The sequence below is a fragment of the Berghia stephanieae genome, chromosome 1, assembly GCF_034508935.2.
Source record: "Berghia stephanieae isolate SIO BIC M18660-M18661 chromosome 1, UCSD_Bste_1.3, whole genome shotgun sequence".
NCBI classification, from domain to species: Eukaryota; Metazoa; Mollusca; class Gastropoda; order Nudibranchia; family Aeolidiidae; genus Berghia; species Berghia stephanieae.
Genome location: NC_088360.1, coordinates 85373421 through 85487750, shown reverse-complemented (window position 1 = coordinate 85487750; position 114330 = coordinate 85373421). Strand labels below are relative to the sequence as shown.

General features: G+C 32.8%; 4 protein-coding genes across 5 annotated transcripts in view; 2 read left to right on the top strand and 2 right to left on the bottom strand.

The window, feature by feature from the left end:
* The first annotated feature begins 2156 nt into the window (after positions 1–2156).
* On the top strand, positions 2157–33919 carry LOC144960144 (ero1-like protein). 2 transcript variants are annotated; one of them, XM_078893132.1, is made up of 16 exons: positions 2157–2388; positions 7040–7159; positions 9398–9481; positions 10260–10313; positions 10792–10880; positions 11586–11659; positions 13026–13146; positions 15109–15155; positions 15821–15850; positions 23759–23851; positions 26498–26667; positions 27531–27607; positions 28090–28159; positions 29278–29364; positions 30001–30140; positions 30416–33919. In XM_078893132.1, the coding sequence occupies exons 1-16, from the start codon at positions 2284–2286 to the stop codon at positions 30465–30467; spliced, it is 1413 nt and encodes a 470-aa protein (XP_078749258.1). In that variant the 5' UTR covers positions 2157–2283; the 3' UTR covers positions 30468–33919. The 2 variants fall into 2 exon arrangements, with proteins under 2 accessions (XP_078749258.1, XP_078749267.1); XM_078893141.1 differs by lacking the exon at positions 15821–15850 and having other exon boundaries at positions 2158–2388.
* A 19969-nt stretch (positions 33920–53888) lies between these two features.
* Positions 53889–67833, bottom strand: LOC144959827 (G protein-coupled receptor 137Ba-like). The gene is made up of 7 exons (XM_078892608.1): positions 66857–67833; positions 62981–63024; positions 61492–61729; positions 59438–59584; positions 58822–58953; positions 57896–58014; positions 53889–56997 (listed from the first exon to the last, which is right to left on the bottom strand). The coding sequence occupies exons 1-7, from the start codon at positions 67412–67414 to the stop codon at positions 56814–56816; spliced, it is 1422 nt and encodes a 473-aa protein (XP_078748734.1). The 5' UTR covers positions 67415–67833; the 3' UTR covers positions 53889–56813.
* Positions 67834–68054: 221 nt separating this feature from the next.
* On the top strand, positions 68055–94247 carry LOC144959818 (isoleucine--tRNA ligase, mitochondrial-like). Its single transcript, XM_078892601.1, has 23 exons — positions 68055–68336; positions 73558–73680; positions 75038–75197; positions 76332–76480; positions 76636–76685; positions 77614–77726; positions 78127–78217; positions 78850–78965; positions 79425–79591; positions 80335–80425; positions 80947–81092; positions 82179–82339; positions 83727–83829; positions 84469–84562; positions 85534–85642; positions 85969–86071; positions 86558–86683; positions 87246–87377; positions 87997–88103; positions 90813–90970; positions 91762–91943; positions 92698–92839; positions 93153–94247. The coding sequence occupies exons 1-23, from the start codon at positions 68160–68162 to the stop codon at positions 93308–93310; spliced, it is 2958 nt and encodes a 985-aa protein (XP_078748727.1). The 5' UTR covers positions 68055–68159; the 3' UTR covers positions 93311–94247.
* A 6435-nt stretch (positions 94248–100682) lies between these two features.
* LOC144959812 (rab3 GTPase-activating protein non-catalytic subunit-like) overlaps positions 100683–114330 on the bottom strand; it is a 31928-nt gene continuing 18280 nt past the window's right edge. The window contains exons 19-35 of the mRNA XM_078892593.1: positions 114153–114330; positions 113388–113485; positions 112736–112832; positions 111571–111728; positions 110711–110963; positions 109348–109587; positions 108399–108505; positions 108070–108136; positions 107159–107229; positions 106932–106967; positions 106665–106739; positions 106074–106286; positions 105674–105763; positions 102514–102654; positions 102102–102206; positions 101621–101779; positions 100683–100969 (exon numbers count right to left, since the gene is read on the bottom strand). The exon at positions 114153–114330 is cut by the window's right edge and continues 135 nt beyond it. Coding sequence (XP_078748719.1) covers positions 100811–100969; positions 101621–101779; positions 102102–102206; positions 102514–102654; positions 105674–105763; positions 106074–106286; positions 106665–106739; positions 106932–106967; positions 107159–107229; positions 108070–108136; positions 108399–108505; positions 109348–109587; positions 110711–110963; positions 111571–111728; positions 112736–112832; positions 113388–113485; positions 114153–114330 — 2247 coding nt within the window. The 3' untranslated portion in view covers positions 100683–100810. The remainder of the gene's footprint in view (positions 100970–101620; positions 101780–102101; positions 102207–102513; positions 102655–105673; positions 105764–106073; positions 106287–106664; positions 106740–106931; positions 106968–107158; positions 107230–108069; positions 108137–108398; positions 108506–109347; positions 109588–110710; positions 110964–111570; positions 111729–112735; positions 112833–113387; positions 113486–114152) is intronic.

The following is a 114330-nucleotide window of genomic DNA, read 5'->3' as shown; positions in this document are numbered from 1 at the left end:
CCCTCATCTTGGCAAAAACGCTCAAACCCAAGTCTCGTATTTTTGACAAGAAATTCCATTTACTATATCTTGGTCAACCCGACAAAATGCCATTATTATTATTATTATTATTATTATTATTATTATTATTATTTCTTTTCCTTTCCATCCATGACACCCTCATCATTCTTCTGTAAAACCACATTTCCACTGCCTCCAGTCTTTTAACCATGGTCTTGTTTATGGTCCAGCTCTCACAACCATATAGCAGCACAGACAGTACATAGCAATCCAGGACTTTGATTTTTGTTTTCATGCTAATATTCCTGTTTTTCATAATTGTATGCAGCTGGTTGAATGCATTCTTCGCCATACCTATTCTTTTCTTTATTTCACAATCTGATTTTCCATTGGATGTTACATTGAAGCCTAAAGGAAAAGAAATGAAGAAATTTTAGAAATGGCAAACAGAAAAAGATCACTGATAACAAAAATCATCAAACGCCAAATGGAATTTTTAGGACACATTATCCGCCACCCTGGTTTGGAAATACTCGCCTTGACTGGAAAGATGAATGGAAAAAGAATAAGAGGAAGACAAAGAATAACGTATTTGAAAGGGATAAGAATTTGGACAGATGAAGCTGAGAAAGGTGGCGCTGCTTTAATAGAATTGGCAAGAGATAGATCAGCTTGGCGGAAGATGACCTCCGACGTCTGCTTCAGATATGGAACTACATGAGATGAGATGAGATTATTATTATTATTATTATTATTATTATTATTATTATTATTATTATTATTATTATTATTATTATTATTATTATTATTATTATAATTATAATTATAATAATAATAATAATAATAATAATAATAATAATAATAATAATAATAATATATTATTATTATTATTTATTATTATCATCATCATCATTATTATTATTATTATTATTATTATTATTATTATTATTATTATTATTATTATTATTTATTATTATTATAATCATAATTATAATAATAATAATAATAATAATAATAATAATAATAATAATAATAATAATAATAATAATAATAATAATAATAATAATTATTATTATTATTATTATTATTATTATTATTTTTAAATATTATTATTATTATTATTATTATTATTATTATTATTATTATTATTATTATTATTATTATTATTTATTATTATTATTATTATTATTATTTATTTATTTATTATTATATATTCATCAAACACACCTGGTGTAGGTGTCCTTGATATTCATTTATTTTATAATTATTAAAAACAAAATCAAGCCTATGCTCTTAACTAGGTATATTAATTGGACATTGAAGTTGCAACGGCAGATGATATGTGAAAGTATGGTCACATTGGCGACTTTTCCCCATTTAATTCTCTACTTCTCGGTGGATCCCAACACTATGTCACTATGCGTTACAGGAAAGTTGGACTATGCAGCTGCAATGTCACATGACATTCATGTGAACTTGAGGATAAGGAGGAGGAAAAAGAGGAGGAGGAGGAGGAAAAAGAAGAGGAGGAGGAGAGAAAGAGGAGGAGGAGGAGAAAAAGAGGAAGAGGAGGAGGAAAAAGAAGAGGAGGCTGAAAAAGAGGAGGAGGAGGAGGATGAGTATGAGGGGGAGGCAGATGGTCTATCGACATATATATATATAATGCAAAAAGAGAGAGAGAGAGAGAGAGAGAGAGAGAGAGAGAGAGAGAGAGAGAGAGAGAGAGAGAGAGAGAGAGAGAGAGAGAGAGAGAGAGAGAGAGAGAGAGAGAAACAATATAATTTAGGTGTTAGACTATTTCAGGAGATGAAAATACAGATTAATGAGTTAACAATTTACAAGACGTAAACGTATTGAAAATGTGCACCAAAATATTTTGGTTATTATCTATTTTTAGATTGTGACCTCCGTCAGAGGATCGTGTGTTTTCGTTTTGCCACGTCGGTACTATTAACTATTATTATTACTACGCATTCGAAAAGAAAAATGAATTAACAAAAAAATTTAAAAACAAACCAAAATTAAAAGATAGATTGTATTGTAAACCTGAACGTATTTTTTAGTATCATTTGAATTCGGAAATTTAAAAGAAACAAGGTCCTTATTTGGCAGGCGGAAAGAACTCGACAAACTACGACAGTAAGCAAAACAAACTCATATATCTACTTTCGTTTTCCCAAATCTCCTTCTGTTGCTGACAGACGTTTTGCGATAAAATATTTGTATGATGAATCTTTATAAGTCTGTTGAGAGATCTGTTGAAATTCAGTGTATTGTATCATCATGAATATCTCCATCTATAAGTGCTTAAGTTTTATCATTTTTTGGAGTGCCTGTGTTTTTTGTTACAATTGGAATGGTGAAGTCGCTAACCGGTGTTTTTGTAAGGCAAGTTGCATCAATTTTTTATGGAATTGTCAATAATTAAAACTAAGATGGTCTACAATCACAATAAATTGAAATTCATCATAGCTTGTCGCTCCAACATCGAACGCAATCCACAGAATCTTGGCTGGGGAGCAGACTCATAGGTCATGGTTAGTGTAATTGGGCCCGTCCTGGCATTCTCTAGATAGAATTAGAATGATAGAAATAACTATCTATCTACCTAATAATATGATAGTCTCAGCCAGCCCCCACTTTTTCATGCTTCCAGCTGTTCTCCTAAGTTTTGTCCGTGCCCTGTTCAGTGTTGCCCATTCATTACTCTGGGCGGTGGGGTTCCTGACCTCCCATATAGTGGACAGGGAGACACTTACTATTGACTTGCTGTGTCTTCTATCCCCCTGTGCCTGTGTATCCAGTATCACTGATCACTGTATCTGTTTTCCTCAACGCCAACATGCTTTCTGTCTTTGTCTTGGAATGAGATTTCTTGGTATGTGTCCTGGTCCTGGCCGGATACCCTGAAATGTATAGTTAGTTTTGGGAGATATTTTTTTCCTTGTAAATTATCTCTCTGCTATGTACTGTATTATGTTTTGTTTATTTACTTATTTGATTAGTATTAATATTATATATGATTTGGAAAAATTTGAGTGTATTCCTGCTAGTGATAGTGGGACCTGTGGTTGTGTCTGGATAAGACTAGGGTGAACTCAAACTAAGAACTTTGATAGTGTGCTCTTGGAATCTACATGTTTCCTATTTGAACCAATTCCCCTTTGCCTTACCTTTTCTTGGGTGCTTTAATTGTAATTCTAGAACTTTTTACTATCCCATTTTATTCCTTTTTACTGGCGCTGATATGACCTTAATGTGTTGCAAGCACTGTAAAACCCTTAAAAACAAAAACAAGCAAACCATTCATTCCTGGGGAGCTCAGTTCCTTAGGGCAGTTCTTCTCTCAGATCTTCAATGGCTTCATTTGCATGATTGTCCCATTCCCTTCATGTGGAATGTTTGTATACAGCTGCATGATCAGGGTTGATGCTTTCTTCTGTCATGAAGCTCTTTTTCGACTTCAGTCTTGGGTCCATTTCCTGTTTATATCTCTGGGCTTTGGAAGCAGTGGATCTTCGAATGAGGGGAGGTGCAATGCAAGCCATCCGATGGAGGACTGGAACTGCAGTCAGTTTCAAGTTACCAGTGATGATCTGGCAGGTGTTATGTAGCTCAAGGCCAATCTTTTTGGCATGCAGGGCTGAGAATCTTTCGCCTAAATAGTGGTTTATCTCCTCCCATCCCCATCACAATTCCTCCTGTTTCAATTTTTTAAAATGAATAAAAACCACTCACCACAACCACTTCATCAACATCCCTACCACCACTACTATTACAACCACCACAACATCATCATTCCTACCACCACCACATCATCATTCCTACCACCACCACATCATCATCCCTACCATCAGCACTGCTATAACTACCACTACATCATCAACCCTGCCACCACCACCACCACTACTTCTGCAACCACCACCACCACATCATTATCCCTACTACCACCACTACAATCATCACCATGTCAACATCCCTACCACCACTACTACTTCAACTACTACCACGTCATCATCCCCAGGGATGCCACTTTTCCGGTTTTATCCGGAAATCCGGCTTTTTGTCAATTTGACCGGATCTTCCGGCTTGTCTGGTTGTGTGATGATCCGTAGCAAACTGGAACTTTTCAAAATAAATTTCAGCATTTTAACAATTTAGTTGAAAATCTGTAAATTTTTATCACAATTGAGTGATGTAGGCTGACCCAGAATGGCCTGCCGATTGGGCCTATTTTGTGGACCTATTAATAATAACAGGTAAACCCTTTGATAAAAATGCATACGATTAGAAAAGAGTTCAATCTATCCTCATGCCGGCGTACGAGTTCAGTTAGTACCATTTATACTTTTTGAGGCTGTTTCTTATATTTCAAAAAGTATGTTTAACGTGGCAGGGTAAATTATTAGATTGAGTTCTATATAATTTCCAAATTTAAGACGTGTATAAGTACTTTTTCTGTTGGACATCCAAACACCAACCCAGCTACCAGCAAACCTCTCCCCCTTCCACCACGCCTTGTCACCAACATTTACAAACATTGCACGGCTACTGATTGTGAGACATAATTTGGTTGGCATGATGAGCCTATTAATAGCAGGGGATGATAGGGTACTTGTGACATCGCCTGGTTGTTGTAATAAAGTAAACATAATTTTTTAAAAAATGAATTTACACCTTAAAAAAATATTATTCTGTTACACTATTCATATTGTTAAATAACATTTGAACTAAATTATAGAAAATATTTTGGAATTCAGTGATTTTCAAATGATATCATATACCACCAAAATGGACTCGCCCAGTTTCTAAAAATTTGACTTATACTTATATTGGCATATTATTATTTTGTATCAACTTTGCAGTCTCCTTTGAAATTTTTTTCCTACATTATTTTAGCTTGTTTATATTTCATTCCTCCTCTCTCTCTCTCTCTCTCTCTCTCTCTCTCTCTCTCTCTCTCTCTCTCTCTCTCTCTCTCTCTCTCTCTCTCTCTCTCTCTCCACTTCATTTTAACTTGACTTTCCCATCTCTCTTCGTGGAGAATAGGACTATTAACATATCTTCTTCAGGCTGTCCTGTTGGCTACAGCAGCACAGGCCTCCCTCTATGATGCAAATCTCATTTTGCTTCTTTGCTTCTCAACTCTCCTCCATGTTTCTCTTGGTCTTCCTCTCTTCATTTTGCCGTTGGGTGTCCATGTTAGTGCTTCAAGAGGGAGGCTGTTGTTCTGTATTATTAAAACATGTCCTATCCATTTCCATCTTCCAAAGATCACCATTTTACTTTTTTTTTTAAAGGGATATTTACTTTATTCCTGATCTCTCATTTGACACTTTCATCTTATTTTTAAAAGATGCCTAGAAGCTTCACGGAGAAATGTATCCAGTTTCTTCTCATCTCCCTTTGTCATCTTCCATGTCTCAGTCTCATATAAAATTACTGAGAGCACATTTGTTTTGAATAACTTAATTTTTGTCCTTCTTTGCAGTTCCCCATTATTCCAAATTTTGAGCTATTTGTTGAATTCCATCCAAGCTTTTCCAATCCTTTTTTGATGTCCTTGTCAGCTCCTCCTAGATTGGTGACTTTTGCACCGAGGTATTCAAAAGCATCTACAGTCCACTCCGGATAATCGCAACACCCTGGGATCAGCAAACATGTTGCGATTAACCGAAGTTGAGTTTCCTGTTCATATTGCAACATTTTACACAAATATGGTAAACTCTAACCAGTTGTTGTAAACATTGTTCTTAGTCCACCACAGGGCAATTCGATTGAAATAAAAACTATATGGCCGCCCTGTATAGATTTTGCAAACAAAATCAGCTTTGATGCAAGTCGACATCTTATTCAGATTGGATTAACTTTCACCCTTTTGTTCTCGACATTTATTGGAGTCAAAGAGATTAGCCGTGATGAGAACTCGTTGGTCACAAATGCACAATTGTCAATCCCAAAACAAAGGATATCGCCCAGACTCTCTTTACAACTGTCATTGTCTACCTGTTGTCAAGACTATGTCAGCCCCCTCGCCTCCTCCTATTTAATGGCCACAGATGACATTACAAACCCACACTGCAAAGTCTCACCCTCTTTTGTCTGTAATAGAGTGGTGACACACTACTGTAGCATTAAATTCCGCTCACTCTCAATTGTTCAACTGGTCACGATTTCATCCATGATAAATTTTAATCATATTTTGTTTGCATGATTTCTTCAATTGGTCACTTTTTGGGGGCGAAAATTTGTTGCGATTAACCGAAGTTTGTTGCAATTAACCAGTGACTTTTATATAGAATTAATTCCGTTACTTGAGAAATGTTGCGATTAACCGAAAGTTGCGATTATCCGGAGTGGACTGTACTTCCTTGATTTCCTCTCAATCCAGAGTTAATTTCCTTGTTGATTTGGCATTTATCCTCAATGACTGTCTTTATGATATTGACCTTAACCCTGTAGGTTTGGCTTTCTTTTAAGCACTTCAACTTTTCCTTTTTATTTTTTCTTGTGAGATTGATAGGAGTGCAATGTCATCAGGAATGTCCATATCTCCAAGTTGTTTTCTATAAATGTAGTGGATTCCATTTATGCCTTGGCTCTCTTTTTTTTTTTTTTCCATTATCCAGTCTATAACGAGCCGAAATAGTAATCCGAACATGCAATACCCCTGTTTCATGACAAATTTAACTTTAAATCAGTCTGTTCTTCCTCCCTCTTGTATTACGGCAAATTTGCTGTGGTGATACATTGTTTTCACTATCTCAATTATCTTTGAGGGAATGCCATATTGATTCATAATATTTCACAGGGTTGGGCTGTGTACTCTTAAAGGCTTTTTCGAAATATACAAAGCAAGTTTATAATGTGGGGTTCCATTCATTTGTTTGTAGAATAATTTTTCTTAAAATAAGAATTTGCTCTTATGTATTTACATTTCCTGAACCCTACTTGTTCTTTCCTCAAGTTTTCGTGTGTGTGTGTGTGTGTTTGTGTGTGATAAAGGTGTCACTCTCATTCTGTCATTCTCAAATTTCAGTTAAAAGAAGAAGTGGATGACTGCTCATGCAAAGTGGAAACTCTGGATTCATTGAATAATAACTATATATATCCTCGTTTAAAAAGTTTGTTAGCAAGAAACTATTTTAGATATTTCAAGGTAAGTTGATGTCATGATTTTTTACCTTACAGTTAAGATATCATTTGACCCTTATTTTAATCCACAGCTCACTCAGGAATTATTAAGAGTAAGACAATGATGAGGTATAATTTTAGCTTCATTTTATTAACAGAGACTAGTTTGTGATTGTTTTTAGATTTCCCCTTTATCGATAGTAAGGATGATCAGTAAATACAAAACAAAAGGAGGGTGACTGTGAGCTTTCTGTCTTTTTGTTCCTCCTGGCTCTTGATTAAGGGGAAATCTGAAACACTAACATCTCTTGTCTGGGTTGATAAACTGGAGGTGATAACTTTTACCTCATCATTATTTTTTACTTTTTCAACTTTCAAGCAGAGAGGAGCATTTTTCTGTTATTTATCTTGATAGTTTGGACTATCATGATTTTGCAATTATTATTTTTTTCAGTGTCTGGACATAGAATTATGATAAGAATAAAATAACTTTTTAAGTATTTATTTTAATGAAGATGATTAGTTCTTAGGATAATAGAAAAAATGTTGGTAAAAGTTAATGCTGGGTTAAAACTCATAAAGTGCATATTCATGAGTACGAGTCCATTCTTGCCAAGACTAGCTAGTCTCCAGCTCCTGAGTGTTTTTTTTAAATAGGAAATTTATGATGCAGATACTTGCTATGTGTACCATGAGATTTTGGATGCGCAAAATGGACTACAAGGGTGGCAGATTAGCAGACTCGAAATTATAGTGCAATCTCGAAGCCTGAAGCCTGTGTACAGACTGGACAACATCTCTCTCTCTCTCTCTCTCTCTCTCTCTCTCTCTCTCTCTCTCTCTCTCTCTCTCTCTCTCTCTCTCTCTCTCTCTCTCTCTCTCTCTCTCACATACACGCACCTATACGAACACACACACACACATACATGGTCACGTGGTAGAGAAGTCCTGTCTTGGAATGGGACAGTATTATTATTGTTATTATTATTATTATTATTATTATTATTATTATTATTATCATCATCATCATCATCATCATCATCATCATCATCATCATCATCATCATCATCATCATCATCATCATCATCATCATCATCATAAAGAATAAGAAGATAATCATCATCATCATCATACTCATAATCATATTAATAATGATGTACATTTAGTGTAGCGCTTTCTATGCAATTGCCCCTCAAAGCGCTTTACAATAAAAATACAATTCATTGATTCATTGAATGATAATAAAATTATATAACACAGCATAATTAGTGTGACACAGATTACATGATTATAAAATAAGACTTATGAGTAAAAATATTAAGAGAACCTTTTAAGATGCGCTTTGAATGTCTCCATCATTTGAGCATTTAAAAACAGTGGTGGAAATTTTATATTCAATCCGTGCTTTGACGGGAAGCCAGTGCAAAGTTGCCAAAACGGGAGTAGCTTGGTCAGTTTTTCTTCTCATCAATACAATTCTAGCAGCTGAATTTTGCACAGGCTAAAGCTTTCTGAGACTCTCTTCAGACAGACCAAAGAGAAAATGTTACAAAAGTCCATTTTAGACAGTACTAGAGAAACCATGAGCTGTTTTGTGACGTTAGTTATCAGATAGTTTCGAATTAATTTTATTTTTGACATATACTCGAAGTACATGCTTTTGCAGAGAGCGCTGATCATCTTACTCATATACACCAAAGGCAACTCCAAGATTTCTCACTTTTTTAGATGGATTTAATTTGCCATCATTGAAATTAAGTTGGAAGTTGCTAACGTTTTTGAGATTGTTTGGTTTGCCTATAATGAGTTTTTGACTCACATTACATTGCAATTTGTTAAAAAATACGGCTTTCAATGTCAGAGACAAGATTGGGTATATTTTGATTTAAAACGGACTTGTAAATTTATGAATCACCAGCGTAAAAATGATAGCTAAAATTATGATCTTTTCTGATGTCAATTAGAGGTGCCATCATCATCATCATTATTATTATTATTATTATTATTGTTATTATTATTATTATTATTATTATTATTATTATTATTATTATTATTATTATTATTATTATTATTATCATTATTATGATTATTATTGTTGTTGATGTTGTTATTTTTATTTTGATTGTTGCTTTTGTCATTATTTATATAAATCTTTAAAAGCATAATAAACATTGCGAAGGAAAGTGTATTAAACAAGGAATTGCATTAAACCGTTGCTGCTGTTTGATCTTTAACTTTTATATAATACCACAATCCTTTTCAGGTAAATTTGCAAAAGACATGTCCTTTTTGGAGCGATGATAGCAGATGTGCATTAAAAGACTGTCATGTAAATGTTTGTAAAAAAGTAAGTCAGTTAAATTCTTATAATATAAGATATTTCTACTGGTGAAATAACTTTTACAGATATGAAATGAACTGTGCTCATTAATTAATAGCACTTTAAGTTTTTTTGGGGTTTTTTTTTTCGGATTTCATTGACTACGTTGAACATAATTTTCATTTGATTAATACGAGTCAAATGTTAGGTGAATTTTCATCTGCACACAAACTTTTCGTTTCTTTTCTTTCTTTTTTTCTTTTTCTTTTATCTAGCATTTTCTAAGCAGTTTGGTCCCTTAAATCTGATTTAGAATATTATTTTATCACAAAATAGCCTTTGCCAGATCTATCATACAACTAGCTATCTAATCTTATAAATAGATTTATTTTTTTAAAAATTCCCTTTATTCATCCCATGAGGGAAATTTGTCTCTAGGGTCTATTCCAAGGGAAGACTGGAATAACCCAGGTGTCAGCCGCAGCGCAGTGTTGCAAATTGAGCTAGAGCGAGGTGAGTGAGGTGTTTTGCTCAAGGCCACACAGCGCAGTGGCAGGTGATCGAACCCAGTTCGGGTACGAAGCAAAGACCGTACTGCTGAGCCGTGCTGCCCCCCCTCCCCACCTTTTTTTTTTCTTTAAAAAAAAAAATAAATAAATAAAATTATTCACACCTGGGATCAAACCTTATCTCTGCATGTGAGGGAGTGCCCTATTATTGATCTATCAAGACCTAGGGGATTCAATTAAATTTCTTCTTTTTACTTTATGCCATGATTTATTTGATTTATTTTTATTATTATAAGGAGGATGTTCCTATCAAGGTGGATGAAGTGATTGAAGACCATGGTAAATCTAAGGTAAGACTCTTTCTTCCTGTTTTTATACTGTAAAGATTTCGTCATTTAAAATTTATTGTATAATTACAATTACGGGGAAAAGGCTATAAGGTGGGCTTAGCAGCAAATTGAATATTTGATTTATTGAAGGAAAAAAAGTAATAAATCGTTTTGATACTCCTTCCTTCCTACCCCCTGTTTCTTTTCTTTAAAAGTTAAAATTGATTACTAAAGGAATTTGTCTTTTTTTGTTTTTTTTTTTTTAGATAATAGGATTTCCCTATATAACCAAAGAGCATTTATAAGAAGAGAAGATTTTTTCCCCGTAAAGTAATGAGGTTAAATATTACATGATTTATCAGGTACAAGAAATAGATTTGATGTGTAAAATTGAATGGACAATCCTCTAATAGAAGGATATATTTTTGTGTATGCATCCAATTTGGTAACATTTCTTTAATTTCAAAGATTTAATAGTTTAATTGTATTTATCTTTCAGTATTTTGAGGTCGCTAACGAAGACAAAGATAACAATGAAGAGGGCTGTGAGGAAGAGAGTGAACTTGGGGCCTTAAACACGACCATTAGGTGATGTTTTTCTTTTTACATTTTTATTACTTGCTCAAGAACATTTCCCTTACAGCCATTTTCTTCTTTCCTGCAAAAAGAGTACTTTTTCATTAAATGTGATAATTTTGATTTATTTGTAAGAAGTAAGTTACAATTTATTTTATTTCTTACTTAGTTTCACTTAACACTAAATGTTACTGAATAGTGTATGCTTTGGCGTTTCAGAGAGAGCACTTAATGAAAATAAAGGCTTTATTATTTTTAGATTGAGTACATATTGATTTATGATACACTGCCGTCATTTCAAAACAAAGAAATCAGTAACCCTAGTGGCTTAAGACATATTATCCTGTTAATTGTGGAGAATGAGTCATTAAACTTTTCAAACTTTGCAAATGCTAAAATTAATGTTATAAGTAAAAACCTGACAAGATATGAGCTCCCAACTTCTTCATTTTTACACCCCCACCTCTCCCTAAAGTGTATATAGCAGCAGACAATGCTAGATAAAGCAATGAAAATTCTTTTCTTCACAATTGGTTACACACCTGCAAATCCCAATTTTTATAGTTATGACTTGTTTCATTGTGAATTGTCTATATGTGTGTGTATGTGTATTATCTTTGTTTTACTTCTATATACTTTGAATTTATATTCATTCATCTGTTTATCCTTTAAATCACTGTTATATTTGACTAATATAAAATGTATAATCTTTTGCAGTGATGACAAAAAAGCAGAATTTCAAAGTTGGAATGAGCATGACGAATCCTTGCCTCTTTTCTGTGATTTCGACGGTAATTCTTTAATATATGTATTCATTGTATGTTTAAACCAATGCAATCATATAATTGATGTGGCTAACAGAGATCTTTAATTCGCCATTTCAGGTATTTTAGGCAACTGAAGTGAACACTTAAGAATATAGAAATATGCATGTTCAAATTAATGATTTAATTCTATAGTTTCCGTGCACCTTTTTCAGTGCATTTCACAATGTTTCATTTATTCTATTAGCAGGTCTTATGGAATCAAAATTCCTGTCCATACAGACTTAGTCACGTATTTGGTGCCCTATTTTGTACAAGAACTCTTACCGTCTATTTCCTCTAACCAGGAATATGCTTAGTCACACTTGACAAGAGGGTTAATATATATAAAGAGCCTTATCTTAAAAACTAAACGCATGGGACAGGTATTTTTCTTTTTTGCTCAACACTGCCTGAATTTATTACAAAACGAGACACCAGACCTCTTTCAACAAACACCATAAATACTTTATGCTCTAAGCTTATATTGGTCCTTTGAGCTGGAAGTTTTCCCCAGTTTCTATAGCTTTTTATGGGTTGGACTCTGGCCTATTACAAAGTACTTTATGCCTTATCTAACATACCCATACATTGTTTGTTGGTCAGAGGGGTCAGAACAAATATTGACGGCATCCAGGATCACTACTGTTACCTTTGTATATGAGGCAAATGCTCTCTCTACCATCTGAGCTTTCGGATTTGTAATTCTGGATACATTGATTTCCATTGTTGCAAATATGCTATTGTTATTCCAGTTTTGAAATCTTTCTCCAAATGAATTTTAAAATGTCGGTCTGTTTTGATTTTTCTATTTAAATTGAAGATTATTGAAAAGTTTGTCTCAAGACAATTGAGATTGCATATAAGGGGGTTAATAAACTAAAATCTACCCTTTTACACTTATTTTGATGAAACGTATTGTACTTGATAGCAAGTGGCATAAGGACTTTAAAAATAGAAAATATGAATTGAAAAAATCATCCGTTACCATAGAAACCAAAATTGTTTAGCAGACATCTTGAATTTTTAAAAAGACAAAGGCTCAAAAACTAAAGTTTATATCCTATTATCTAAAAAATTACCCAAGCTTTTAGAGATAGGGCGTATGGTTTTGATTGTATGGCTGATTACTGACAGGTTTTTAAATCTTGAAATTTGGGAATTTTCAGAGGAAAAAAAATCTTTAAAAAAAAATTATTAAATTTTTTTTTTAAATGTGGGTATTTTTTTAGATATATATCTTGTCCACAATATCTCTGGGGTTTTTTTTATGGATTATTATTTTTTATTATTCACATTTTCCAAGTTCCAAGACGCAATATGATGAAATAAAATACATCTTTTTTTTTTCCAGATGAACATTCCAATGGTTTGGAATATGTTGATCTCTTGCTAAATCCAGAGAGGTATACAGGCTACAAAGGATCTTCCCCTCAGCGCATATGGAGATCGATATATGAGGAAAACTGCTTCAAGTATGTTTGATTTTTTATCTTTTATGTTAAATTATCATTCATTACTTCATTGTCAAATCAAAATAAAATTTTCTTTCTTCACCCTCAACAGTAAAGTTGTTTTATGGTCTATTCCCAGGGAAATCAGGAATATCCAAGGCATTAAGTGCAGTGCAGAGCCTTAAAGTGAGCACGAGTCGTTTGACTTAAGGCCATACTGCACAGCAGGGAGTTGAGCTCAATACCTACTGGGTACAAAATGAATAACATACCCCTGTGTCATGTCACCTCTTATAAACGTCAGATTTGTGGCTATGTGGTCTAGTAGTATGACACTCGCCTCTGAGCGATGCATAATTGAGTCCTTGGAGGAGGCTCTTTACTCACATTATTTCATCCTCCTCAGGTGTAGAATGAGTACCTGGTCATTAAAAGCGTGGTTTCTGTTGGAAAAAAATTGTAATATCGCCTCGCCTAACAGTGTCATGTCTTTTCCTATATGTTAAGTGTTGCTGTTGGCCAGGAATCCCGTGTAAAGCACTCTGAGCACATTTAGTGGATATTGTTCTATATAAAAAGCTCAATCTCAAGATTTAAAGAAATAAAATTGGTCATTGTATTTTAGTATTTTGAAGATTGAAAAAAGTCAAACCCTACCACCCCCCCCCCTCTCTCTCTCTCTCTCTCTCTCTCTCTCTCTCTCTCTCTCTCTCTCTCTCTCTCTCTAACACACACACAGACAAACACAAATCCACTCCTCTTGAGATAATTATTTATCAACACCCTAAAATTGTGCTTTTGGTGTATTCATTATGCAAAAACAACCTTGATTACGCTATGTACAATGCAAAATTTCAACAAAACAATAATTTCTAATTGGTAATTTATCATAAATTTTCTGATTCGATCAAGTGACAGTCGAACCACTGCTGAAGTAGCATTTCTTTTTTTCCAATTAAAAAAAAAAAGAAACGTTTACATCACAACTCTATCAATTATCAGGAGTTCAGTGACTTAGTGATTTTGAAGTTATGTTAGGGGGGGGGGGGGGTTCAATTCCCAAAAAGGTAATTAGGATAATTGATTTTCGAAGTAGAAAGTATTGTTATTTAAAGAATTTTATGGCAATTCTGGTAGTCAACTCCAGACCTCATTAATTGCCCTCTCTTCCATTTATCTCATTCCTTGGAGGAAACAGTGTTCCGTTTAACTGGCCTAAGCTGAAATAAAGTTTTATCTGGAACTTTAAAAAAAATATTTTTGTGTTGTTTTTTATTTTATTTTCAAAATCCCCATTGAAGTTTCAATGTTGAATGGGATATTGGTAGAGCCTCTAATTCAACTGTAGTCTTTTAATAGATATAACTGTCATGTGGTCTATACACTGTCCTTTTCTCGTCACTGATATACTGCAATACAGATGCATTCATTCTGCCATCAATCGTATAATTATAGCCTCCTTTTTTTCCTGTACGTATGACTCAAGGGTTTCACAAGTGCCATTAAACTAAAAAGAACAGCAAACAAACAAACAAAAACCCAAACAAAATGTTTAAAACAGCATGAAAAACATCTGGAACAAACAAACACATTTATTTTTATTGAATTACACTTACCTTAATTTAATTAAGCAAATGTAGAGCCATATAATGTTCTTCAGCACAGAAACTTAGTCTATATCTGAGCAATGCTGATGATATGGGCAATTATAACTTTTTATTGTCCTTGTTAGCTTTTTACTTATGTCCAACAATAGAAAAAAAAAGGTGTAAAAATAATTTTAAAAAGAAAGAAAGAAAAAGGACACATAAAAATGTCAAACAAAACCCCAGCATATTTCTGTGAGGCACTCATTTCACTAAGGCCCTTTATTAATGGTCATAATTTTTTATCACTTTGTCAAAAGTCTTGTTTCAAGAACCTGTTTGTGATTGGTAAACTTTTACTTTTTAATAAAAATAATAATATTTTTTATTGTTTCAGACCAGGAAAGAACTTTGGTTATGGAGAAAAAATGTCACTTGAATCATGTAAGTTAGTCAAAATCTGCTTTTATATTTACCCAAATATAGATCTGGGAGTTGTCATTTCTGAAATTTTGCTTTTCTAACGGCATTATGTATATGGCTGAAATATTGATTATTGTCTGTTGAATTAGTGAGTGATGATGTGGAAGAGAATAGTGTTGAGTTTATAACTCGTGTTTGCCTCCAGTTTGTTTTTTAAAAAAATATTATTACTGTAAAGTAGATTTCAGGACGATATTTAATGAAAATTTAGCAAATGAAAATCTATAGAGCAAGGAAAACAAATTTACTAAACTTTGGCAGCTAATATCTATTTAATGCTATCATTAAAAAACATTTTCAATTATGGCTAAACCTGTCTAAATCCACCATACATATTTTTCTTATTTTAGTGTAAAAATTTTGCCTCAGATATTGATGGATTCAGATGGTAGAAAGCTGTGTTCAGTAGTCTTTTTTATTGTAATTCAATGAAATAACAACTGTTCTTTACATACAGAGAGATAATAAGCCTATCCATTTGGACATCACCTTTCGTTCGTAGTTGCTATGTCTATAAATGAAAATATGCTTATGATTTTATTCCTCACAGCTCTATTCTCAGTGTGGAGGTTTTTTACTTTGGGTATAGGTGAAGCAGGTGTAATGATTGCATTTATGTTTTACAGATATGGAAGTCTTGGGTAGTGGTTTGCCAGGTAATACAAGATTGAAAAGCTAAAACAAAAGAATTGAGGGGATACTACGTACATAATCAACATAGAGAATCCTTTAATTTTTTTAAATCCCAGCATTAAAGATTTCCTTTCGTTTAGTATCTAACTCAGTTTTATAATTGTTTTTTTTGTAGGTTATGATCAGAAATTATTTTAGAGTATTTTTTTTTTTGGATCGGTTATCCATGAGCAAACTAACTTTGCATTTCTTTTAGCCTTTTTTAAAATTCAAACTTTATTTTCGTTGTAATGAAATGGATATCACTAATATTATCAGAATACAGTATTTGCTTAAAAGCCTAATGACTTGTCATAATGAAAATGTTGTGGATGTAATTAAACAATACTATATGGGGTGAACAAACAACGAAAAAAATTTGATAAAAAATAAAAGAAAAGTGGTATGAAATATTGCGCATTATAACTCTAAGATTTATAAACAATTGTTTTGTTTCTTTAACTAGACAGAGGCAATGATTTAACTTTTGATTATTAACAGTTCTTTGGAATATTATTTTAATATTTATAGTTAATCTTGTGAAACATGACGAAAGTCAACTATTTAAGAATTACAAAGGTCGATTTTTGTACTCATTTTTACAAATGTTCAGTCTCCCTCGTGTGATTTCTCATCAAGGCTTGAACCAGACTTTCAGATTTATTTATTTTGTTCACCTATATTAACTGAAATTACATTTGAGGAACTGCACTCCCCTTTGATTAATTTTCACTTCATTTTATCTTCCTATTATTCCAAATATATGAATTTGAATTCATTTAATGACTTCCAGTTTTAAAAAAAAAATCATAGATTTTGATATTTCACTGATCTCGTGCACAAATTTCCCAACATGCTGGCTTGTCCCTAAGTCAATCCAAATACTTTCTCTCTTTGATATATTTTCTCTTGCCAAGTAATATTTCAAGTTAACAAAGTCTTATATACAAGGGTAATCTGAAAAGTCTTGACGCTGCTCTTGTATTTTCAAAACTATAATAGATATCATATTGACAAAAGCATCAAAACAAAGCTTAGTCCTTGTCCTTTCCGTTGATCATTTTAGATTTCAATATTGTCACAGTTCCCATCCACACAGCCGGCAATGATGCACCAGTTATTGCACAGCGTCGAAGAGGAATTCACATGGCAAACTTCAATACCATCGAGTCACATTTGCCTGCACCTCGCCATCACTGCCAAAATTTGCTCCCTTCAGATGTCTTTTAAGTCTTAAGACAAAGAAAAAGTCTTTTGGAGCTAAATCTGAAGTATAAGGGGGATGTTATACGACTTCAAGAAAACTTCCTCTTTTCTTGTGTCTGTGTAAACATTCTCAGTATCCAATGAGCACATACCTTTCTGGAGCCCAGGATTTCTTGAACTATACAACTACCCCTTCCCTGTGAAAGTCCAAGGCTTTTCAAAGTATCTGATCTTATTATTATCCGGGATTGGCTTGATTAAGGTCGTCAATTTTTGTTGTTGATTTGCTGTGATCGATGCACTTTTTGGATGAAAATTCCGAGCCTAGTCGTTAATGTTGGTAGATACAGCATCAGTTCCAATAAAGCAATACCCACCAACACACGAGTTACCATAAATATGTTTCAGCCGTTTATAACTGTTTATGAGTGCACATCTCTCTTAAGTAAGGAACTCAATCACAGCATTGTTTCCTTACATAATTTTTTGTTTGATTTCTTCAACTGACATGTTGGATAGGTGTTCTTGCAAATAAGATAAATTAAAATCAAGAAATAGTAGCTAAACAAAATTTGGTGACCTAAGAGAAGAATAAATTATGCACAGTTTGATATATAGTTTATACTTGTGAGTTTAATACAATTGGAAATATTCAATAGGTGTCAAGACTTTTCAGTCAAGCGTAGTCCAAATCGAATTTGCTTAAACTAGCTCATAGCAAATACAATTCTGTTCCCTTAAATAACACAGCAAACCTGCGGATATTCGCATTTGATATGTACTTTTTAAAAAGTCTACAGACAATTCAACTATGATTTAAGATCACAATTTTAAAAAAAAATGGAATTCCCCAGAAATCTTAAAATTTTTAAGCTCCCACTAAATATTTCTTATTCTAAGTGTTTTGGCTTAATGTTTTTAAATTTAAAAAATATGTTCCATGATACAATGACCTCATTTTTCAAATAAACCAAAGTATATTCAGTTTAGACAAGATTTTGTAAGTGGTTCTTCAGAACCATAAGACCCTTTGATCCAGAATTTGTCCAGGTTTCTATAGTGCTTGCTACCCTTTTGATAAGATGCTAGTCTATTTCAAAGTACTTTCCACCTTAAAAGAACCAGCTCCCCAATCACTACTGGGTGGACAGGGGGTGGAGGCAGAACAAATCTCGACTATATCTTATTATCAAGACAGATTCCTTTAATTGTGAGGTGAGTGCTCAATCTACTTCGCTATCAGGACTCCCAAACATTTTCTATTGAGTGTAAAAGAAATGAATTTTTTTTTTTTAAGTATACATATCCCTATGCAGCATTTAAGTTGAGATCTAGGTTTTTACATTTTGTTGGTATGGCTTCCAAGCAGAATGTGTCCTCTTACAGATTTATTTATTTATTTTATGCCCTTGGAAACGGTGTAATGTTGTCAAAGGAATGAACAATTGTCATATCTCAAAATAAACTTTTAAGCAGTTTATTTTAGGTACATATAATAATTTTCACATAGTAGATCAGCATGCTAAATTTATTTCATTTGGTTGAAACCATAGCATTTATTTTACCTTCCTTATCTATAATAAACCTATATAGTCATATTGACATTTTCCTTTGGCTATCTAATCTGTGTATAGCTGGTTTTACAGAAGGTAATTTATTACTTTATTTATTGTGTACTGGTGCATAAATGTCATGAAGTATTTTTATTTTATTTTCAATTTTACATTTTGTAATATGTCAAATTCAATTTCTGAGCAACCCTTTTCTCACTCTTTCTTAGAGGATAAATAAGAGAAGAATTTGTTGTAAAAGCCGTGCAAAGTATCTTGTATCTGTTTCATTCGTATATTTTATTAATTTCTTCATATTGTTGAGATGTTTTTACAATATTGGTGTCCTCTTTTTCTTGTCCTTCTACATTGGCTTGTACTTATGATAATATTGTTATGATGAAAGATTTGAACATTTTACTGCGGTATATTTGATGTACAGATGGTTTGCTGACCTCTTTGGTGCTAAATTTATATACTATTTAAAGTGAAACATTCAGATTTATTTATCCAAATGTCTAATGCGTGATGGAGTGAAGTCATACTTTTTATGGCATGAATTATGACCCAATCATTGCAAAGACAAAACAGTGATATTGGATGAAAAAGCAGTAACTGATTGATATTAATTTAGATAAATGTACATCAAGGATTTTAATAAAGTTTTTCTGACATCTAAAAGTGAAAAAAAAAAGAAAAAAAGTTTATTAAAAACATAATTTGCTCATTGCGAAATTCATATAATATCAGCTTTCCATCAATTTGATTTAAGTGAGATTTTCGTATTTATCAAATATGACAAAATAGTCTTCCATATATTTGTCTCTTATTTAAAAAAAAGAAAGATAAATATTCAACTTGTTGATACTATGATGTATTTATTCAAGATTCCAGTTTGTGATAGGACAATGTTCTTAATATTTTCAATGTACTTATTTAGATAAACGTATTAATTCCAATCTATTTGCCTTGCATTTTAAACAGTTAAACTACAAATGAGACATATTTAGAATTATTGTAAATAAGTTGAGATTGTAGTTGGGTGTCAGTATGAAATATTGCTGTTAGGTATTTGTAAATATTGTATAAGAGAGAATACATTGGAGTGCCGGTCGGTTAACACTGGTGTTGTTTGTAAATTGCAAGTTGCCACCAGGGAAAAGAAATAAATCACATTTACTTCTAAGTCTCTAATGAAACATTAGATATATTAATATGACTAATGTTGCCATCTTTAAAAGAAAATAACTGCAAACCCACATGTATTTAACTATCTGCAATTCAACAGGTAGGTGTTTTGTTAGATATAGAATAATTGATATAAAACCTTTGGATGCAAGTTGTATAATACTACTGTTTAAAATACAACAAATCCATAGAATTTTTATATGTTGAAGTGTTTGACCTATTTACTTATTGCGAAAATTTATATTCTGTGGCTATTTTTAAGACATTTATTTTTCATTATATAATTTTTTTTCACAGGTGTTGATTGTGAGTTTGTATCCTGCCATTTTTGTTTTGTTTTGTTCTTTTTTTTTCTTTTTGTTTTTTGTTATATTTTATTTTGCTTTCATAATTCCTGTTTTGATATATATATATAATAAGGTTCAAGGTTATAAATTTCTATTTTATATTCTACACTTTGCAATATTGTTGAAATAATATGATTAAGAGACAACAAACTATGTGACATTGCCTGAAAGAAAAATGGAGAAAGAAAATTATCGGCCACATTGGCCACCACTTGTATTAGAATAGAGGATATAAAAAGAAAAGTATTCTGTTTACAAATCATCATCTGATTTTTTCACTTCATTTTTCAAGGCCTATGGCATACTTTCAACTCGTTACTCCTTCAGGTTTGAACTGTTAAATGGTGAATTGTTGTCATTTAGGGAGAACAAGTGACATTTAAAAGCATGCTTCAAAGAAGCTGCAGGATGATTCAGCACTGCAGGCCATAAAATGATTTGAGAGAATAGATCATATTAATATCATCAAGCACTCCTGTAGATTCACGCTTCAACTTCTTTTGAAGTATTTACAATATAATTATTTATGCTGAGCACTAAATACTTCACAGTGTATATTTCCCTCGGTCACATTGGTGGACAAATTTCTTAAACATGATGAATGCAAAATGCAACCTTTAGACACTCGTTCTTATTTTTGGACTGCGGCAATGCAGTTAATTTGGTTTTTATTTCTGATATAATGTTCCTGGCTGAATTTGGCCATTGTTACTTTTATCCCATCATTTTAAACATTTTTGTTAGGAATTATATGGGCATAACAAGAGCTACCGTTTTAAATTTTTACATAGTTGTGGTTGATTTTTGAACATGACAATTCTTCTTTTTAGATTGAGGCATTTTGATGACAGTTTCTTGCTCTTCAACACGGTCCATGTTAGCTTCTTGTTTTGCTAGTATTCCAGCATGCCCTAAAATCCACACATGTTCTGGTCATTTGTTTTAGGTGGAGAAGGGTCATTTTGACATAAGTTGATCTTTTAGGTTATAGCGCTTGTATAATAGATTTGGCACCTTCATCTGTCAGTCAGACTACTTTTGTTTTACATATGCCTTTTCTTCTTTTAGTAATGTATTTTTGTTGCAGCAAGAATTGCCCAGTCTCCTTTTTCCTTGTTCCATTCATCCTGGTTCCTGAAAAGGACAAGGTATTACCAGATTGCTTGGATGGACCTGTAATGCTTTAAGCCCAGCACACCATTCATCCAGTGTGATTCCACTAACTTCACACCATATCAAGAATTTGGCTGTCACTGATTCATTTGGAGGTTGGGTTGTGTGTCTTTAAGTTTTTAGGCATGCAGACTACGACTTCAACTTGCTGTTTTCTACGATTGTGCTACCATGGCTTTTTGTCATCCAGAACTTTCCACAAGCAGTAGTGGTTTTATTTCAAAATGTCCTTTACCTAGATTGATCACAGTCCTCTGTTGATGAACTCTATCTAACTGAAGAAAGACTGAAATTGGAGACTTAAGACTTTTTAAATTTGATGTTGGTTTGCTGGGATTCAGCCTTTATCAACTCTGCCCACATTGTGGGCCAAAGCACATGCGCAAGTATGTGCTTATAGATAGTGACGAGGTGGATGTCTTATCCTTTCTCACCTTCATAGGCAGGAATGCGTCAAGTTCTTGATCTTGGACTCGATTCATCTGCCTGTCAAATTATCGATCAGACAGAGAGCTGAATTGATTTTCTGCCATTGACAAATTTGGGAAACTTCATAAATCAAGAAATTAACTATGAACATGTGATCATTCCACTGATGACAAATTTGAAGTAAACAAAAATACTGTAATTAAATAATTATAGAAAAGGTCATGATATTGATTTTTCTTTGAATCCAGTACTTAAGCCATTGTTTTACAAATTAGTGAGATGAGTATTGACTTTTCCCTTGTTGAAAGACACATTTATTTTTTATTTCAATTTTCATCCTTCATTTTTGCCAATTATTTACCATGAACAATTTGTTATTTTAGTGAATTAGTAAATAGGCAAAAAGAGTCCCCTTGAAAACTTGATTATGATTACATTGAATAGTTGATACATTATAGTTTCTGAATTTTTCCTTTTATCCCGTGAACTTTGCTTTTCAGTTTCTTGCTGAATCCAACAGAAATATGTGCTTTGAAATATCGGGTGCTTAAGAAAGCATGCTTCAATTTAATAGTTTTCCATTTTGTGTTTTGTTCTGTCTATTGATGAATTCATGCTCTGTTACCTTTGGGAAGAGAGTATGTGGTGATTGAGCATGTCAATTATTTCTTTTACGGATATTTGTCTTTGTTTTATGGTATGTTTTGTTTGTATGCACCCCTTTTTATGTTTTATAAGAATTCCAAAGTTTATGGCAGAAAAGTGGTAAAGTTTTTTTCAGATTCAGTATTCATGGACATCATTTATTGAAAGAGAGTTAGCTTGCAAAGATTTGTCTAATAACTGAAGACTTGGTATGAACTGCAATGCTAAGAAAATGAAAAAGATAAACCAACAACAAAAAAACCCCAAAAAAACTACAAAACTACAAAACAATCCCCACCAAAAGAGAAAAGAAAAAATACAAACAAAAAATAAACCCAAAAAAAACAAAAAAACAAAAAAAAAAAAAAACCAACATCAGCAAATAAACAAATAACAGTTATCTAAAAAAAATGTCTCATGATGTTTATTGAGTTTACTATTTTATATTTAAAAGGATAATTCTCGTTTTATTTTTCTCTCTCAGCATTCTATGACGTTTTCTTTGTTATATTTTAATCCGGTGCCTGATCCTTCCTTTAATATTATTATTTCTCAAAAATTTGCTTTTTGAAGTTCTATAAAATTGTTTTTGAAAAGAAAAAAAAAATAACATACATGAATATATTGAGGGTTATGTAGAAATCTGATTAAATGAATTACCTATAGTTACAATGTCTTTAAGCTATGATTTATACTACCCAAGCTTTATACAGGTTCCTCGGATTTTGAAATTTATTAACCGCTACTCTTATTTGAATTGTTAATTAAACATTAGTATTTTTCACTTGTCAATTTAAGGACGTCCCTTCTGTCTGAATATTTAAAAAGATGACAAATTAAGCAATACTGTTGATTTTCTATCAATTATTCCATGGGACAAAAACTGGAGATTTTTTTTCCTAATGAATCATTAAAAAAAAAAAGAAATAATGTATTCTTATACATCTTAACCAAAGGATACTATACTTCAATGCTGGTTTTGATCGAATAGTTTTCTCTCTATTTAAAAAGAACAACTTAAGCAATTTTTATTTAATTGCATTGTACATATGTTAATCCTTTTCTTAATTTTCGTCTTTGAATAAGATGGGTTTGTACTTTCCTTAAGCAGTAGATTTTAATATAATTTCCTAAGAGATCAAGCAAAAAAACCCACCTAAAATTTAAAAAACCTCGAACTAAAGTACTAACCCTAAAATAAATATTTGTTATTATTTGATATTAAAGTACGTCTACTTACCAATGCCATCTTCAATTTTGGAGAAAATAAATATATCCTTTGTCAAAAACCTCTTTTATTGCTGTTGCTTTTATCCTCAATGAGAAATTTGCTCTGACTTTTTTATTTTTACAGCCATGTGCTTGGAGAAAAGAACATTTTACCGATTGATATCAGGACTCCACACAAGCATCAACATTCATCTATGTGATCAATACTTATTTCCAGGTAACTGTTCTAGAAAGAAAAGTTTCTAAAAGTAATGATGTTTTTATTCAACTAGGCTCGGTTTGAGATCACAGATTTCTAATTTTTTGTTTAAAAAAAAGTAAAAGTTTGAATTTTTTTAGAGCTCTCTATATAAAATGAAATCGGTTATTTAGGCTTAAACATCACGTTTTCAAAGTCTTTAGCTTTCAAATTTGATCTTATCTCTTCATATATTAAATTTAAATTGAATTTAACAATTTGATTTGTTTTTCTTAAAAATGAATTGCATCATATTTTTTACAATCATAGCATTGTTTCTGATCTGTGAATGTATTTGTAATACTATTCAAGAAACAGATTTTGGGATACAATCAAATCGATTTGATTTGACGAATATCATAACTTTTTTGAATATGCTAACAAAATTTCTACAGCATTTGGTTAGTTTAAAAAAAGTCTTGATATGCATTTTATAAGCATTTGAGCATACCCTTATTGGCAGCCAGGATTGAACGTCTTTTTGATATCAAGGGATTGGCGTTGAAATGGCTCAAATCTTATTTAACGAATGGTTGACAGATTGTTGTGGTTAATAATATCAAGTCATCTGATCATCTTCTGAAATTTAGTGTGCCACGGGGATCAGTATTGGGTCCAGTTCTTTTTACAATGTACATGAAATCTCGTATATCAATTATTTCTGGTTTTAATCTACATTGTCAATTTTATGCAGATGATAGTCAAATCTTTTAACTCATGATAGTCAAATCTTTTAACTCGGCAACCTACGAACATTTACATCTTTCCATTGAATGTTTCCAATCTTGCTTTGTTAAATCGAAAACTTGGATGGAACTGAACAGACTAAAACTTAATGGTAGTAAAACTAAAATAATCTTTATTGCTAGGCCAATATTCTTTAATATGTAGAGTGTGAATCAATCATTTTAGGAAATAGTGTAATTGAAACTGCCAAGGTTGTTCGAAATTTGGGTGTATTTATTGATTCAGATTTGTCTTTTAGCTGCCAAGTAAATCATATTGTGAGGTTAATGTACGAGGGCTCTTTCAGAAATAAAAGAAAAATGCCCATTGCTCAGCAACCAGTGGAGATTTTTAAATTATGTAAACGACATGATATTCCTTATTTCCTTACGGATATTCCCAGAAATTATGAAGTGCATCATTTTGCACAATGAATTTCTAGACGATTTTAAAGATGGCGGCCCACCTTGAAACTTGGTCAAAGGAGGAAATCAGAGCTGTCCTACGTTTTTTGAAAGCCAAAAGTCTGAATCCTACCGAAATTCATAAAGAACTTCCGAGTGTATATGGTGAGCATGTTATAAGCCGTACACAAGTCTATCACTGGTGTAATTTGTTTGAAGCCCGCCATTCCGACTTGACAGACAGGGAAGGGAGAGGGCGTTCGATAACTGCGACGTCAGAAGACAATGTGAAGCAAGTTGATGAGCTTATTCGTCAAGACAGGAGGTTGAAACTTCATGAAATCGCAAGTAGTCTTGAAATTTCGGAAACTTCTGCCCATAGAATTGTATTTGATGAACTTGGCTACAGAAAAGTCAGCGCAAGATGGGTTCCTAAGCAATTGACAGATTAATTTATCAATTATAATATTGCTTGTATGGTCTAATTGCCCATCATACAATTTAGCGCTTGTTATCGTTTTTGCAGGATTGTACACATTTTTTTCAAAATCTTACTCATTTTGGCTCTCCATTGTACACATTTTCATTGGCCAGGGTTGGCAGCACTGCAGTTGTTCTTATTCCAGTTTCTGTTGTATTAATTAGAAAATAGCAATTCCATTGTACCATTTGGATTAGATGTTAATCCTACTGACCAATCATTGCTTGGACAATCATTTGACACAGAAGTCAGAAAAAACAAAACAAATCAAAATCGGACGTCACAAAAGTCCATTTACTTCCAGCTGAGCCATTAGCCACCCAGCCATGTGCAGGTGCCAAAGTGGATCTTTCGGGTAGTTTGAGACAAGACACACAGATGATTGCCTTTGAATCTACTTTTGCATTTGCCTTTGAATCAACTTTTGCGTTTGATTTAATCCTTTTTTTCTTATTTATTCTTTGGTCCTTTTAAACACAAACTTTATATAGTAGTCCTTCATATCCATAAGGCATATGGAGCCAGAGATTATCTTGGTTTCTGTAATGTTAAACATTTGCCACCATTTTGATAGGATGCTAGTCTATCGCAAAGTACATCTTGCAGACTCAGCTACCCATTCATTAATTGATGGGTGTAGAGAAGGTTAAAAAACAAAAAAAAAAAACCAAAAACAACCTTGACTGGATCCTTGATAGATATTGATACATTTGCTTACCATGCGAATGTTTTACCAACTGAGCTATTGGGACATCCATAGACACACTGTTTATCTGCAATGTTTTTACTATCGTATTATTTTCCTATTTCTGGTGCTGAATTGAACTAAAATTGTCACAGTTGGTCTCTCCCCTCCCCCCCCCCCCCCCCCCCCAAAAAAAAAAAAGAAAAAAAAAACAACAAAAAACAACAACAATCCCCTCCCCCAAAAACAAAAAAAAAAAAACCAAAACAAACAAGCCCCAAATCAAAAAAAAAAAAAAAAGTCATTATCAAATCCCATTGTTATTGCAGCCAAGACAGCCTTTGGACCTGGAGTATGGGATCATAACCTTGAAGAATTTCAACGCCGCTTTGATCCGAATCTCACAAATGACCAAGGCCCTCAGAGGTTGAAAAACCTTTATTTTACCTACCTTATTGAACTGAGAGCATTGGCAAAAGCTGCTCCATACCTGAAAGCCGTAAGTACCTGTTTACATATCACCCTAGTGAATATAAAATTAAAATAAAATGTAACTGGTTTTAAATTTTTAAATCTTCATCAGCCACTTGGTCATACTCTCAGATTTTATAAAAGAAAAGGCTTCTATTGGACATACTATGGAAAATGCGAGGCGGGAGTGTTTGAAATGAAATACATGTTATGTATTGTTGATATATTTTTTCTAGTTAAACCACAAAACATTGATTTTTTAAATATCAAAGTATAAGCAACGATTTGGTTGACAAAAGCCATGAAATTAGGATTGATGATCACCATGCTGACATTCTGACATGGAATTCCAAACTATGATGAAAAGGTTTTTATTGTCAAAATTACAGAGATGATTAAAACAATCTGACAACTCTAAACTCAACAAAAATCAAGCGATCAGTATCTTCCATTCTGTTATTTGCTCTGAAGTTAATCATTTATATGATAAACATGAATGTTAAAATCTTAAAGGAACCCTTTGCAATATAACAAAACAATTTGAAAATAATTCTACATTCTATTACATGGCAATGGATCAAAGTGCTCACATTCAAAGGCCTCTGGATTAGAAACAACAACAACAAATATTTTTTAAAAGCAAACAGACAAGAAAAAAAAAAGCAACAAAAAAAATATAATAAAACACCACAAAATGTATACTGAAATAATAGATTATGATTTAAATATAAAAGTGTAAATGGACAGTTTATGTTTTATATTGCCCCACAACATATTATATTTTAAAACATCATGGAGTCAAAGTGGTTGGTCGATGAATGAGATTGTGCTTTGATTGTTTCATATAAATTGACATATAGTTTACTTATCTTTCATATTCTCGTATCACAGGAAAACTATTTTACCGGTGATCCAGAGGAAGATGCTGACATCCAAAATGTAATTCACCAATTCTTAGACATTGTTATGTAAGTACTTCTGATGAATAACTTAAAACTACTTGTTCATGACAAAGAGATGTCGCTTGAAAAATGTGTGATGACCATAGAATTTGTTTTATGAGTTTTGCTTTAGATGTCAAACTACTCTTGTATAAATGTGTAGAATAATATTGGTTTCAACCTCTCTTGTACATACAAATTCATTTTCTTAAATTTGCAGGTTGTCCAACATACAAAACTTATGAAATTCTTTTGATTAGTCCTTTCATTCAGTTGTCATTTGCAGTCCATTTTGAAGTAAGTTCATAAAAGCCTAGAATCCAGCCGCAGAAATGAGAAAAGTAAGCAGATAGAATTAAGTTTCTTGTTCATTTTCATCAATAACCCCTACAAATGAAGAAAAATTTCCATCCTCATCTCACTTGTTTGGATTATAGAGATTTCAAGATGACAAAAGTCTGAATTATTGAAATTCGGCTGTATTTATTGACACTGCCATTATATTTCAGGTCATTTCCTGACCAATTTGATGAGAGCCAACTGTTTAAAGGAAATTCAAAACAGACAAAGAAGCTGAAAGTAAGTTCAACCTATGTAAAATTAACAATTCCATCATTTTTCTTCTTTTCTTTCTTTTAAAAGTTGATGCATAGTGATTTCCACTCGAGTGCCTGCTGGTTTAATATCTGATTCTCTTGAGTGCCTAGTTTCCCAAGAAACAATATTTTCTATCAAATTCATATATCTGAATGCCGAGTCTTTTGACTGTATACATTAAAAAAAAATTATAGCCTTTGATGGACTTTTTGACCCAGTTTTGCTTGTCATTCTTGCACAGTTCAATTCAATCAATTGGCCTGTCTATATGTTGAGGAGTGTAGTGAATTATTGCATGACCAGCAATGTTGTCATGACTTGTTTTAAATTTTAAAGACATTCTTTGTTACTTTTTGGTTTTATCCTTAAAGTGAATTTTGTTGACTTGGCATGAAGACAGAAATTTGTTCCTTAGGTGGGACAAAGTGATACAAAAAGCTAGCTTAGGTTGTGCTGCGAGTTGCACAATCATTCACAAACCAGTTGACTGCCAAAGGTATTTTACTTTTTTATCATGTGTAGTCGAGTGAGGAGCACGGCAGTTGACTGGCTTGTGTCTGCTAACTCGCAAAACCGCCTTTTAAAAAACTAGAGCATTAATAAAGTGCAATATCCACTAATCTTGCTCAAAGTGCTTTACACAGAGTCCCTGACCAACAGTAATAAGAGCCTATACTAGCTTTTTGTCTCACTTTGTCCCACCTAAGGAACTCACCTCAAGAGTAGATTTATAGATTAGACATAGATGTTGATGATATTGGAAGGGTCTTAAGATGACTAAAAAAATACTAACTTTGTTCTTTGCTCAGTATAGAAGAGGAGGAAAATTGATTTTCTTTTTCGATTAAGTCATAAAGTCTTAATGCAACATCTTTAAATTACGTCGTAAAGCAGGCATTGAAAGTAGCTCTAAAGACCAGACATGATGGGTCAAATACCCGAGGCGGTATGAAATTCATTGAGTATTTTGCTGAAATGCTATTATGCCCCATTTTCTTGCTGCCTGCACCTAAGCAGAAACTGCTGCACTAGAAGGCATAGTTATAATTTTTTCTAATTAATTTTATCAAATACTTAATGCAAACTTTATTTGATTCCAGATGGAATTTGTTCATCATTTCCGAAATATATCAAGGATCATGGATTGTGTTGGATGTGATAAATGCAAATTATGGGGCAAATTACAGGTGGGTCTGTAAATTCTTTGATCAATATTTAAAAAATATGATATGAGATGAGATTAGGATTAGCTTTATTGATCTTTTAATGGAAATTTACAATATGTATTTTGTTACCGTTAATGACAATGAGTTACAAATGAAATGTGTTGTTGGAAAAATAAGTCATATTTAATATGTTTAATATCAACTGGTTTGATTTTTATCCATTATCTTTTAAGAGTGTTCTTTGTCACACAATTTTTCACAATCAATAGCAATTGGGATACTTGATATATTCAGACCTGTAATATTGACAGATCTGATCATCCTGATGTGTTGTATATTTGACTCATGGTCGCAATGTCTGAATAGCCTACCGTTACCTCATATGCAGGGCACGTTTGACTTAAATTCACTGACATTTTAATTTTTTTAAAAACAAAGAATTATTTTGGGGAGGGGGGAAGGGAATACAATGTTTTTTTAGATATGGAAAATTTGATTTATTAAAACGTTTCATGAAGAATGCATGTGTCTAAAAACTTATCATAACATATGATTTAAGATATGTCACCAAATTGTATATTCAGTAGAGAATAGGGAAATCCTGATTTATTTATTTTATAAATAAGGCTAATAGTGAAATTGTGTCTTGTTTTTCAGATTCTAGGAATGGGTACAGCTTTAAAAATTCTCTTCTCCGGAGAAAGCATGGCCCCAGACTCTACTGTTAATGCAAATATCAAGGCAAAGTTTCAGTTGACCCGAACTGAAATTGTAGCTTTATTCAATGCTTTTGGAAGGTAATGTTAATGTTCAATAAATAATTCATATTCACTTACAATGTAAATTCATGCAACAATGTGACATTTGAAAATAAGCGTTTATTTTGTTAAATTGATTTAATTTATCATTTTGGATTTTAAATATGGTAACGAATGGTTGTTATTTTCATAGTAGCACTTGTAGCATTTACTTAGAATTTGACTAAATAATAAAAATAATGAATAAGATCATAAATAAAATTGCTAATTTATTTTTTATTAATTTATTTTTTCTTATTTTCTTAAAAACTCAGGTTATCCAGCAGCATCCACGCAATTGAAAATTTCCGCAAATTGGCAAGATGATGACAGCAACATAGCAAAGGTGTTTGATTCTGTTATTTGTCTCAGTTAAGAGTTTGATTCTAACGTCTCAATTTGATCTATGAAATTATCATTTTATAATAATGTTTATAATTTGTTTTCCATGAATGTTCCAATAATTATTCTTTCTTCCCTGTCCTCCTCTATCCTCCCCCTCTTTGTTACTGTTGCCTTCTTTTTTTTTTTTCTTCTTCTTCTTCTTCTGTCTGTTACTATTTTTTCACGTCTTTTTGTTTGTGTTGCTTTCTTTTTACTTTTAAAAACTTTGTTTTGATTCCTGGCCTTCTGGAGTCTTCATTGAGTTATTTGATTATTGCAAGAACATCTTTAAGATATTTTTTCAAGTTATCAGTCAATTTATCTTTGTATTATTGTTAGTTAATTAATCAAATTGGAATGATTTTCCTACATAGCATGTTTTGAAAAGAAAGACAGTATCTGATACATGTTTGTAACTTTCTTGATATATCATCAATCCTCTTTGTCATTATCATTGTCAATCATCACCATTGCCATCATCATCAACATCATCATCAACATTATAATTGTGAATTTTTCTACAATCATCACTCTTAACTACAATTGTAGTGCCTTACAAAACGGTGAGGATAGATATTTTCCATTTACCATTTTGTCAGCGGACCAACCATGGGAGGGTATGATGGGCACAACAAACAATTTCTGAATGGATTTTTCTTATAGACGATGAATTTTCACCGAAGTGTGCTCTTCGACTTTTCAGAACCCACAAAATTTGTTGACAAACTTGTCATTTCTCTTTATGTCAACATCAAAAGACACTGTTAGAATCAGTATAATTGTCAGTCAGCAAAACATGCAAATGGGAGATTGCTGTTGCTATTCATAGTGTCTCCACTATCCTCCTTTATCTCGTATCCCTTTTTATGTGGCTGTATTATTTGTTCTGGCATGAGACTGAATGTGGTCCTTCAATGGGTTGTGAGCATGTTTTTATTTTCCTTGGAGAGTTAATTATTCTGGTAAATTATCCCTCTGTGTGACTTTGAGTATAAATCAGAGCCATTTGAGTGTCTCTCTTTCAATGGTGATACATGGATATGTTTTCCATGGAACTTTACAGCCTTTCTTTCCTTGAATTAGTCCCCTTGGTTTCATTATCCTTGGGCTCCTGTCAAATGGTTGCATGCGCAACAATGAAATGTACATATGTCTGTCATGCAAGTTTTGTGCCATCTCCCTTTCTAAGTATTTCAGGAGCAGTTAAACTTCTATAACTAACCAAACCGGTGCCATCCTTGTTTAATCCCTTCATTTAATTTAGTTCGTGGCTAAGTGACCCTGGGATAACGAGGTTCAAAACCTATCCTATTTTTGAAATCATTTGTTAAAATCTATTGCCAAGGTAACAATTTCCTAAAATATAGTCCCATGAATGTCTCTTAAGTTACAGACATTAAGTGGGCTAGTATACTGTCATGAGAAAAGTTATTGAAAATAAGTTGTTTGTTTTTAAAAGTACTCAACAAATGTTTTTAAAATCATTTTATCATGATGTTTTCTTTGAGTGAAAATGTTCCATTTGAATATAATGGTTTAAAGTAAATTATTGACTGTGACTATTCCTTTTTAATTCGAGAATGCATGTTGATACAAGCCCTTCATCTTTATATTTATTTTGCATATGCCAGAATTAATGCATCTTTTCAATTATTTTATTTTATGCTAATTGTGTGAAGTTGTAAGAAGTTGTTTAGCTTAACTACTGTGATACTACTTTTACTTATCCATGCATGCCAATGTACTTTTAATAATAAATTGATGCACCTATATATATTTTTACATATTCAATTATGTTAACATCAAAACCAAAATAAATGCTTTGTTTTTAAAATACTATTATGTACGTGTAAGAGAATTAATAAGAAATGGAAGGGTATGGAAAGTAAAGAAAAAAAAGTCAACAAAAAAGAACATTGAATACTATTTAAGTTTAGACAATTAAAGCAAATGATCGTAATAAATGCATTCCTTGTATATTGAATTACCTCATAAGTTGTGCTTTCATATGTAAACATCAAAATCTAAAATAGATATTTCATGTTTAAAAATTTTATTACACTAGGAAAATAGATTTTTTGAAATATAGGGGATGAAATGTAAATATTTAAAAACGGCATGCAAGTTTAGTAAAAGCAATTGATCATAATATTTGCATCCCACATATAGTTGCCTTCAACTAGGATCCCACTACCTTAAATTCCATTCCATGTAAGGTCCTGATTATCCGAAAGACATATTTATTTGGATGTAATGAAACGCAGTTTTAAAAAGTGTGTTAGCTCATTCATTCTTCTCAATCAAATTCATTAGTTTCACACAATATTACAAGGTGTAGTAAACAAAACTTAATTATTTTGAATTTCTTTTCTGACTACTGAGAAGATACTCACCCTTCCCTCCACCCACCCCTCACTTTTCCTCTATTAAAATAACTAACTTTTTTTCCTGACCATCCATCGGGATGCTAGGTGAAGAACACTGTATTTTATATTTGACCTCAGTGAATTAGATTATAATTCCTACTAAGTTATTATAATATTAACCTATATATTCAATGTACGTTATGAATCAATTTTATTAATCTATTTTCAAAACTTTTATGTTGGCAAGCGATTTGTCAATATTTATTTTTTCTTGAAAATTCGAAGTTGATCTATCTTCAAGAATCTGAATTACAAACTTATGTTATTTATATAGTTATTTTCATCTGTGGTATACTTTTCCCCACCTTGAGAACACCAACTAATGTAAGAAGTAAGTTATGCTATATTTTTTTGTCATACATAAACTAAATCCTTCCATGCTGTTTTTTTTTTGGGGTTGATCACTGTGTCCATACTTATTTTGTTTCATAATTTCATGTTTTAAAAATTGTTTATAAAATAATTGTTTTTCTGATCGTGTCACACTTTATTGCCTTTATTGGTGCAGCAAAATGCATATGAAGATTTTTTTCTTCACAAATGATCATATTGAAAAATCCCCCCCCCCCCTAAAAAAAAAACAAATTAAAAGCAAACTTCCCTCCTCCAAAATAAATAAGAAAAATAAAACGAAACAAAAGCAAATCTGAAACATATAATAGTGACACTTAACTGACTCAATCTAAAAATGCATTAAAAAAAAACCACACTTATTTAACAGACTCCCTTGTCTGGAAGTAATTGGCTTTGCGATTTCACACTTAATAATTGTATGAGTTATTGAATGGAGTCCATTTTCAATTAAAGTTGAAATCCAGGCGGTTAAAAGATCTAATAAATATAGACATTAAATTTCTAATGTGTTAATTATTTTTTACGGATCAACCAATTCTGACATCTTATCACTGAGACACAAAATTTAACCTTGTATTTATTCACTTTGTAATGGAACAATTAAAAAAAAGAAAATCCGTCAGCTCAAGGGAAGTAGATTTAGACTAACTCCCAGCTCTTTTTATCATCAATCTTGATGTTATTGCGCTGAAAATTTGATAATTGATGAGTAACATTCCACCACAAGGTTATACATTTTATTGGATTTAAAGCAATACATTGGAGCAATTTAGATTTTGTCTGTTAGTTATTATGATCGCCAAGAATTAATTGGTATAAAAGTATGGATATGTTATTTTACTGAAGATTAGAAGAAAATTATTTTAAAGAGCTAAAACTCAATTGTAATGTTTTTATACAATTCATTCAATATTTGCAGGTAAATGAACGTGTTTGATCTCAGTCATATGCTATTTTTATCCATGTTCAAAATCTGATACAAATCATATTAAGTTTGCAATGTAACTCACACACTGGCAAAATGGTAAAAATTGTCAGACATATTGAAATTTGGTTGCCTCTCCATTTTTACCTTTTTGCTTGTATTTTTGCGTCAAGGCTTCAGAGAGCCTCTTATTACTCCCTGCTTTACTTTGACAAATATATGCACACCTTATATGATGATTTCTGCTGCTTGTTTACTAATTTATTTATATATATTGTCAAATTGTGTATATGATTTAATATGAAAGCAGACAATGCATCACCTTAGCAATCTGTCTCAACAAAAGTTTGTTGAATCTAGAGATGAATTAGCTTTTTGATTGGAAGTTTGCATTCCCATCCTTGTGCAGATAACAAGGTCGGTGTATAAAGGTTCTGTCATATGCAGTCTTTTTACAAGCATACTTCAAATGGGGATGCAGGCTTTCAAATAATTATATTGTTTTGGAAAGGTCATTGTTAAATTTTCACTTATTGGTTTACTTGAATATACTATCGTGATATATTTAAACTGGACATAAGTACAAATGAATTATTCTCTAGCTGGTTAGATATGTCTTAAAAAATTGCTTTTTAAAAATGTTGTTTATAAGAATTTCTATTCATTTAAAGAAGAAAAATAGTCATGTTTTAATTTTGTTCTGAAAATTGAATATCTTTGTAGAATATATGATTACTGTATTCATCTTCAGAGTGCATCTGATTCTATTTTTCAATCAAAAATTTTTAACAGAAAAAAAAAAAGAAATACATTGCAACACGCATTCAACAAACTACACTGGACAACCAGAAAAGTTAGTTTAATTCGTGTAAGACAAGAGCCAGAAACTGTGATGTTGCCTTCTGTACAAGTATTGATGCTATGCACTTAGTTAAAATAATCATAACATCCACCAGCCGGATATAACGTACCAACACACAAAACTATGTGTAACCTTAAGCGTTTATAGTCTGATTGATACAATTTAGTGAGAACTACTCATAAAATTGGCTGGTTAAAAACAAAAACAAAGAACCGAGTGACATCAATTTCTTTCCTTCAATATGATCTCAATATTTCAATAAAAAAAGTAATATCATTCACTCCTGAATTACTTGCTGAGAAAAACAAAATACACACTACCATGCCATATGACACAGCACGCTGGATAACATGGAAGGATGTGGGGGGAGGCACTTGTCAATACACGCATACCCTTTTTAAAATATTGCCTGAGTCCATGGCTATCATAAAATGCATGTCACAGGCTATTGAAAAATAAGCATGGCATTATCAGGTGTCACAATGCAATTCCTTCATTCGTGTGTCAACATACAGTATTGTGATAAATACTCACAATTCGTGGATCTGATTGTTTTCGGTCAGGCAAGCACTTAAGAAGTCTTATGACTGAGACTGACCAAAAATTGATGTCACATTACAAGAGGTGATCATAAGTTTAAAAAAATGAAAAGCGAGTTGTTGTTAGTAGTGTTCAATAAAATAAATGATTCCATTGGTTAAGCACAGGAATACAACTCACAGTAATCAATTTTTTTCTTTGGATCTCTTGTTTTATGACCTGATTATTTTGTTTTGGTCAGTTTCAGGCTATAAGTTCATGAAGGCTAAGGCACAACGCAACTTTTTTCTCTCTCTTTGTCTCTCTCTCTCTCTCTTTCTTTTTTTTTGTGGCCAATGTGTTGGCCAGAAGTTTCAGTTTAGTTCCTCGAAACTGTTCGTGGATGCGTGAAAAAATTTACTAAGACAATTAAGGACATCATTTGGAAACTCTGTCCTAGTTCATTGAACCAATTCTATTTGTTAAATGCATGTTCAAAGAATGTGTGTTGCACTGTATATCTTTTTAAATGGAATCAGGGTTCAATCAATGACAAAACAAGCGGTACTCTACCATTATAAAATGCTCATTGCTTATGATTTTCTGACATATTTAGATTACTTGTAAGTCATTGTTATATTCATAAAATCTAATATCCTTCTAGGATATTCTATAAACATAAACTTTATCGTGATAAAGCGAATTATATTCAATATTGATATTACATTTTCATGAATTGCCATGCCTGGTGGACTCATAACTGCTTCTTTTACTTGTTTTCGTCATCACTATCGCTCTCCTTATTGTCATCATTGTTATTGTTGTTATTATTATTATTATTATTATTATTATTATTATTATTATTATTATTATTATTATTATATATATTATTATTATTATTATTATTATTATTATTATTATTATATATTATTATTGCTATTATTATTATTATTATTATTATTATTATTATTATTATTATTATTTATTATTATTATTATTATTTTTATTATTAATATTACTATTACGAATGCTATTTTTACTACTACAGTTCATGCCACTTTATTGCACATCAGTTAATCACATTACTACTACTACTACTACAACTACTACTACTACTACTACTACTACTACTACTACTACTACTACTACTACTACTACTACTATTAATACTACTGCTGCTACTGCTACTTCTACTACTTCTACTACGACTACTACAGTGTGCCTACTCTTTTAAGCTCTTATTTATCACTTAGAGCATATATTATTGCAAATAAACTTTTGCATTTTCTTAGCGAATATAAGAAAAGCTTTCTTTTAATTATTCAATGGAAATAGATTGTGTGCTGCTTTAATGAATATATTTTAAATTTAAGAAAAGAGAGGGATCTGAGCTAAGACATCATCCATCTCAATCTTTTCACATTTAAGCGAAAATTCTCTTGCAAATTGTTTTCATTAAAAGCATAAGAATTATGGCAATATATTTCCTCTACAAAGTAATTCTTGTAAAATTCTATAACTGCATGTTTGTGGTAAGAAATGTCATTTTCTTTAAATATTTTATAAAGAGTGGCAATATAAAGGGCAAATAATACTATCTGGTCATCTTTTTTAAATTGGCGTGGAAAGATCTAAAGGTGTTACAAGCGCATTATATCTTTCAAAGAAAATAAAATACCCCCCCCCCCAAGAAATAAAGGCCTAAAGCAAAATAATAAAACAAAAAAAAAACCCAAAAAAACTAACCCACAAAAGAAAACCAAAAAAAAACAGAATAAAAACAAACAAAAACAAAAATCACAAAAGAAAACAAACAACAATAATAATAATAATGACAAGACATGCAAACAAATTACATCACAACAATAAAGACAAGAATAAACTTAATTAAAAGTTATATCAAAAGAGGAATCATTAAAAAGACATGTATGAAAATATAAAAAATTAGCGCAATATTAAAGAGATAAACTGAATGTGAAGCAGAGGAGAGGTTTATTTGTTTCTTGATCACGTTTTCAAAACCTTATTGCAATTTAATCAATTTTACCCTTTGATTGGCTACTTTCTTCTCTTCTTTTTTGCTATTTTAAAGGATTGTTTTAAAGATTATCATAATTATTTTTTAAAGATGATTTTTGAAAATTGAAAATATGGTTGCTGATTGGATTTTGGTGCTGATTAAATTGAAATGCTAAAATCTGAATGTATAGTAAACTTATTGTTTTATATTCACTTATGACATTCTATACAAATTTACATGGTGTTTCAAAAGTATGTATCACGTTCTAGTTCTATGGACCTATCAAGCAAATATTGTTAAGTTCTTTTTTATAGGAGGGGGGGGGGGGGGGTCTTTTCTTTTCTGTAACTTTTGGGAAAGGCTAGATGATATACAGATCAAATCTTCTACAAACTGTTAGAGGAAAAGTTTGCACGTTCAGACTTATTGATTCAACGGACCATTGCAAGTATAGGCAATATGTATTTTCCAAATGATTGTAAAGCGCTTTGAGGTTTCGGCATTTAGCACTATAAAAGAACACTTTATTATTATTATTATTATTAATGATAGGTAAATCCCCTTCGGGCAGGAGAACATTGGACGCTTGGGTCAGTGGATTCTACATAGGGCTCCATCCATACTGTTTCTTCCCTCCTCATATATCATTTGCCCTTTCAATATTCGGGAATGAAACCATTTATTTTCCATGTGGACGACACACACACAGATTTAATGTTTTATGAATATAGATGACACTGTTACTGTTGGGTTTTTTAAATAATGCTCATTTTGTAACCATTTAAGCGTCTCTTTTGGTTGAGATCCTATAGCAATTTCAGTGTTGGACTTTTACATGACTTCAGACTAGTTACAAGCATGGCACTGCAGTATGAACCTTACTTTGCATCCCAAAGGTACCCGGTTTGAATCGCTGCAGCACTGTGTGGCCTTGAGCAAGCCACATCACCCTTGCTCACTTTGTGGCACTGCTTTTGTGGCTGATGCCTGGATTATTTCAGTCTTCCCCTAAAGAAAAATGTTCCATAGATTTTAGAATTTTATATTTCTTTTGTATCTACTTCTGTTGAACCAGTCTTTTTTGTCCTACGATTTTCTCTAACGCTGAATCGTTAAATCTAGTTTCACTATTATATCATCTTGCTTTTTACTGGTGATGAAATAATAAAAAGTGTTTTGCAAGTGCAGTAAAACCCCTAAAAACAACAAATTATCATCTTGGCATTGAACGTATCCCGATGATGATGGTTAATAATGCTTTTATTTGTTTTACCCAAATTTGTTGATGAAAAACATTTCTAGAAATTATTGTGCTCAATTGTTCATTTGCTAGTGATGCCATAAAATTTGTAATGTAACAAATACTTTTGGAACACTGTGTATTGTTTATTTGATTTTATATTATGACAATTCAATTTGATTATACATTATGACAATTCAAAAACTACACACCCTGGGTGGAGTTCCTGGCCTCCCATAGTGGGCAGGTTGGCACTTACTGTTTCTTCTATCCCACTATATCTGTTTTCCAACTGTCTTTCTGTTTTTGTCTTGGAATGAGATTATTTGGTTTTGTCCTGGCCCTGGCCGGATACCCTGACTAAGAGGGAAACAGTCAAATGTATAGTTAGTTTTGGGGGATGATTTTTTTAACTTGTAAATCATCTCTCTGTTATGCGCTGTATTATGTTTCGTTTATGTATTATATATGATTTGTAAATATTTGAGTGTATTCCTTTTAGTGGAGATCTGTGCTTTTGTCTGAATGAGACTTTTAGGTGATCTCAAACTAAGTGCTTTGATAGTGTGCTCTTGGAATCTACATCTGTTTTCTATTTGAACCAATTCCCCTTTGTCTTCCTTTTTCTTGTGTGCTTTAATTGTAATTCTACAATTTTTAGCTATACCATTGTCTTCCTTTTTACCGGCACTGATATGACCTAAATGTGTTGCAAGCGCCGCAAAACCCTTAAAAACAACAACAAACAAACAATTGTGTCTTCTATCCCCTTATAGCTGTTTTTCAATTTCCTTTCTGTTTTTGTCTTGGAATGAGATTACTTGGGTTTTGTCCTGGCCCTGGCCGGAGTCCTGGGCGGGGAGGGAAACAGTCAAATGCATAGTTATTGTTTTTTTGGAATTTGATATTTTTTTCCTTGTTAATCATCTCTCTGTTATGTATTATTATATTTGTTATTTTGAATGTATAATGTAAGCATTTGACTGTAATCCTCTTTGTTGGATCTTGTGCTTGTGTCCGTATGAGATGTATAAGTGATCTCAAATTAAGTACATTGGTGGTATGCTCTTGGAATCTACATCTGATCCCTATTTGTTCCCAGTTCCCCTTTATCTTACTTTTTCTTGGGTGCTTTAATTGTAATTCTAGAATTCGACTCTCCGTTTTCTTCCTTTTTACTGGCGCTGATATAACCTAAATGTGTTGCAAGCGCCGTAAAACCCTTAAAAAACAAAAAACAAACAAAAACTACACTTAAAAGCGAACCAGAAAAAAAAAGTAAAAAAAAAAAAAAAGAAAGGAATTTTAATTAACTGTCTACGTACATTCAAATGATCACTTTATTCAATTATTGTTAGAGAATCTGGATGACCTGAAAGATAAGTGTATGTACAGTATGCTTTTGTTTTCAATGTGTCAAAATGTTAATAAAAACTTATACTTATATATGGATCCAAGTAATTGTTTCTTCATTTTTATTTTTGGGTGATGGGGGTACTAAATAATTGAATCTTATTTAATATGAGGCAATATGAATATGAGGGCTTTGTAGTCGTGTGTCAGGATACTCATCTATGATCAGGTAGGTCCGTGATTCAAGTCTTAATGTGGAAACACGCTACAGTTCTCTCTAAACTCTCATTTTAAAAATTTGTTTTCAAGGTTCCTCTGTTAATTGTTTTGCTGACGAAGGGTTTGCACCTGAAACATATCCTTTGTTCTGTTTCCATCTTGAGCCTTTTTATTTTCACCTTTTTGTTAGTATTTTTGCTATCCCAGGCTTCAGGTAGCCCCTTGTTCACCGCTTTAAGCATGTTGAGTGGATATTACTTTTTCTAGGTGGGGACTCTTACCATGGTGGACAGAGAGATCAGTGTTGCTGTCTTCTATCCTCCCCTATATTTCCTTTTCGGTTGCTTTGTGTCTTTGTCTTGGATGAAATCATTTGGTTTTGTCTTGGCCGTGGGAGGTGTCTTTGACAAGGAGGAATACTCAAATATATACCGGTATTATTAGTTTTGGGAGATGACATCTGTTTTCCTTGTAAATCATCTCTCTTTTAATATATTGATAAAGGTTTATTTTCAATGTAATAAATATTTGACTGTATTCCTCTTAGTGGGATCATGTGCCTGTGTCTCGATGAGACTTTTATTGTGATCTCAAACTACGTACATTAGTAATATCTGGTTAGGATCCTTTGACCTCTCATGGTGGGTAGGAGGTCCCGCTGTGTCTTCTATCTCATTATATCTGTTTTCCGAGTTGCTTTCGTTTTTGTCTTGGAATGGGATTAACTTAGTTTTGTCCCAGCCCTGTTTCCCTCCCAGTCAAGGACTTCAGTCAAATTTCAGCACACTTAAATTCTAGCACTATTTGCTGCTAACTTTTTGGCTTCTCTTGAGAGTATGCTAGAATCCAGCAAGTACTGTATATTTCTGAGCCATAAATTTGCAGTATATCCTGGAATCTTCTGTGTAGGAATGAACAGTAAAAATGTTTATTCTTTTGATAGAACATTTGTCCATCGCAAAGTTTATTCAACTTGCCATATTTAACAAACCTTGATTGTGATTTTGGTCAAATGACTTGGCATATATATTATTCCTTGGTACCCCTTCTACTCTCAGGTTGAACTGACCCCCCATCGTTTGCAAGTTGGCCTGATGCATTTATCTATTCATGATAAAGAATTCTTTCCCTAAATTATTTCTTTGTCTGTATTGTTATTGGTAATTATTGTCATTTTTTTTCCATTAATGGCGCATAATCTTCTGGTTTATCTCAAAAGTAAAAATTTGTATCAACCTCAACGTCTTAAAATTGAATATAGATTTTGGACCGTATTGATGCCATATAATAAAGTTTTCTTCTTTAAGACATATAAAAACTTCTCTAAAACCACTGTCATAAAATTACAGATTTTATGCTATTAGATATGTAAACAAGTTAAGGATGAGTTCATCAGGTTTTCAAAAAATTTTGTGCTGATACGGTAGTTCTGGATAGTTTTTATGCGATCATGTCATACTAGTTCCCGAATAAAACCAACTCACTTTAACTGTTAGTTACAACTTCTGTTGTATACATCAAATTTTGAATTTATGATTTATAACATAATATCTACATAATGTCACAATTACTGAAGACTGATATGAAATCTTTAGCTTTAAAGCATTTGAAATGGTGATTATTTATTCAAAATTGTCAAATCAGCAATGAATGTTGTCTATATAAATTTGAAAAATTGTATTTATCCATGAAAGTTTCACAGAGCATTATAAGCTCTTAAACGATATGATGCGATACGGTACAAAATCTTTATCAGTTTCCCTCCCGAGAAGAAGTCTACTTGTATCTATCCATTAAAGAGGACAATAATATGGAACTTGGAATTTCACAATAAACCCTGAGAAGAGGGTTATCGAAATGCAGCCGAGAGTTTTCCAGTGTGGAAAAGGATCCTAGACAACTTTGATATGGATATCATCCAATGATGTATGGAGCTGGGTGAACGTTAACATACAGCCGACAAAGGAATAGATGTCTGATAATTCGGATAGAAAAAGGCTCATTGTTATTCTTGCAGGTGTTGAAGATACTAAATATTTAGAAGGATGCCATGCAATTTTTTATTCTCTGCATATGGAAGGTAGAGACTATCATTCTGGGGTCAATGCAGAGGTGTTAAGACTTGTTAAAGAAAAGTGTGCTGCCTTCCCAGAAGCACCCAGAAGTCTTGTAGTGGACAACGCTACCATTCTTCAAACAGTTTTGAAAGCATACTGCCTTATCATGGAGTTTAGATACGATGTGCGACTACACCAAATTTACTCTCAGAAACACACTAAAGCTCACAGACGAGGCTATGAGTGATAATATAACAAGGGAAGACTGGAAAATACATATTCCAACCTTCACAAATGGAGGAAAATTACATTTCATTGGATAGAGTGATGCCTCGAAATCATTCTGTTGTTCCATTTCTCCTCTTTATCATCCTTGTCATCAGAATGTCCAGTATTTTTATTATTTTTTTTTGTAGTTGTTGCTGTTGAACACATGTATTTTTGGAAACACTGTACCATGAATTCATGAATTTCTACTTTTGACCACTCTACATTAAATTTATGTAATCCTATGTGGTATAAACACAAGCAATTTCTCAAAATTTTGCAAAAAAAAAGTAATGCTGGGAGTGTGTAATGTTCACTTTTACTTGTATTCATCATGTAATTTGTATTGATAGTTACAAACCGTAGATGTCTTATAGTTAGGGATTGCCATTCGTCCCTTCATATTCAGATAGTGTATGCATAGCGAATAAGTTTCAATTAACCGATCATTCCATTAAAAAAATATGTTCAAAATGGATAAGCGGAAAATTCATAATTTTGATTCTGTAAAACATCTATGAGTTACGATTCTTACCAGTTATTGATTTTAATATAGCTGTAATAATCGAAATCATTTCCTAATGTTTTAAAATTCATGAAAAAATATTTTTTTAATTAAGACAAATTGATTTAGAGGTTCATTAAATTTTTTACAACTGAGCATTGAGGGACAGCTGAGGAAAAGAAGAAAAAGCTTTACCATTTATTAAAAATCTGACTAAATAATTATTTATTTGCTAGCATTTTGAGTGGATCCCCTTTGTAGAATTTTATGTGACACTTTGGTTGTCCTAAGACTGTGCACGTGTAAATTACTGGTGGAATGGGCATTTGTGAACGGATTCCTCTTGTCTTCTCATTTTTTAAATGATGAGAAATGATTGAATTAGTGGAAAGCCAGAAGACAACAGAACAAAAATGTGACCCATTGCCTCAAATAGGCAATATGTCAAAGTGATACTAAGCTGCTAGAAGCTAGCGAACGCATCTTTTTGTTTACATATATATCCAAGATTTTTTTCAACTGGAGGACTACGAAATATTTAGTCGTCGATCTGTTTTTTTCAGTAATGTATTTACGTTTTTATTGCTTTTTTTTTTGTTGTTGTTGTTGGCCGAAGAACGATTTTGAGCCCAAAACGTTCCGTATTTGTTATTTTGTTCTATTTTGAAGCTGTTATATTCATTTTTGTTTAATGCTTTTATGTCAGGGTGGTTTAGATGCTAAAAATGGCATTAACAGTCAATAATATGACTTGTTTTTTGTTTAAAATTTTAGTTTACATGTTTTTATAAAAAAGAATGAACATAGTTTCCTTAAGTACATAAGGGTAAAATTTCATATAATATATGATCATACCCATTAAAAATTCAGTTTTCTACATCTGGTCCAAGCCTACATAATATTAGTGGGTCACAAAAATTAGTGTCTTTTGGAGCAAAACCAGTGACCCAACTGGAGCAGCCTCATCTGCCTGACTGAAAGAGATACAGCACAGCTCGCGCATAACAGCCTCGGTTGCAGTGGGAGCTCGGCTACAATATGAAATTTAAAAATCCCCGTTTTATAACCTATGTAATTTATATAAATCATGCATGGCTATAATGGGGAAATATTTCTTGGAACACAGCTATAATAAGGGTGTGAGTCTCAAGTTTAGATGCACTTGAGAAAAAAAACATACTCAAAAAGAAAACAGGGGAGCACAAATGCTACGTATTACTTATAGGGAACGGAGATGAGATGGGAGTAGGCAAATGGCAGTTACTGCATGCACTATTGACGCTTCTCTGCATACTTGTTTATTTGTTTATAAGGGTTTTACAGTGCTTGTAACACATTATGGTCATATCAGCGCCAGTAAAAAGGAAGAAAATGGGATAGTAAAAAGTTCTAGAATTACAATTAAAACATCCAAGAAAAAGTAAGACAAAGGGGAATTGGGGACAAATAGGGATCAGATGTAGATTCCAAGAGCATACCATCAATGTACTTAGTTTGAGATCACCTATACGTCTCATCTGGACACAAGCATGGTCCCCACTAAGAGGAATACACTCAAATGCTTACATTATAAATTCAAAATAACAAATATAATAATACATAACAGAGATGATTTACAAGGGAAAAAATATCATCTCCCAAAACTAACTATAAATTTGACTGTTTCCCTCTCAGCCAGGACCAGGACAAAACAAAGAAATCTCATTCCAAGACAATGGCAGAAAGCATGTTGGAAAACGGATACAGGGAGATAGAAGACACAGTATGTACCTCCTTGCCCACTATGGAAGGTCAGGAACCCCACCCAGTCCCTGCATACTTTGTTAATCCAAGATGACCCAATAAAATGCGAGTGAGAGACGCGTGATGACCAATCAACATGTTGATACACTTAGGCCTAAAATGTTATGCATATATTGAGGGATGTGCGTCTTATGACTGATAAGGTAATTATGCCAAGTGAGATGGTGATGAGCTCTATGTGAAGCCTGAGGCGAGGACTGTGCGCTAATTGAGTGTTGAAGTGCAGTTAGTGTCTCTCAGTGGTTGGAATGGGTGAAAAGCAGAGGAAAGGAAGAAGGTAGAATTTACCACTATCCCCTAAGTTTTCTGTAACATTGAAAAATTCTTCCAGTTCTTTCAATTCTACTTCAATCTCCTCAACCTCGTCTCTCATCTCCCCTCCTAAGTACAAATCGTTCTGAAACAAGTCAAGTTCATCAACCCCCTTCTTCTCGCTTTCTCACCACCACTGACAATCTCCCCCTCCGTGCTTGTCACTTTTCTCGCAGGTCCATGAACGTCTTTTTGTCCTTGTTTTGTTGTTTGTTGTTTTTAAGGGTTTTACGGCGCTTGCAACACATTTAGATCATATCAGCGCCAGTAAAAAGGAAGAAAATGGGATAGTAAAAAGTTCCAGAATTACAATTAAAACATCCAAGAATAAGGCAGACATATGGGAATTGGTTCACAAGGGGAACAGATGTAGATTCCAAGAGCACACTATCAGTGTACTTAGTTTGAGATCACTCAATGTCTCATCCAGACACAAGCACAGGTCTCCGCCAAGAAGAACACACTCAACTGTTTACAAAGCATACAAACGTAACAGGAAAAATAATACAGTACATAACAGAGAGATGATTTACAAGGAAAAAAATAGCATCTCCCAAAACTAACTATACATTTAACTGTTTCCCTCGCAGCCGACAAAACCAAGTAATCTCATTCCAAGACAAAGTCAGAGTGAGTTGGTTGACAGATATAAGGGGATAGAAGACACAATAAGTGCCTCCCTGCCCACTATGGGAGGCCAGGAACCCCACCCAGTTTTTGTCCTTGTAATAGCACTTGAGTCAAATTCTTGCACCCATCTACTATTAATCCCCAATTGTCTTTCCTCTCCACAGGTCTCTGTGCTATTTGAAAGTGAGGACCCCATTTTCGTCTTCGCCTTCATTTATTTTCATATCCCTCTTTATCTTTGGGATAAGAAAGCTTCCCCCTCTTGTGGGTAGAAGACATTTGGATCAGAAAGCTTCCCCCTCTCATGGGTAGAAGACAAAGGATCTATTATTATGTCCTCCTCCGTTGTCCCAGTTGCAACCAAAGAACAAAATGTTTAATAAACCAATTAAATAAGTGGTGATATACATACGGATTGAAAACAACAAACCAAGAAATTGTCTGTAATATAGTCCAATGTCACAACGAAATTATAGTAATCCAAAAAGGGAATAATAAATGTTGAAAATTTAAAAACTACAAAACACATCTAGCCTGTTAAGAGTCAGGTGATTCTATTCAATTGTTCCCAATTTGGAATTGGTATATTGCATTGTTCCAACCCGCCTTGTGTCCTGAACTTAGCCACCGAGTCTCTATTTTGCTATGGTCCTGAAGTTTGTTTTTAGTTTTTAAGGGTTTTACGGCGCTTGCATCACATTAAGCGCCAGTAAAAAAGGAAGAAAATGGGATAGTAAAAAGTTATAGAATTACAATTAAAGGCACCCAAGAAAAGGTAAGACAAAGGGGAATTGGTTCAAATAGGAAACAGATGTAAATTCCAAGAGCACATTATCAAAGTACTTAGTTTGAGATCACCTAAAAGTCTCATCCATACACAGGCACAGGTCTCAATTAAGAGGAATACACTCAAATGTTTACAAATTATATATGTTGTTTGTTTTGTTTTTAAGGGTTTTACGGCGCTTGCAACACATTTAGGTTATATCAGCGCCAGTAAAAAGGAAGAAAATGGGATAGTAACAAGTTCTAGAATTACAATTAAAGCACCCAAGAGAAAGTAAGACAAAGGGGAACTGGGAACAAATATGGATCAGATGTAGATTCCAAGAGCATACCACCAATGTACTTAGTTTGAGATCACTTATAAGTTTCATCCGGACAAAAGCACAAAATCCAAGAAAGAGGAATACACTCAAATGCTTACATTATACATTAAAAATAACAAATATAATAATACATAACAGAGAGATGATTTACAAGGAAAATAATATCATCTCTCAAAACAATAACTATGTATTTGACTGTTTCCCTCCCAGCAGAGACTCCGACCAGGGCCAGGACAAAACCAAGTAATCTCATTCCAAGACAAAGACAGAAAGCATGTTGGAAAACAGATATAAGGGGATAGAAGACACAGTATATACTCCCCTGCCCACTATGGGAGGTATTGTTGTTTTTGTTTTTAAGGGTTTTACGGCGCTTGCAACACATTAAGGTCATATCAGCGCCAGTAAAAAGGAAAAAAAATGGGATAGTAAAAAGTTCTAGAATTACAATTAAAGCACCCAAGAAAAAGTAAGACATAGGGGGAACTGGGAACGAATAGGGATCAGATGTAGATTCCAAGAGCATACCACCAATGTACTTAGTTTGAGATCACCTATAAGTCTCATCCAGGCACAAGCACAAAATCCAACAAAGAGGAATACACTCAAATGCTTGCATTATACATTAAAAATAACAAATATAATAACACATAACAGAGAGATGATTTACAAGGAAAAAAATATCATCTCCCAAAACAATAACTATGCATTTGACTGTTTCCCTCCCAGTCAAGGACTCCGGCCAGGGTCGGGACAAAACCGAGCAATCTCACACCAAGACAAAGACAGAAAGCAAGTTGAAAAACAGATATACGGGGATAGAAGACACGGTAAGTACCTCCCTGCCCACTGTGGAGGTAGGGAACCCCACCCAGTATGGGAGGTATGGAACCCCAACCAAATTATATAAAATACGTAAACAAAACATAATACAGTACAGAAAGATGATTTACAAGGAAAAAAAAAACATATCCCAAAACTAACTATACATTTGATCAGGAACCTCACACAGTGGTCCCCCCGAAGTAAGTGGAGGTCACAATAACAACGTCTGATTTATTCAATTAAGGAGGTACTTAGGGAGGTAACTCAAAATGTGTTCCTCATGATTTTTAGGTGTTTTTTATTTCTATATTTCCCTCAGTATTGCTTCCCTTCAAATTCTGGATGTATGGATATAACGGGACTCGGCTACATCAGATATTTTTTGTTAGTTCTACCATTCCCGTTGTACATGAGTTCCACTGTAGCGTCGAGAGTATGCACTTGCACTGAGCCATCAACCACTACTAAAAAAAAGTAGTTTCAAACTCATTCCTCTTCGATCAGTAGAAAATTGGCCACATGGTCCTGGCTGGATACCCTGGCTGAGAGGGAAACAGTCAAATGTATAGTTAGTTTTGGGAGATGTTTTTTTCCTTGTAAATCATCTCTGGACCAGTAGCTTCATCATCATTTCAAGTCTTCTTAATATCACCTAAATATTTTCCTCTATATGTGATTGTGTGTCTTTAATCTGGGAGGGGACCACTTGGTCTTGCCTAAACCCTGCATGGATCTTGTGCTGAGGGAAATACATGCATTAATCTTTTTTTTATCTTGAAAATCATCTCCATTATTGGTTATGTTAGTGTTCGGATTTTACTATAATGATTATTTTGCAACCATCTGAGTGCGTCACTTTTGGCAGAAATCCTATGGCTGTATCAGTGTGGAACTTGTAGATAATTTCAGAAAAGCTAAAAAGGTATTTTGCTCTTGGATCTATTTCCAATTTCTGTTGAAGTAGTCTCTCTTTGTCTTTTGTGCTTTACTTTGATTTAAATCTATTGGCAATTTCATCATCTTTTTTTACGCTCAATTGACCTACAAGTGCGGCAGTAAAAAATCTTTCACAACAATAAACCCATCTGAGGATTCCATCTCAGCAAATAACTGACAGGGCCAAATAAAACCAAATGGTCTAATTCCAGAAGAGAGACAAATCCATATGAGAATCCACATACATAGCCCAAGAACATCATATTTTTCCTGCTATAAAAAGAATTCCACCACTAACACTGAAGATATACTCTCTCTCTCTGACACACACACACAACACACAGAGCTGTGAATGAATGAGCACATACATACAAACACACAGGTCATTTACATGAAAAAAAAAAACATTCTCCAAAAGAAAAAAAATATGTTCACATGACTGCCTTTTCCCCGTCAAAGGATCTCAGAAATGGCTTTGATAAAAACTTTGGATGTATTATTTTAGGACTATACCATAAAGCTACTTGAAGTTGACAAAAGTTCCTGCAGTAGCATCTACCAGCCATCAAAACAAACAAAACAAAAAAGAAAGAAGAAAACAGTAATATCAAGTTTTGTTTCAGTTTTTGTTTTATCAAAGTTTTCCTACCAAGAAAGAAAAGAGTCTACAATGCCTCTGTAATATCTTGATTGTCTTTATAAAGAATATACATATTACATTGAAGAGAGATGCTCTCACTCATAGTGAGCACGCATGTAACAAAATCAATATAAAAATCAAAGTAACAAAAGATAAAATTTCGCGATGAGGTTTTCCCTTTTTCGGCATTTTCACACCCAAAGTATTAAAAACAAAACACAAGCAAAAACGAAAACAAAACAAATAAAAAAACAACAAAAAACAATTATAAAAATAAACAGCAGTACAACTAGGCAGCTATTGTAAACAAAGGGTGGCAAACAATGGTTTTGATAAATATCAATTAATAATTTGATAGAGCAGGGTGATCAAAGAAAACGCACTGTCACTTTTAAAATGAGAAAATATACATAATCGGAAAATGAAACCAAAATGAAAAAGGATTTATGCCTTACCAAAAATAATGTATGAAATAAAAATTTGATCGAGGAAAATTAAACCCTGATTTAAACAATGATAATGATTCAGTATGAAATCTTAAGAATTTCATTTTAGAAGAAGGTAACAAGTCATGTTTAACGACCTTGAGAAAAAAAAAGGGCAAACCCCCCCTCCCCCCCCCCCCCCTCTCCGGAACAAACAAACCGGCAATCATTTTGAAATTGTGGGATCCTTTTATATAAAAATGTTTCATCTCTCTGCATACCTAGTAGAAAAAAAAATAGATTGCTTTTCTTTGATCATTGTGTATGGTCAGGGGGAATGCATAAGTATATATTATACATTTAATTCCAATGTACAAACGTAGATAGCAAAATCACAACAATCACAACCTCAAATTTGGTCAACAAGTTTCTCCTCTTTCTTACTAAGTTTAAATGTCATGATGCAATATTACAAAGTCAAATCTATACAACCATACATTTTGTGAGGGCTCTGTTTCTCCCCGATGTCCCTAAATTTCCTTCATGATTTAAAAGCCTTTACAAAATGTGAATGTTGCAAAAGGGCTTGAACCTTCATTTTCAAATCTACCTGCAGCATTTTTACTGGATCCTGAAAATTAAGAGTCTAGAGATGCATGTCTCTACTTAACAGTGTCATTAAAAATCGCAATTCTTAATACATCAATTGGTTTACTGGATACAATATGTGCTTTACCATTTTGTGGTGCGGCATCGTCTTTTCATAAAAAATAAACCCAGTAAAGGTAATAATCGCACTGCTAACAAACAAGGATAGCAATACAGAATCAATGACCAGGTATTCTTTTAGGTCAATCAGAGATGAGAGGTCAGACTGGGAGCACCACGGATGGGAGAGGAAACCGAATCCACTCAGTTCACAGCTGAGAAGGTCACAGCTGAGAAGGTCACAGCTTTGAAGCAAGAAAATCAGAAAATATACATACTATCATGATTTGCTAAAACAAAAACAGAATAACAAAATAAATAAATAAATAAATAACAGGCATTTATCATATGTGAGAGAAGATATGCTGGATATGCTACATATGATACAAATATACAATTTAAGATTCAGATGATTGATGATTTAGGCTCCAATACGTAAAATAAAATTTTACTAACTGGGCAAACACTCAAAGATTATGCCGTGTTAAAAAAAAACATGATTAGATAATGATAAGAATTTACAGCAGCACTCAATGTATTGGATGCAAAGATCAGTTGGCAGAATACTGGAATTGTTTACAATAGATTTTTTTCCCTTAGAACTTCTCTTCCACCCAGCAGTCTGTTCGATTTAGCACCGTGATAGAATAGCGTCATATCAAAATAGAAGCTGTTGTTTGTTTGTTTTTAAGGGTTTTACGCCACTTGCAACACATTTATGTCATATAAACGCCAGTAAAAAGGAAGAAAATGGGATAGTCAAAAGTTCTAGAATTACAATTAAAACACCCAAGAAAAAGTAAGTCAAAGGGGAACTGGTTCAAATAGGAAACATGCAGATTCCAAGAGCACACAATGATGTACTTAGTTTGAGGTCACCTCAATGTCTCATCCTGACTCATGCACAGGTCCCCACCATAGGAACACACTCAAATGTTTACAAATCATAAATATGTGATATTTAATATAATACAGTGCACAACAGACAGATGATTTACAAGACAAAAAATATCATCTCCCAAACCCCAACTATACATTTGACTGTTTCCCTCCCAACCAGGTATCTGGCCAGGGCCAGGACAAAACCAAGTAATCTCATTCCAAGACAAAAACAGAGAGCATGTTGAAAAACAGATATAGGGGGATAGAAGACACAGTAAGGGCCTCCCTGCCCACTATGGGAGGTCAGGATCCCCCCCCCCCCCCTCTAATTATTAATGTGACATGATAAAGTTTGGTTCCATCGGCCTCAATGGCATAGCTAAGCTATAAGGGACTTGTAAATGGTAAATCAATGGTGAATAAATGTTTCATGTCCATTGTTATAAAGTTGTTGTCTGAAATAACATTATTAAGCAGCAGTCAAAACATAAGTTTTTATTTTTAAAAGTCGTGATCTGATTTCCTCTATTTGATCCATTGTAAGATTAACACAAAACCTGAAAATCAGGTGTCCGGATAGCTTAGTTGATATAGCATTCACTTCACAAGCTGCAAAGAGACTGGTATCAATTTCGGGGCTTTCTCTGCCCCCCCCCCCCCCCATATAAACCTAACAGTTCGTATCATTCTTGTTTCATTTTCTGTGAGGTAATAAAAAATTAAATCTATAATGTTGCCTTAGCATATAAACTCTATATTTAAATGAAAACTACTAAGTTATTACCATGTGCATCAAGACCATATTACTACCTCTACACGACAAAATCAATGTTTTAATTGTCTTTAATTCTTGTACTGTACATAAACATTTTAAAGATAAGTATATGTAATAAGCTAAGTATTTTGAAGGTAAAATCAAGTTAGTGGTAAATTATTCAAATAAAAAAGACATAAAAATAAATGCTGAACAATATTAGCAATCATGTTTTTACTGCTTTCTATAGAACAACGCTCTCTCCCCCTCTTAGAGGGAACATGTTTTGTTTTGGTTTTGTTTTTAGAAGTTTTACAGCACTTGTGATACTTTTTGGTCATTTCAGCACCAGTACAAAGGAAGATGATAGGGGGAAAGTTGCAGAACTGAAGTTTTAAGCATCAAAGAAGAAGTAAGACAAAGGGAGGGGTGTTCAAATAGGGAACAAAATTCCATGAGCAATCCATCAATGTGCCTATTTTGACATTACCTAGAAGACCCATCCAGGGCCAAGCAAAGGATCCAGCTATGAAAGATACACTCAAATTCATACAAAGTACAATATATTGAATATTAATAACTCTAGTAGTACATAAAAGAGAGATGATTTACAATGAATGGGCAAAAAAAAATCATCTCTCAAAAGGAACTACTCATTTAACTGCTTCCCACCCAGCTAAGGATCCCTTTCAAGTACAGGAGAAAAAATCTGAGCAATCTAAAACCAGAACAAAGACGGAGTGACATGGAAAAGGAAAAATATGGGGATTAGAAGATGTGGTCTCTCTGCCCAACATGGGAAGTCAGAGGACCCCATCCAGCTAAAAGGAAACTACGCGGGCAATTGATGGACTAAAATGAAACCTCCCCCCCCCCCCCCCTTCCTTTACAAATGAAGGGAGGGAGGGAGGGGTAGGGGAGAGAGAGAGAGAGAGAGAGAGAGAGAGAGAGAGAGAGAGAGAGAGAGAGCGAGAGAGAGAGAGAGAGAGAGGAGAGAGAAAGAGAGAGAGAGGGAGGGAGACAGAAAGAGAGAGAAAGAGTGAAAGAGAGAGAGAAGGGTTAAAAGTGTAATAGCAAATAATGCATCAGAATTTTTTCAAGAATGAAAACTGTTTAACAATTTGTGGAGTTTCAGATATCAGAAAAGTAGAATCAATTGACGTACTAAGAGGGAGGACTACAAATATAAAAATAAAATAATAATATTAATTAACGGATACATAAAAAAATATATTAAAAACACTTTAGCACAAATTAATGTCTGAAATATCCCATTTTTATCTTGTGCTGGTAAAAAAAAAAAAAGTAAAAAGAGTCAACAAAAAATAATTAAGTTTAAGACTTATTAATATAAAAGGGGTTAGATACAATTTAAAAAGGTTATTAAAAAATAATAAAAGGAAAAAAAAGAGAAACAAAACAAAAAACAACAAAACAATAAAAAGAAAAACAAAAGCTAAACATTAAAAAAACAAAAACAAAAAAAAAACCCAGACCCTCAAACAATACCCCCCCCCCCCCCAAATAAAAACCCCCCAACAAAACAAACAAAAAAAAAAAACAACAACATTATAAACATCTTTTTATAATATATTGTTATTAACGCAGCTCATGTTGTGGTCTGCCTCAATTTGTATTCTTAAACATGGACCATTATTTGAGAAATAAATATTGATGAAACATAGTAAAGTAGGAAGAGTTACCAATATAATTATAAACCATACAAGGATAACAACAGAAATATTATATACAACTAAAAACCGACACATTCCTTTTCTTAAATTTGAAATACCCAACATACGATGCCTTACCAAATATTAAAATGTATGTTTCTTTATTTTGTATTATGAAAGACTTGAAATTTTTATACAAAACAAAAAGTTTTGTAAAAAGAATAAATAATTTACATTATGCTTTATCATCAACCTCTCAATAATGAGTATGGGCAATATGTACATATATGCAGGTCTGATAGTCAAACGCAATTACAAGCTCGATTTGTTGTCATGGACAATATCTTATGTTGGTTTGAGAGTAATTCCAATACAACCATGAGCCCATAACAGCTTGGGTTATCAGATCTGCAGATAAGTACAATCCGAGTATGGGGTAAAAGACTTTAGTCACAAGGACAATTAGAACAAAAATAATATTTAGAGGCTTGCATTTTACGTTGTGAGTTAGTGCTTTGTAAAATGTCGGGTAAGATTTGCGATGTTATGTTAAACATGGGTCCTGGGCTCAAGAAACTGAATCAAATGCTTTCTCTCTCTCTCTCTCTCTCTCTCTCTCTCTCTCTCTCTCTCTCTCTCTCTCTCTCTCTCTCTCTCTCTCTCTCTCTCTCTCTCTCTCACACATTGCCCATCATACCACAATAATAATATACAATATTCCTTTAAAATGGCAAAATATAATATTTGAAATGATTAAGTTTTGGAAACACATTGGAATGATAGCATAAGCATTTGCAGAATATGGTGGTTGAAAAAAACAAACAAACCCAAAACAACCCCTTTTAAAAAGCAATATTAGTAATCAGATATCACATGTCATTGCTGTGTATCCAGACCCCTTCAAAAGAAAGAGGGTATATAAAAAAAATATGTCTAAAATCAAAAAGATATAGTAAAACATTAAAAAAAACTAAGAGAAGAAAAAGAGAGATGTCAAAATGGCAGTACAATCTAGGCAGTCAAATTATTAAGTGGGAAAAGTATGGAAGGAACTGCGCATCCTGAACAAAATTCATTTCATACTGTACATTTGTTTATGACCTGCAAGCTTTATCCCTGTTAAGCATGCAAGGAGATGCTTGATGGAGAACATAGATAGAGAGCATGGCAAATTGTCGCATGTGTAATCAATGAAGACAGCAAACACTCCTCATTACGTCCATCTTGTTTGAAGAGGACATACTTGTTCATGAAAGTCCTTTTAACCATAAGAAGTAGAAAATTGCCATAGGAAACGAAAAAAATGTAAATAATGATATCTAGCTGTTGATTATTAGTTGTTTAGTGTACATGATGTAATACACAATCAAAACCATGCATTCATTATCATCCTTTTTCATTTAAATCTATTACTCTAACAAAAAGTAGTCCTTCAGAGCCATTGGGCCCATGGAGTTTATCCCAGGTTCTATAGTGTGAAACGGACAATAGCAATTGCTTGCTATCCTTTGGATAGGATGCTAGTCTATCGCAAAGTACTTTCTGACAAATCTAAAAGACTCAGCTATCCATTAACTGCTGGGTAGACATGGGGGTCAGAAAAAATCTCAACTGCACCTGAGATCTTGGTCCGTATGCGCCTGAAGCAAGTGATCTACCAACTGAGCAATCCAGACCCCCAATTACTCTAACAACCTACCACTAAATGTTGGATAGCTCTCACGATTGCCAAAGTCATTAAAGCTGATAAGTCATGGTGCTACAACAGAAAGCACAATGGGTCATCCAGCAGTCAGCACATCAACTCATATTTATACGATATGCAACTCATATTTATACGATAGTATTTACCCACCTGGCAGGAATTTTTAAGTGAAGTGACACACCCTTTGTCTCTGTCTGCCAACAGCTATCAGATAGAAAAGTTCATTTCAGGTGGGACATTTATAAGCAATTTCCAGCGACCCATGTCATCAATGTTTTGGGCCTTCCTATCTAAAAAAGTAAAATAAATGACTGGGACACAGATAAGAAGGAAAGAAAACCCCAACCAATCTCAGGCATCACATTCGACTCGAAGGGGAATTTACTATTAAGTGTAATGTGAGGTAAGGAGATGTTGGCTAATAGTTGCACATTAGATAAGATGTTCTCGGCTTGTGAACTAGGCTATCGAACCACACAATAATGTTATACATGGTACAATAACTTATGTTTGCAGAGAACAGAGCTGATGATAACAATTGCATATTGAATTCGTTGATAAAGTATACACCTAAAGATGGCAGCTTTTTCCTTGAACCTAAAGCGTTGTTAACTGAAATAAGTGGTGCCATTACCATTCATTTTTCTTGTATAATAAAAGACAATTTGCTAAAATTTTAATAAAACAAAAATCTGATTACATTTGACCATGAATTCCAGAATAAATCCAGACCTGATTTTATAAAAAAGCAACTCAGGAGCAATTTGAAAAGGAAAGAGATCTGGCTCTACTCATAGTTTTGCAATTGCCTTTTCTTTGCTTTTCTCATTTATCTCCAAATTCTTTCCTGTCCATAAATATCAACTGGCTCCTTTTCCCCTAACCTTTCTAAAAAATAAAGTAAACAGAAACAATTATGCAGCTAAATGTAAGCTTCATTTAACAAAGAAGATGAGAATTGTGAATGTTTTGGGTATTATCTCTATCAACAGAGTGAATGCAAGTTGAATGGTCCTCATTATATGTCTTTATTGATTTTCCATAGGCTTACAAAACTTTACCATCGTTTTAAAATTAAATTCCCCAGTTACAAGCAACAACATTTGTAATATGCACTTTAAAGAAAATCCTCCCTTCAATCTAAGGGACACTACCGTTGATGGTGCCATGTGTATTCACAACTTGAATCCTGCTTGGAGAAGTCACATGACGTGGATGACTTCCGTGTATTGAAGGAACAGATGATGCAGGGCTCCATTGGCTTTGCTCTGAATGCATGCTATCTTCTCTTGATAATCTTGAAATACTCTGAGTTGAATCGTACCTTAGAGTTTGAAAAATATATAAGAAGATTGATAAGCCCACGTGACCACGTAGTGATGAGAACAATGATGATAATGATTATGATAATTTTTGGATAAAACCATTACAATTATCATAGAAAGACATCCATTCATCAACTCTCCCCCCCCCCCCCCTCCCTCTTTCTCTCCTCTTAACAATACATTTTTTGACTTCATAAGAGGACTCCAATGAGCTTTTCTTGGGCAGGGAGGGATATTTCCTGCATTTAATATCTTATATATTTCGCTCACTTATCGTAGAATTATTTTCCAATGTTAAGAGCAGAAATTGGTTTATATAAATCCTACGAAATTGACTGTATTCAAAATAATGAGAGAAACTACTACCTGGTATTGATTCAATGCAAGTATTCTACCTCATTGTCAAACTCACTAACCAGAAGGTTGAGACATAACTTTTGTGCTAAAAATGATGGCATCTGTTTTTGATGGGATTTGACGAAACAAATCTGATTTTTCAATAAAATCATCACGATAACCTGAGTCAGGATATAGATTCCATCCCTCTCTATCTTGAGTTAACTTGCTTTATCTCATTCCATGTCTTATCACTTCTCCGTATATCAGCTTCTTTAACTCCTTCTCCATGTTCTCCATGGCTTTCCCCTTGACCTTCTGTCCTGAGGGTTCCAGTCCAATACTTTCTTTGTTATATTGGAATCAGTGATTTCGTTACAAAAAATTCAATTTGTCAAATATATGATAAAATATATATTAACATTAATTAGATAACATAAAATCACACAAGAAACAGAGGACTACAATGTAAGAAAAAAAACTGTTCATTACAAAAAGTGACATGAAGGTAAAAAAAAGTGATAATAGTGAAAAGTGAAAACGACAAAAATCATGACTTACTGTTGGTGATGAACTGAGGCACCATGAGATGAGAGGTCATCTTCACTATCATACCGCCTTGGATTGTCAAAGTAAAACACCCTTGATCCATGACTTTGAGAGGAGAAATCAGTCAAGACCTAAAACGAGATAGCAATCATTATTTCAATGCCTTTACCAATAGTAATAATAATAGTGATAACAATAATAATTAATAATAATAATAATAATAATATTAATAATAATAATAATAATAATAATAATAATAATAATAATAAATAATAATAAAAATCACTACGAGGACAACCTACTACTATTACTGATAATAATAATAACAACAACAACAACAACAATAATAATAATAATAATAATAATAATAATAATAATAATAATAATAATAATAATAATAATAATAATAATAATAATAATAATAATAATAATAATAATAATAATAATAATAATAAAGATAATGTTTAGGAGGCAGCAGAGGATGGCTAGCTCTATTTCTAATTTGCCCTTAAAACCCAGTGCCACAAAGTTGCACACTCTAATGCAACAATATTTTACGATGAGCTTGCTTCATTTACAAACTTCATACTCATTTGTATTTTTTCATTGTCATGTTATAATTACCATTACTATAAAACCCAAATTCATGCATCCCTTTGAATTGTAAAAAAAGAATGAAAATGCATGAAAATGTTTTTCCCATGACTTTTAAAATATATTCACTCAAATTGTTTTTGTTTAAAGTGAATTGATTAAAATTTGTTCAAGTAAAAAATTAACATTCCATACTAGCTGTCACAAGCAAAAGTCAGTCAAATTAAAGCAGATTCTTCGAAAAATATTTATGAAACAATTTAGCCCCACTTGCAGAGTTTTGGCTTGAGTATATATGAAATATATACATTACAACATTACACATATTAATCTACATAAGTCACCTGTCCTGTTTGATGTCGTTTCACTCTGAAAAGGACGATGACAATAGAAATTGGAAGTACTTCCCAAACAAAGAGAACAACTCCAAAGGAGACGTAGCCCATGCTCTCTCCTAGATGGTCTACAGAGTCAGCCTGTGAAAGAATGTGTTTCCAAAATTTATTCCAAAAGAATTACACATGAGAAATAAACTCCATGATTTCTAGATATATTTATTGGCAGGAATGTAAATGATCCATCTAGATATAGCAAAATAAAAATATGTCACCGTATTCTTGAAGTCAACGAACAATAAAGGGTTAATAGTTTAGTCCAAAGACTACAATATATTGAATAAAGGGACACAAACTCAACTACATGCATTCAAGCACTTTTTTCCCTTCAATCAAAGAAGTTACACTTACAATTTATATACTGTGATTCACATCAGAAATGGTTCTGGTTCCTTGCAATTTCAAATTATAAAAAAATAGAGATTCTAGATAAATATCTTGTAGCACTTCAACATGCAGAGACAATAAACAAAAAAAACAACAACAAAAAAAAAAACAATAAAAAAAAATAGAAAAAATAAAACAACACACAATCCCCCCCCTCCCAGAAAAAAAATTAACAAACCTGATCACTGACGTTGATCCACTCATAACCAAAATTAGGTGTCTTCATTGCGCATGGGCATATGGAAATAAGGTTGTAGATTGTGCGTGATAAAAACAGGAAGAAGATAAGCAAAGTGGCGATCACAGCCTTGTTCACAGTTGTACCCTGTTATGGATATCAAATATCACAGTGTTAAATAATATGTTTATAAATCCTAGAGCTGTCAGTATTGAATTTTGATAAGTTCCATATGTTGACACTGTGATTGATTGTTAATTTATATTATTTCCTCTAATGTAATTGAATTGTAATTTGTTTTATATCTATGTTATATACTCGCAGTGTTACTGATTGCATATTTGTTGGTGTTTATGTTGTTTCCTAAATGCAATTAAAATTGTTTTGTATCTATGTTATTTATTATTTACTAATATTGTGAGTGATTTTAATATTTGTTTTGGATTTATAAATTTTAGTTATGTGAATAATTTTCATTGGTATCTATGAAGTTCATCTGCAATATTGTTTATTATTGCTCTGTTTTTATTTGTTAAACAGGAAAATTTGATTTAATTTATGGTTTCTATTGGTACATTTCTAAAAAAGTTTGAAATGATCCTAAATGTCATTTAAAAAGAAACTGTAATTTCGATTCTTCGTCTTCTTCTTATTTTATCATTATTATTATAACTATTATTATTATTATTATTATTATTATTATTATTATTATTATTATTATTATTTATTTTATTATTATTATTATTATTATTATTATCTATTATATGTTATTATTATTATTATTATTATTATTATATTATTATTATTATTATTATTATTATTATTATTATTATTATTATTATTATTATTATTATTTTTATTATTATTATTATTGCTATTATTATTGTTATTATTAATATTATTGCTATTATTATTGTTATTATTATTATTATTATTATTATTATTACTGTATTATTATTATTATTATTATTATTATTATTATTATTATTATTATTATATATATATTATCATCATCATTATTATTATTATTATTATTATTATTATTATTTTTATTATTATCATCATTATTATTATTGATATCATTAGTATTACTATTGCTACCACAAGCAATGTCGCGATTACGATGCTGGTGGTTGAGTACACAATGCTCGAATACCATGCTTTACACAATGAACAGCAGCGTGTTTCATTTGACTTCCCGATATAATTTTTTCTTTGACTAAAATTTTTTTTAGGAAACTGCCCTGTCTGTGTTCTGTTTCAAAAATATTTGTCAAGGAAAATATTATAAAACATAAAACACCAACTATGCAAAATATGACTAGGCAATTTCAAAACTGGTAAGAGTTGTTTTTTTTTTCCGTGTCCTGATTAATATTTTTTTGAGAACATGTAATCTTAGCTCCATTAGTATATAAATTGTTGTTGTTATTATATCATCATCATCATGATCGTCTGAAGTATATAGTTTTCTCAGTCAACATCTTTATTTAGGGCCCAGTAGCACAAGTCTAAGAGTATTTGAGTCACAAAGCAACCAAGTTAAAAATCCTTAGTCGAGGTCATTGCAAAAGGGTCCTAAAAACATTATTATATTAAAACCTTCACTGGTTTCATAACCCTGGTTAATATATATATATATGAATAAAATTTGAAATATCTGGTTTCAGATCATGGGAAACGATGGCGTACACACATTAAAAATGTCAGAAACTGTGACTTTAATAATAATAATAATAATAATAATAATAATAATAATAATAATAATAATAATAATAATATTTATTAACAAAATGATTATTATTGTTATTATTATTATTATTATTATTATTATTATTATTATTATTTATTATTATTATTATTATTATTATTATTATTATTATTATTATTATTATAATAACCCTTCTCCTGATTTAAATTTGTAAGATGCTTTCCATACCAAAGCATCTCAAAAAGCGTTTTATGAGCAATGACCCTTACATTTAAGCCAGAGTGGTGAATTTAATTCCTTATTTCTTGAAGATCAATACAAGTTTTTAAAAACTCAATCATACCTTTGCCTCAAGGATAGAACGGGATGCTGGTGTCTTGGCCATCTTATAAATACAGACAGACATCAGAATGCCGTAAATGAGAAACATGGACTCATTTAGACTGACTCGCACATACAGGAGATACAGAGGCACGGAAGCCATTTCTCTGTTTTCATACTGCTTTGTGAGGATTGCACAGGCAAGGTTTATTGCCATGAATGTGAGGACAGAGAAGCTCAAAAATATCCGCAAGGGATACCTGGAAAGGGAAGATAGTATGGAACTAATAATAAAATGTTTGTATTGAAATTCATATTATTAAATTATCATTAAATTTTTGTTGCATGTAAAACTTGCATTAAAATATATCATGGCACAGTGGGTAGCCCTGGTCAAATAATGTACAGTGGAACCTCCCAATAACAACATGCCATGGGACTGAGTTTTTATGTCGTTATCCGGAGGTGTCGTTATTTAGAGGTTTCCAAGATGGTGGACAAAGTGGGCGTAGTAAGGCCTGCGGGACCAGTTTTTATTAACCACGCCACATCCGGGCTGGGGACCGGCATGTGAACAGCTGTTTGAATACAACGGAACACATGGGCGCATTAAAAATGTTTTATTTATTTTTTTATTTTTTATTTTTATTTTTGTTTGTTTGTTTTTTTTTTGTTTTTTTTTTTACTTTTATTTTTGTTTCTCTCTATCCATTAAAAATGTAAAATAAGGTTCATCATCCTTGTTATTTTGTTATGGACTTATTTCGCTTGAAATAATCCTCTATCACTGTTTGACGTTTGGCACTGGAAATGATAGCAGATACTTTGTCCTCCATTGGGATGAGCATGTCAAATAATTACGCACCGCTGTCATGTTGCATGGCAAAAGTTTTATAAACTTTGAGTACTCATACTCGGTATTTATAGTATCAGATATCTACGAAAACTGCCGAAAATCGCCAAATGCTGTCATTATTCGGAGGTTTTATCAAAAAGTGCGTCGTTATTTGGAGGTTTTTTTTTACTGATCTTAAAAATAGAAAAAAAATCGGGACCAGGGGTCAATGTAGTTATCAGGAGGTTGTCGCTATTCGGAGGTGTCGTAATCGGGAGGTTCCACTGTATATTGCCAATGTAAACCAGATGACGAAAATTGATTTGAACATGAAAATGTTTGATATTCATGAAAGTTAAAAAAGGACATTGATTTTTTTTTTTAATTCCTTTAAATGTTAATTGTTTTTCAGTACTTTGTTCAACTCAATAAAATTAAAGATAGTGGAAATAAGTGAAAATATAGTGAGAAGTGTTAATATTGTGAGAGCATATTTGTCAATGTGTAGAATTTTCTTTCATTCATTCTGAAAAAAAACCCAACCCCCAGCTTAATTGTCTTAAAAATTCTCTTATCACATGATCTGCGTGAACATAACATAATGCCGCCCTGTCAGCTTATTCATTTCGTGACCTTACCCACTTATCAAAGAATTTAGATTGAAAATCCAACTTACTTATAATGTGCTGTTTCATATCGAGCCCTTGTCTTGAAAAAGACCTGGAAAAAATGGTGAATATGATGGTAAACTTTTGAACTAGAGTCCAAATTCATGATGCACTAATCACAATATTTAACAATTTCTTTCATTGATAACATTGTTGTAAATGCAACAATAGAATATTTTTAACTATTTTTAATGGCTTAACCATGTTAAAGTAAAAGCAAAGTTGCCATGCTATGGTTGAAAATATGTTTTGTCGATGATTCTTCCCTTAGTTTTATCCAATGCAAAAGACACTAATTCTACAATATCAGACTTAACATACATTAAAGGAATGAATGATTTATACACTTTATTAAGACAATTTTCAGATAACATCATTAAGCCACATGCATTTTCTTGAAAGATTGAATTGTCTATATTTCATTCAATTAGAAGCAAATATTTTCAGTTATTTAGACTGGATACATAAAATGAAAGTAAGGGTCATTATGCGTGTATTTACAAAAACGGTTGTTTTAACAAATGAATCACACTTATCTTATCTGTTGCAAAAAGATAAGGTCACTGATAAGATAAACACTACGAAAAAAAATGATATGTAAGTTTTTGTAAAACATCTACCATTGCATAAGCTTTAACAACATAACAGTTTTAGAACAATACAATAGCATTTAACATAACGCAGTGCTCAGCACCAACAAGAGTTGGCTGTGAAAGAGAAGAGAAAAGCTAAGGAGAGGATAAATAATAATAATAATAATAATAATAATGATAATAATAATAATAATAATAATAATAATAATAATAATAATAATAATAATAATAATAATAATAATAATAATAATAATCTTTATTGCAACAGGAGGCAATTATTGTTATGTTACAGCTCTTTAAAGAAATCCAACAACACACAAACAAAAACACTACACACATAAACCAACCAATCTCTCTCTCTCTCTCTCTCTCTCTCTCTCTCTCTCTCTCTCTCTCTCTCTCTCTCTCTCTCTCTCTCTCTCTCATGAAGAAAGGTAAGAGGAAGAAGAGGAGGAGGTGAGCAAGATAATTGATGATAGTGGAACATAATGAATGAGGTGGGTCATTTTATGCGTTCAAATTGGCTTGTTAAAGACACATTCCTGATGATTTGATTTGAGATATATGATATTTCCAAGGTTAGCTAGTGATTGTTTGATACTAACATGACTATGACTAAATCCTTAATATGCATTTACTTGATTACACCAATGCTGTGTCTTATCTTTTATGAACAGTCAATTTAATGTGGCGTGTTAATTGTTCAGCCTTACACATATCATAGCATATATAACAATTATTCGATTATACTTCTGCCACAAAATATGTAATACTAATTACATTCCAATTTCTAATGCTATTTCTGTTACTGATTACTGCTGCTAATGACTACTACTACTACTACTACTACTACTACTACTACTACTACTACTACTACTACTACTACTACTACTACTACTACTACTACTACTACTACTACCATATCTACTATTTATGATTTCAAAGACTCAGTGGCACATAGTCATTTTTGTGACAAAGCAAAGTGAAGTTGAGCTTAGTCAGTGACCAGATGGGCGATAACGATAATGATTACCAACTCTGGTTTTCACATTACCTGATGCAGATGTGATGAGAGCCAGGCTATTGGCAGTGATGGATGTAGTCAGAATGATAAAAAAAAAGGATGTTCGATGGATGATATGTACTGTATGAAATTAAATGCCTCCAAGCATTGATTGGGTGTATGGTTCTGTTAGATCTAATGGAAAGTACTTTACCATAAACTAGCATCCTATCTAAAGATAGCAAGCAATTTCTATTGTCAATTTAATGCTATGGAAACTGGATTAAACTCCGGCTCTATGAACTTTATGCCTGAAAGACTACAACAAAAATTACTCGACACCAAGATATGATCAGTAGTCATAATTTGAATTATCACAATTTAATCTTTAATTCCTATTATGTAGTACTGTATTGTGAGATTTAATTCTATTTTGTAAAATATTTTACCCCAGTTGTTATTTTGCAATTTATATAAATAAATTACATGTGGTGAAATCTCTGTTACAACTGAGATGTCATTTTAAAGCATTACAGATACACAAGTTATTGTGGTTTGTTTTTTTCAACTCAAAAAGATGACCAAGGTTATCAAAAGGGGTCCAGTATTTTAGCCAACCGGCACATGGAACTGGACATTATGTGACGTGAAACAGAAAGTTACAATTATTTGCTACTACCTCAAAAAGAATATTCTAGAGAGAGTGCTAATCAAATTAGGCTATTCAATAATCCATGACAAAATACTAAAACAAAACAAACAAATGTGCAATATATGTGTGAGTTATCTAACTAAAGCAGAGAGGGAGAGAGAAAAGAGAGAGAAAAGAGAGAGAGAGAGAGAGAGAGAGAAAGAGAGAGAGAGAGAGAGAGAGAGAGAGAGAGAGAGAGAGAGAGTAAAGAAATATTGAGCAGACTATTATGGTAGAAAAGACCTTTCTCGGCTTTTTAAAATCAAGTCCATCAAGCAACCCAAAAAGAAATAGATTATAAAACACTCGTTCTGTTTAACCAAGTTCCAAATGCCTAAGATTAACAAGTAAAGTTTAGCCTAGAAATCCAAGCTAATCAGAAAAAACTCTTGGTTTGTTCTCTGGTTTGGATGCTCTTTTGAAAAACACCAACAAGAGGAGAAATTGTGTCTCTATCTTTGAAATGCTGGGGAAAAAATCTGTCTTGTTGAGTTGTGATTATCTTAGCCTTAATACAAAGATGGCCCATTAGTTCACCACTTAATATTAAAATACAACATGGACCTTTTATTATTTCACACCTTCCATCCAGGAGGCGAGATAACAACAGAAAAGATGGACAAGGGTATTTTGGGTGCCATTCTTTTAATCGATTTTTATGGTCCCTGGGCATTGACTCATCCCAAGTGTCTTTAACATTCTAAAACCACGTGAAGACCCAGTAATAAAAGTACTTGTGTCAAATTTTCATGACTTTTTCAGCTAATCAGTGATAAACTTAAAGCATAATCACCTTAGTTTTAACTCACCAATTATTTTCAGGATATGCATAATCGACGACTCCTATTTGATATTTTTTTAATACTCTCTATTGCAGAATCCAAACTATATTTTCTATTTTCTCAAAACTAACTTCCTGTGACATATAAATATTTTTAGCACATAGCTCTTCATATGCTCAACATGTAACAGAATCTAATTCTACGATTTCCCCAACCATAAATGTCTTATCATTTTTACCACTTATTGTCTGTATGAGTTTCTAGATGTTACTCTTATCTATTATCATTGTCATTGTTATCTTTAAAAAAAATATTCTCAGTGTTCTGTATTCAAAGAAAGTAAATCTATTAAGAAGATTTTTTCCCCATTTAGAGAATTAAATCATTAAATATTTGGTTACGATTGACAAAACTGATCCAGGTTTTTAAACCTTCTTTAAATAAACTGTTAATCCCATAATCAAGATAATGCTTTCCCTTATATCTTCTGAATACGATAGAAAGTCCAAGCCAAGTTTCATTCAGCACACAATGTCATTGTTTAATAACCTTTATAATCTTTAAAATTAATAATCTCGAATTAAAACTGTTCTAATATATCAATAAATGACATCCGAGGGACTGTGTCAAATCTTTTTATAATGCGGACAGCCCTCTTATTCTTTAAAAAAAAAAGACCAAATAAGTTTTAGGTCAGAATGTATGGATTGAATAAAGGTACCTACTTGAAATTCTTAAGAATGCTGTGTCTGCCGGATTTTCAAAAATAGTATAAAATGATATGGGACCTAATCATATATTACAGTCTGACTTACCTGAGCATAAAAATGTAAAAGTAAACAAAGCATCGAAAACTGTAGACATACTGGGAGGCAATACAGTAGCCAGTAAACTGGCGTATCCAAATTGTTTGCTTCCTTACAATTTTGAAAGTAAAATGAAAATAGAGATGTTCTTAGACCAGCCCAAATTAGGCATAGTGACAGGAAAAGCGTCTGGTGGCTTAGTCGTTTATGGCGGTAGTACCAAATCATCCATAACTGGATGTAAACTAAAATAAAAATTAAACTAAACACAACAGTGTAAGTAATGGTTAGACTCAGTTGGACAGTGGAAGGAAGACTCGGATTCAGTGATGGAATGGCTGCTTGAACTTCATTTTCATTCAAATCCAGATTCTCTGCCGCCCCTTCAGGAGGAGGAGACGACACTCCACGAATAGCATAGGAAGGGTCTAGGAGTAAATGATGAGTCAAAGGTCCATCAATTGAAAGCTGGTTTGTAGCTGTCATCTTTTGCACATCCCATGGCCTGGTGTGTGAAGAATAGTGTATAGTTGGACGTGGTACTGCACCATTTTCTAGTGACCTCATATTTTATTATAATTTTTGTACAAGTACAAGTATAAGTTACGTGCCTGCCACGAAAATATAAGACATGATAATTGATGGTCCTCTATGAATGGTATTAGTACTCACAAAACAGTCAATCATGAATAGGAAATATAGCACTCAGCTCGTTTAACGTAACACAAAACAGAAAAATAATAAAACCTTCAACTTCAACTCTATGTCGTCACATTTCATTACAGTACAGATCTACTTCACAATCACTCAAAAGTGGCATAGTGCATGCAATGCATTTGGTATCAATATGAAGGTGTACTTTTTCATGACATTATCTTGTGTTCCCGCGAATTAAACATTATTTGTACGTAACATTTTTTTGTTGACAAAGGTGGCTTACTTCAGCAGCCGACGCAACTATTACATTGCAAGTCTAGATCTATTACAGTCACCCTGCCAACTGAGAGGGGAGTGAAGATGATGGCCTCTGACCTTTTGACCCACGGAAATAAAAACAAACAACCTACATGCAAACAAACAACAAAAATCGCTGAGAAAAAAAATGATGGACAAAATATTTCTATAAGATTAGTGTTTTTAGACCAATCTGCAAATTTTCAATCAATATGATCCATTTTTGAATTTTAAATGATTATGCTGACCTTTCATTCACCTCGAAACTTCCCACGCTGCGGTATAATAACATGTCAGCCTCCATCGGCTAAAGCGGCTGTTATTGTTTTGAAGAAGCCAATGTAACGACCTGATAAAGATGATCCTCGTTATTCGTCTTTTACCAGCAACGCGAGTCCATCTTCGCTTCAAAAGCAGTACTACTCAGAGCTCTAAAAGTAAACGATATGCAAACTCATTAAACTTGCCAAAGACAATGATGCCTCTCACTATGAAAGATGGTGCTGCGGCACAGAGAGAAACAGAAATTCAAAAGGCAAGTTTAGAAAACAACTAAACACCGCCCAACTTTACTGGTCTATCAACTAATATTAAATGTCTGGCTGAATCTGTGCCTCAGTTCTCCCATTCGCCTATGGCACCACCATGGATTGGTTAAAGGTCAACGTACCGGGTACCTAGCCTCAGGATCTACGTACACGGTAACTCACTCCGGTAACTGAAACTGGTTTGCCGCTACAAGCAATGGATGGACCTCGCTCTGTATGTGGGTGTGGGTGTGTGTTATTTAAAAAATCAAACAATGCAATATAACCCATTAAAGGCGAGATTCAAGGTTACCATGTATGTTACTGTTACCGTGTACGTAGATCCTGAGGCTAGGTGCCCGGTTGGTAACGAAAATAATGATATCTGCGATATTCCTCTTTATAACGAAGTTATGCATCTTTATTTGAATCCCCCTAAAACTTAGTAAAAGCGAACGGCAATTTCCAGTCATAACTCTCTTATGAGCGAGTTGCGTCACAATTTGATTCCCACTGCTGCTGCTCACTAAACTGCCTAAAGTTACCGTGTACGTAGACACTCCATTGTCTTGTCATTACATTGTCATTAAGTCGTCTCAACTCCGTTTGATCTTGATATTTTTTCAAAAATGAAAATTAATAATTATCTTTTACATGGACAGACTGGCCTTTAAAAACCATTTAATATGATATCTTACCTTTAGATCTAGAGGATAAACGGTTCCAAAGTTATGATGATTTTACTACTCCAAAGTTTATTTATTATTGCAAAAAGCTCAAAATCTGTGACTGAGAATTCCCCCACTGGAGAGCCTCTCGATAGGGTGACTGTGTTTGCAACGGGACTTCAGCATAGAGAAAGAGGGGTAGACACTGGCGACCAAAATTAAACAGACTGCGCTGTCTTCAATCTTGATTAAATTTGACATAGGCATAGATAAATGAATTATCTAGATGTGTTTTCTTTATTTATTTTTTTTGCTATCTCAATTTAGAAAAAAAATTATAAAAGTTTTAAAATGAAGTAATTTTTATCAAATTATAATTTTTGACATAATGTACCAACATTGATTTTTCCTATCGCATTAAAATAAAGCTTGATCTCTGCTCTTTAAAATGATACCAGAACCATTCAGATATTATGAAAAATAATGTAACAGTGATTATGTGAAATTGTGATTAAAATTTCAACCCAAACTCGCGCTTCACTTTTCCAATGGGTAATAGGCACCTTTATACAAGCTACGACTGTGAGTGTGGTGGGAACAAATGGACATGCCTAGGCTTTTATTTTGATTTGGCCATTACTCTTTTTAATATTTTTGGTCAGAGAATTCCATATTATGATAGTGCTTGGACTTGGAATAAACCGAGTTGAGATGAGCATTAATGTTGACTGCAGAACCTGGTATGAGTGCTGTTTTCTTTTGTTTTGGATAAGGCAATCAATTGGGATCGTTGTCAGTCCATGATGGACCTTAACGGTAAAGAGGACTTTGGCTTTCTGTATAGTGCGGCTTTCATGTAATGGCGACCAGTTTAGACTCTTGCGTATCTCACTGATGCTTTCAGTCCTCCTGTAGTTGTTACAAACAAACCTACATTCCCTGTTTTGAATTTTCTCAAGCTGTTCCATCTGCTTTTTACTCTTGGGGTCCCAAACACATGCACTATAATAAAATTAGCGTAAAAAGACTTTATAGCAGGTTTCTCTGATGGTTCTTGGGTAACTTTGTACATTTCTTCTTAAGAATCCAAGTTTTGTAGTGGCCTTTTTACACACTTTATCAATGTTGTGCTGCCAAGGCATTTTGTTGTCAAAAGTTAATCCAAGATGTTCAGCTTTTTTCATTGTCTCCAATTTTTCTTTGTATATTTAATAATCTGAAATTCTTTTTTTTTTTTGTTATTGTTCGTGATACAAATTAGCTGGCATTTCTTCGGGTGGAATTCCATTTTCCATTCCTTCTCCCATGATTGTAGCATGTCCAAATCTTCTTGGAGTATATTGCAATCTTTTGATGTTTGAATTTACCTATAATGAAGGCTATCGATAGCAAAAAAAAAAACAAATTTTTTATCCATTTAATACTTTACTCAGCATATCATTGATGTCAAAAAAAAAAAGAAGTGGGCCTAAAACTGTTCCTTGAGTTACACCTGACAGGACTGGAAGTGATGATTACATTTTGTTCTCAACCACGACACTTTGGGATCGCATCGAAAGAAATGATTTAATCCATGCGTGGGTAGTTTTTGAGATCCCAAACTAATCAAGCTTGTTCAAGAGGCTTTGGTGGTGTACTTTATCAAATGCTTTGCTGAAACCCAGTAGAATGGCTTCTATCTGGCCCCCTTTATTGATTGTATAAGCAAAATCATCACAAGTCGTGATCAGTTGTGACTCACACAAAAATATTTGCAAAAGCCATGTTGTACATCAGTCAGCATGATGTGGTTATCAAGGTCTTTCATGATATTGCTACATATTACTTGTTCCAACAGTTTACAAGATATTAATGTGAGAGATACTGGCCTATAGTTTTCTGCACTGTGTTTGTCGCCCTTTTTGAATATCAGTGTAATGTGGGCATCTTTCCAGTCTTCAGGAACTTGACCTTGGTCCAAGGAGACTTGGTAGAGGAATTTATAGATGGGTGCCAGTTCGTTATAGAACTTTTAGAATTTAGCTGATATGGTATCTGGTCCATAGACCTTATTTTCACTGAGGTTTTTCATAAGCATGAGATTTGCTCCATTGGGTGTACTTTGTTTCTAATGAGTTTCCCCTTGACTTTGCTAGATGGTTTGGTGAAATTCAAGATATTTGTTTTTCTTACTGGCTCTTGTGTCAACTTTTTATGTTTATCTTTCAGTGGAGCTATTCCAATGGTTTCTTTGTTTTTACTTTTAATGTATGACCAGAGTTGTTTACTTCTTCCTGTGTCTTTGTCAATAATTTTGTTGATGTACTCTGTATAAGCTGTTCGACACTGGTTTCTCGCAGATCATTTAATATCTCAATATTTCTTAAGGACAGTCTCAAATGGAGACAGTTTTGCTCTTTTTAACCATTTTTTCTTCTTCCTCAAGCTGCGTTTGGTCTCTTTATTTATCCCAGGCTTGTTATTTGAGGTAGGTGTTAGTTTTGTTGGTACATTTTCTTATTGTATTAAAAGGAGGTTGTTCTTTACACATTTCCAAAGGGAGTTAATGGACATATTTTTGTGATGTTTTTGAAGTAAAAGTCTACAAAAAAATTTTCTTTCATTTTAAATCAGACACAATGTCACCCTTTTCCACAAAAATATTTTACGTTCCATCAATGTTGTTCAACAAATTGTTGGCTTTCTTCTGGGAGGGTTACACAGGTATTCTATTGGAGCGATGTCATGGTCACTCAACCCTGGTATCAATTTCATGTTGTCTACTAGGTTAAGGCAGTTTGTGAAAAGAACGGCTAATGGAGCATTTTTTTTCGGTCTTAATGCAAGTCATTTGCTGTAGATTAAGGTCTATACTTATCTCCAGGAAAAGTTCTTTAGTTTCTTTATAATAGTGTTGGTTTGTTCTCCAAGTCAATATACCAGTTTTTATTTACATTAATTTGATAAAATCATCAAAATAAAAAGCCATTAAGGAGATATCGTAATGCAAAGATAGCTAAATTTTAGTGGCCATTTTATTTTTTTTTAAAGGCAGGTGTTAGGTGTCGGTCTGTGAAAGCAATAACTAGTGTTACCTGACCTGCTAGGTTGAGCTAGGTATCACTCAGAAATTTTCTCCCTGATTGCATTGACTTCCATAAGTTTATTATTGTGACAACAATGTTGTTTATTTGCCTGAGAATAATTATAATGTAATGATGATAATAATAATAATAATAATAATAATAATAATAATAATAATAATAATAATAATAATAATAATAATAATAATAATAATATGAATAATAATAATAATATGAATAATAATAATAAGGAAAATAAATTATAGTAGGCTTATAATAATAATTGTAATATGGCAAAAAAAAAAGTAATCCTTCTGAGCCACCAGGCCCATGGAGCCGGAGTTTATCCCAGTTTCTGTAGCATGAAACGGACAATAGCAATTGCTACCCTTTGAAAGGACACTAGTCTGTTGCAAAGTACTTTCCACCAGATCTAACAGACCCAGCTACCGGGTGGACAGAGGTGTCCGATAAAAACCTGGACTGCACCCAGGATCAATCTTGGTCCCTTTGCTTGTGAAATGAGTGCTCTACCAACTGAGCTATTGAGACCCCCGTAAAAATGGTAAAGAGTAAGGCATATCTTGACTGGAAATGTAAAACATTGTAAATAATGAAAACCCATAAGTTTAGTGGCGTGATAGAGGTCAATTTGTTTCTTTCTTAGGATAAATGGCAGATGCATATGAAATTTCTCCCCAATATTTTATTCCTGAAAAAAAACTCACTTGGAATCTAAAAAAAAATAAAAAATTCAACCATTCATTTACCTTTCCAATACCATTTTCAAATATCAAAACAACTTCCAGGATACCCCTTGAGCTTTCCATAAAATCACATTCATTTCAAAATCTACCAAAGTAATAACATTTCAGTTTGGGCTGCTGTGGTCAGTGTCGTTCATTGGCTGCTTCCTTAGTGACGTCCCATTTTGGTACTTCAGTCATCTGGAGTCAATATTCAAGCTGATTGCTATTGTGATTTTTAAGGCATAAAAATCTGACTCATCAGCTTCTATATAATATTGAGATAAAATTCAAATAGTTATCTCAATGGGATAATATAATGCATTGTTGTAAACCAAGTTTTATACTGTCATTTGAAAACTGATTTTTCATTTAATTGATCAGTTCATTACACATTCTCTCCACCCTTCCTCTCTCCAGTCCCATCTTTGTCCCTCAAATGTTTTCTCTCCTGCTTTCTTTCCAGTCCACTTCTTACAATTGTCCCTTTTTGATGATTGCTGAAAACGAACAATTTTAATTGTCCAGCAGTTGGTTATCAGAAAATCAAATGACACATTCATGACATGTTGCTCTATCATCACCCACCATCTTTGGCCACCTTATTCTTTGTGATTGAAAAAGTTAGGAGAATCCTCAAATTGCATCAATTATAGTATTTTGGTAAATCCTTACAAATAATTAAAAATGGACTTTAACAAACTTATTTATGTTGACTGTTATTGATATTATTGTAGTGTTTTCATTCCTCAGACTAAGGAGTTTCAGATGTTATACTCATGGCAATGTAATCAAGTCTGGAGTAGAAGTTTTGTCCTCAATGATGGTCCTCCTTATGCCAATGGGAAGACGCATGTTGGACATGTCATAAATAAGGTATATGTTACATTTTAGATGAAAGAGATGTCTGCCTTTCCATCAATCCACTAAAATGATCATAATTGACGTTTGGTTCAATCTCTGTGTAAATCACTTTTTATATGTCTTATATTTAAATACAACTTCTTCGCCAATGACTGATATCCTTTCAGTACTAAATGTCAATACAGTCCAAGCTGGTTTATATTGGGATGACTCGGTTCCCCACAAATTATCCCAATTTAATAGTGTCATGATTAAGTGGCAACCATGAAATTGAGCAATTTTTCAGATTTACCAAGTCCGCTCTGCATTTATCCAGACATGTGACTGGCAATACAACTTCTAAAAGAAGATGTTTTGGTTGCATTCAAATTTCTTTTTTAAAATTTCGTTTCTTCTTCGTTTTTTATTTTTTTCATGTTTTAAAGCCATAATAATCAGGAAAACTTGTTTGGAGTTTATATTGGGTTACTTCAGTAGCCACTTGACTGCTAATCTGATCCACACTCTTTCTCAGAGGGGTCAGAGTTCTTTCTTGGACAAATCGTCAGAACAGCGTCACCATTTCACATTTTTCTGATAAAGTCATTGATGGGGTTCCTCTTCGTCACTACATTCGTGCTCTTCAATTTTCTGTTTTATGCTCTGTGCATGTTCAATTAACTCGTCGTCGGTGAAGACACCGGAGCACTTGTGAATTCAGCTCATCCTCTATCATCTGAGTTGAAAACAGAACGTCATTAAAAATATTTATTATCTCTGCATTTCTTGCGTGGCAACTCAGTGGAAATCTAGCTTTAGTGTAGCAGTTTACAACTGTCTGTTGTTGAACTTTTTGTCATGCATCATGGCCATTGACCCATGATTATGGCAGTCAATGGCATTGACAAGGGATTGCAGGTAAATTCTATTGTTCACATCTCTGTGATGACTATGACAAATGGTTGGACCACACATAGTTTGGCTGTCGCGATAGACAGTAACAGGAGATACAGTTAAATTCTTAAGTTAACACCCATGTGATGAACGGTACGATCACTCAGTCAGTTGACCGTACCGTTAGACTCATTTGCATTTTATGAACCACTGTTTTAAATTATCGAAGACAGCCAAAAGAAAACTCTTTTATGGAGATGGTCATTGTCAAATTTCATCCCCACTAAGCAGTGGGCTGTCCCAATTAAGTGGCAGGGGATTGGAAAGGGTATGACTTTTTATATAGAAAAAATCTGTTCCTTAGGAATCATCCCAATAAAGCGGCATCCCCAATACCAGATTGGACTGTACTTGTCAAAATGCTATATACTGACTTGCTTTGTACCATGACTTTTTATCTACACTATTGACATGATATATTTCCTCTATTTCTCAGGTATTGAAAGACATCACAAATAGATTCAAGGTTCTAACAAAACACAAAGTCCACTATGTTCCAGGATGGGATTGCCATGGAATGCCCATAGAAATCAAGGCAGTAACTGACAAAAAGGGCCAGCATCAAGTACTCTCTGCCTTAGAAATAAGAGCAAGGGGTAATGTACAGAATAATTATTAATTACTAATGCTTATCCCAAAACAGTACTTGTTGAACAATTCCGAAAGTATTAAATAGTAATAAACACCAAGATATGATAATAATATAAAGGGTGCTAGATAAGTTTACAGAATTTTCAGCTATCAGTTTACAGCTATTTTTGTGAGTATACTGAAAATTCTGATAAAACTAATCAAATATGAGAACGAAACACCATAATCATCATGACTTTAGAATCATGATTTATTGAGATTAATTGACAGGTTTAAAAGTTTTGGATTGCTTTCAAACTCTGCCATGGCTTTGATTGATGTTTTCAAAATGCAGGTTCATATAAAGGCTCAATGTTAATTCTTGAGAAGCTGTAAATATTTCTATTGCTATTATTACTGTTATTATTATTATTATTATTATTATTATTATTATTATTATTATTATTATTATTATTATTATTATTATTATTATTATTATTATTATTATTATTATTATTATTATAGTAATTCTTATTATTTATCATCATCTTTATCATATATTGCCAATGAAACTATCATCAATGATGATGCTTGTGGCCCGTGCGATGACCCATCATTATAGGCAACGACTTTGTAGATAGTATTGATTATTGTATAAATCCCCCTATCTATGATTGTACCAGGGTTATTAAGTCATTTTAAATCAGTGTTGCATTATTTTTCTTTCCTTTTATCAGTTATCATTATTTATCATTTATCTGTGTATTTATTTATTTATTTATTTATTTATTTTCAATATAATTTTATTTTATATTGCTTTATTTTTTTCTTTTACTTATTTACTCATATAGCTTCATCAATTTGTCTCAAATTATATTCTTTCTTTTTATATTACTTTAAGGTCAATATCCTGTGTGTAATATATATAATAAGAAGATAAAGGTAAACCGGCAAAGTGACAGCAAACGTTGGATGTCTCTCATTCCTGAGGTTAAATTTTTTTTTTTTTTTAATAATCTCTCTTCAGATTTTGACTTTGAGATGTTATGTTTGTTTATTTTGTCGCAGATAATCAAATTTTCATATTTTGTCCTGTATTCAAAAAGTTGAAAAGCTGCAATAACCTTTTTCAAAAAAATTATTTTGCTTATTTTACATAGCTGCAGAGTTTGCAGAAGATGTCATCAAAGAACAGAAAGCTGCTTTTCAGAGTTGGGGCGTAATGGGTGATTGGGAGAATCCTTATAAAACACTGGACCCAAGCTATGAATCAAAGCAGTTGGAAATATTTTACAAAATCTTTGAAAAGGTACTTATTCTCTTCTTCTTTCCATATGTCACACCCCTAGTTATTTTCATGCACATTTAAGTCTTTCACACTAAGATATCAACTGTGTTTCAAATTTTTGACAATATTTGTGCTTATTCCTTTTCATATTAAATAAATAACATTTCTATTTCCAGGGTTACATGTACAGAGACTATATGCCTGTATATTGGTCCCCTTCATCCCAGTGAGTGTTTGTCTTTCTTTATACAGTGCTGATGGTTTTCCTTGGATTAGCGGAAATCCACGATTTTGGAGTTGGAGGAATAGTTTCTTCCTTTCAAAAAATTACTTCTCCCCCAATCAAATGTACCGGCAGTGAGAGACTTGATGTGTAGTGGAACAAATAGGTGCAGCTTCCCACTTTCCAGAAGTTAGTTAGCCTATCAGTAGTAGTAGGGGATAGTGCAGTAAAAATTAGGCTTAATGGCAAACGTTCAAAATTTTCCTCTCTCTTTTTTTTCACTTTTTGTCACCATCAGCACTGATTATAGTATTTGGAAATTTTATAAATAGGGATGAAATAATCATATCTGTTATTAGTATTTTAACTTATAATTTTCTATCTTTCTGTAGCTTGTTTCTTCTCATAAAGATCAGATCTAAGCACTCGACAGTGAAAACATGTATTTATCTTCGCCTTGCTGTCAACAAGCAGGATTTATAATAGATAATTTTGAAGAACATATGGTTGCTATAAGCTGACCCTAATAGTAATTGTTATTGTCTGTTTTACACAATAAAAAAACCAGGATTAACTCTGACTTAATGGGCCTAATGACTCTGAGGGACTACTACTACACAGTTTATTTGTATTCCGGCATCAATAAAAGAGTAGTCCTAACCTTAATGACCCAGAGTATATCTCTTGTTTCTGAAATGTTAAACTAACAACAATAATTGATTGCTACCTTTGGACAGGTTGCTAATCTATTGCAATTTAGCTATCTGGGATTCCACTTCTAATTTTCAGCTCCATAGATCCATTAGTTTGACCGGTAATTTGACATAGGCACCTAGATACACCAAGATGTGAGAATTATATTTGAATATTCAATTTATGAAATGGTAGATTTTTCAAATTTAACATAAATATTGTTGTTAATTCCTTACAGGACAGCTTTAGCTGAAGCCGAATTAGAATACAACCCATCTCATGTCAGCAAAGCTTTATATGTCAAATTTCCATTACAGTCCATATCTAATCAACTTCTGCAACATATAGACGGTGAGTCTTGCTTATGTGATGACGGATATCAATTCATTTATCAAAAAATGTTTTTAAATTGAATTGCACGACTTATACTATTTTGCTGTTTTTGAACTAGAATTGGTGCAAGTGCTAAAGTATTGTAAATTCGATTCAAAGTTAATTATGAATTTAAAAACTTGTCAATTAATTATATAATTTTTTAGTTTATAATGGACAGCAGATAGATATAGTTTTTGTCAATGGTAGTAAATGGCTTATATGTCTAAATGTTGTTCGGTGGATGCCAGCTCACATGATGCTGAATTTTTTTATATTTTTTTTTTGGTCATAACCTTAATTAAGTCAGGCTTACTCATTACATCTAATACCTAAACTTTTTTTCCAGTCATTATTATCAATATAATCATCTCCCCAGATGACTCTTGTCCAGTATATGCAATCATTTGGACCACGACACCTTGGACCCTTCCATTTAACCAGGCCATATGTTATAACCCTTCGATAAGGTATTATTTAAATTACATTGTTATTAAAAGATATCTTGCATAACATATATAGAAGATTTCTCTGTGTCTTTCCATGGCTTTTAAACAATTGTGCTGTATTGTAGTAAGAAAAACTGATACTAAGAGTTGTTATCAGTTGCTTGATTTTTACTGAAGTAGGAGATTTGAGATTCTTTTATTGATGCCTCTGTATATTTGTTTGCAAACATCTTACCATAGTAATATTTGAGGTTTATATCAGACTGTAAATGCAAGTATGAGGGTATTATTTATCCTGTCTTCATGGCTATGTAAAGCGCCATGTCACCTATTTTCTTTTTCTTTTTTTACAGACATTGTATTGCAGTTTAAATGGCAAGAATTAATCATAGTTTATACAATTTCTATTCATACGTCTTCAAATCAATTCTATTGTGAGTTTATTTTATTCATGATTTTTTATTTTGTCATTGAAGATATTTTCTTGTCTCTTATAATTATTTTTAGTTTTGTTTTATAGGGACTATTAACTTTGCATAAATAATTGTCATAGAGTCTTCACAGTTGGAAATAATTGCTTTTAAAGAATATTTTTAATTAAGTAATGTATATATTATTTATTCATTTTTTGTTCTCTTAATTGTAATCTATAGATATTGTTTACTGAAAGAGTCTTCCACTCAGAGTTTTTATTTGTGTGAGGAAAGTTTTGTGGAAACCATGAAAGATTTACTGGAAAATGATGTACATGTTGCACATACCTTTGAAGGTGATTTTTACAATCCTTACCCCTTAAAAATATTTAAAAGGATATAAAAATAGAGAATTTAAATTGATTAGTCCATATATATTATTACCATGATACCAATATTACGTTTGATTTATGGATGGCATTAGTTGATTTTTTGAAAACTCATACAAGCATTCGGGAAAATATTCCAAAACTTGCAGACTTTAAACTTAGTTTGTAAAACTATATAAAACACAAAACAGATAATTTTGTAATGCTGGTAGCAGAGTATCAAAATACAGTTAGATCATCCATTGGTTTGAAAATCGGCAATGAAATATATATCAATTTTAAAATATCATGTAGGAGAACTTGATACTTATCATCATCATCTGGGAGAGGTGAATGAAAACAGGACAATTTATGTATTACTGAGAAAGAAAGAGGAAGATGTCAAATTTTGTTATTATTGTTTTGTTTTTTAAAAATCTCCTCCAGGTTTATGCCTTGAATCTATGGTATACAGAAATCCTCTGAGCAATAAAGATTTGCCATTCTTACCGGGAGACCATGTGGTGTCTGGGAAAGGCACAGGATTGGTTCACACAGCCCCTGCTCATGGACATGATGATTTTGCTGTAGCACAGGAACATAATTTACCAAAGGTACTTTATTCTCCCCTTTTTTTTTCTTTTTTGTTTGTTTTAATATTTTGGTATACATAATGGTATATCCATTCATATGAACTTTGTTTGATATTGTTCTTATCCTCCAAACTTGCATATGTCATACAATGTTTAACAGTTTTCATTTGATAATACTTTCCAGGCATCATGTCTCGTCCCACATGTTAAGTGTTGCTGTTGACTTTGAACTCCTTGTTAAGCTCTTTTAGCACATTTAGGAGAACTGCGCTATGTGTTTTATGAGTTAAAATTGGTAGGTGTAATTCCCATTAGGGCGAGGGAGCATTGGCTGTCCAGGGCTGGTGGGTTCTCTATTAGTCTACGGTTTTCCTGTCTCTTCTATCCCCATATCATTTGTCCTTTCCAAATGGCTTTGTGTTTTTGTTCTGTAATGAGACTATTTGATTTAGTTTGGGCTCTGCCTGGAGGATCACAGTCAGACTGATTCATCTGTTTCTGAGAGATATGACATTTTCCCCCTTATAAATCTACTCTCTTTAGCATATGTATTGTTTACTTATTGATGGACACTTTGAAACCATCTGTGTCCATCCCACTTAGTGTAATCCTGTGTTGGCGTCTTTGATTTCTCCTTATTAAAAGATTCAAGCCAAATTGTTTAACTTTTCACTCATAATCCTGCAATGCCTAATGGGAAATCGTAACAATCAAGTTTCTGCTCTATCTTTTCAAGTGCCAAATTATACTTTATTTCCCTTCAGGAATGCCATGTTGATGGAAAAGGAATGTATAGTTCAGGAGTTGTGGATTCGTTGTTGGGTAAAACTATTGGTGAAGATGCTGAAGAATCAGGTAACTCTTTCAGATTTTTTAAAACGGTTTTTGAATCATGCAACAAGATCTTTTTCATGTCTACAAAACAGCGTTTTAAGGCGGCTCCTCTATTGAAAAATGTTATTGTTTGCCAACATAAGCCTTAGAGATGCATGAATTGTTTCCTCAGAAAACAATGTTACATACCAAGATTCCTGTTTATTAGCATTACAAATTTGAATTAAACTGGAAGAAGTTGAACTTTTTTTTTAAATCTTTGTTTCACACAAACACGTCACAGACATAGAGACTTAAAGGTCAGGATTCTGCATATTTAATTTGATTTATGGTCTCATGGTATAACACTTGTCTTCAGCTTTGGACTGGTTAGTCCTTGGTTCAAGTCCCTCTCTCAGTGGTGCAAAGTCGAGTTCTTTGACAAGTGAAAGGTCATGTTCACTCAACTCGGGTATCAATTCGGTTTTGTGTGTGTATGTGTGTTTGTGTTGGTCTTTTTGATTTAACTTGTCATTCAACTGTTGCATAATTTTCTTTCACAGTCATAAATATATTAGAACCTTGGATTCTCAAAGTGGAAGACTTCATACATAGCTATCCATATGACTGGAGAACCAAGAAGCCTGTCATAATTCGTGCCAGTAAACAATGGTTCATCAATGTGGAGATGTTGCGAGAAGCAGCTTTGGCAAGTTATTTATTTTGATTTTTTTCATTGCATTTATTGAAAATTTCAGAATCTTGAAGATTAATTTTAGAGATCATTACAGTGTCTTTTTTTGTTGTTGTATTTTTGTATGCAAAAGCAATATTGCAAAATATTGACTGCGGTCCAAACATAAAGTTGGTTATAATTCATTTTGCTTAAAACTTTCAAAATTATCAGGATAATAATAATAATAATAATAGTAATAATAATAATAATAATAATAATAATAATAATAATAATAATAATAATAATAATAATAATAATAATAATAATAATATAATAATAATAATAATAATAATAATAATATACAATAATAATAATAATAATAATAATAATAATAATAATAATAATAATAATAATAGATGGCATTTGTATAGGGCATTTTCAAAATTATATAATACTCAATGCGCTTTGCATTGGTTGGAAAAAATGCATTTCTTGTGCCACAACCCCCACACAACATAAAGTATGTCTCAGATTTAAAAAAAAAAGATGTGAAAGGAAATGTTTCAGTTTTAAATTGTCCCAATATTCCCCCCAACGAACATTTTACCTTTCCCATCAAAAAATATAATTTGTATGTTTCTTTTTCTTCTAAAATATTTTATTATTTTGACATATTTCACAGTTTTAGTTACACTCAATAATAATATGGCTCGTTTCTCATAAAAAACCTCATTGACAATTTGCGAAAAATATTTTATGATGTGTTTGAAAGAGATTTTTAGATGCTGTTGGTTGATCATGAATTGCCCTTTGACGAATGAGTTGCAGGTGTTTTAAAAAAAAAAAATCAACTTTTGACTGGTTCCCTCTCTACTGTAAATGAATATAAACAGATATGCACATATGTAATGTGTGTTATATGCCTCACAAAGGACAAGCAGGAATATAAATTTTAGCCAATAGTCGTCCATATGGTATGGATAATGCCTTCTATCATTGTTAAGATTTAAAGAAATAGTGTTATAAATATGTATACTTACTTTTTAAAAAGACAAATGGAAGTGAGGATGGAAATATATTTTACCTATATTTTTATCATTTAAAAAAAAATCTTTTTAGGAAAGTCTGAGCAAGGTAAAGATAACACCTCAGCAGTCAGAGAAGGGAATGCTGTCAGAAATCTATTCTCGTCCATTTTGGTGTATTTCTAGGCAACGGACTTGGGGTGTGCCCATCCCTGTGTTTTACCACAAGGATAATGGAGAACCTCTCATAACAAAGTGAGTAACTTTGTTTTTCAAACTGAAGAAAAAAATATGTTAAAGAGAGTGAGATTTTAATGAATTTTGATAATTTAACATGATACTAAAATACTGACGAATCTTGAAGTTGTAGGTCTAATTATGTCCTTATAGTTTTATAAACAGATATGATACAGAAGTGATACATAAACCAGACCCAAACAAAAGACACACTTAGTAGGATAAAAAATGTAAAATTGTGTAAAATTAAAGGTTTTTCACGGTAAAAAATGCTACAGCCCTCTTGCCAGTGATGCTAATCCATCTAACTGAAGCTGATATGGCTACATGCTTCAAGTGGTCATGGTGTTCCATTTCTGGCATTTTCTCAAACTTTGACACCGGACTGTCATTTGTATAGCATTAACTACTATGATATGTCAGAAACCATTTAAAAGATCAAATGAATCTTGGAGAATAAATTTTGCCTTTATATGGTGAGTAGTTGTTTTCCACTTATTTTCAATATTGTATCATTAAGTTCCACAGCGGATTTATCTCTGAATATGACTTTTGTGTTTCTTTAGTAATTGTGACCATATAAGTAGTTTGGTAAAGCCAATATTTTGAAATTTGACCCCGTAAGAGTTGCTATTTTTACATCCATCCTCAAGTTGTTGACTCTGATGTGAGAAGGAATGTCTTCATAAACATTGTGAAGAGAAATTTTATGTCTATCATACATTTGAAAAACGTATTGAAAGACTTAATGAAATATGTTTGCAAAGGTATGGTACATAAACTTTTTTATATGCCTATAGAGTTGACTAATCATGACGTATTGTAATAAGCTCAGAGATTATGACAATATTCACTCAGATTTACTCAAATGCAGTGACAGCTAAAGATCACGTTATGGAACATCATTGTCTTACCTTCAATTCATGAACAAATTTTAGTGTTGGACTTGTAGGTGTCCAGGTTTGGTAAATGCCCTACCCGACTATTGTGAAAATGGAAAGAAGACCACGATCCAGAAGAAATAAACAAAACGAAGTGACTATTCTCACCCCCCTAGTCTAGGATGCTAGTCTTCATAATAGTAGTCCACAATTGTTGTATGTTTAATCCAAAGGTTGTAATGCAGTAATTTGTTAAGTTTCTTGTCACAAGTTGCACAATTAAAAAAAAAAAATCAATCAAATCCAAATCGCAAAAAGCCGGCGACGTTTATTTCGGTAATCCAATCGGCCGGGGGAGGGGGGGGGGGGGGTGTGAGAATAGAGGCAGCCTAAACAAAAACAAAAATATCTTCACTTTGTCACGGAATCACACTATTTTTGTCTTCACTTCTAGATTGAAAGAGGCGTGAAAGTGAAATTATACAATTTGTAAAACGGACTTGTTTGATTTTTTTTTCTCTCAGAGAGACAGTACAGCATCTCTGCTCCCTGTTTAATAAATATGGATCAGATTGCTGGTGGCAACTATCAAACTCAGAACTTTTACCAGATGGTGTGTTGCAAAAGGTATGCATAGACATATACAATATTGTATGGAAAGGGAACCTTGCACTTTTTTATCTATTCTGTTTTCAAATTGTTTTTAATTTTACAAAAACAACTGTTATTGCTTCTTATAAATTATCCATTCATTGAATTTAAAAACGGTAAATATGATAAGCGGAGTCATAAACAATTATTTTATAATTGTAAAATGAAATTTTGTGAAAGTTTACTTTTCTATTATAATTCTTTTATATCAATCAAGCAAATAAAGTTACATTTTGACTTATGGAGCGAAAATATTGGTATAAAGGAAGCATGAAATAATGAACCTTTAGAAGGGCAGAGCACTTTTAAAAATAGAATGAAGGTAATATACTTTTTAATAGTAGCTAATTTTTTTTTTTATTACAGTAAAATGCAATTACCAGATTAGATGATTTAGGTACTTTTCGAGACATCATTGCTCAATTCAAGATTTCATAGCTTACTCAAGTCTTTGATTAGAATTTGGGACAGTTAGATTAATTTCATTTTTGCAACGAAGTAGAGAGGGGAAAATATAAAGAAAGAAAAAGACATATCTGAAATTCATAATTCAATCACCACTTTTTTTTTCAGCTTGAAGCAGTTATTCTATCTTTTTAAATTAATTATTTATAGCTCAGGAAAGGAAAAAGTTCAGACTATGTCAAAGGGCAAGATATTCTTGATGTTTGGTTTGATAGTGGTGTTGCATGGGCTTCTGTTTTAAATGGTAAGTTCTTACTGTGGGTAATTCTTCACAATCAATTAGCTAGGCTTTAAGATACTTCAACAATTACCATCCACATTCAATGAAGTTAAATACAGCAATATCAGCTAAATATTTTACATATGTAGTAATATACTGTTAAAAAAAAAAAAGAAATGCTACAAATTTTCAACACATATTGTTGTGTCAAGAGTACATTAGATACATTGAATGTTTGTGAAATAATAACGGCTGACAGATATTCTGCTCATATTGATTCGTTGACACATTTTTCTGATTTACATCATGTGGGTTTTCAAGAAAAATCGTTCAGTTTGAAAATAAACCAGTTATCACCATCCTAGGTGTGTAAAATTGATGTATAATGTCAAGTGGCATTAAATAATGAACATTTTTTCCACAAGTGATTGAGTTTTTCCATAAACATTGAGAGTTTTATTGTGCTTTAAATAATGTCTTCTTTAAATCATCATCAGCATAACAACATGATTGGCTGTTTACAGGCTGGACAAAGACATTGATGTTGCCAGAGACTTAAACATGAGTAGGAGTACAATTGTACGACTTTGGAACCAGCTGCAGATTGTCTTCCCTCTGGGAAGTCCAGGGTTTAAGACTTGCTCTGAGCAATACATAGTTGAGTCCCTGAAAAACACTCTTTCCTTACATACTCAGGTGTAAAATGAGTACCTGGCCGTTAACAGCATTGACTCTGAAAAAAATTGTAAATATTGTAAATTGTAATATCGTCATGTCTCGTCCTACCTGTTAAGTGAAGATGTTGGATAGTGGCTAGGGACCCCTTTGAACATATTCAGAGGATAGTACCTTATATAAATGCTCAGGTTTTTACACATTTTATTTTTGTTCCCCTCCAATTTTGTTTGCATTTCGCTATTTTGTATTGATTTCTCATGTTACTTTTTTCATATCTTCTGTGATGATTCCATTCCTACTGTGTGTATTACTGTTAGACTTTGATGGCCAAGCCGATGTATACTTGGAGGGTGTTGACCAATACAAAGGCTGGTTCCAGACTTCCCTCTTGACCAGTGTCGCTGCTACTGGTAAAGCACCATACAGGTACATGTATAATTTAACTCATTTTATTTTTTAAAGCATTTTTAATAATTTATATAATTGATTAGCAGTAGTTTATTATCAGAAACTTTTGTAGAGAACATAAGAGAACAATTATTTTTTTTTGAAAAATAGAGAAATATTTTTAAAAGTTTTTGACATTTAAAAAGAACATCATAATACAGGAAATGAGTATCGCGCCTACTCACGCTACAATGCTCTCAATGGCTTTTATATTATACCTAGTTTGAAATTTAATATTAGAAAAGTGTCTAAAATGTTCACAATGAATACAATTCACACAAAAATGATATTTCAAACATCCAAAGGCAAATAATAACCCACGGATTTGCCACTGATGAAAATGGGAAGAAAATGTCAAAGTCTGTAGGGAATGTTGTGGACCCAGAGGAAGTTATCAAAGGAGGAAAGGTAACTCATAGAATTTCTTGTGACGTATTTTGTAATATTTTGCAAATTCTCTAATTTATTTAATTGTTTGATTTGACCAGACTATAAGACTTTAGTATTGTCAATGACTTTCTTTCAATTCCTGTAAAGGGTACATTGCTCAGAAATTTGTATGTGGAGAGTGTTTGTAATATAACTTAATTATTACTATTAATTAATTATTTTTTCGACAATTTTAATTCTTTGTGCTAAAGAAGTTGCATATTAAAAATGTAATTGAGGAAATCATTTTTCCTGTGGTGGGAGGTGATATAGGCACATGGCCATCATTTTTTGTATTATTAAACATCGCCATAGGGGTAAACGGTCCATTTTTCATGACTGAGAAGTGTTCTTTCTCTCAAGTCATTAATTTTACTATCCTTTTATTTGCTACATCTATTACACATTTTCATATGTTTCCACTGTAAATATTTGATCCTTCCATCTTACAACTCAAATTTCCAGGACAAGAGAATTTCCCCTTCTTATGGTGTTGATGTGTTACGTTGGTGGGTTGCTCACAGTCACCATCATCAGCAGATAATGATAGGCCCCTCCATTCTAAGGCAACTCAATGAGGACGTTTTCAAAGTTGGTTACTGTTCCATTATTAGACATTGAAATTAACTGTATGGAACAAAATCTCTTCAAACCTTGTGTCTGTCAACATCAAAAAGGAAAGACATTGATGCAAAATGCAAATGGATTTTATTGTACAATCAGAGATTATGATATATCATGACCAAAGTCCTTTAAAAAGTTTTATTTTGTTGCTCTATTTAATTGATTGAGGCAGGATTTGTACTTAAAACATGCCATGTTCCTTTCTTTCTTTATATCTTAGATTGACGCATATATCCTTATAGTCACACACCTCAGGCTTTATTTACTTTATAATTTATTGTAAAAAAAAAAGGCCCAAGGCCCAAAGTTTTACACATTACCCAAATATTTCCTGATGTAAGGGCTTTTATCGGTGAAGCAATGTTAAACTATTTTTATATTTGACAAGTAGAGAGAGGATTCATATTCACAAAGATACCAGGACTTAACAAAATTTGCTATGTCAAAACCAATCAACATTTTGTTCATATAGAGCGATGTTGTATGAGGTTGACTGTTGTTCTTAACTCTTCATATTTTGAATTCCCAGGTAAGGAAGTGCCTTCGTCACATGCTAGGCTGTCTTGATGACTTTAATCCAGATGTTGATCAAGTTGAGTACAGATATCTGCCAGTCATTGATAAATATATTCTTCATGTCCTTTACACAACAATGCAGCAGGTCAGTTATATTGCAGAAATATAGTTCATATACGATAAACCCACAATTTTTCTCTGAGATTTTTTTATTTATTTTAGAGTTTGAAATTAAATAAATCTTGATAAGATTTCTAAAATCCTGTTTTTGTTTGATTTTTTCCCCCTCGATGATATAGTGATATTTACACATGTAATATGCCTGATTGATAGCTTTTGAGTGTTGCCTGTGACATCTCTATTGGACCAGTATAAAGACTTGCAAATCTTAATATCTTATAATTTCAATGAACTAGCTCTTTTCTTTTAGTATCGGGGAAAAAATCAAATTTTAAAAATCAAAATCCTGATGTTTTCAAAGTTTTCTGTTTTACTGAAATTGTGAGTTTGGGATCTGCACATATCAGTAAGAACAACCAATGGATCCCTGTCCTCTAATTTATATTGAAACATTAATGAATAGTAATAATAATTTGTTGTTTAGACTATTTACATACAAAGCTTAATATTCTCAAGTGACTGGAAAAAATAGAACAAATTTGTTCAAATGATTGCTCAATAGTGTTTGATTTACGACACTTGTGTATCTAAACTGATGCAATCGTTTTACAATATATTATTCCATTTTTTTTTTTCATGACCAGATTGTTGAAGCTTATGAATGTGCAAATTATAACAAGGTTGTTCAAAACATTGAAAAATTCGTCTATGCAGATTTATCTAGTTTTTACATGAGCAGCACGAGAGACAGGTAATTGTTTTAATTTTATGTTTGAGAGAGAACTTAATTTTATAATCATAATTCAATTGTTTGGAAAATAGTTTTGGGAGAGAGTCAAAAATAGAGCTCTCATTATACAATAGATAAAATCAAGGAGAATATTAGTGAATCCGACATTGCATGATTAATTGAACTGTTATTTTCCATTTTATTTGTACTAGAAGGGTAAAAAGTAAATCTAAAAAATAGACTGTTTTAAGCCTTTTATTGGCCAAGTTATATGAATCTTATAATTATAATCACCAAGATAATGATTTTTTTCATAACCACCTATACAGTAACTTATATTGGAGGCTCTTGGGAGTCATAATCTATATGTAATTTATAGGTAACTAATATAATCGTTGGTACAGTCCACTCCGGATAATCGCAACACCTTGGGATCAGCGGAAATGTTGCGATTAATCGAAGTTGCAATTAACCAAAGTTGAGTGTCCTGTCTGCGATTGCAACATTTTACACATATATATGCTAAACTCAAACAAATAGTTGTAAACAAAGTTCTTAGTCCACCACAGACTTAGCAATTTGATTGAAACAAAAGTCATATGGCATCCCTGTATTCATTTTCACAAGCAAAAGAAGCTTTGGTGCAAGCCGACATCTTATTCAGATTTGATTCACATTCACTCTTTTGTTCTCAACATTTGTAAGAGTCAAAGAGATTAGCCGTGAAGAGAGACAATAAGCCTTTACCAAACTCGTTTGTCACAATGCACAGGATAACTATCAGTCTCTCTTTACAACTGTCATTGTCTACCTGTTGTAAAATCTATGCCCAGCCCCCTCGCCTCCTATTTAATGGCTACAGATGACATCACAAACCCATACTACAAAGCCACGCCCTCTTTTGTCTTAAATAGAATGGTGACACACTACATTAGCATTAAATCCCGCTCACTCTCGATTTTTCAACTTGTCACGATTTCTTCCGTGATGAAATTAAATCATGATATTTTGTTTGATTGATTTATTGAATTTACTACTTTTTTAGGACGAAAATTTGTTGCGATTAACCAAAGTATGTTGCAATAAACCAGTGACTTTTATATAGAATTAATTCCGTTTCTTGGGAAATGTTGCGATTAACCGAAAGTTGCGATTAACCGACTTGCGATTATCCGGAGTGGACTGTAGTTAGCAACAAGCCAATATGGCTGAGGGGAGTTTGTGTGACAGCCATATTTAACGAATGGAAAGAGTTGTCACACCCCTTTGAATATAAAGAGGTTCCAGGCACTTTACATAAAGAAATAATAATAGAATGGATTAAATGAAGAACACTCATACATAAAAGCACACAAAGACCTGGTCTCACTCTCTCTCTCTCTCTCTCTCTCTCTCTCTCTCTCTCTCTCTCTCTCTCTCTCTCTCTCTCTCTCTCTCTCTCTCTCTCTCTCTCTCTCTCTCTCTCACACACACACACACATTTCCTCAATCCCTAGCATAAAAATTAAGCTTTAAATTTGGTTAGGGGCAGTGTGAAACTGTGGTAAGGTCTTTGCTTTGTACACAGAGGGTATTGAGTTTGATTCCCTGCCACATTGTGTGACCTTGAGCAATTCATCTTTCATTAACTCACTTTGCAGCGCTGCAATGTGGTGGGTCCAGGGTTATTTCAGTCCTCCCTTGGAAAAGACCCTAAAGACAACTTTCCTGTTAGGACTGAATTAAGGGATTTCATATATTATTTAAAAAGATTTTCTTTCATTTAAGATTGAAATGGTTTAAAATCATCTAAGTCTCTTAAATCTTACTGGAAGGAGTTTCAAACTTGTGGATCTACAAAATCAAAGATCTTTCCTTAATATTTTTATTTATTTTAGGTTTAAATAAAATACAACTGTACTGACAAAAACTGATTTCATTTAAATATACAAGGATGTTATAGTTCTAATGTACAAGAAAAAAAAGGTGAATATTTTATTTAAAATAATTTTTATAACTGGTAACCAGTGTTACAGGGGTATTGCAGAGTTAATTTAATTTTATTGAGGCCAAGCTCAAAACCAGGGTATTTGTCAAAAGAGATTCAATGGCTTTAGAGATTACTTTACTGATCTTTTTAATGTTTCTTAATTCAAAGCAAATAGTACATATCAAATTATTGACATATTTGGACATAGACAGGGATGGATCAAAACATACCCCAAGATTCCTTATTGTCGAGATAAAAATCTACCATGCTTTTTCCAATCATGATTTTCTTTTTATCATTATCATGTTAAACTTTAAGTCAGCACCCCTGTTTTATCATTCTTGAGTCTTCTCTGACTCATCCACACTTTGTAGAAAACATGCTTCAGTAATGTAAATTAGATTCCATGACTTAATATATGCACTATGAAATTGAGTATCATCAGCACAGAAACGATATTGTAAATTGTATTTAGAAATGACAAAACTTTAAGGTATTATATACATGGAAAACAATACAGGACCAAGGACTAGCCCCTAAGGCACTACACAGCTTGATGATGTTCCATCGTGTGATGATTAAGCAATGAAAGTAAACCCTGATTACGCATGATAAAGCTATTGATACAAAATGTTCATAGCTGTTGATCAATTTATTTTTCCCTTTTGGGATTTTTATCTGATTGTATTTTTAGGTTTTAGTGGGAAATTATTTAAGTGGTAATTTAAGTCATTTGGTATTTATTTTGTTGTCCATTCCAGGTGTTACTGTGATCACCGAGACAGTCAGAGTAGAAGGTCGAATCAGACAGCCATGTACCACGTAACAAAAGCTCTTACTTCTGCCTTTGCTCCCATCATGCCTCACTTGGCTCACGAAACCCACAATTACACCCCGCATAGTGTGAAGAATAAATCCAGTAAATCATCAATTATTTTGTCTAAAATTGAATATTCTAGATGATTTGTGTATATGTACAGTTTTAATGCATAACATTACATTTTATAATATACAAGCAAACCCCCTACATCTTCGATGTAAACATGCACCTAACAGTCTAAAAAAAAACCATCATAAACATTAAAGGTTACTCACAGTTTTGTGTGTTGCTATGTTTAATTTGACTGGCAGATGTTACGAATAGTTTACCTAAATGTATAGCATCAATATTTAAGTGAGACCTATTCACTAAACCTGAGGTCTAAAATCAATAACAAAGAGCTGAGTGTGGACAGAGTGGATCTATGTTTGTAATCACTGTTAGATTTCAACACATCAAAACATAATATTATTTAAAATGGAAAACATAATATTGTTTAAAATGGCGTTGTAAATCTTAGGGATCAAATAAAATTGATTTATCATTTTTATATGGTCAATATAAAATCGACTTAAAGAGTAAAAATCTTGGCGTCCTGCATCAGAAGGATTAAAATGTTAACAGTTAGGCTTATTTTCATAGCAGTAGTAGTAGTAGTCTGCTTTTCCCTAAAGTCGACCTACCCAGACAGACAGACAGACAAGACTTGCTCTTTCTTTTATTAATATAGATAAGATAAGTAATATTTCAGATTAAGAAAATAGTGGAAGATTATAATGATATTGAAGAAAAGTTAAATATTTAATAATAACTCTTGACCTTTGATCTATTTATAGGATTCAAAATAGATTTGAAAGAAAATGAGAGATTTCTTTTCCATATTTTCCCAGAATCTGTTTTTAAATGTGGCCTGTATGACATGAAACCCGAGTGGAACAATCCCAGTGTTTTAGAAAAGCTGATGCCAGTATTTGATATGAGAAGAAATCTTATGGAGGAAATTGGGAATGAAAATCCTATTGAATTTGATGTTGTCATATATGCAAGTCCCAGATTGCGACATCTTCTACAGGTATGATCAAAAAGTATAAATTTAAGATCTCTTTCCCTGTGATATTATTGTAAATTTTTTTTTTTTTTAAATGAGCTTTTTATATAGAGCAATATCCACTAAGCGTGCTCAAAGGGGTCCCTGGCCAACAGCAACACTTAACATGTAGGACGAGACAGGCGCCTTTTAGGCGATATTACAAATGTGTCGGACAGAGACAACGCTGTTAGCAGCCAGGTACTCATTTTACACCTGAGTACAGTGAGAGAATGTGAGTAAAGAGCCTTTTCTTATTATTGTATTATTATTCACATATGAGGATAGTGTTTTATTTTGCTTTGGGGGGTTTAGCTTCAGCTCATCAATCTGTTACAGGAGAAATGAACTGCTGAGGGAAGAGGCACACTTGTGTAAGTACCTACATGGTCTGGACAAATCTGCCAGTCCTAAGACTACTAGCTTAAAAAGATATCAACTGATTTTGCATTTTATCCTTTCTCAATTTTTGTTTTACTTGCGTCAGGCATTGTACAATGACTGTTTAATGGAGTCCCCTATTGCCTATTCATCTCTGTTGGTTGTTATATCTGTCCAGTCATTGACTTCAATATCATCTTCCAACTTCTTTTGGGGCAGCCCAATTGTGCTGTATTAGTCTTGTTTCCACTATTAAATGATTACTGAACTTGGGTTTAGTTATATGGCGCGTTTTATGTTATGAAATTATTCTTGTATTAAGTATTGCAATGGATAAATTTCTCATTGTACTCTCCAGGAAATTCAACCAGAGGAGACGAGCAGTTCTTCATCACTGTGTGAAATTTTTCAAACCTCTTTTGTCACAGTTCTAGATGAAATACCAAATATCATTCCAGAAGATGTCTCCATTGTTGGTGGAACTGCAGTATTAGTTGATGGTAAGCATAATACATTTTTTAGTCATTACTGTAGTTCTATAAATTACCAATGTGAAAAACAGATTCAAGGAGTGCCTAAAAAAGGCTAAAAAATTAACATTCGTTTCTATTTCAACATATGATTATAGAGGGGAGGATGGGGGGGGGGGGGGGGGGGGGGTGGAGGGGATAAAACCCAACAGGTATATTTTAGATGTAAACGTGTTGAAATTGTTTGTTTAAAGTGAATAGGCGTCTTTTTACTTGATTTTTTACACATGCATAGAATTGAAGAGATAAATGATAAATGAATGGATCTCTATCTCTATTACAGGTGATTCAACAAATCGAAATATTGAAGTTGATTACAAGATCTTGGTCACATCTGCGTTACAGAATATATGTGAACGTTGTAGAAGGTACACAGCAAAAACAACCAATTCCCCGTGTTCAAGATGTTTGGAAACTCTAGCTTCAGACTGGTCTTCTTAAGGTTATGGATGATTTTATAAGGGTTTTAATGTGATTGAGAGTACTCTAAGGACTCTCTTGATTTGTTTGGCATTTTTGAGTTCCAGTGAAAGAAATTTATTTGTTTATGTCAATTTGACACTGTGTGATTTGTTGGATGGTATTACAAATAAGCAACAGTCGTCCTACAATAAATTAAAAAACTTTGAAATTTGAATATTTAAGGTGAGCAAGTGTCTGAATCAGTTAAACGTTTTTGAACAACTCTTTGCCTCATGTAAATAAGAGTCAACACTATTTAGTCCTTTGACTTTATTATGATCAATCAAACATGACAATGAACACATAAGATGTCATTGGTCACATTGGGCTTTGAAACGATTACGATGAATGAGAAGTTAATTAACTCTTGTGTAAATATAACCCTCTAGTGCCCAGCCATGGAAATATTTCTTTAACATTACAAAAATGAGGGAATGTTAATTATACCTGGTACATCCAGATGGTTCCATCAGGAGCATTCTGTGTAGCCACAGAATGAAGGGATTTTTAAGTTTTCCCCTTCACCACACACAAAGGTGGCCAACACATTTATACACACCATCGTGGTGATGCTCTCCTTTGATGGACTGCAGCCCCCCACAATGTCCTTCGTCCCCTTTTGAGCAAAGACATTCCCAGATTGTGGACAGAATTGCAAGCCTGTCTTGTTGCAGTTCCAAATTTGATGAGGTTTATCCCTCAGTCCATCTGCAATAAGCCCCCCCCCCCCCCCTAACCCCAAATCCTGAAAATATAAATAACTCTCAACCACCACCCAGGTCGTCATGTCCAGTCTGAGGGTAAGTATCAACAAGTGTTTTCGACAGTTAAGGTGCATGGCCGACTGGAATATAATAATCAACAGGGAAGAAAATATGGATTCAATAATTCATTCAACTAAAAATAAATAAAGAAAGAAGTATTACTTATCTATGAGTAAATATTTTTATTACAGAACCCAATGTCTCTTTCAATTACTTATTATGGTAATCATTTGACAAGTGCACACACACACACACACACACACACACACACACACATATATATATATATATATATATATATATATATATATATATATATATATATATATATATATATATATATATAATGTGTTTTTCATTATTGATACATTTCAGGTTTGAATAACTCAGGATATGTAAGATTTCATCAAACGGTTTTACCATAGGTACAGAATTTATTTAAGTTTTGATTGATATAAGTTATAACACTGTGCGCCCTTTGTTAGCTGATTTATGATGTCATGAAAAGAAAAGGGTAATTTTGAAATAAATCGTAATTTACAGTGTATTTTGTATTTAATCATTGACACATTTCAGGTTTGGATAACTCTAGAATCGCTGCAACAACATCAATTTGGTTTTCAACATATTAATCCAAATTTATTTAAGTTTTCTTTGATATCTTACTTGTGATCACGTGTTTGCACAATCGTCTGATTAAAAGCTCCATGTGAGCACCACTATTTTGAATGACAAGCCGCAAGCATCTCTCCAGTTTGTCCCACACCTTTTGCAGCATGAGTAATGTGACAGAGCAAATGGGTACAGACATAACGCTGTGTTGCATGGGTTGCAGTAAAAGCCAGACTTACAGCATGGTTTATATTTTGGATCTTCATACATATCTGTGTAGTGAGGTGCATTTATCTGCTGGGGATTTGTGCTAGGCATGTGACCTAGTCGAGTTGTAATCTGATGCTGCATTTGTTGTTGAACTAATGCTAAACAAACCATCTCCCTGAAACGTTTTGCACTAAGTTTGTTTTCCACACTGGATCTTTGGTACAGAATAATATATCCATTGACAAAAGCAGTTTCAATACAAAAATGAAACACTGTTTTGTACCACTTCTGGCAGTTATATGGATACGGATATTATTCCATGTATTTATTATAATCGTCTGCAGTACAGAACTACAGTCATAGTTGGCAATATGCGGCAATTTTACAAATACAACTACAGTTGTAATCGGCAACGTTAGGGCTAAACTCCAGTGAGGGGAACTCCATCCTGTTGGAAAAAGATGTTAGGTTGAAGATGATCAAATTGAGGAACTCCGTATTCTATCATGGCTCTCTCACTGTCATGCTGTCAAAAAAGAAAGGACCAACCAGTCTTTCCCTAGTCAGTGCACACAAGACATTGACTTTTGGTGAGTTGCGACGACACTTGTTTTAAAGTTGTTATACCAGGCTAGAATTGTGTTCCTAGGTGGGGATTTTTTTTGGAATTGTTGCTTAAGTTTCCTCCTCACACGAGTTATTGATTCTGTTTCTCATGAAACCATAGGCATACCATAGCTTTCTCATTGTTTTCAGCCATTTTGCCATCTCATGGTTTTGTTTTCATTAAAACTGCCATCACCAATGGTTCCTATCATTGCATCAAACCTCAAAATGCTATCGTAATCATCAGTACAATCAGTGATGACGCTGTACACAAAAGAATTTTAGTGTCAAGGCAATGTTCCAAGTTGACATCCTTAGATTGACATGTTAAATAAAATAAACTTTCGAGAATCATGTCGGACAAAGTCAAAATAAATTATGATTTATGTCAAATTTTCCTTTTTCTACTGATTACGTCATAGCTCAGCTACCAAAGGGCGCACAATGTTAAAACTTATATCAATCAAAACTTGAATAAATTCTGTCCATATGGCGTTTGATGAAATCTTATATAGCTCTTGAGTTATTCAAACCTGAAATGGGTGAATAATAAAAACCGTGTGTGTGTGTGTAATTCGCATCAACTTCTGCTATATATATTATGTATACAAACAAAAATGATTTTGTAAAAAGGCCTTGTTAAATAAAAAATATTTATTTTAGAAAACGTATTATGACTAAGAAAATAAGATCTTTTTTTGTGACTTATTGTGTTTTATTGCATTTCACCTGTATAGGGGGTAGAAGTAGAAGACAGTAAGTGTCTCCCTGCCCACGATGGGAGGTCAGGAACCTTACCCAGACAGGACCAGTTGAAAAAAAAAAGCAATTTCAATTCAGAACAAAGACAAGGGGCAACATGGAAAAGGGAATAGAAGACACAGCAAGTGGGAGATCAGATGACCCAATCCAGATAACAATGCAGACCTGCCTACTACTTCGAAAATTTCGTAATATTACGGATTTTTGGTACGAACTGGAGAACAATATTAAGATCTTTAATTCAATGAAACGTCTTGAAAATTATATGCTGGTGCCAAAGCTGGTATATAAAGGTGTTTAAAGCATTATTTTAACATATTAGGGACAAATTGGTCATGTTAAAAAGTAGTTATAATGTCTACTGTGTTATTATCCCTAAATACTACAAACATTTCCAATTTCAAGTAGGCAGGTCTGCCAAATGCCTTAATAGGAGTTTCTGGGTGGGGTTCCTGACCTTCCATAGTGGGCAGGGAGATACATACTGTAACTTCTATCCCCCTGTATCTGTTTTCCAACACGCTTTCTGTCATTGTCTTGGAATGAGATTTCTTGGTTTTGTCCTGTCCTGGCCGGATACCCTGGCTGATAGGGAAACAGTCAAATGTATAGTTAGTTTTGGGAGATGATATTATTTTCCTTGTAAATCATCTCTCTGTTATGCACTGTATTATGTTTTGTATACATATTATATATGATTTGTAAACATTTGAGTGTATTCCTCTTAGATGGGACCTGTGCTTGTGTCTGGATGAGACTTTTAGGTGATCTCAAACTAAGTACTTTGATAGTGTGCTCTAGGAATCTACATCTGTTTCCTATTTGAACCAGTTCCACTTTAATTGTAATTCTAGAACTTTTTACTATCCCATTTTCTTCCTTTTTACTGGCGCTGATATGACCTTAATGTGTTGCAAGCGCCGTAAAACCCTTAAAAACAAAACAACAAACATAAAAGGAGTTTCACTGTGTTACCAACATCTATTAAACTGACATGGCGGTTTTTTTGAAAAAAAAATTTGCAAGCTGAAAACAGCAAAATTTGCACAAAAGTTTACACAAATTTGCAATTATCATGAAAGAGACAGGTATTTGTTTGTTTTTAAGGGTTTCACGTTGCAACAAATTTAAGGTCATATCAGCGTCAGTAAAAAGAAAGAAAATGAGACAGTTAAAAAGAAACTCCAATTAATTATCTTTCAAATTTTACACGAGCTATCAAATTAAAAGAAGAAGAAAATTGCCTTTTTTTTAAATAGTTCTTTTTTTTTTTTTTTTTTGCAAAATCTCGAAAATTTGCAAAAAAAATTTTTTAAACTGCAGATTTTGCAGCCGCAATGCAAATCAGTGATAATTTGCGATTTTCTGCTGCCGCAAGCCAAACAAAAAACTGCCATGCCAGATTAAAACCATTTGGCTCAAGACAAAGGACAACAGTTGGATAGTCAAAAGTAATTAGTTTTTTAAATTTAGCTATGATCTCGATTAGTTAAAAATGAAACAGAAGTAGATGTCAAGATCAAGCTATCCATCTGTCAAGTAAATAACAAAATATGGGTAAAATTACAAAAAGAAAAGTCTACAGTCAAATTCAAGAAAGACATTTTATTTTCAAAAAAAGAGGAGAATGCTTTAGAATCTGAGAATGACATTTTTAAAGGCATGTATCACATTAAAAGGCATTGAATATTAAATTTTAAAATCCATGGAAAGGACACAGTGAAGATAAAAAAATTTTCATAAATATTGCAAATAATATAGTTTTAACTTCATTTTCATAAAATAACATAAATATGCTCATTTTAACATAAATGAAAATCCATGCACTTAGACTGCAGAGACAACATCCTTCCCTTATAATTCCACACAATCTTTGACAGCTGTTGTTTTAGAGCATAAACTAGTGCTTGACACACTTTAAGATCGTATCAGTGCAAAAGAAAAATGAAGAGTTCAGTGTCCTCAACTCTTTTGTGTCTCAGAGGTCTAAGAAATAAGAATAAAAAAGTAAAGATTCTCAAAATAGATCTTAACATCAATCTACCCCTTCAGGCAACTTCAAGTTAGTAAGGACGGGATTCCCACCAAAACAATGAGGAATGATAATCAGATGATTTTTCAAACACACTCACTGATAGTGATAGTATGACCTGTCATTGTTTTTCTTGACTGGAGGTGCTGAGAAGTTTTCTTGCGTCTAACTCCATTTTACGTAAAGTGTTATTGCCATTTTAATAATATATGTTGTTGGTTGAGGAGGGTTTTGAGCCAAAATTATTCTGGGTATTTTGTTCCTTTTTTTTTTTTTAAGATGGTATATTCGTTTTTGTTCAATACTCCTTAAAGAAAGGAAATATAATCCCATATAGAAAGTACAAACGCTCACATTTCTCTCACTCCCTCGCCCTGCACACAAACAAAAGGATTCTAGCTACAGATTCTAAGAACAAGTACTCTCATTCGAGGACAAAAAATACTAAGAAACCAAGAAAGATACATTTAGATTAAATACGGAAAAGACCATGCCTGCAGACCCCATAAACTGCCTGCTCACTCGCACTATATACGTTCCAGCATCCTTTCTTAAATATTCCAAAATAAAATGAGAAAAAAATGGGATATAATTACTTTGCCACCTTATCTAAAGAGAATTGAAAAATATCTGAATCAAAACAAAACATCACTTTCCTAACTTGTCTCTAATAGGGAATATTTTGACAAAAAGGGAAATTATATAATAATTTGCAAAAGTGTATTTAATTTAATACATACAATTTATGCAATTCAATATAGACATTTATTATGAATATATTCAAGGATATAATCTGCACTGGTTTACCCAGAATTTTCATAATTTTCTTAAATCGTTGTATTTCTGATAGAGTTCAAATTATTTCAACAAGAATAAACTTAACCCATAGGGTTCACTTTTCAGAAATGTTATGTGTCTCGTGTCTAAGCTACTTTCAAATTTATCCTTGGGATAATTAAAGGGGTGGTGAAAGTAAAAAAGCTGTATTGTCAGCAAGCAGCCATTCATTATGCTCAGTGATATCAGCAGAACCTCACAAGACAATGTGAAAGATAAACCACAATTTCTTGATTTTCAAAAATTTAAGTTGTAAAAACAGGACAAGGGAAATGAAGACAATAATTATTCATAACTGAAAGACTTAAGAAAGAAAAAAAAGACAGTTAAAATAAACAAAACAGCACCAATTTTATATGAATAAAACTCGACATTAGATGATAATGAGAAACCTTTTCGTCAATGATGCGACAAGACAATATAATAAATATAAACAGTTATATATCATTTTATCTTTACATATTTCCATCCAATATGAAACACAAACAATGACACTCAATATTGAATGATTTAAAACCGAATGTAAGCACAAAAAAAGTTCATATTGATGATATACATGACAATACAATAAAGATTAATCAATAATCTCTAGAGGCAATGGGTTTTCTTCATATGTAAATTGGCAACCAATAATTTTCCTGAGGAAAATTTATATTTTAGTCTCATATATGAGCTGATTATGACTTGGCCAAGTCAAAATGAATGAAAATAATATGGTTTTGAAACACATTTATGATACACAATCTCACGGCCCATACACCCATACGTGTATGTTATATGTGAGAGAGAGAGAGGGATGGGGGCAGGGGGGCATTTTCTTTTCTTAATTCAGGTATGATTTTATGTAAATGTAATATATAAATCGGTTCATATTAAAAACTACGTATCTCTCTTTCTATCTTCTCTGCACATGCACATCTTAATCATTGCCCCTTAAAATGATCTTACTGAATCAGAAAACTCCTTATTATTATTATTATTATAATTATTTATATAATTATCATCATCCTCATCAAGACCCAAAAGTTTAGTCCACTTACTATATAAATAATAAAAAAAGTACAATGTCTTCCTTTGTTCGTAGGGATGTGCCCTGTAATATTTTCAAACACCAAACTCACAGCTCTTTTTTTTTATTGATTCTGTATTTTACTTCAGTTTTGATAAAATATTGAAACCAAATAAAATTTCCCCCTTACATACAGATACTATTTATAGACATCCCATTGATTCATTAACACTTGCAGAAATAATTTACCCACACATAAAAAACTACTTGGGACAAAATACTGCAAGTTATGTCTCCATTTTTATTTTCAATAAGATGGCATTATCCGCAATATTTTCAAAGGCTGAACTTATAGCTCAATGTTTATTTAAGCTTTGATCAAATTCCGAAACCAAATCCTACATTTTACATAAAAAAATTTCTACCCCATTCATAGAATTGGTATTTTTGCTAGTTATTATTATTATTATATTATTATTATTATTATTATTATTATTATTATTATTATTATTATTATTATTATTATTATTATTATTATTATTATTAATATTATTATTATTATTATTATTATTATTATTATTATCATTATCACTACTACTATTCATTATTATTTCAATTGGGATTCTGTACAGTCATTTTAAAATGTATTAATCGGAATTCATTGAGATCATCATTTTAGTCTGCTCCAGCAGCTCTTGTGCCAGTTCATGTTGAGTCGAGGGCTCCAGCAGCTTAGATGAAGCCTGTTCCAAAAGACTGACACAAGATTCTAGTGTAAACTCTGTGTAATGAAGTTGCTTAGAATCCTGAAAATAAAAATATTGTGATTAAAACAAAAGCATATCATTATATTTTTAATGTAATTAAAGCAGACAGAGACCATCTCATTAAATGTTTCAATTTCTTTACTATTATACCTAAAACAAGGTGCAACTACAACATCAATTGTGACAAGGAGACATTACCAAAAATAAAGATAGCATAGGATATTTTCCCAAAAAGATGGAGGAATTGTAACTAAGGTCTATATACGATGGATACCAAATATGTAAAATTTATTAACTGCCATAAAATAAAACACCTTACAGACCGTCAGTTGGAAGTTTTAGAATACCTGCTTGTCCACATTTGCCGGCGATTGGCATCCATGTACATAAATATGAGTAATTGAATGTAAATTAACTCACTCAACCCTAACACTAACACCGACTATATCCGTAGTTAACCTGGGTCACTTTTCCCCCATGCCTATTTAATACATTTTTCTGAGATAAATTTTGGGCGTAGTATCAAAGCAAATGTTTTTAGCTTTTGCATGTTGATGATAGTTGAATAAAACAATCTATATGTTGATGATAGTTGAATAAAACAATCTATGTACATGCTCATATTTAATACATTTTTTTCAATTTTGAAAAGTAGCAACAATCTCTAGGATTGAGTGAGTTAAAACTTACCAGGGTTTGAAGCCATCTTGTCAAGGATGTTGACATACTTCCCAGATATTTGAAGTTGGCATCCAGATTGCGTTCATAGATCTCAAAGTTCACTCTCCGTCCAGCAACCTCAAAAAGTCGAATTCCCATCTCCTCATGGTCGTTGACAGTCAACATGACCTATCAAAATTAAATATAAGAAGTCAACATGAGAACTTTGGATGATAGAACTATTTAAACTAATTAATTTTTCTTAATGTTTCAAATAAATTATTATTGAAAATAAAGAGTAACAGCAATAGCACTATATTCGATATATATCTACAGTAATCAGGTAGTCTTATTTAAAGGATAGCACTCATTTATTATTGGTTGTTTACTGCTAAAGAAAGTGCAACAAGCACCCAATCCATGGCCTTATGGCACTAAATGTACAGCTGCAATTATGAAATTGGAATAACTTAAGAAGAGAGATGAGAATGACCAATAGCTAAAAACTCACTTCTTCTGCCAGCTTGTCGTGACCAAAAGAGTACAATTCACAGACTTGATGCCTTTTGAGGTAGTCAAGATCGATACCAAAATCTTTACCAAGCTCTAGAGCAGCCTGTCAAATGTTGATTGAAAAAAAAGAAGATATTGATATCCACTAAATAAAGAGCTGCAATGATATATTTTACTGAACCTTCAGAGCATATATTTGTCTTTCATCTTCTAATAATTATTTTAAAATACATTTATCATTTCATCTCGAGCATGAGAAACATAAAAAAAGATTAATGTTTTGTGGATCCATTTCACATCAAAATAATTGTTTTCAAGACAAGGGGTCAAGGATTCGTGCAGTTAAGATCCAATCGAAACAATTAGTAGTTTTATCTAAAAAATAATGTCTGTTTTAATAAATTTATTACCTGGATCCATTTGAATAAGTTTGGATGAAGGGATCGTTGTCGTTTATATACAGGACTAGAATCTGTACTTGCGGGGCTTGCACTCTCAGCACTGGGAGGATCAAGAATGCCTACAGCACTTGATATCACACGACAAAGAAACTGGAGAACCAAATAATCATATATTCACATAATTCTTTTTCTTTGGAAAGTTGTAATTATTAATCTCTCACAAATTCAAGCTGCAGAATTTTGACCAAATCTTGAGCTTAATTTGCTTTTGTTTTTTTATAAGAAAAGAAAAATTAAACCAAAAAAATGTCATCCAATTTGGAAATGGACGTTTGGAGAAGAAAAAAACAAAACAAAAATAGAGAACCTCCTTTCCCTCTCAAAAAAAAAAAAAAATTTAAAAAGAACCCCAGTACATGAATATCAGTTGCTACAGTGGACTCCGGATAAGACGATGCCCAGGGGAACCGAGAAAAAAATCGACTTATCCGAAAATCAACTTAACCGGAGGGTAACCAAATGAGCAAAAACTCATTTGAACAAAGAAAACCAATCTAGAATAAGTATGTCCCTTCATATCGCGCGGTCTCTGTAGTGGTCATCAGAGGCTCCTACCCCCAATAGCCCCATAGAGGAATCAGAATACATAAAAATCGGAATTTGAGATTTTTTAAAAAGCGGAATCAACTTATTGTTATTGACTGTGACATTTTTTTTTTGTTTGTTTGTTGCTTTAGGTCTCTTCCAACACAATTGAGGTTATATGAGAGACCGCTGAAACAAAAAAAACAAGCAATCTAACAAAAATAGTACAAATGTAAATCAAAATCATAACCTAAAGATATCATAAGCTAAATTATAAATAACCAAGAACACACAGGCAGAAGATTTACAGAAAAAAAAATATCCCCTGTCAAAAATACAATCACAAACCAAAGAAGCAGGATAGGCTAGTAAAGAGAAGAAGAAACGACATCACTATCGGATCGTACACCCATGCGAACTTCATAGGTATATGATTCAAGGGTGATGCTCCCATCCAACCACCCGCGACTGTGACATGCTTTGCAACAGAAAATGTAATAGACAATCCAAAAGTACTCAAATGATTAAAAATAAAAAATGTGTAAAAATGTACAGATTGTGTAAAGACTAAGAATGGGGTCAAATAATAATAGAGAACACACAGGTCCTGGCCGTCTGAGAGCAAAGCATTGAATGGATGGATTTAACCTTGTCAGGACCCTCCTCTCCCACATACACACACCTAATCAAGCAAACGTGCGTGCCGGTACACACACACACACACACACGGACACAGGGCTAAAATTAAATAGGGAAAGAAGCTGACCGTACTCAAATGATATTATTACCGATTGAAGCCAAGATATAATATTACCAAGGTCATTGACCTCACGAATCAGAGTCACAATAATAATAATAATAATAATACTTCGGTCAACCCCCCTCCCAAACATAAAATATTATCCGACATCAGCAGCACACACTTTGAAGAGACTAATCAGACATACAATGTGTGTTGATTGCACACACTTTGAAGAGACTAATCAGACATACAATGTGTGTTGATTGACCATAGGAGATGACGAAATAAGCCACAGCTCACTTTTTTTTCACTAGAGATTTTTAAAATTAATTTTCCTTGATGGGAAAGGTGAAAAGCGGAATTTTTGCCTTGAATGTGGAATGTATACCAATTAAGTGAAATTATTCCACGAAAAGCGGAAGGGTAGGAGCCTCTAGGTCAAGGTCATGCTTCTTGTAAATCGTCGAGACAGAAATAGCTGGTATGCCAATTTCCTATGCGATGATTTTCTGTCGCATGCCAAACTTTCCAAATGCATCGAATCTTCCTTTTCCGCGATAGGTTTGCCATTGTAGTTGTGGACTTGACTTGAATTCTTCTTGATAAAATTTCATACTAATTAAGAGGGCCATTACATAGGATGGCCTGGGATTGAACCAAAAAAAATCTTGAACTTGAAGTTGCGACAATGTAAAATTTGAGATGGAGAAATTAAAGTTATTCAATACTGCTCATGTACATTGAACACGGACGTCAGGCAAAGCACCTACATCACATCGATGTGCGCCAATTGTTCGCGGATATTCTTAACCACTTAAAATTCTTACTGGTAGCTTTTTTAACCAATGGAAATACTTGTTTATTTGTGATTTTTTTTGTAGTCATGAGTGATAAGAACATCAACTTAAGCGACATCGACTTATGTGGAGTTTTTTTTTTTTTTACTAATGTTATATAGGAAGAAGGGGGAGTAACCAAGAAAAAAAATCGACTTGGGTAAAAATCGACTTAGGTAACGTCGACGTATCCAGAGTGCACTGTATATATATATGGAGTTATACGAACAAAAAAAAAAGTCTGCTCAATGAAAAGCGAAAATGTTAAAAAATCAAACTTGTTTAACTAATCAGGTTATATCGAAGTATACATGAAAAATGTGGCAATAAGAATTCTGCTGGTTTGGGGATGGAAATGCATGAGAATAGCGAGTAATAAACAAATAGAAGTTCAGATGCTGAAGGGAAAAACTTTGAAAGAATCCAGGTTTTATCAGTAATTCAAAAAGCAGGAGAGAGATGCCAGTGGTGAATAAGAGTAAAAACGCTATTTTACAATAAAAGATATATTTAAAACTATAGCTTGTGAAGTGATTAAATGTTACTTGTCACTTTTTAATCCTGTTTTTGAATTGTAAAAAAATATAAACGCGGTTATTTATAGCATGCCTATTCTTTTTTTAAAGGTTTGATCAAATTCATTTTTTTAAAGGGGGTGGGAGTAGCTGTTTGATGAGATATTTTGATAAGGGAAGGGGAGTGGAAAAATAATTGATGAATGTTTGATGAAAATATGTAACAATCGTCTCAAAACAATATTATGTCTGGATGAATATAGACAACTTGAGTGAAAAAAAAAATTTCATTGAGGAAGATGAATGGATTTTGCTTCTTAAAAAGTCTAAATTTCCTAATTAGGATTACTTTAACTTTGAATTGAATTTCTTCCATCTAATTCATTCTACCATAATATCATATTGACGCGGTTGATCACATAAGCAAATTAAATGTATCCTTTAGCAAGTTTCAAAATATGAATGAAACAATTCAAAATAAAAGGACTTACAGATTTTCTACTCATAACCAATTCACTATCAACTTTTTGATTGGGTAGGAGGGGGTGAGAATACAATTCCTTAAACAGAGCTAACCTTCCCTGAAAAGAAAGAGTTTGAAATATAAAGTATGTAAGCAGTAATTTAACAATTCACATTTAATAAAATTGATTGCATGTATGTTACATGTGAGTTTACTTATTCGTTACATTTTATCTATATTTCTGCATATTTAGTTAAAAACAAAATCCTGGTACATACACATACAATAAGTTAAAAAATCACATTAAATGAAATTAGTTACTAAGATACTACTACTACCTTATAAAAATGTTATAAAATAATTTAAATCAATCATATTAAATACTGGAGGAAAATGAAAAACACATCAAATGACGATTTCGTCACTACCTTATTGTCAAAAAGGGACAGAACTTTAACAGACTTCATGCCCAGAGACAACACAGCAGACATAATTTTCAACAAGTGGTAATGGACTTTCAGAAGGCCGTAGTTTGTAGCCTTCTGGTCAATGGCAAGTTCTAGCAGGGAGGTGGGGCCTTGAGCCTTCTGCCACTCTGTTTCAATGTTGCAAACAGGCACTTCATGAGCCTCACAATTGGCCTGATAAACAAAAGTTAAATAAAAAATAATATGAATGAATGAATAGTTCACTAAATTTTTACAACAAATTCCAATGACAAGCTTGCAATAAATATTATAAAACAAGACAGATAGTGGTGATATCTGACAGACTGAAGTTAATAGTAAATGATTTGTTTTTATTGTCTAGAGAAGGGTATTAAGCCCAAAATGTTCTGTATTAAGTGATTTGTTCTTTTTTTTTAAGCTGTTATATTCATTTTCGTTCAGTACTTTTCATGTTAACCCCATTCTATTCAAATGTGACCGTTTTCTTAAGACTGTACGAGTATCCAATCAATGGTATTAAAATAGAAGTAAAAGAAATTAATATGCATAAAGGTAAAAAACAACACTCACATCCATTAGCATTTCCATAAAATCAACACACAAAGATATAAACGTGATGAGCTCAGAATCAGACACACCAACTTCCTGTAATGGAATATAAGAAAAAAAAAATTGACAGAATTTCTTTAAAAATGACTATCATGATTGGTAAAGGCTATGAAAAGTATGGCGACAATGATGACGACGACGTCAACAATGACGATAATGATGATGATGATGGTGATCATGATGATAATGATTAAATTAAGTCAAGCGATAAATTTATAGTATTTTTACCTTTCTGCATAACCTGTCTTTTGGTGGTTTGCCAACCTGTGAAGGTAAGAAAAACAATTATTTCAAATTTGACTTTCAAACACAAACACATAATGATATTGATGCAGAAGGATATTGTCAAAATAAAGTTTAGTTTCTAAACAAAGAGAATGTACTTCTTAAATCAAAGTGATATGATATTAAATCTTATTCAGAAAATAAGTTTGCTAATGAATCATGAGTCTGACCTTTTCCATGAGGGAGGCAGCAGCTGACACTCTTTTCTGTACAAACATATGCCACAGGAGACTACATACACCTGATTCAATCAAATATGGAACATTGATTAAAAAAGGATGGTGAATCAATGCATTTCTTGAAAACAGTAAAAAAGATAAAACTACCAAATAAATAAATAAAACATTCACACATATAGTGCATTTCCACAGTTCCACAGCCAAGCACCTAATAATACTACATCTATATCACCATTAGTACACGGATTTGAGCAATATGCAACACCAATTGCCAGATAAGTAATCCTTCAGAGCTATAAGGCCTATGGAGCTGAGTGTATCCTGGTTTTATTGCGTGAAATGGAGAATACCAATTGCTTGCAATCCTTTTGAAAGGACGCTAGTCTATTGCAAAGTACTTTCCATCAGGTCTAACAAATCCAGCTACCCAATCACTGCTGGGTGGTCAGAAAAATATCTCGACAGCACCCAGGATCAATCTTGGTCCCTTTGCATGTGAAGCAAGTGCTCTACCAACTGAGCTATCAGGAGCCCAAACAGCCCGATAGGACATCAATAACATCCAAATCAAATGGATTACCCAAGATATAATCTTGACACCAATAAAATATAAATTTTACCTGTCACTCATCCACTCATGAATCGCACTTTGAGTGGTTTGACTTCCATAGATTTCAAGAAAAGCCAAAAAAAAAAAAACCCACCACCATTATCACAACTTATCAGATTAATGGCATTTTGTGGATTGGAGCAAAATTTGTACGCATTCCATAGCCTGTCAATGAAACTACATCCTCCATATTGTAAAGCATGACATCACTTTCATCTAGCCTCCAACAAATGATGGTTACTTGAGAAAACAGCAAAAACAAAAGCAAATGAATTTATTTTTTTTAACTTACCCTGCCGCAACACTGCATTATGGACTAGCCTAAGGTATTCGATGGACAATTCTAGATTGTGAGTCACCTGAGAGAAAAAAATAAATAAATAAAATACAAGGAGCAGTCTAGCAGACTTTTTTAAAAATAATTTCTTCGCTCAATTAATTTATATTCCATTAAAATTAACTTGATTATTAATATTATTTTTTTCAAATAACTTCTGCACCATAAACCGTTTTGACGTAAGCCTGGTCAGTCCAAATTAAGCATTATTTAAAAAATCGTTTCTGCAAATCATAAATAATTCAAGGAAAATAACACTAAAATCATAGTTTGAAGACAAATACCTGTGGATCTTTATTCCACACAACAGCAAATTCCCAACAACAGTTTGCCAAAAGGATATCATTATTGAGACTGTGAGGGAAACATTTCCTCAACTCATTCATTTGGTCTGAAAAATAAAACAATGATCAAATATTATGTAGAAAGTTTTTGCTTTACAATTCTTTTTCAAAGTCACTTTAATTATTGCTATACTTTAAACAGTGCTAATGGTGACAAAAGGTGAAAAATAGTAACATTTCGAACAATTGCCTATAAGCCCCATTTTTACTGCATTAACCCCTACCTTTAGAGCAATTGAGATGTTAAATCATCATTGATACTTTGATAGCTTCTGAAGAGTGCGAAACTGCACCTGTGTGTTCCACCACACATCAACTCTCTCACAGCCAATACATTGATTGGGGGTGGGGGGAGGGAGGTATTTTTTTTAAAGGAGCAAATATTTAAATACAACAAACTACCTGTGTAATAAAGCACTCAAGTACATCAAAGCAGATTAGGATTTTTTAAAAGTGTCATGTATCTCAGCCGATGTGAAATGAGAATAAATTAATCAGTGCTAGAAAACACTGCATTATAATCTTTCTGATTAATAATTACAGTCAGCGAATTTGACTCCCATGATAAAATAAAATTATAGACGTTTCTTGGATATTTTCTAATATATAATTTAATTATCATAGATTATTTGTTTCAATCATATCTCTTCAAGATAAAATATCAATATCTTTCAAAAAAACACAAAAAAACAAGTTTCTGGCTCGGTAACAACAAAAGAATATCTTAAATAACTTCTTTCCTTTCTTCCACAGTTATCGAGGTGTAAAAATAAACTGTTTTGTTTTTAAATTGAATTGAAGTTTCCAAAACAAGACGTTCATGAATTCAACATTTACTTAAGTAAAAGACAATTGTATTTGCATACAAACGTATACAGGATTTTCTTACATTTAATTTTATCTCCACTGGTCATGGGCTTGATTGTTTCTTCCAATGAAATTTCCGATTCTGATGTCTCCTCAGTGCCTTCATCCATTGTGCTGGGACTCTTAGCACTTTTGTCTCTCTTACAGGGATCATTTTCTTCATCAGTTTTACTTGTATCACAGTTATAAAAGTTGTTAAATAGGGATGCTGGATTTAAATGTTGGTCTACAACATAGCGAGCAACAATTTCTGACACAGAGCCTGTAGAACATCATGGGAAATTATTTCAATTCAGTTCATAGCATAAACTTAATTATGTGTAATAAAAGACCACAAATCTTATTATGATGATTTACCTAAAACTCCAAGAAAGTTGATTGAAAACGGCTAAATGACCCAATTTCAATAAGATGACACCAGAAGTCATAATGACATTTGAAGCAAAGAAATACTCAGACACAAATATGACATCTTTTTCATCTCTAATGGGATTATCTGAAATACAAAACCGATGGCTGCATTGCACAGCCCCAAAATATTAAGAAGGACAGGATGATTTTCCTAATGCCAGAATCAATATTCTATTCAAAGTGAGACAAACAAATGTCAAGAATGCAGCCGAAATAAAGGGAGCCAATGCACAACTGAGTGATGATCAGTAATTTTGGTGTAATTTTGCTATTTAAAATGAACAAACCATTGATTGTTACAATAAGAATCTTTCTCAAACACTTTCAATTATTATATTGCACAAAAAACGCATATTATGATTGTTAAAAGATCAATAAATATATTCAGATAAATAGGCTGTGAGTTGTAATTGGCGGCTAGCATAATAATGGGAGTTTTATTTTAGTATTAAGTCAATTAATTTAGGAATCACTTTTTGAAAAGGAGGAATTAAAAATATACGAAACCCAAAATGTAAAAAATTGAAAAACGAAATACTATGCTACTATTGATTCATTCCACCATGTCCTAAATACACTTGTTTAAATACTTCACGGCATTACTCAAATATTCTTTAAAAAATTGTTTTTTTAATATGTTATTTATTCTAATCACATTGATACAAACGTGTTTTGAAACAAAAAAATTCTTCTTCAATTAATGCCTTCCAAATTGCTGAAGATAAGGAACTCTCTCATATGATGAATAAGTTTTCAATGTTGCATACAATTACCAATGTAATTTATTTATTGAGTTCTTTCTTTTTAAAATTTCTTAAAATTCTCATTGTATTTTTACTAAAGAAAATCTGCATTTGTTGTATTCTAAAAAATACTTCTAAATTGCCTTATGGATCAATTGAAGGCATAATGCCCATCCGCTCTCCATATTGATGTGATATGATATGATATGATTAGCAACTGTTGACACAAACCTTTGCCTCCATTTAAAAGTTTGAACACAGAAAGGGAAATTGATTGGCCTGGTTTTTTATTGGTATTGTCACAGGATGGAATGTTCAGCAAAGTGCTAATGGCAATGACATCCTCGAACTGTTTGGTTATAAGTTCCCACAATTCCAAGTCCACAGTAAATGCTTCCCAGTCGTGACCCTCAAAGCTCACATCAGCAACACTGGGCTGCTCAGCATCGTCAGATTTTGTGCTAGCAGTATCTGCATCTGGATCCTTTCAAATATTAAAAAAATAATATGACAATTTTGCTATGTATATTAAAACCATGCTTTGCTGTGAAAAGACATGGCTGATACATCTCGGCTTTTGTAAATAGTGCTAAGTGAGATAAATTTTCAAGAAACTCATGAATAAAAATATGAAAAGAGTTCTTTTATAGAATTTTAAAAAATGGCCCAGTATAATATAGAGCAGGGGATCAATATTCTCTAAAAATCTTCATTTATTGGGTTTGTTGTCATGTGATAAGGTTGTTTCGACTTTCCAGAGAAAGGCATGACTCTTGCCGAGTTATAATTAGTATGTTGGAATTCTGAGAAACAAAGTAAAGAAGCAAATTATGAACTATGAAATAAGTTAATATGCGCGTTTCAGAGAATATGGACAATTTTGACAAAGTGAGCATATCATCATTCGAAAAATAGGGAATACAATTTTGCTAAAATGGTTTGGGACATGAATAAAGTAATGTTGTCATTCAAAGTCATGTTTAATGAGCTAGATATTTCTGATATATTCTTTTTCACAAATTGTTATTATTTTATCAAATGAAAGCAACACCATAGCACCAGCCTAGATCACAACAATAATCAATACAAACCTTTGACTTTTCCTTTCCAAGGGTATGGGCAGCAACAGCTCGACACACTAAAACAGATAGATAGCCTGCCACTACATTTTCTGACTGTGCACACATGTTGCGAACACGCTGCCACCATGCAGACACTTGATTTGGGTCGACAACAGTCTCACTTGTGTCTAATTTATGATACACACAGGGGGAATGAAAAAAAAATGGTTGAAACAAAACCACTTCACAGTTGTATACACCATTGTACTCATAACACTTTTTAAAGTCTTGTCAGAGAACAGAAGAAAGAAACAAAGATGGAAAAATTAAAAAAATTATAGATCAAGAGCTAAGCAAAAAAAGAAAAGTAGGAAAAAGGAGGATCTTATTCAAACAGAGAGCAGTAATAGACCAAAAGACATATACGCTTGATTGAAACGATTTTTAAAGTCCCACACAAACATAGAGCATCACTGGAAAATTCCCTACAGTAAATAACTACCCACAACAACAACAACAACAATAAATAATATACATTTTTATATATATATATATATGAGTGTTGGTGGGTACTTGTCAGCTGAAGAGGTGCGTGATCAGCACCAAAACGATCATCTTGATGAAATACACTGTCCTTATTTTATATATATATATATATATATATATATATATATATATATAAATTGAAGTATTATTTAAATGCACTTCTATCGACAAGTTGGCTTCTAATCTGTAATTTGGCTCTATTGACCTTAGAAATGGCTTTTTTTTTCTGCTATCCTTCTATTAATACCTAGCCCTAAGGCCATTGCCCTTATTGTAGTCATTTATTTAGTGGTGTATGTTTTACAGATCACCATTGTAAGAGTGTGTTGCAATTTATGCTGCTTAGGACATAGACCAATTCCAAGGTACGTAAAACTATCAGGCCTACAGTGACTATGACCACAGCACACGACTTGAGACCAATGAAAATTGTTTGTCCACACTATGGTGCAATTTGATGGAAAGTGGAAAACAAAGCATTAAGATATGATGCTCATTTCAATTCAATTCCATATGATTATTTGTTAATGTTGATAGCTAGATTACCTTCATAGTTATTAAGATACTCCATATAAAGATAAAAAATAAATAAAACATAATCAAAAAATAAATAAATAAATAAAACATAATAACAAGGGGGGTTTCTCACCTGCTAATGCTGTGATGCTTTTCACTAACTCATACAAGCCCACCATTTGTGAAACACTTCTGTCATTACTTGATAACCAGTACAACAACAGAATGTTCTGTGAGTAATATAATAACTGATTATACATCATATAGCATTGTTATACTTCACAACAATTTTATAACTTTTGAAATTAAATACTAGGTAGCCTAAAGCTGAAGGCTGTGAAGGTAGAGAATAGAAATGATTATTACAGTACAGCTTCAAAATGAACTGTGTCAAAAAAACAGAAAACAAACCCAATATAAAATGGTTACGAAAATGAAAACGAGACAGATAAAAGCAATTTTCAACTAGCTTCTTGTCAAGAAGAAGAAGAAGAAGAAGAAATAAGAGGAGGAGGAGTTGTGTAGAAGTATTAGCATTAGTAGTAGTAGTAGTACCAGTAGCAGTAGTGTGACAAATGTTCTCAATTGAAACAACTAAGAAAGGAGAAATAAGGAGAGAGAAAAATTGGTCCATAAAAGATGATGACATTGTGTAGTGTATTTGAAATTATGCCTCAACACATATCTACAGCATCATTTAAGACACTTAAAATATAACGTTCAGCAAAGTATTTTATGGTAATTTACATGTTTGCACAGGCTTTAAATAAGAATATCTCTCTCACCAATAATTGATCTGGAGGTAAGGTGCTTTGCTGAACCAAAGGCATTATTTCGGAGGCCTGACACTTTCCGTCAATACAGTTGCTAAATAAAAATTTGGCTGAAAACAAACAAATAAAAACAAAAAACACAAAAATAAAGAAAGAGAAAGAAACATTAAGGTTTTGTTAAGCTTTCTAAAAGCGACCTTGAACAATTCCTGAAAAAAAAAAAACACAAACAAAATAATACATGCATGGAGATCACCTTGCTTCCTTTATCATGACCACCACCATTACCTCTATCATCATCATCATCACGGATGATTTTATTCAATCTTCAACAACGTTTTACCAGATCATGCGTCCATGTATACTTATGATCTTTATATATACATACTCATATATTTATACACTTAAAACAGCTTCAGCACATTGATTGGCTATAATTTGATTCATAATAGAACTTTTCAAGTTCAAATACATAGTATGACGCATTGAAACATAAAAAAAAAATAGGCTCTAGGCCTGATCAAAACGATTGATTTCTGAAGCATATGTCAGCTTGAATGGCTCTAGTGCCCGCAAGAAAAATTGGAAACGCTAAACAATTAATGAGATATAGGAGTTGTAAAAAGAAAACTAGAAGAATTGATTGCATGCGCTTCATAGATGCTTCAAAAATGACCAATTAGATAATCTTGTTGTATCTTGAAACACTTTGAACAAAAGAATTAAATGTTGAATTATAATTTTAAGTAACATGAGGATTAAGGTAGAAAAACTCACCTATTGCTAGTCTTCTTTCATCTGTGGCTTCTTTACTGATGGTGAGAATAAAAGACTTGGATGAGGGATGAGAGGATGATGATGATGATGAAGATGCCCCACAAGAATTGGAGGACTCTTCATCTGTGTTAAGAATTGTTCTATATGAAAATGCATGGAGGAAGGAGGTAGCAGGAAT

What these genes read in the sequence shown, in the direction of transcription:
- LOC144960144 (XM_078893132.1), top strand. Translation starts at nt 2,284, where the DNA reads ATGAATATCTCCATCTATAAGTGCTTAAGTTTTATCATTTTTTGGAGT. An exon ending in ACTATTTTAGATATTTCAAG is followed by an intron (nt 7,160 to 9,397) that starts GTAAGTTGATGT and finishes AATCCTTTTCAG; the next exon opens with GTAAATTTGCAAAAGACATG. An exon ending in CTTGGGTAGTGGTTTGCCAG is followed by an intron (nt 15,851 to 23,758) that starts GTAATACAAGAT and finishes TTATTTTTACAG; the next exon opens with CCATGTGCTTGGAGAAAAGA.
- LOC144959818 (XM_078892601.1), top strand. Translation starts at nt 68,160, where the DNA reads ATGATCCTCGTTATTCGTCTTTTACCAGCAACGCGAGTCCATCTTCGC. An exon ending in TGTTGCACATACCTTTGAAG is followed by an intron (nt 78,966 to 79,424) that starts GTGATTTTTACA and finishes AATCTCCTCCAG; the next exon opens with GTTTATGCCTTGAATCTATG. An exon ending in TGTTGCGAGAAGCAGCTTTG is followed by an intron (nt 81,093 to 82,178) that starts GCAAGTTATTTA and finishes AAATCTTTTTAG; the next exon opens with GAAAGTCTGAGCAAGGTAAA.
- LOC144959827 (XM_078892608.1), bottom strand. Translation starts at nt 67,414, where the DNA reads ATGAGGTCACTAGAAAATGGTGCAGTACCACGTCCAACTATACACTAT. An exon ending in TATGAAACAGCACATTATAA is followed by an intron (nt 61,730 to 62,980) that starts GTAAGTTGGATT and finishes TTCCCTTTCCAG; the next exon opens with GTATCCCTTGCGGATATTTT. An exon ending in AACGACATCAAACAGGACAG is followed by an intron (nt 58,015 to 58,821) that starts GTGACTTATGTA and finishes ATCTCGTTTTAG; the next exon opens with GTCTTGACTGATTTCTCCTC.